Genomic DNA, 144,179 nt, shown 5'->3' on the forward strand with positions numbered 1-144,179 from the left:
AGGATCTCTAAAAAGCAGAGACTTTCATCTCTTTCTTTTTTGAATGCCCTGTCAGCTAGGATAGTGCCTGGCACAGAGTACATGTCATTTTAAAATTCTAAATACATCACACAAGATTCCACTGAAAAAATTTTGGTCTGTTCAATGCTGATGATTGTTTTCCTTTTTTCCCCTGATATTTTTCCATCATTGGTATCTTATTCAAGAAATTTTAAAGAATGTAGTTAGAGTAAAATGACCAAAATTGAATTCAAGATTGATGGTTTTAACTGAGAGACATTTCATAAGCAACAATAAATAATGCCTCCCTGGCAATTTTAATATTTTATCTTCTATTTTTATAAATTCTGGCATTTCTTAATAGGCATGCATATGTGTAGTTAGGTTCCTATGAAAGCAAAGATTATATTTATAGTTACATATTACTGAGTCATAGTGATTAATGAAGTACATGGAAAGAATATGAAGAATAAAGCAGCTGAACTTTTCCCATAGAACTTCTGATGAATGACATGGATAGAATTTTACCAATAAACTAATCTCTGACCTTCTACAAATCTGAGTACCCAAAGGCCCATATAATCCCTTCTGCCCAGCAGGAAGTAGAGCCATTCCTTCTCTGATAACACAGCACCTCACAAATAATGACTGAAACATATATTTTAGTCTCAGAAAAAAAAATTTTTAACAACTGGAAGAAGAAAAGAACATGGATTCTAGAGAGCATCTGAAACCTCTGCCCCATTGAAGAAAGAGCAGCTTGTCCTTATGATAGGGTTCAGGATGTTAGAGGAGGGATTTTTGTTCTCCCCAGGGCAGTTGTTTTTCCTGTTTGTGGGGAGAACTGGGAAGAGGAGGTTTTTCTTGGCCAAAGACTCCTCACATGAATCCCAGGTATTCTTCAATGTCATTGTGGTCCTGCCTGCAGCAATAAGCCTGTGAGACAATAAATTATCAGCCTACTCCTTAGGGAAAAAAATTATAAACGACATTTGAGTTAAAGAAATTTTTTAATCTGTTTCCTTTTAGAAACTTCATGGTCCATTGTCATTGTCATTGTTGAGTTAACTCTCCTGGACCTGTGGCAGCATACTTAACTCTTTATCCTTCCTAGAGCTCCCCAAGCCAGCAAAAGATAAATCAAAATGTCAAGGCTTGATCCTGCATGCACATCCCATTAGCACTTCCATCATTCTTAATAAGCATTTAATTGAGCACAATAAATGTTTTAGCACTGAATCATGGCAGGTTGCACACTTGGGGGCTCTAGTAAGGTATCTGGGGAGATAAGGAACATTGACAAGATACCAATTGTTAGTTACCAGTCTTGAAAGATCTGCAGACAATTTTCAAAGCTTTGCTAGAATCCACTCCCAGGACCTTAAACTAAGGAAGAAGTATTAAATTCAAGTGCACATTTGGGTACATCACCTGGGATTCTTATAGATATAATAATAATACTTAGTAGTAAACATTTAAATCCTGGCCTGCCCTTTAAAAGCCAAATGGCTTTAATTATCAAAGAAATGAGGTTGGAAAAATGCATTTTCTTGGGCATTGTTAATTGGCATTTTAGTATAAGGCAGCAATCCCCAAAATGTTCTATGGAACTCTTCTCCAAGAGAGTACTGATAAATATAAGGGTTTGATAAGCATTCCATGATTATGTAAGTGTGAGAAGTGCTACATTTAATCTCTCTCTTAGAGACTCCCATTTTAAAGATTTGGAAAAGTTCTGCAGTAAAGAAATTTAGCATTGTTTCATGGAAAACCATATTTTGTGGGAGATGGTGATGATTCCACATCTCTTATAAGTTTCCCACAAAACACATTTTTAGGAAGTACTAGTGTAAGAAACTATTGTTAGTGAAAATTCCAGGATTTTATTGTTCATCTTTGCCCTTGGCGTTGCTTTGCTCCACACCTCATGTCATTCCAGGACCCAGGCTGAAGGAACAGCATTATTGGGACAAGCCATTCTCATGGCAGAGGGAAGAGAGCAGGAGAACAGGGAGAACCATGTGAGGTCTCTTAAAGCCTCTGCTCCAACATGCCATATGCACATTTACTCATGTTCCATTGCCAAGCAAGTCCTATGACCAAGTCCAAGATCAATGAGGTAAGAAGCTGCTATTTTGCTAGTGTCTTATGAGAGTTTCCTCTATCTATGCATTCTAGCTATGGGCAAAATGACATGTATTGGTAGCTGGGTCAGAACGTATACCACATTGCTGTGACCTTGTTGATGCTGTGTTTTGTAATAATAGAGTATGTGGTAAAACCAGTAGATATAAACTCATTGCCATCCTTCTTGCACTATGAAAAGCATTACCCAATCAGAAGCCATGCTGGGTGGACGAATATGATAGTGGTTAAACCCTTCTAGAAGTTCAGGGCAATGGCAAAAGTACTGCCGGCAGAGAGTGCAGATCCATATTCAGAATAAGTGATGATTCCAGTGAAGCTACATCCTTTACCCCTCTATGAAAAGAAGAGATCTAATGTGTCCAACAAGGTGGCTTGTTTGCCCCCAAGAGGAATGCTGCTAAATCAGAGGGCTCAGCATTTCCCTCTGCTGTTGATGGGCTCAGCATCAGTAGAGCCTCTTCCCAGGAAAGCCATGGAGTTGAGCCCATGCATGCCCACCACACCTGCCAATATGTTTACTTTGCTCACAAGTCTTTCTGGCAAGTTTTGGGGAAGCAACAGAGAGAGTGACTGGCATTCACCAATCATTTTATCTTGTCCTGCTGTTTAATGAGAGCTGCCTCTACAGAGGTTCTCTTTTTGGGAGCATTTATAAGGTATCAGTATCTTCACACTGTGTTTATTCAGATAGGTCCACTCACATAATTTTTTCCAGAGCAGCTTATCATTGGTTTTTCGCTCTTGTTCCCTCTGAGTCCCTGAACATCCAGCAAACCTTCAGCCATGGTCTCTCAATCAGTGTCATTCCATACCTCTGGCATCTCTCCTTCTCTCTCTCCTACAAGCTTGGGAGGATGTCCCTTCTCCACTGTTCTTTGAGGTCACTCCCATGTGGGGCTATAGTGCTGCAGCTGCATGCTTTTTTTTTTTTTCTTTTTTAAGATTTATTTTATTATTTACTTATTTCTAGCCCACCCCCATTGTTTGCTCTGTCTGCTCTCTGCATCTGCTTGTCTTCATTTTAGGAGGTACCAGGAACTGAACCCAGGACCTCCCATGTGGGAGGGAGGTGCCCAATTGCTTAAGCCACCTCTGCTCCCTGCTTGTTGTGTCTCTCATTGTGTTTCTTTCTTGTATCTCTTCATTGCCTCATCTTGTTGCATCAGCTCGTTGCCTTGCTCATCTTCTTTAGGAGGCACTGAGAGCCAATCAGGGACCTCCTGTGTAGTAAGCAGGCACCCAAATGCTTGAGCCACATCTGCTTCCCTGGGTGCCCACTTTTGAATGTGCCAGCATAATAGGTGGAGGGACCATCTGGAAAGGAGGGCCATGTTTCTTTTTCATCAGTGAGCAAGAATAGGTACACAGGAGTTTGAAGCACTTGTTCAAGGAACTTACCTGTGCATTGAGGACATGCCAGAGCCCAAACTCCTACACACCAGTTTTACTTGATGTTAGGCAGCAGTTGCACATGTCCATCTTTATTTTTTTGCTGAGGCAGAGAACACCTAACTCACAGTGTACAGCTCATGTTGCATCTGAACAACCAGGGCCCTATAGTAAGCCTGGAGCTGTTTTTCCAAAGGAGAAGAGTTATTGGCAGACAAGACCACGGCCTGGTTCCAAAATCTGAAGAGTTCCGTGGGAGTCTCCTATCAGGGCTTGCTAAAGGCTCCATTGTGTCTGTTGGACATATGGCCATTGATATTCTGCTGGAACATCTTGCCCAGCAACCTGGATCTGCTGCAGAGCATTCTCTCACTGTGGGACCCACTCAAAGCTGGCAGCCTTATGGGTAGCTTGGGAAATGGGCTGGAACAGCACCATCAAATATGTTGCCTCCAGGATCTATTTCCACACATATTTCCCAGATTTCTTCCAATATAAATCAACAAAATTTTGCCATTATTTTCATGTGTATAATGCCTCCTTTGAGTTTCCCTGTGGTCTGCAGTGTCCTTACCTATTATTAGACTCTAATCACAGGTATGGAATCAATGAGAAGTGGTAAGGAAGGTCGGGCAGAGAATCAGAATCCCCCTGCAAGGTCCCTATCTCAGGTAAGGTTATTACATGGTCTTCACGTAAGGGAGTCTTACTTCAGCCCCAGGAAGAAGGATTATGTCTGCTGGCCAGAAAGGCTTGGTGGGATATGGGGACTCAAGTTCCTTAGAATCATTGGAATCTTTTCTAAATGATCCAATTGTAATTGTAAGGAATCTTTCCTTCCTGATCAATACTTTACCATAACATAAGAAACCTGGCAAGGCTGCGATTTCAATTTGTATTATATTTCAGGATCTTTCAGGATTAGACTTTAGGTTTGGTTTTCCTAAGTCTTGGCCCTTTGGCTATGAGAAACAAAGGTTTTATTAAGTGAAGTCATTGAAGCTCCCTTTTCTATACTTATGACTGGAGATGAGTATTTAAAGCACCAAACTTGTCACTTTCCCCCAAAATCTCATTTGCAAAGAGAAATGCCATTAAACACCACAGTGCTTGAATTCTTAATTTCCATCATAAAGTCCTGAACAATAGCCTTTTGATCTCTTGAACTTGGTTTCTATAGGCACTTGATTGTAGGCAACCACAGGTGAGAATTTATGGTTTTGCTACAATATGCTACAAACTGTGAACATCTCATTTTCCATTTGTAATAAGGTCATTACTATCTTCAAATCTAATCAGATATAAGAAATAATCTTCTGGCATCCAAAATTGTTTTAGTCAGAGATCAGTCAGCAAAACAGAAGCCACTCTATGTATTCAATATTTTAGAGGTTTCTAATTTAGGGAAATAATGTCTTAGACAACTGTTACAAGAATTAGGTGAATGAAAGTCAGGGAAGCTACCACCAGCAATCTCAGCCTGACACACCAGAATGTGGTTTTTAAGAGCTCCACAGGAAGCCACTGAAATTTTCAGGCATTTCTGGGAGGCTCCAGTCAACCACCTCAGTTGAAGCAATGAAGCAGATGGAGCTTAAGAGCTTGCTGGAAAACTGCCATCCCTCACACAACTGATCATGTGTCTGCCCTCAATTTCCAGTGGAAATTAATAGCCCCTTTCACCTGAGTTTCTCTGAAAGGCAAAGCCTTCCCAGTACCACACTGGGAAGAGGATTTTGGGAAAGGGAGTACATGAATTCTTTTCTATAATGTAGGGGAGACTTTGGTGATAACAAGTTGACAACAGGCAATCTTGCACAAGAACATCTTTTTTTATTATCCTTTGGGATGGTATCTTGCTTTCAGATTTGTACAAATTTGTGGGTAGATGAAAATACAGTGATGTAGGCAAAGGATGAATGGCTTATAGAATAACCGAGGGCTCTGACCCAACTGTGATAAATTGTCTAATAGGCATAGATCTTTCCCATCTCAGGATGCATGCCCTATTTGTAAATATGACTGTTCTTCCCCCTCCCCTCCCCCATCGAAGGTGGATGCTACTTTTCCACTCCCTTTTACCTGTGCTGGCTGACTTTTTTAACAGCTAGAATATGGCAGACATTATGCAAGACCTGGAGCCCAGACCTTAAGAGGCCTTGAATCTTCTACCATTGTCTCTTTAGAAATACTGTCTCAGGATAACCATTCTAGGAAGCTTCTCTAGCTCAGTGGAGGATAAGCACGGAAGAGACATAGGACATTCAACTAGTGGTTTGGAGCTGTACATGCCCCAGAAAAATATGTTCTTAAACTTAACCCTTTCCTGTGGGTGTAAACTCAAAGGAAGTAGGACCTCTTAATGTGGCTACTTCATTTAGGTGTGTCCCACCTTATATGGATGGGTCTTAGTCCTTACCAGAGTCCTTTATCAATGGAATGAATACAGAGAGGGAAAGCCATGGAAGGAAGAAACTGAAACCAATGAAACCCAGAAGAGAAGGGAGTGACCAACAGATGCCACCATGTGCCTTGCTATGCAACATGGAAGCCAAGCATTGCCAGCAACAGTCTTTGGGGAAAAAGGATCTCCTTGATGATGCCTAGATTTGGACATTTTTTTTTTTCAGCCTCAAAACCATGAATGAATAAATTCCTGTTGTTTAAATCTGACCCATTCATGGTATTTGCTTTGAGTAACCTAGGAAACTAAAACACCAGCAGACAGCCAGCACCAACTTCCAGACATGTGAGTGAGGCCATCTTGAACCATCCAGCCCAGCCAGCTCTCCAGCTGAATGTAGCCACATGAGTGTGCCCAGGAGAAACTAACAGAGGAACTTCCCAAGGATCCCTCAGAATCATGAGAAACAACAAATAGCTCTTATTTAAGCCACTATGGTTTGCTTTTCTGCCATAGATAACATCCCAACTGTGGAAAAGCTCAAATAGAATGATAAACTGTGAAGAAGAGAAAACAAGAGGTAACTGTGCTATTTACAACACTCCCTCTATTTGCTTACTTTCTTTTGTTTAGTGAGTGTTTTTGTGGGTTCTGACAAGAACCATTTAGAGATGTTTAACACCTTCCTAAGGGCAGTGAATTACGGACATCCTGATAGCTGATGAAGATCCCTTTTATAGAAAAACATGGAAACAAGAAAAAAAAATTGAAAACATATTTACCTGTGTTTTCTTACTTTGTGAAAGAGGATTCCTGCTGAATTTTTATTAGAAAGCCTTAAAAACTATGCTTATGAGCCTTTTGCTCTTGAAATTGCAACTTAGTAGGATGCCTAAGAGTTATCGCTCCTGAGTGTGACAGAGTTGGTGCTCAGATGTGACTTCTCTACACATGCCTCTTCTGTCCCTTTTATTGAACCTATAGCTGGTGCTGGAGTTGGTAGGCGTATGTCCAAGAGACTTGACTCTCTGGGCTGTCCATGTGCCAGCTGGGCCCTGAGCCTCAGCAGAGTTTCAACACCTATTCTCCAGTTCATTGGACTCACCCAGGACAACTAACAAGGAGGTGAGGATGGACAACCACCACACCAAGGAACCAAGAGAGTCTACAACTGCAAGCAAGAGAGTCCCATCCATCAGTCATATCAAGCCCCTCTCAATTAGTGGACATCACCATCCCAGAATCTTCAGATATTTATTGGGGAATAAAATATGGACTATGGTGAACTTATTGGTATTCTACCATAGACTTATTGTGATTCTAGCAATGGAAGAAATTTTATTATTGATGTGGAGACAGTGGCCACTGGATTTGCTGAAGGCAGGGAGAGCATTTTTGGGACTTGGAAGTGTCCTGAATGACATTGCAAACACAGATACAGGACATTATATATCCTGCCATAACCTACAGAATTGAGTAGGAGAGTGTAAACTACAATGTAAACTATAATCCATGCTGTGTAGCAGTGCTCCAAAATGTGTTTATCAATTGCAATGAATGTACCACAGTAATGAAAGAAGTTGTTAATGTGGGAAAAGTAGGAGGTATGGGGAGTGGGGCATATGGGAATCTCCTATATTTTTTAATGCAACATTTTATGTTATATATGTATCTTTAAAAAATAAATTTAAAAATATATTTAAAAATAAACAAAAACTATAAAATTGTATGGAGCAAAGTAAGTCATAATGTAACTATGGACCATGATTAGTAGCAATGCTTCAATATTTGTTCATCAATTGTAACAAATGTAGCACACTAATAAAAGATGTTATTAATAGGGGAAAATGTGAGGGGGATATATGGAAATCCCCTATATTTTCATTGTAACTTTTATGAAATCTAAAACTTCTTTAAAAATAAAGAAAAGAATTACAAAATAAGAAAGCATAAAATGAAACAAAAATATAAGTCATCACCACAAAGAGTTGGTTTTCTTATATTTAAAAAATTTAAGCAGCTGAAACTTCTCTGCAAAGGCAACTGTCTACAATGCCTTACATCCATCAGTGCTCTTTTTTATCAAAAGATATAATACACCAGGAAGATCAAAATCTAATCATCATACCACCAACAATTAATATTCACTTGGGCTAAATAATTTACAAGCATTATCTAAATTAATAATCAAATAATTAGATGGGTAACTACTATTATCATCTCCATTTCACACATGAGGAAATTGAACCTCAGAAGGATTGCTCAGTTCACCCAAGACCACATAGTTGCTTTAAGAGGCAGGTTTGAAGGTCAGCTTTCTAATGGATAATGTGACCCCAGAAACCCAGGCACTTGCCTTTAGGGCATGGTTATTGGTGATAATGACATTGCTGTCACTCCTGAGTTTTGGTGGTCAAATTCTGCTGGAGTCTTGGGTGCTGTGCTGTATTGTTGTGGCCGTTTGGAGGCTCATATCCTCATCATACTTTGGGACTAAAAACATGCATAAACAGAAAGCAGGAATGTGAATTTTCTTCTCTACTCACCATACCTCCAAAGCCAATGCTCTGTCCACTATAGCAAATGCCACCCAAATGTAAAAAATGTGATTATATTTATTAACCTTTTAAAAATATATATAGGGTAAAGTATTGGGACAAGATAGGAAAACCACTCTTTCACACCATCCAGAGATAATCACTGTTATAATTATGTTGGCATATTTGAAGGTTTTCAAATGTTATATATATGTATGCATGTCATATATATATGTATATATCTATGCTAAATATATGTGTGTGCATGTGTGTGTATTGTGTGTGTGTATATATATATAGAGAGAGGAATAGATTATAATGTAGATATAGCTTTATATCCTACTTGTTTCCTTTAGCATTATATCATGAGCTTTCCCCCATGTCATTAAATTTTCTTCATAAACATAATTTTTGATGTCTGGTTTGAATTCCCTCAATGCTTTGGTTCAGTGTTTCTACAATGTTTCACCAAACTCAGAGTGTATAAGAGCTAGAGTCTAGAATAAATTCCTTGGAAATCCCACTGGTTCACAGTTGATGCCCATAGGTTTTTGACACAGGGCAAGCCTCGATATTTTTTCCTTTGTTTGCTTTGTTCCTAAGGCAGAAAGGTGGGGTGAAGAAGTTTGGGTAAAGAAGACATGAGTTAAGTTCTGACCCTATCACTATGACCCTGATCAAGGAAGAACCTCCTGGAGCTTCCATTTCCTTGTTTGTAAACTGGGGGTGATACCATCTCCCCCCTGAGGCATCTGCCAAAGAGTGGATGTCCGCTGCTTGTTTCAAGTTTACCATTTATATTAATCTCTTTTTCCAGGTTTCTTTTCTTTGGGGAAGGGAGAGGGTGCCTTGTTGTCCAATACTGATTATGTGTCTCATAACGTCCATTAAACGAGGTCTGCATGGCTAGTACATCTGGCAGCTAATGTGGCTTTGTGATGGACTCCTTTTAACAGCGTAGCACGGAAGCAGCACACAAAGTGAAGAAGGACTTGGGCTGAGAACAAGCTGCCTGGGTTTGGATCTTAGCTCTACCACTTACCAGCTCTTTAGCCTTTATTAACCTACTTCTCTTTGCCTCAGTTTCCTCATATGTCAAATGAAAAACAATGGTACTTCCCTTGTGAGATTAAATATGCTAATACATATTATAACAAGGCATTGGACAGAATGAAGTGCAGATTTAAGAAATGTTAGCATTCACTACATCTAAGGTGTGGTCCCCTCCCTTGTTTCTTCTCTAACACCTTCGCCTCAGAGAAACTTCTCCAGAGTTTGCCAGCTCATAAAACTAAAGTTGCATTAGGTGATTTGTTGCTCCTTCTTGCTGATAGTTCCATTTTCTCATTTAGTAAGGTAAAAGATTCTTCACTTGATTAGAAGAACAGAATATATTATTTCATTGCTTTTCCTACTTTGCAGATGGTCAAGAAATATTATTTTTTAGTTTATCCATATGGCATTTTGGGTTTTCATTCTCTAAACCTTAAATTATCTCAATTTGTAGCTTATTATTACCTCCAAAGAGAAAATCCATAAAGATCTCCAAGTATCTTTATTTCCCCTGGATTATTTTCTTTACTTTAATTGAAATATGGCTGTGTGAATGTGTATATATATATTTATACAGTCTCACTGAATTGAAACTTGAAACGATGTTTAAATTTCCTTGCCTGTATGTTCCTGTTTCTTTCAAATGATCTCCTCATGCAATAATTCTCAAACCAGGATTCACAGACTCCTCATCCTCTTTAGATGTATTTTCAGGTTTTGTGAGTTTGCTCTATGAATATTTAAATTATGTGCTTTTGTTTCAGTGATAGTGATAAAATAGACATGGTAGATTAATTGTGGCTGAAAATTCTTTGTGATTCTTCCTACTGATTGATGGAGTCCAGTTCTCTTCCTCTGAAATCTTAACTGGATTTAGTGACATCCTTGACCAACAAAAGGTGGCAGAAGTGAAGTTTGAGTCTTCTAGCTAGATCCTAAGAAGCCTTCCACCTTCCCACCTGACCTCCCACCCTGACAAACCTGAGACGACTTGCTGGAGAGACCACAGGTAGCGCCTCTGTTCAACAGTTCCTGCAGAGCCCAGCCTCCCAGCCTCCCTTGCAATGTGCCAGATGTGAATGGAGCTATCTTGGACCCCCAGACCAGCTCACCCAACAACTGAGTAGAGAGAGCAGAAGAATCACTCCGTGGAGCTGTACAGGAATTCAGGGACTGTAATATTGTGAGAGATAATAAAGTTGCTGTTGTTTAAATTGTGAGGGAGATTATTAGGCAACAATAGGCAACTAATCCAAGAGTGTGAATTTATTCTGAACCATCTGGATTAGGGCCAACAAACTCTTTCTGTAGAGGATTAGATAGAAAATATTTTAGGCTTTGAGGACCATATGACTTTGGTGCAACTACTCAGATCTGCAGTTGTAGCAGGAACACAAGCATGGACGAGAAGTAAACAAATATATGTAGCAGCCTTCTAATAAAACTTTATTTACAAAAATAGGGGTGATATGGGTTTGGCAATGGGCCCTGGTTTGCTGATAAGTTACTGTCATTATATTTCAGATATTTTCTTCTTTATTTCTTTTAATATTCAAGTAGGCACCATGAAATGCTACTTACTATGTTGTGGGTTATTGAGACAAGAACACAAATGTAATGCCAGATGCTGTCCTCCTACATTATAGAAATAAATTTTACATAGAGAAAAGTGGTAGGAGAATGGCCCATGATAGGCTGGAGAAAGGACTGAAAAGGCTTCTGCCCCCTCGCCATCTGTACCACAACCATGTGATTCACCTGCAACAGAACAATGCTATCACATGAATGTTGGTAATAGGGATTGAATTCATTTGGTAGCTTATATTTCTATTCAATTAAAAATGTTTTCAGTGTATAGTTGTACAAAAGCTATATGCATACAGAGTTTTTACCTAGTTTTGTATTGGAACACTTCAGAGCTTTATTACACTAAAAATATTTAAATTGGCAGTGAAGATCCAGGAGACTTCTTTCCTCTAAATGCTCTGTGCCCTTCTCCACTGTGAGAACCACTGCTTTTAAAACCTTCTGTCCATGGTTTTAGTCACCAGGCAGCAAGTGTCCATTTATCTCTGTTTGGACAGTGGCATGTTTGCTCTACTTTCATTGTCAGTATATAATAATATCTCTACTTAAGATATTTCCAGAGTCTTCATTTTGATCCCAGACTTCCTACTGGGTGCCACTTCAGTTGGCAGGAACATGAGTGAGTGGCTCCCCTAGACCCAACAAGGTTTTATAACTTCTTTTCTGTCTGGTATGGTTAGCACTTTTGGTATGAGAACTGCTTTCAAAGCTATCCTCCCCAAAATTCTGATGCGCGAGGATCTTTCACCTTCATTCTACCAGCAGATGAGACAGAAGACGTTGCCATGCCTGCTTCTCCTGCTGGCGCACTTTTCCTCGGCCCCCTATAATTAGGTAGGGGCATGCAGTTGATTTCGGGCCAGTGGATGGTGGATAGAAGTGATACACACCATCCCCAGGCATGGCTCCTGAAACTTCTCAAGGGTGCCTATAAGCTCTCTCTCCTCTGTCCTGTGTCCACATTGGATGGCACAGTGGGGGCTCTGAAACCCTTAGGGGATGGAGGCGGAGTCTGTGTCCCTTGTTCAGCAAGGGGAAGGGTGTGGCCCAATACCCTATCGAGCTATCATGTAAGCAAAACACACATCTGTTATCGGGGAGTTGTTACGGCAATAACTTGTTTTACTAATATAGCAGTCACTTCCTAATTTTCAGGTGAAATTGTGCCAGTTGATAGACCTTCCTCACTTTAAAGCACATCTTCCATATGTGTATCTTAAACCTTTGGCCTCAAAGTGTTGCTTGTCTGCTAGTGGTGCCAGTAAATGGCAAAGCAAATAAACAAGTTGCTAATGAAGATAAATTGTAAAACTGAGAAATCAATTATCATTCTTGGCTCAGGAATTTGTTCTGTTGGTTGTCAGGTAGTCCCAAGATTATAGTTTTATACGGCACATATGAGAGACAGATTTTTTTCTAGGAAAAAATAAAAACCTTTTCTAGTATATGAGATGAATTTCGGGCATAGTTATTTCATAGTTTCATGGAAGTCTTCAGATGTTGAAGAATCACCAAGTTAGAGCATTTTATGAAAAAGGAGTAAATGCCTGAAGGTACCGGTTCTGATTTTCACCTCATCCCAAACTTCCCCAGCTTGCAAATGTTATGACCACATACCAAATAATAATTCCAGTCATTCCTAACATGGCTTTCCCCCTAGCCCAGGGAGGTAAGGCATGCCACCACCATTGCCTCAGGGAAGGGGTGGAACTACAGAGAAAAGATGGGTCACATTTTTAGCTTCTGAGTTTCCTGTGTCGAGGTTCAGTTTTATGACAAAGGATTTGGTAGAGTATGTCATCAGGAAGAGCTAGTTTTAACCAACACCGCCCTCTCCCCCCCACACACACACACCAATTGGCTAAGGATTCTCCAACCTGGGAACGAGAACAAAAGTTGCAGAGGAGTAAAGAGAGTCACTGGTGGACCCAGGAAAAGGAGTTGTTTTTCCTGCTCCTCCTCACCTGAGACCAAATCCAAGATGAGGCGGGTAACAGAACCCCAAGGTGGGTTTGAGGATCCCACAGCAGAGAGAACACATGGCTTGCTTGCCCTGGGAAACCTAAGGAGGCAGCAAGGCTTGAGGCATTGCCCCACTCCCAGGGTAACAGAGAATAGCAAATGTGACTCCAGGAGTGACCAGCCGGAGACCCTCATTCTCAGTGCCCCGCAGCAAGATGCGTCAAATGCCAAATGTGAATCATGAACCCCAGTGGGAAAAAGAAACAGCTTGAGAGAAAACCAAACTTCGGGTCTTGAGATTGGAATGAGGATGCAGCACATCTGCTTGTACTGACCTACAACTGTATAGCTGACTGCCAGGAGGGCATCTCTGGAGGGACAATGAGTGAGGGCAGGACACTTCTTCCTGGTGCCTCACGCACCATACACATCTGCTCCCCATTGCACCTGAGATAGTTTTAATAAAAGCTCTATTGCGATGTAATTCATATACCATACAATTTGTCCTTTTAAAATGCACAATTCAGTGGCTTTGCAACCCATCAACACTATATAATTTTAGAACATTTTCAACCCCTAAGGAAAACCCATACCCATGAGCAGTCACTCCCAATTTCCCCTATCCTCCAACTCCTGGGCAACTTTCTGTCTTTGTAGGTGCTTCTATCACGTGCATTTCATATAATTGTATCCTTTTGCATATGACATCTTTCACCTAGCAAAATGTTTTCAAGATTCATCCATATTGGAGCATGTATCAGTTACTTAATTCCTTTTTATGGGTGAATAATATTCTATTGTTTATCCACTCATCCATTGATGGACATCTGGGTTGTTCTTGCTTTTAGACCTATGAATAAGGCTTTTTTGAACACTCAGGTGACATTTTTGTGTGGACAGTCTCTTTTGGTTTGATACTGGTTTTCCCTGACTTCTGTAATAAAACACCACAAACTTACTAGCTTCAAAGAACGCAAATTGATTATCCTTTAAATATGTAATTCAGAAGTTTGCAATGGGTCTAAATGATGTTGCTAGCCCTGCCTTCCCCTCTGGATGCTCTAGGGGAGAATCCTTTCCTTGCTTTTTCCACCTTCCAGACGCCTCCCCCATTGGCTCATGGCGCTCATCCTTAGTCTTCAAAACCTGCATTATCAGGCTGAGTTCATTTCACACCACCATTTCTGTGGTTCTCCATAGTTAACATCTTCCCCTAAACTCTTCTAAGGACTCTTTTGATTACACGGAACCTAGCTGGAAAATCCAAGATTATCCCCTTATTTTAAGGACAGCTAATTAGCAATCACAATTCCCTCTTCAAACTTAAATCCCCTTTGTCAAATAACATAATACATTCACAAGTCCCAGGGATTAGGGCATGGACATCTTTGTGGTGTCATTATTCTGCCCACACAGGCTTGGCAAGACTTCTTTCTGCCTGTCTCTTTTTTGGGGGGTGGGGGTGATGACTTAGGTTCTCTCTATATTTTTTAACATATCAGTTTTATGGATACATATTAATAAAGCATAAATCCATCCAAAGTGTACAATCAATGGTATTCATTATAATCACAAGTTGTGCATTCTTCACTTCAATCATTTTTAGAGCATTTTCATTATTCCAGTAACAATACTACTAAAAAAAAAACCAACCAAACAACAAAAACTTATCACCTCTCACTCTATGCATCCCCTTCTGTAAATAGCTGCTATTCTGTTTCCTTCTCTCTAGTTTATTTGTATTTATGTTTTGTAAAAGCAGTCATATATTTAATATCACTTATATTTTACATAAGGTTTCTCAATGTTATACAGTTCCATGTTACATTTTTTTTGCTTTCCTTCCAGCAATATAAATGTCCTTAGCCTTTCCCTTTCAAGCACTGTCATACTCATATAATAGCACTGCTAGTTACAAACACTATGATGTACTTTCACCTTTTCCATTCATTTCCAAAGATTTACAAACAACCCTTTAACCAATTCTGCACAGATTAACCCTCAGTTTTCCATTCTCTACCCTCATTCTATTTTCTGGTGACCTCTATTCTAATTTTTTATTCCATGAGTTTACATAATATATTTAGTTTATAATAGCTCAATTATACTGTTTTTGCCCTTTTGTGTCTGGCTTGCTTCACTCAACATAATATCCTTCAGGTTAATCCATGTTGTCATATGTTTTATGACTTCATTTCTTCTTACTGCTTCATAATATTCCATCATGTGTAAATACTACAATTTCTTTATCCATTCATCAGTTGATGGACACCTGGTTTGTTGCCAACTTTTGGCTTTCATGAATAATGCCACTATGAACATTGATGTGTCACTGCTCCCAGTTCTTCTGGATATATACCTAGCAGTGGTATTCCTGGGCCACATGGGCAAGTCTATATGCAGCTTCCTTAGGAACTACCAAACAGTCCTCCGCAGTGGTTGTACCAGTCTATATTTCCACTAACAAGTGAATAAACATTCCTATCTCTCCACATCTCTCCAATATTTATAATTTTCACTTTTTAGTCGTGGCCAATCTAATAGGTATGATATCTCATTGTAGTTTTGATTTGCATTTCCGTAATTGCTGGTGATGTTGAATATTTTTTCATGTGTTTTTTTGCCATTTATATTCCTTCTTTGGACAATTGTCTTTCCAAGTCTTCTGCCCATTTTCAAAATGGGTAGTTTGTCTTTTTACTGTTGAGTTGTATGATCTCTTCATAAATCATGGATATTAAATGGTTATCAGATATGTGATTGCCAAATACTTTCTCCTGTTGAGTTAGCTGCCTTTTCACCCTTTTGACAAAGCCCTTAGAGGTGCAAAAGTGTTGAATTTTGAGGAGGTCCCATTGATCTAATTTTTCTTTTATTGTTTGTGCTTTGAGTGTAAAGTTTAAGAAATTACTGCCTACCACAAGATCTTGAAGATGTTTTTCTTTATTTTCTTCTAGTAGTTTTATGGTTTTGGCTTTTATATATAGGTCCTTGATCCATTTTGAGTTAGTTTTTGCATATGATGTGATATATGGGTCTTCTTTCTTTTGATGTGGCTATCTTGTTCTCCCAGTGCCATTTGTTGTATAGGCTGTTCTGGTCCCACTGGGTGGGCCTGATAGCCTTGTCAAAAATCACCTAACTTTTGATGTGAGGGTCTATTTCTGAATTCTCAGTTTGATTCCATTGGTCCATCTGTCTGTCCTTATGCCAATACAATGTTGTTTTTACCACTAGCTAAGTAATATGTTTTAAAGTCAGGGAGTGAGATTCTCCCAACTTTGTTCTTTTTAAAGACATTTTTGGCTATCTGGGGTCCCTTATACTTCCAAATAAATTTGATTATTGACTTATCCATTTCTGCAAAGAAGGCTGTTGCAATTTTTATTGGGATTGCATTGAATCTGTAAATCAGGTTGGGTAGAATTGACATCTTAACAATATTTAATCTTCCAGTCCATGAACATGGAATGTCCTACCATTTATTGAAGTCTTTGGTTTCTTTTAGGAATGTTTTATAATTTTCTGAATACAAGTCCTTTATGTCCTTGGTTAAGTTTATTCCTAAATATTTGATTATTTTATTCGCTGTTATAAATGGATTTTTTTCTGATTTCCTACTCAGATTGCACATCAGTTGTGTATAGAAATGCTATTGATTTTTGCATATTAATCTTGTATCCCGTCATTTTACTGAACTCATCTATGAATTCTAGTAGCTTTATTGTAGGGTTTTCAGGATTTTCTAAATATAGGATCATATTATCAGTAAATAGTGAAAGTTTTACTTCTTCCTTTCCTATCTGGGTGCCTTTTATTTCTTTATCTAGCCTAATTGCTCTAGCTATCACCTCTAGCACAATATTGAATAATAATGGTGACAGTAGGTATCCTTGTCTTGTTCCTGATCTCAGTGGGAAAGCTTTCAGTCTTTCACTGTTGAGTATAATGCTAGTTACAGGTTTTTCATATATGTGCTTTATTATGTTGAGAAAGCTTCCTTCGCTTCTTATCTTTTGGAGTGTTTTTTAATCAAGAAAGTGTGTGTATTTTGTCAAATTTATTTTTTTGCATCAATTGAGAGGATCACGTGATTTTTCTTTTCCAATTTATCAGTGTGGTTTATTACACTAATTGATTTTCCTGAGTTGAACCACCCTTGCATACCTGGGATAAAACCCACTTGATCATGGTGTATAGTTCTTTTAATGTGCTTTTGGATTCTGTTTGCAAGTATTTTGTTAAGGATTTTTGCATCTATATTCATTAGATATACTTCTCTGTAATTTTCTTTTTTCAGAGTAACTTTATCTATTAGTTTTATGGTATTGTTGGCTTCATAGAATGAGTTTGGCAGCATTCTTTCCTGTTCAATTTTTTTAAAGATCTTGAGCAAGATCAGTATTAGATTGTCATTGAAAGATTGGTAAAATTCACCTGTGAAGCCACCTGGTCCCAGGCTTTTCATCTTTGGGAGGGTTTTGATCATTATTTCAATCTCTTTGCTTGTGATCAGTTTGTTGATGTCTTCTATTTCTTCTAGGGTTAGTATAGATTGTTCATGTGTTTCTAGAAATTTGTCCATTTAGTCTACTTTGTCTAGTATTTTGGCAAACAGTTGTTCATAGTATCCTCTTATGAACTCTCTTATTTCTGCAGGGTTAGTGGTAATGTCCCTCCTATCTTTTCTGATTTTATATATTTACCTCTTTTTTTTCTTTGTCAGTTTAGCTAAGGGTTTGTTGATTTTGTTGATCTTCTCAAAGAACCAACTTCTGGTTTTGTTGATTCTATTGTTGTTTTTTGTTGTTGTTCTTGATTTCATTTATTTATTCTCTGATCTTTACTATTTATTTACTTCAGTTTTGTTTGGGTTTAGTTTGCTGTTCTTTTTCTAGTTCCTCCTGGTGTGCAGTTAGATCTTCAATTTTAGCTCTTCTTTTTTAATGTAAGAATTGAGGGCTATAAATTTCCTTCTCATGACTGCCTTTTTGCAGTGTCCCATTTTTGTGTTCTCATTTTCATTCATCTCAAGATATTTACTTAATTCTCTTGCAATTTCTTCTTTGACCCACTGATTATTTAAGAGTGCGTTTCTTAATCTACACATAGTTATGACTTTCCCTTTTTCCATCCATTATTGATTAACAGCTTCATTCCACTATGACCAAAGAAAGTGTTTTGTGTAATTTCAATCATTTTAAGTTAATTGAGTACTTGTCTTGTGACCCAACATGTGTGTTGAAGAAGGATCCATGAGCACTTGAAAAGCATATATATCCTGCTGTTTTGAGGTGCAATGTTCTATAGATGTCTGTTAGGTCTAGCACATTTATCATATTATTCATATTCTCTGTTTCTTTATTTTCCCTCTGTCCAGATATTCTATCCAATACTGAAAGTGGTGTATTGAAGCCTCCAACCTGATTGTAAAGACATCTATTTTTCCCTTCAGCTTTGTCCGTGTGTGTCCCATGTATCTGGGAGCACTCTGATTAGTTGCATAAATATTTAGTAATTTCTTCTTGGTGAATTGTCCCTTTTATTAATATACAATGACCTTCATCCCTTATAACAGTTTTGCATTTCTGTTGTCATGTTTTGCTGATGTCTAGGCATCTGAATATGTTGGTGACTTTACTCTTGGCCATTTTCTCTCTCTTGCCTATTTGTTTGTTTTTTCCCCCACAGCTCTTCTTTGATATTTGGTTCAGCTTATTCTAAGTCTTTAAAATTACCCAGCTTGAATTATCAAAATCATGCCAGGGACTCATTATTGGTGCACAGATTTTTCTCTCAGGAGTTAGGGTACAAAGAAGACCAAAAGCAGTTTTTGTCCATGCAATTTCCAGACTGGCCAGCAGATGGTGCTCAATTGTGCACCTTCCCACAGAGATGCTTCAAGCTCTGTGTTCCTGTATTTTGGTCTGTTTAGAGCAGAGATTCAAAGCAGGCTCTGAAGAAAAGCCCCCCAATTTCCCCTTCCTTTTCCTTATAACAGCTGACAGGGAATAAGATGTCTGTTCCCCTCCCAGTCAGCTGCAGGGAGCAGAGGTTTTACCCTAGCTTAATATATTGGAGGTGGGGGAGGGGAGACCTTCTTGGCCACCATGGGGGTTTGGTAACTCACAATTATTGTTTTGGGTTCTTGTCTCTTTGACCCTCACCGTCCTGGGAGTTGTGAAGCAATGTCCTGGTCTGCTGATCCCCAAAACAATTTCCTCAGACATCCTTTGGCTCTTTCTCCATTGTTTTGTGAGAGTTGAGCCCTGCCTACCTCATCTTCTTAGGTTCTATGTTTTCAATGTCTCCCTGTCTTTTTGATTGCAGACTATGGTCAGCTGAATTATGTACCCCATCGTTGACATGTTCTTAATCTTAATCTGCATTCCCCTAGGTTGAACCAATTATAAATAGGGTTATTTTTAATTAAGGTTGTAGCCCAAGTGAATGAGGATGGGTCATAATTCCTATGACTGGAGTCCTGATAAAGAGAGGTCAGAGAAAGCTACTGGGGAAGTTAGAAGTCAGTGGAAACTGGAAAAGCCAGACTGGGGAGGACATTGCCATGTGCTGAGTGGCAAAGATACAAGCCAAGGAATACCAAAGATTGCTAGTAGCCAGCACCAGAACACAACAGTGTCTGGGAGAACACAAAGGTTACTGATACCTTATTTTGGATTTCTAGCTCCAAAATCTTGAGCCAATATATGCTTATTGTTTAGGCAAACCATTGTGTTGTATTTGCCATAGCAGCCTGGCAAATTAAGACATAGACCTAGCAGTGGAATTGCTGAGACAAGTGGTAACTCTGTTTAATTTTGGCAAAAGTGCAAACTGGTCTCCTAAGAAGCTATGTCATCTTACATTTCTACCAGAAATATATGAGGATTTATAAACATACTACTGGTATGAAGTGGTATCTCATTATCGTTTCAATTTACATTTCCCTAATGATTAATAATGTTTTATGTGCTTAACAGCTATTTGTATATTTTCTTTGGAGAAATGTCTATTCAGATCCTTCACCCATTTAAATTTTATTTGGCTTTTTATTGTTGACTTTAAGAGAGTTCTCCATGTATTTTAGAGGCAAGTTCCTTATCAGATGGATGGTTTGCAAATATTTCCTCTCATCCTGTGAGTTATCTTTCACTCTCTTGATGGGGACCTTTGAAGACAAAAGTTTTTAATTTTGATGAAGACCACTTTTTCTTTCTTAAGTCAATTGTGTTTTAGGTGTCTTATCTAAGAAACCATTGCCTAATCTGAGGTCATGAAGATTTACTCCTGTTGTATTCTAAGAGTTTTATAATTTTACCTCTGATATTTAGGTCTATGATCTATTTTGAGTTACTTTTTTAACATATTGTGTGAGATAGGAATTTATCTTCATTCTTTTGCACATGGATATCCAGTTGTCCCAGCACCATTTACTGAGAAGATGATTCTTTTCCCTATTTCCCTTGTTGAAAAAAATCATTTGACCAAAAACATGAAATCTGGACTCTCACTTTTATTCCATTGATCTTCATTTCTATCTTTATGCTAGCACCACACTGGCCAAATCAATATTAATTACTGCAGTAAGCAATGAGATCAGGAAGGGTCCTTCATCTTTCTTCCCTTTCAAGATTATTTTGGCAATTCTGTGTCTCTTACATTTCCATATGAATTTTAAGATTAGCTTGTCCATTTGGTCAAAAAAGGCAACTGTAATTTTGATAGGGATTGTGCTGAATCCTTAGATCAACTTGAGAATATTGCTTTTAACAATATTGACTTCTAACCTGTGAAAATGGGATGGCTTTCCACTTATTTAGGTCTTCTTTAAATTCTTTCAATGATGTTTAACAGTTTTCAATGTACAATATAAGATTTGCACTTATTTTGTTAAACTTAAATTTGTTAAGCATATTCCTAAGTATTTATTTTATTGATGCTATTGCAGATGAAATCTTTGCCATAATTACATTTTCAAAATGTTTGTTGCTAACATACAAAAACACAATTTTAAAAATATTTTTCTTGTCTCCTGCAAACCCGTGAACTATTTTACTAATTCTAATAGTGGTTTTATGAATTCTTTACAATTTTCTAGATACATTATGATGTCTTTTTTGAATAGAGATAATTTTACTTCTATTCCAGCTAATTTCCCCAGCTTTAATCTCTAGAACAATGCTGAATAGGGGTGGTTAAAGTGGACAAACTTGTCTTTTTTTCTGGAAAGTATGATGATAACTGTGAGGTTTTTGTAGATGCTCTTTATAGAACTCTTTATAGAAGTTCCCTTCTAGTCTTTGTCAGGCATTTTATTTGTTTGTTTATTTATTTGTCTGTTTTTTTAACCACACAAGGATGTTAAATTTTCAAATGCTTTAATGCATGAATTATATATATATATAATTTTATTTATTTTTATTTTATTAAAGATACTTAGATTATACAAATGTCACATAAAAATATAAGGGATTCCCACATGCCCCACTCCCCACACCTCCCACACTTTCCCACATTAACAACATCATTCATTAGTGAGGTACATTCACTGCAATTGATGAACATATTTTGGAGCATTGCCACTAAGCGTGGATTGAAATTTACATTGTAGTTACACTCTCTCCCATCCAATTTTCTAGGTTATGGCAATATGTATGATAGCCCCTATGGGTCATTGCAATGTCATTCAGGACAATTCCCAAGTCCCAAAAATGTCCCTGTATTACACCTATTTTTCCTTCTCCCTGCCTTCAGAACCTCCAGTGGCCACTGCCTCCACATCAATGATACAATTTCTTCCATTGCTAGAATCACAGTAAATCTATAGTAGAATTCTAGTAAGTCTACTTTGGTCCATAGTTCATTCCCCAATCCTGAGGATTCTGGGATAGTGATGTCCACTTCACCTCTAATTGAGAGGGGGCTGCGATCCCATGGGGCTGATGGATGGGACTCTCTTGCTTGAAGGTGTAGACTCTCTTGGTTCCTTGGTATGGTAGCTGTACATCATCACCTCCGTGTTAGTTGTCCTGGGTTGAGAACAGTGAACTGGAGAGTAGGTGTTGCAACTCCATTGAGATTCAGGGCCCAGCTGGCACATGGAGAACCCAAAGATTTAAGTTTCTTGGATGTACAGCTACCAAGTCTAGTACTAATTATAGATTCAAATAGGAGGACAGAAGAACATGTTTAGGGAAACCATACTGAGCCCAACTCCATCACTCTGGGGAGCATAAATTCCAAAGTAGAGCCCACTGGCAAGGCATCAAATTCCTGAGCTATCTGCCCTAAGTGTCTGGATGTTTCCAGAGCTCTCAGAAGCCCCACTATTTGGGGTAGTATCTACTTTGGCAGTCAAAGAGATCCTGCTTAGATGTGCATTAGTGCAATGTCTGGAATGACTTCCTGACTCACTTTGAAGTCTCTTAGCTATATAAACTCATTTGTCTTTACCTTTTCCCCCTTTTAGTCAAGGTCTTTTTCCAGTTGCATGTCTAGTTGGTACTTGGTAGTAATCCCTCAGTGCCAGGGAGGCTCATCCCTGGGAGTCATGTCCCACACTGGGGGGAAGGTAATGTTATTTATATACTGAGTTTGACTTAGAGAGAGGTCACATTGGAGAAACAAGGAGGGTTCCAGGAGACAACTCTTAGGCACCCTATAATACTAGGCTAAGTTTAAATTTCAAGAGTAAAGGCTCATATGCACAGTCATCAATATCAAGAACCTGTCAATGGATCATCCTCCTTCACTAGTCATTGCCCCTGTACTTGGGGGATTCTTGCTGATCTATTAGAGAATGTAACAGAGCTCCCCCGGATGGTAATTTGATATTCCTTCAGTTATTCTGTGAATCTCCACTCACTGTGAAAATGCCCCATGAAAAACTGAACACATTTGTATGCCTTATATGTACACCTGGGTGAGCTTCCTCCCACTTATCCCCTGTCTCTGACAACCTGTATCAATGATCCTCCCCTGCCACAGTTATAACCCTTCTGTGATGCAAAACTTTATAAAAAATGAAGCCAATGAAATAGTCAAATATGATTAAAAAGAAAATGAAATAATGACAGTTTTAAAAATAAGAAATAAAATACAAAGAAATTTAAAATAAATAAAAATTAAAAAAATAAAAATTTGTGACAATAAAAATGATGGTAAATGCTTAAAATTTTTTTGATATTTCCCCTTTCATCACTGTAAGAACTGTTTTCCTATATGTACAGTAATATTGTCTTTCACTTGTTCCCCCAGTGTCTTACTTTTTTTCAATTAATTTTTTTCATTTAATTTACAGAAAAGTCATGTACTGAATACAGGGGACTCCTGTATACCCTAAATCCTCCCCCCTTTCCCCTTCCCCTATTAATAACATTTTATAAGTGGATGGAATGTTTGTTACAGCTGATGTACAAATATTGAAACATAGCTGCCAAAAATAGTAAATGGTTTACCTTATGGTTTACATTTTGGACCATACACTTTTATAAACTTTGATGCAATTCAACATGGCCTGTATCCATCATAGTAAGATCAGGTAGAACACTTCCATCACCCCCAAAATGCCCCTTGTTCTATCTATTCTATTCCTCCTTCCCCCTCCCCTGGGGACCCATGGCAACCACCAACCTTCATTCCTTGAAGGAAAAGAATTCATAGGTACTTGCAACACTGAGGGTTTGACACACTGGTCTGCCCTCCCTGATAGGCACTGCCCGTGCTCTTGAGAGACTCCTGCCCCTCTATTTGAGAACATAGTGGGCCTTCCCAGGATGGGAGTCCACCACCTTGTCACTCATTACGTGGGTCTCCACCCACTGATAAAACACTCTGGCTAGATGAACACACATACTCCCTAGAAGCCTGTCCCAGGTTTGGCTGTCCCGAATGCCCCCCACATCCAACACTCCAAACCAGCAACCCTCACTTGCCATATTGCCAAAAGAATGCTGCGGTTCTTAACCTTTTCTGTTCCATGGACCCCTTTGTCAATCAGGTAAAAACCACGGACCCCTTACTGAGTCCACACTTAACTGTGTATTATTTAATAAATATATTGCACCTGCACCTACATGTCCCCACAAGAATAATGTTTTCTGAATTTCAGTTCAAGCTCGCAGATCCCTTGTTAAGAACCCCTGTTTGGAAAGCAGATTTGGCTCAACAGATAGAGCATTCGCCTACAACATGGGAAGTCCAGGGTTCAAACCCAGGGCCTTCTGATCCTTGTGATGAGCTGGCCAATGAGCAGTGCTGATGCACACAAGGAGTGCTGTGCCACACAGGAGTGTCACCCCCATAGGGGAGCCCCATGCACAAGGAGTGTGCCCCTTAAGGAAAGCTGCCCAGTGCAAGAAAAGTGCAGCCTGCCCAGGGAGGTGCTGCACACATGGAGAGCTGGTGCAGCAAGATGATGCAACAAAAAAAGAGACACAGATTCCAGGTGCCGCTGACAAAAATACAAGTGGACACAGAAGAACACACAGTGAATGGACACAGAGAGCAGACAACTGGGGGGGGGGGGGAAGGGGAGAGAAATAAATAAAAAATAAATCTTAAAAAAAAAAAGAACCCCTGCTTTAATGCATCTCTCAAGATAGTCACGTGACTTTCTCTTTTATTATAAAAGTATGGCTACTATATTAATTGCATTTTCTACGTTAAATTAACCTTGTATTCATGGGACAATCCCATTTAGTCATGGTGTATAATCCTTTTTGTATGTTGCTAGATTTCGTTTGCTACTATTTTCTTTAGGATCTTTGCAGTTACATTCTTAAAGGATATTGGTCTATAGGTTTCTTTCCTTGTAATGTCTTTGTCTGGTTTTGGTATCAGGGTAATGCTGGCCTCATAGAATATTTTAATAAGAATTCCTCCCTTTCTACTTTTTTGGAAGAGTCCATGAAGGATTGTTGTTAATCCTTCTTTAAATGTTTGATAGAATTTACCTGAGAAATCTTCTAGGTCTGTGCTTTTCTGTGTGGGATGGTTTTAATTATATTCCAATCTCTTTACTTGTTATAGGTCTATTCAGATGTTCTATATCTTGAGATAGTTTGGTAGTTTGTCTCTTTCTAGGAATTTGTCCATTTCATTTAAGTTATCGAATTTATTGGCGTGTAATTGTTACTAGTATTCCTTGTAAGACTTTTTTATAAAATCAGAAATGATGTCTTTTCTTTCATTCATGACTTCAGTAATTGGTCTTCTTTCTTGTTTTATGGATTAGTCTATCTAAAGGTTTGTCAGCTTCATTAATCTTTTCACATAACCAACTAAATATTTTTCTCTACTGTTTTCTGTTCTCTATCTTTACAATTTCATTTCTCCTGCTTGCTTTGAGTTTAGCTTGCTTTTATCCTAGTTTGTTGTGGTAGAAGTTTAGGTTAATTATTTGGGATCATTCAACTTTTAAAATATAGGTGTTTACAGCTATAAATTTTCCTTGAAGCATTGATTTCACTGCATCCCATAAATTTTGGTGTGTTGTGTTTTCATTTTTATTCATCTTAAAGTATTTTTTAAATTCCTTTTTCATTGATTATTTAAGAATGTGCTGCTTAATTTCCAAATATTTATGGAATCCCCAAGTTTTGTTCTGTTAATGATTTTCAATTTTTTTCTATTATGGTCTGACAGCATACTTTATCTTAAAGTCTGTTTTGTCTGAAATTAATAAAGCCACTCTAATTCTCTTTTGATTACTGTTTGTACAGTGTATCTTTTCCATCCTTTCACTTTCAGTCTTTGAATCTAAAGAGTGTTTCTTGCAGACAGAATATGGTTGAATCATGCTTTTTATCCATTTTTTCAATTATTACCATTTGATTGAGTGTGTGGTAGGTTGAATTATGTACCCAGAAAAAAATAACATGTTTTTAATGTTAATCCATTCTGTGGGTATGAACCTATTGTTTTTTGTGTGTTTTTTTAAAGATTTATTTTTTATTTATTTCTCTCCCCTTCCCCTACCCCCCATCTTCTCTCTGTGTCCATTTGCTGTGTGTTCTTCTATGTCCACTTACATTCTTGTCAGCATCACTGGGAATGTGTGTCTCTTTTGTTGCATCATCTTGCTGTGTCAGCTCTCCATGTGTGCAGCACCAGTCCTGGCAGGCTGTGCTTTTTTCACACGGGGTGGCTCTCCTTGTGAGACACACTCCTTGAGCATGGGGCTTCCCTTTGCGGGGGATACCCCTGCATGGTTTGGCACTCCTTGCGCACATCAGCACTGTTGTGGGCCAGCTTGAACCCTGGACCTCCCATGTGGTAGGCGGACACTCTATCAGTTGAGCCAAATCCACTTCCCTGAACCTATTGTAAATAAGAATTTTTGAAGATGTTATTTCTAGTTAAGGTGTGGAGAACTCATTCAGGTTGGGCTTTAACCTGGATTCCTGGAGTACTTTATAAACTGAAAGTAATGCAGACATAGAGAAAGCCACAGGAAGAAGCTGCAAGTCAATGGAACCCCGAAGAGAAAGGAGATGACTGAGGAGTGGGAACTTTCCCAGGAATTGTCAGACAGGACAATAGGGACGTTCCCTGGGGATGGGGCTTTGGGGGATCTCCAAACCCATTCTGCCTCCTCCAGTGACTGATGGTGGGGGAACGAGTGAGACTAGGTATGAAATACTATATTTCGTCAATACCAAGTTGCATTTTCTCTCATATTTTAAATTTTTCTGAAATTGAAATGTGTCTAGCAACCATAGTTGGCCAGGTAGCAATCCTGAGGAACTTGACCTTGTCTGCTGGTGTGCATCAGAATTGCAGAATGGATGTCAATAGTTTAGAAGAAAACCCTTGGGACAAAGGTAGAGCTCTTTAAAAAATTATGTATTACCACTACTTCTGACAGTATAGCAGATAATTTAGGGCAGAAAAACATGGAAATCAATGACTCAGCCAAAAAGCAACACAGAAGAGAATCACTTAAATATGAATAAGTTTTAAGAATACCTTAATCAATTTTTAGTGCTTATTTTTTGCCTTTATGAATATAAAAATGTGATATATAAAAAGTCTATTTCTAAATAAGTCTAAAAGCAATTTCCCAACAAATACAAAATCAATGTTCCAAGCCACTGTTGTGCAATAGAAATAAAGTGCAAGCACAGACATAATTTTAAACCTTCTAGTAGGCATGCTACAAATGTAAAAAGAAACAGGGGAAGTTAATTTTAATAATATATTTATTTAACCAAATATATTAAAAATATTGCACCATGTAATCAATATATCGAATTTATTGAGATAATTTATGTTCAGTTTTTCATAGTAAGTCTTGGAAATCCAAAGTGTATTTTATACTTCAGGTCTCAAGTCAGTCTAGCCATATTTCAAGTGTACAAATTCCACGTGTGGCTCATGGCTTCTGATGGCTACTGTGCCCCACAGGGCATGCCTAAGTGAGATGTAAAACCCGTGTGAATGACAGCAGTTTTCTTTGTAGCTGTAAACAGAAGAATGTAATCTTATACGTAAGTGTCAGTTTATACTTACTGTGCATCTTATACTTAATGAGTCAGATCAAATGAAACATGGTAGTTTTTACCTCATAGTGGGAGAGTGACTCAAGACAGAAATGAAATTTCATTACAAAAAATAAAGTCACTTTTCTTACACACTCTCCCTACGTGGCTTGGATAAGGGTCTTCTGAGACAACGATGACTTTGCCAGTGCTCCTGGACAGGCTCTGTGAGTTGCCCCGGATGATCCTGGCAGTACCACAGCACCATTGACACGGCTGCTGGCTCCTCATCTACCAGGCACAGCCTGGGCCACTGAGCCCATGCTTGGATGTTTTCCTCCAGCTTTTCCAGTGCCCTCCTGAATGCTTCCCAATAGGTTTCAGAGATGGGAATCAGAGCAGCTGGAAAGGATCCTTGCCAAACTCTTGATGCCAGAGTTGTTTTGAAAGTGGCCAAGAGGTATCCTGCTGTTTTCTCTTTTCCTCTCCACTCTCGTGATAACAAGGAAGTCAGCAATGACAGAAGATGGGTTTTCCCAAGTCAGTGATTTTTTCTTTTACCTTGACTTTTGTGATCAATTTCTCAGCTGGTGCCTCAATTCTTCACATTAACTACTATTTGTTTCTCTAACATGATACCTTAGTTAGAACAGTGCCTGGGAATAGAGCTTATGGAATGTCAATTCTTCACAACTTCTCTCTCAGTGCCAAATCAGAGGTACTCATTTCATTGGGCTGTGACAATTACAGAGGCTTTAATTGCGGTCTGACTTATAACAAAATAAAAATTGCCACCCTACAGATATATGTAGTTAAGAAACATTTTAGGGACATGGATGTGGCTCAAACAATTGGGCTCCTGTCTACCATATAGGAGGTTCAGGGTTCGATGCCCAGGGCCTCCTGGTGAGGGCAAGCTGGCCCACATGGCGAGCTGGCCCACACGGAGTGCCGCCCCACGTGGGAATGCAGCCCTGTGCAGGAGTGCTGCCCTGCATGGGAACGCCCTCCCATGCGGGAAAGCTGCCCCATGCAGGAGTGCCGGCTGACGTGGAGAATTGGTGCAGCAATATGACGCAACAAGAGACACAGAGGTAGCGAAACAAGGAGCTGAGGTGGTGCAAGAGAGTAATCATCTCTCTTCCACTCCGGAAGGTTCCAAGATTGGTTCCCGGAATTGTATAATGAGAATACAAGCAGACACAGAAGAACACACAGCAAAAGGACACAGAGAGCAGACAATGGGGGAACGAGGTGCAGGGGGGTTGAAATAAATAAAATAAATTTTTAGGAAAAAAACATTTTAGCATTCTCCTAATTTAGAGAACTGGAAAAGCCCGAGTTCTTGTAATCTCTGAAGACTTCAAAGCAATTTCTCAAAATACTCAAAATATAATTATCCTCTGAAGCTGAAATATGTTAGGGCTGGTGATTCTTTAGTACTAGGGCATGATCTTGAGGAGCTGCTTTTCTTTCTTTCTTTTTTTTAATTGATTTTGTGGTGACATACATACAATATAAAATTTCCCATTTTAACTATTTTCAAGTGTACTAGTCACTAGTTTTAACCCCATTTATAATGTTGGGCTACCATCACCACCATCACCAAAAATTTTCCATCACCCCAAACAAAAACTCTGTCCCCATTAAGCACTGACTCCTTATTCCCACACAACCCCGACCCCGGTAACCTATAAATCTACTTTCTGTCTCTATGAATTTGCATATTCTAGTTATTTCATAAAAATGGAATTATACAATATCTGTCCTTTTGTATCTGGCTTATGTTCACTCAGCATAATATCGTCAAGGTTCACCCATGTGGTATAATGTATCAGAACTTCCTTCCTTTGGATGGCTGAGTAACATTCCATTGTAAGGGATGAGCTGCTTTTAAAAGTCTAATATAACGATTCTGAATCCAGACATTGAAATCAAACAAGGACTGTGAGCTCAGCTCTGCCATTTACTGGCTGTGTGATCACTGGCTGAAGACTTAACTTTCCTGTCCCCAGCTTTCTTGGGGATAATGTAATACCTCCCTTAGAAGGTTGTTTTCTGATGATTACATGTGATCATCTACACAGTGTCTACCACCACACTTGCCTAAATAAGTTCTCAGCAAATTGTATTTATAAGAGACAGTCAACAAATTTTTTCTGTACGGGGCCAAATAGTAAATATTTTAGATTTTGGGCCATGTGGTCTCTGCCACTAATTACTCAACTATGCCTTTGTTGGCAAAAGCGGTCCTAGACAGGAATGAGTGAGCATACTGTGTTATAATAAAATTTTATTTACAAAAATAGGTGGTCGGATATGAGTGCCTTCACCCCTGCTGTAGATTAAGTGCAGGAGGGCCCTCTTCAGAATTTCTGTACACCAGAATTCCTTGCACACTACGTCTCCATCCATTCAGTTGTATAAACTTGGTGCATCGTTTGTCATAGGAATGAATGATTTCCGTGTGCAAATGGGGTTGTAGATCCCTGGCGTTTTCTTTTCACTCCCTCTCAGCCCTCCCTTTTCCTCATTGGCCTTCTGCCTCCTTCCCCTGTATGGGGCCTTTATTTTTGTGAGTGCCGCCTAAAATCCTTTCTCTTTGCCTGCGATCCTGTAAGTAGCGTTCAGCGCTCGAAAGACTCCTGTTGCATGCACCTGAGCTTTCCCGGGCAGCTGAGGGTGGATTAAGTCTGCGGCGTTCACCCCCCAGCCCGTCCTCATCAGGTCTGTGGAGCCAAGCCCGCTGGCTGGTAACCTGGGAGAAGGCAGCCATCTTGCGGGGGAAGAAAAGCGCAGATGACGTCAAGGGTGGGCGTCCTCGCCAGCTCCGCGCCCCTGTCAGGGGTGATTTCTCTCTCCCCAAGTCGCCAGCTGCTTTCATCGGTCCTCACATCAAAAACCGTTAAGGGCCCTCAAGGATTCCTTCACAGTCTAAGCAGAAAGTACGAATGACAGAGAATTTCCTTCCAGGAGCATCCGTAACTGATTTTTCTCCCAGCTGCCAGGTCTGAAATGCCAAGTTTAATTCGACATTGTAGTAGGGCTTGAGGACATTTCACGTCTGTAGGCTTCCTCTATTAACTTATTTACGGTTTCTAAGATTTAAAGCCCAATCAAGCAGGGGAAGAGTCCCCCTTGGCAATTAATTAGTCAAAATGATGGGCAACTACTTCAAAAATAGGATCTTTTAGATGAACTATTACCTTTTTCTAATCGATTTTGCCACTGCCACTCTTCTGCGTGTGACAGTTAACCCCTGGGGAAAAAAATAAACAAACCATCTCCCATTTCAGGCCTAGGCCATTTCCACTTGCTTAGTTTAAAGGTAAGCTTTGTCCTTTTTTTGCCACTCAGTTTTCTAATTAGATCTCGCCTTTGGGCCATTTTTTCTAGGGCTGCCTCATTATTTTGCCACTTGCTCACTTGTATCTGTAACTTCTAAAAAATTAAAAGAGAAGCTTCTACACAAATGAAAACATGTTTTATTTACAAGAAAAAGTCTGTACACTGTTTACACATAAAAATATACAAAACCAAAATATAAAGTATCAAAGTGTTAAAATGTATACAAACACATTTAAAATGTGACTCCTGGAAAACCTCAAGCTTTAATTTGTTTGAAGAGTACACATTTCATTTTTAAAAATGATCATACAAAAAAAATCCCCAAAGCTGTTAAAAAAGTTCACTGGTTTCCATCAGAAGAATTTCATAATTATTTTATCTGGAGCAACACAGATGTGTGGGATCTCAAGTGTCAGATTTTAACACTACCAATGCAGTTAATGTGTTTGAAATCTATCCAATAAGACTAGTTTTCATAGAACCAATATATATTTCTTCCCCTAATGTTGTAAAAACATGAGCTATAGACAGTCTTCTCTTCAAAGTTCAGAGTTAAATCAGGCATCTGAAAAGGATATAATATTCAGGCCCAGGGATTCCTACAATTTATACTTTTAAATATTTCCCTGCATGCTTTTTTAACATAGCCAAGAAGCATGGGATATGTTTGTGTGGGAAGGGGAATAGAGGAGGCAATTTATTTTTTAACAGAAGAACAAATAACATTTGCTTCCTTCTGTTAAAAAACTGGTATTTGCATAATTAAAATAAAATTTATCGTAAAAGTTTCAGACAGATTGAGGAAAAGAAACAACCTAAAAACAACATGTGTGTAGATATGTATATATACAATTATATAACTATATCTACATGCGCACTTTTTATACTAATAACTATAGCAATGCCTTTAATTCTTTACATTTCATTAGCCCAAGCTTATGAAGGAATATGTTGGATTTTTTTTTTTTTTTTTTTTTTTTTTACTGAAATGCTTCATTCATTTAATCAAACAAGAATTGGAACTTACAATTTATCTCCTTGGATTGACAAAAAATTTCTTTCATTTGCTAATAGTATAAATAATGCCCAAATGACAGAAACATGCAGAATAATTTCACAATGGAAGTATCCAGAGTATAAAAAACAAGTTCCAACTCAGGCACATTTTACCTAAGCAATTAATTTCTAAACGTAGCTGCCTTGATTAGTCGTGTAACCACTGGATAAGAGTTCTAAATTGTCAGGAAGTAAGAAAACAGGCAGTAGGATAGAACATATTCCGAGGTTATTTGGCATATATATTCAATCCTGCATTTCTCAATAGGCTACCCCCAACCTCCACTTCTCTGTCTCTGTCCACAGCTGAGCAGAAATGAGGTCAGGCTATTTGGCCACTAGTCTCAAATATGCACTCTGTCTTGATCTATCAGAAAGGTTGGAGAGATAAATCTAATCTTGTCATTTGTGCATGCAAAATTCTTCCATCGCGTGCCTTTACTCATCGGTGACTGCTCCCACTTAATGTACCAAGACAGGCTCTAATTGATTCAGCGGCTTTAAGTGGCTCCTGCCCGGGAAGGTCAGCCAGCAGCGTGAGGTGTGATCTGGGCCATCAGAATGAACTGGCTCAAAAACATAATATAGTGACCCTGTGGTAGCTTTGAACAGCTACTTTTATTTCCCAGTCTTGAAAATGCTAACGCTTATTTTAGCACTGTTTTTGTTCAGACGCCATGGCCACCATGACCGATGAGTACTGGAGAGCCCGGCATTGATTAAGTGTCTGGCGCAGCCACAAAGGGCACGAGACACGTGGGGAACAGGCCACCGCCGGGCAGTGCTGTTTTCTGAAGCAGGGAGCCTTGAGCTTGGGTTAGGACAGGCAGGAAGAGACTCTAATTCAAAGCTGTGCAAAAGCCCGCTCACCTGGCTTGCTTTACTGCACACCTCAGAGGCTTATATGCAGGTTTTAAACTGACCACCTCATGGGCCTGCACACAGTATTCTTGATAAAAGCATCTCTGTGAGGCGTTAGTAGGGAAGGTCAGATACACGGGACTAGCACAGATATTCGATGTGGATGGTGAGAATGCTACACCTTATGCCAAGTGTAGACTGGAGAAACATGTCCAGATACAGGTGAGTATATAAAGATGCCTAGATACAGGTGAGCTGTCATTCCTGGTCAACATATGTTCCCTTTGTGAGCACAAAAAAAGAGGGATATTGTCTTGAAATGTAAAGCAAATATGACTTAGTCCTGAGAGTGGGGAAAAAAAAGGGATCTCTAATAGCTTCAGGTGGCACCATAGGGATTTTATCAGCGTCCCTACACCAAAGAGGATGGAGGGTTTTAGAAGGCTCAGAACCTGGGAGAAATGCAATGGGATGTTATTTTTTGTTTTAACTACTCTACAGAAAGGCCACGTGTTTATTGCAGTTCAGTAAATATGACATCCAAGGATTTAATCAGTACCTGGCAAAATGTTGCCACTTAGGACCAATTTAGCTAATACTAGAAGCGGTCATCGTGTTTCCTATAATGGCTTAATGTTTTTGAGAGGCCAATTTCAGCTTTTAAACAGAAGAATACTCAGGCAATGCTATATGAATACGTATATGACACATTCTGAATGTTTAATAGACCTTGATCCCTAAGAGTCTTTGTGGCCATAATAAATTCAAAGTTTTAATTAAATTTTCCTTTATGCTTTTCCATCTTTCTTCTAATCTCAGTGAGACTGAAAGTACTCTAAGAAACTACCTGCATTAGAACACAAGCCTATTAAATATCTTTGAAGTATTTTCTAGGGGCATTTGAACTTCAATATTTACATTGATCCCAATGGCAGGACCAGTGGGGGTTGTCCTGGGTAATAAATCCTGTAAATTCACTAGGAAGGCTGTACAAGGATCTTAAACGGTTGTGGCCATTTAAAGGCAGAGCCTGGGAGCTCCTCGCAGCACTGCTCATCCCATCGCAGGCCTACGGCCTCAGCGTTCACAAGTTACTGAACTTATCACACAAACGTGCGATGAGGCAGAGCCCTTTCAGGAAATTACAGAGAAAAGTGGCTTGACAATGTCTACTCAGACTTAAGTTAATGCAGAGGACAAAATTATCCATGCCTTCACACAGTCCTAGAGATGGGGCTCTCAAAATGGGCTTCTATTGGATATTGTCTTCATTAAAACTTATTAATTGCTTCCACTTCAAGGATGATAATAAGCCATAGGATACGTCTGCTACCCAAGCTTATTTCTGCTGAGTAGACTAACCAAACAGATGCTGTCCGTTTCTGCAAACCATTCTGGCTGAAGAACTGATAGCACTCTGGGAACAAAACAATCCTGAAACAAAAATAATATATATTTGCTTAACTCTCCTGACGTTTATACACTTGCAAGGGAGAATATATTTAATTAAGCTTCTATTGTCAATATCAAGGAGAGTCTTAACTATATCATTGTGATATTTTGATTATATATTGACATACTAGCATACTTAATTAAGGTACCCCAAAATGTTGCTGTTTCACCATGTTCGTAATGATTTTTTTTTTCAATGTAGCAGGGAAAGAAGTTAAGATTAAACAAACAAACAAAAGAACAGACTCTGAATAAAGCCAACACAGTGGGATGAAAATTTCCCCTCTAGCTGCCTTCCCCTCTGAAATGTGGATTTCCCTTGTTGTTAAAGGCAATACTGTCACAGAATTTTATTTAATTATATGGCTTTGCCATGCTGTTGACATAAAAATCTATCTGTGAAAACAGGGGTTAGATTTCTAAATGTTAGTCTGCAGGCAGAATTAGACTAAATTCTGCACCCATTTCCCTATGGCGGATGTTAACCTGCAAAGAGAAAACAATCTGTCTAAGAGTCAGGCGTGCATCCGAGCAGCACTGCAGCCCTTCCTTCTCGGCTGAAAGTCCCAGGGTGTTCCCTGCACCCTCGCCCCGTGCTGTAATAACCATCAGTGCGTGTATGTGGCTACGAGAGGGCTGTGGGGCGGACTCGCAGGCGAGGTGGTCTAAGGCAGAAAAGCCAGAGGCAGAGAATATCCCAGTGCAACCCTGCAGCCCCGTGATGCTGTGTCTGCATCTCCACGATGTTCCTCTCAGTCTGTGTGATAACTACGGCCTTAGTTGTGTAACAAAATGTGGCACAGAAACAATGTGCCTTGTGTCTCTCTGTTGTGCTAGTCTGGAGTTGTTTTTTTCCTTAGATGGCTCAGATTCATGTTTAATGGTTTTAGAAATTTGTTCTGCTACTCAAAGAACAAAGCATTCAGTTGGAAAAGAGAAGCAAAGATTGGTAATTAACAATTTGGAAACATTATAGGATATACAGGGAATTCCTGTTAGAAAAACACATCTGAGTGACAATTCAGATATTGGTCAAAATCTAGGATATTTAATGATGAATGTATGTGCAAGCGATGCACTGGAGGTGATAGATACTGCACCTCGACTTGGTTGTTTCTAGATATAAACTGTTTCACAATTTCAGGGGTGTCACCTAAACCAGTAGTCAAAACCAACACTGATAAGGGGTAGCTGTTGGCATAAGAAAGGGTTACCAATTTTAGACACATTTGTACTCATGATTATACATTTGTTTTCTTTCTAGCTAGCCCCCTCCCCTTTGATTTTTTTGCATCTCTCTTGAGCTTTTAAAAAAATTAAATTCCATTTCTATATTCAAAGCAGTAGTAAATACTCAATGGCTTAGGAAGAGAAGAATTCTTGTGGCCACCACTAAAGTACAGGTAAAAGATTCCGGATTCATTGTCTCATCTGTCTTCAAGTATTCTTCTGTGTGTTGGAGTACAGCAGTAGTACCTTATTGCACATTGTTTCCCCAAAGTCCCTCGTCAGGAGGGCGGGAGGGGCTGGGGTGCGGGGCAGCGAAGCGCGCGGAAGCCGGGCAAGATGACCTTGCCCTTGCGATGCAGGTCCTCCTGCAGGCCTGTGTTCATGCGCTGCACCAGGAGCTTCTCGTAGAGCAGCGGGTGGTAGGCCCCGAGGGTGCAGGCCGCGTCGTAGTACAGCTCGTGGTAATGGCACAGCTCCGTCTGCCGGACCGACGGGATATACTCGTACACGTGCACTTCACTGCACATGGACATCATGAGGATGATTCCTGAGATGAAGAGGAAAGACAAGTAGAACCCGATAAACCCCTCCACGTGAGAGAGGGACTTTGGAGGGAGCGGGGTGTGTGGGGAGGTGGGGAATGATGGTGGCAGGAGATACCAGCAAGGCGTTCACCTGTTGGCTATCCTCACCGTGGTCATGTCACAACTTCCATTAAGCACTGTGCATGCAGATGCTGGAGGCTGGGGACAAGGAAGCACCTAATACCACATATATTCACTCCAGGTGGAGTCTCTGCCCTTGGACACACACAGGACACACTTAATTCCCCCAGAAATGAGTTGTGACAACAGGTGTGCAATGTGCCTACTCAGCACCCAGGGGCCTGGACACTTAGCCAACCTCTGCCTAGCAGGTACCAAAACTCTAGACTCCCGGAAAGAAAGGTGTTCAGTAAAAACCCTATTGTATGCACACACGGTTTCGACGTACTGGGCCACAATGATCAATTACGTGGTTCCCAACACGTACTGGGCCACAATGATCAAATACAAGTTCCCCAACACCAGCCACAGGCCAGCCTCTCCTGCGAAATACTATGCTATTCTGTAAAGAATAGGGGAAAAATCACTTAAGGAATCTTTACTTTGGGCAATTTTCTTTGACTACCAAAAATTAACTGCTCTCATCCCTAATAAAAGTTTTATTGCTTTCCGAATGGAGAGGAGTTTTTCATAGGCAGATGAATTTGAGTTTTTTTAACTTAGGTTTCTAAACCGATTGAACAGATGCGTGGCCAGTTTTTAAAATCTTTAAACAGAATTCAATTAATGTGAAGTTTCTTCCTTGGCCAGTTTTTACAAATGAGTCCAATACTAGGGATTCGTTTGAAGAAAAGAAAGTGTTCATTTTTTTCCAGGCAATTACAGTGACTCAAGATGCAGTCATTTGCCAAAGGGTCTGCTTTTAAATGCTGTATCGTACAATGTAATTATCAAAGCGATTAAAAAGCTTTTTGGCTGGACTTAATAAATGTTATTTTATATGACTCAGCATGACAAGCAGTATGGACACCTCTACATTTGCTCCAATACCTGGATAAAAAGCAAACTTCAATCCATGTTCTGACTCCACAAATTCTGAATGAGTGAAGTCTCCCCTCTAACCATCCACCGAAAGGAATCTACTTTGCAGGTAGAGATATAGTTGATGCATTTTCAGAGCTTAGGGTAGTTGAATCATTTACCCTTTAGCATAACTGAGATAACCAAGAGAGCATGATAACTTTCTGAATGAGTGATGAGGGTGAAAGGCTAACTGTATTGAATATGGTAGTCTAATGGAAATACAGCAACTTTTATGGTTTCTCCATAAATTCGAACATAAAATGGAGAATCCTAAGGTCTTTACTTAAGATATCTTAAAGAACAAAAGTGACTTTTTGAGTGACAATTCCAAATATTTTTAATTAAAAGTTGTTTGGAAATCTGGACCTGATATATATCATATTAAGTAACACAATATAATGCAAAAATAATAATTTTAAGAAGCATATATCATATTAAGTAACACAATATAATGCAAAAATAATACTTGCAGGACAATTTTAGGTTAATTTATATTGTATTATTTAATTACAACACAGAAAGGATTCATTAGTTACAGGAAAAAGTAAAACGCTATTACTAATCACCATAATTGTGATGCATTTTACACAATCACAAATATGGATGCCAAGTAGATTATTATTTTGTGTTAAAGTTTTGAGCTTGGATGATGTATTGGAAAATTAAAATGCAAAATGCAATATAAAATGGAAAGGAAATTTATGACTTGTTTTAAGGCATATTATTCTTGGGTGTGTATCCAACAGAAACATTACTTATAACATGATCAGTAGTGCCTGCTTTAAGGGGAGGGCAGTGAGGTGGTAGTGTATATAACTGAAAAGTTGTCAGGCTCACATTATAAATGAGTTCCAGCTCTATAATTATGTTGGACTGGCCCACACCTGCGAGGACTGACTGCCCATGGTTCTCAGCTTATGTGCCTCCTCGTTGTGCCTTGATCCCCTACCCCCTTAAGTGGGGAACTGGTCCAGCCATGCTTCATGACCCCAGGTGGGTTCACACACCTTATATAAAAATGCCTGTATTATGAGAGTAAAATAGAAGCCTGGGGATTCCAAGTAAATTATTCTTTATCTTCAGTCAGGCTATGGTACAATCAAAATGGCTTTATAACACCGAATAACAATATAAAATCCCTAGTATCCAATTAAGGTGAAAGAGAGAAATGCTCCTCATATGTGAACAAGCAGCTTCCCAAAGGGCTGAGGGGTAAGGAACTTAATGAAATGAAGAAGTTGTTCCCAAAGAAGTGAATCCTTATGGATCATCTAAATTACCTTGATCCACATTACATCCTTTTAATTTTTAAAATAGAAGTGCAGTTCAATAGAGGCAGGAATGCCTTTATTGCTTCTTTGGAGAAGGCGATGGTACATGGAATACATTTCTCAAAATACCTACTAGCATATTTCTCTCTGTGAGCTATAAGGACAAATGTTGATTAGAAATTCAACTAGATAATCCTAGGAAAGTGGCATGTCAGCACTTACTGACAATCATTAAAATGCCATACCCTTTGCTTCAGCAACGATACTCCTCAGAACTTATCTTAAGGAAATAACTTCAAGGAAGGAATATAGAATAAACTATAGCGCGTATTACTACATGAATGTAATACAGACTCGTTAATATAATTGGCTGATCATGTCTAACAATTAAAAAACCTAAATGCTCAACCAACAAAAAAGCCATACACTATCAAATTATCAAATGCATATTTGATGCATGTAAAGGCCTATGTAATATCAAAGAAAACAAGAGTATATTTTCACTTTGTTTTATATGTTTTAATCAAAGAATGATTCTCTTTTATTTGGGATTATAGGCTTATTTGACCAAAGTTTTAGAAAAGGCACATCACAATAATAGCAAGTGTTCAATATTAATTTTTGACCTAGGCACCTATCTAATTTAACCCACATGATAATTCAATGATGAAGGAACAATTAAAATTTAGGGTTTAGAGAGGTTAGGAAGCTTGCTCAAGGTCATACATCTAGTTGAATGGTGGCGCCAAGATTTGATTCTGGTCTTTGCAGAACCCAAGATCTTAACCACAATGCACAAGTAATGATAAAGGAGGACAGTGGACATCCTTCTATATGTAAGACCAGTTAAATCAAAGGTGCATTTATAAAATGACATAAATCACAAATTCTCATTCATTCATTCTTTCAACCAGTCTTTTATTTATCAGACATTTATTGGGTTCCTGGTGTATGGTGCCAGGAACTGAGGGAGGCATTGTATTATAACAGTGCTAAGAATGAGCAAGCCTAGCTATGACCAAGATTTAGACGTCTATTAAATAAAATAAAATGAGGATGATGGTACAAAGGGTGACAGCATTAGCTAGTGTTTTAAAAGAAAGTTTAGGGAAGCAGACTTGGCCTAGCAGTTAGGGCAACAGTCTACCACATGGGAGGTCCCTGGTTCAAACCCCAGGCCTCCTTGACCTGTGTGCAGCTGGCCCATGCGCAGTGTTGATGTGCGCAAGGAGTGCCCTGCCATGCAGGGGTGTCCCCTGCATAGGGGAGCCCCATGTGCAAGCAGTGCACCCCGTAAGGAGAGCCACCCGGCGTGAAAGAAAGTGCAGCCTGCCCAGGAATGGCACTGCACACATGGAGAGCTGACATAACAAGATGACACAACAAAAAGAAACAGATTTCTGTGCCGCTGACAACAACCGAAGTGTACAAAGAAGACGACACAGCAAATAGACACAAAGAGCAGACAACTGGGGCAGGGTGGGGAGGAAGGGGAGAGAAATAAATAAATAAATCTTTAAAAAAAAAAGTTTAAACATTTAGTTGTAAGGTATTTTTTTTATCTTTTTAAAAGGCCTGACATTTTCTAGGAGATTTTTCAAAAGAGCTGCAAAGAAGAAAATTGAATGAAACAAGATCATCACTCTTTTCCATAAGGTTTGGTGAAAAGTTAGCTAGAAAAGAAATGTAAGCATTTTGGATCAATATATACATACCAGAATAAAAAGTATCTGTAAACCTCCCTGGACTTACATATGCTAACAAAATGAGATTTGTTTAAAAAACGAGTCAAGTTTTCACTGATTTCCATTTACTGACCTTCTTCTCAAAAGTCAAAACATATTTCCACAGTGATTTTAAAATATTGAGAAAAATGTTTATCAGTTATCAATGTAAAAACTGGAATTACATTTCCATATTTAATTGCATTGAATGTGTATCTCTTTAGTAATATCTTCAAAATATTTTGTTAGGTAGAGCTGCACCATAATAACATGGATGTGATATTACAAAAGTAGAAAAAATGATTTTAAAATATTTATTTAGAAATTTGAGGACTATCTGCAGTATACATTATAGATATTAAAACTTTTATATCTTAATATTAAATAAACTTGTCATTAAAATAATTTATTTAATATTAAAATATGGTTATATTCTGTTAGTTATAGTTATTCATATATGTACTCTAATTCAGGTTTATTATAAAGAAAGCATAATAAAGTATTAGTTTTGAAAAATCCTCTACATATAAGAACTGAAAACATCAAAGTAAGATGTTTTCCCAACAATGAGTTTTGATGAAGAAGTTCTTAGATTTTGCTTTCTTTGATACTAGGTCAATGTGTTCTTCAAATCTTACATCTTACCACTCTTTAAGTAGGAAAAGAAGACCTATTATTTGCAAAAAAAAAAAATAATTTACTTAGTCACAAACTAAGTTTTTCTGTCTAAATCTGATTTCACTAGGACATCTTGCCCAAGAGAAAAGTTCTCTACAGGAAATGAAAATAGATACATACCACAGAACTGAGGAGAAAGCAAAGTCCTGTCTACAGGGTCACCTGCTATCAAAGACAGTTCTCAAGTAGAAAGAGCTTCAGGCCCTTCCTTACTAAGGAACATTCAGACTGGGCAGAAATTCCTTCTAGCCCCTTCTTCCCTTCAACATTTATTGCTTCCCTTTCCCAGCAGAACACTTGCACACACACACACACACACACATACACACACACACCAAGCTGGCATGGCTCCTAGTGCAGGCATATGTTTCTGTGCCACCAAGGAGAGTCCTGTTGCTGGGCTAGGAGTTGCTAATACAGGTGCAAAAAAGATGTTATGTTTCTTCAGGGGATGATATTGGCTGAACCATCTGTCTGAATGTTACTGAGAGGATGGTTTCTTGAAATCAAAGAGAGCTGGCACTTCGACTTCTGATTTCCAAACTTATCACTCACTTATCAGTTCACCCCAGAATCCGTGTTGCAACATGATAGACACAAATAAATCATCTTTATATAAGGACATTTAAAGTCAGCTGTTATGTATGTCACTTTATAGAATAGTCTTAAGGATGTAAAAATTAAGCCATTAATAACAATAGGAAATTTTATAGCTATATCTTGATAATAAACAAATAATGGTGTCTGTAGTTAAAATCTAATAATGCTATAATACAGGGCTTAATGCTACAAAATTTCAAAAAATAAAGATCTAAATAAGTTGTATTTCTGGTAGTGATAGTGCTTTAACTAATCAAAAATGAAAATTATTACTTCACTTATGTCTAAACATTGGAATAAATAAAGAGATTGAGGGAAAATGAAGTCTTAGCAATTATTATAAAATCCTGAGGTCTCCCACTGAGCCAAAAGTATATCACCTTGATGGCATATCTGCCAAGAGAAAATCTGTGGACTAGGTTTCTAAAGTTCCCTGCAACTTCAAGATTCTAGAAAGCTAGAAGAGTAGTTGACAAAATGTGGTCCCAAGCAGCATCAGCAGCCCTTGGGAACTTTTGTGTTAGAAACACAATTCTCACCACCTGCATCTGCTCAGAAACTCTGGAGGTGACCCAGAAATCTGTTTTAAAAAAGTGTGGTAGCCAGCCTCCAAGCTGTCCGCCGCTGATCCCTACCTGCTGTTCCTGTCTTTGAGTAGGTTCTTGCCTATGCTGGATGGGGCTGACGTGTATAACAAAGTGTAGTGAGCATGGTAGCATATGACCTCATAAAGAGTACTGCCGTTTCTCTTCCTTGCCCTTCCTCTTGGATCACTCGTAGTGGAGGAAGCCAGCTGCTACGCTGGCAAACAGCCTTAGGGAGAGGTCCATGTGGTAAGGAACTAAGGTCTTCTGCCAACAGCCATGTCAATTAGCCATCTTGGAGGTAGATCCTCCATCCCCAGTCTGGACAGCTGGACTGCAACCTCGTGCAAGCCCACAAGTGATAATCATCCAGCTAACCTCCTCCCAGATTCCTGATCTGGAGAGACAGTGTAAGATAACTTTATTGTTCTTGCAGTCTCTAAGTTTTGGGGTAATTTGCTTTGTAGCAATAGATTACATACAAGTCCTTTAAACTGTAATATTTTCATTTCTTTACCAAATAATTAATCACTTGCACCTACTATGTGCCAGGCTAAGACCAGGAACACAATAATGAACAAAACAAACACCTCCCAGCCTTTGATGAGTCCTGTGCTTTTCCTGCACTGCCTTTATCCCAGTATGTAATTAAGCTTTCTCTAGGAGCATGTGAAGTTTTGAAGCTGAATGGACCCAGAAAATCATGCTCTTAAAGCTAATCCATTTTGTGGCGTATACCTATCGTGGGTAGGACCTTTTGATAAGGTTACTTCAATAAGGCGTGGCCCAGAATGGGTCTTAATCCTCTTACTGAAGCCCTTTATAAGAGAATGAAATTCAGACAAAGAGAGAGAGAATGCCATGGAAGAAGGAAGCTGAAGCAATGAAACCAGGAAGAGAAGGGAGAGACCAGCAGATGCTACCATGTGCCTTGCCATGTGGCAGAGGAGTCAAGGATTGTTGGCAGCCAGTCTTCAGGAAGAAAGCATTGCCTGATGATGCCTTGATTTAGACATTTTTCTCAGCCTTGAAACTGTAAGCTTGTAAGCCAAAAAATCCCCCTTGTAAAAGCTAGCCCATTTCTGGGACATTGCAGTTCAGCAACCTAGCAGACTAAAACAGAGTACGTACCTGTGTAACGTCTGTCCCCACTGTACTGTGAGTTCCAGAAGGGTAGCCCTTGGCCTGGTTTCCTCACCACCATACCTCTGGGGCCCAGCCCTGTGCCCAGCACCTACAAGGTGCTCAGTTAATATCCACTTGATGAATGACTCTTCCATTTCATCGTCACTGCCTTCCTCTTAAACCATGTGTTTGGTCACCAGTCACAGAACCTCTGAATAGTACAAACAATACTAAATTTAGTGGGTTCAAGTGTTTTCATTGGGATTCTAAACTACCATTGGATGACTTTCCCTAAGAAGAAATGTCTTTTGTGCTCAAAATAGTAAACTTTTAAAACAACTAAAACAGAGTCCCTCTATTTTACATGAACACATATAAGGAATATATATGCAGTGGGTTGAGAAAATATAAGTAAATGTGAGGCTATTTTTTACATATGGATGAGCCTGTCACTTAAAAAATGGCCTTATACTGCTTCACCTTCAGGGGAAGCCCTGCATAAATTAGGAAAGCAGAATGCCAGGAAAGCTCCAATGGTGCTCTTCTTGGATGAGAAATATGCTTACCCGCGTACCTGGGGCAGAACACACGGAAACAGTCTCATCTCACTCAGCTCTATGATGGGCTCTTGTGTTTAGTAACTGGCATTCGTGGTTAGATGTTTGGAAATGATAAAGTGGTGAGATAAAAAAAGTCAATACATTTACAACATGACCTCAGAGCATGGAAGGGGCATTTGGAGAACACTTTTTGATAACTGGAAAGAAAAAGAATTCATTGATTTTTAAAAAATTCTTATGACAGACAGATGGAGATGTGGGTGACATTATTTTACTGATATTTAAGAATGTTAGATAGGTTATAGAACAGACCCTAACTCTCAGCATATTTCTGAGAAAGTCAAAGAGGGAGTTTAAATGGCTGAAAGAGCATCAGGATTTAGAGAGTGAACTCTGCAGTGCAAACTCTCCTGGACTGTATCTACTTGAGAGGGTTAACATTTAAATATGGCCAAGGACAACAGCAGCAAAATCAATATAATGATGCCAGATCATACCTTTTATTGCATCTGCCCTATCCCATTGTGCTTTAAAGCTTTTGTTCTAATGGAGTATTAGCCACATGAATGCATGAGAAGGCAACAATATGAAAAAGACTTTATTACTAAACTTCTGCCACATCCTACTGTTATTTATTTATATTTTTATTTCTTTATTATCTTTTTTTAAGGTACATAGATCACAAAAATGTTACATTAAAAAACATAACAGGTACCCACATACCCCACCCCCCACTCCCCCACTCCTCCCACATCAACAACCTCTTTCATCAGTGTGGCACATCCATTGCATTTGGTGAATACATTTTGGAGCACTGCTGCACTGCATGGATTATAGTTTACATTGTAGTTTACACTCTCCCCCAGTCCATTCAGTGGGTTATGGCAAGATATATAATGTCCGGCATCTGTCCCTGCAATATCATTTAGGACAACTCAAAGTCCCAAAAATGCCCCCACATCTCATCTCTTCTTCCCTCTCCCTTCACTCAGCAATTACCGTGGCTACTTTCTCCAGATCAATGCTACAGTTTCTTCCATTACTAGTCACAATAGTTCTAAAGTAGAATACCAGTAAGTTCATCCTAATCCATATTTTATTCCTCCATCCTGCGGACCCTGGGTTGGAGATGTCCACTCCACCTCTATATCGAATAGGGGCTTAGATCCATGTTATTTAAATATTATTCTATCCTGTTACCTTTTGCTGACAAACTGGATTATACTTTCTTTCCTAAAGCAATAGGATCCTACTAAACTGCATAAAAGATGAAGAGTTCAGGATTTCAGAAGTGATTTCAAAACCATCAAAGACTATCAAAGGCATGGCTTTAAATGGGGAAAATAAGCTGTGTTTAGGAAAATAAGTAGAATCATATTAAATTTTTATAGAATTCTGCATAAAATATTTCATAGTATTATAACATAGTCAATTCCAAAAACTGCAAAACTCAACCCAGGAAATCTGTGTGTCCTGTACCCAAATCCAAACCACTGTTATCGCCATAAATTTCTCATATATCAGTAAGCATTCACTGTATGTCTTCCATAAAATGCAGGGTTGTAAATCAACTGAATGGGGTGGAGAACACTGCAATTTTTTTATGGACAAAACAAATACCCTTTGTCCTTAATAGAGACTTCAAAATTGGTAAGGAGATATAAGATATTCCTTAACATTTTCCTACTCATGTAAAATCAAAGTAGACATGAAATACTGGGATGATACGCAAAAACACAAGTAGAGAAAATGGGTTAAAGCCACAAACTGAGGAACTAAGCCTGTCTGCAAAAAATATACTAGCCCAGGTTTGATTATCTCATTATATAAAAGTCATTTCAGTAATATAGCAAGTGGACTGTCTGATTGAGAAAGCTGTACAAGATACTACATTTAGTCTCACCAAAGCCCCAAACTACTAGTGTCTCACAGAGCTATCACACTATCTGTGGTCACAAATTCAGCTCACCAGCTAGGCATCAGAAAACCAAAATGAATGGGAGTGTGTGGTAGTTTAAAGAAATAGCCATAATTTCCTTGACATCCTCCCACTCCTCCCATCAAGAGATGTGGTCTATGTTTCCTTGCCTTGAATCTGGTGGGCTCTGTGACTATGCTGAATAAGAGGATACACAAGTAAGTGGCCCTAAGTGAGTTTCCAGGTCCAGGTCTTAAGAAACAGGAAGCTCAATATAGGAAAAGAACAAAAAATTATAAATCATATAAAAAACAATGGACAAAATGACTGATGTCCTGCCATCAGTAATTACAGTGAATGTAAATGGAGCCAACACTCCAACCAAAAGACAAAGATTGGCAGAATGGATGAAAAAGCATGATCCAACTATATGTTGTTTATAAGAGATTCACCTGAGACCCAAGACACAAATAGATAGAAGGTGAAAAAGATGGAAAAAATATTTCACATATAGTAACCAAAAGAGAGCTGAAATAGTTATACTAACATCACATAAAATAGACTTTATTTCAAAAGCTATTATAAAAGACAAAGAAAGACAATATTTATTAATGAAAGGGTCAATTTTCAAGAAGATAGGATATTATAAACACTTATGGACCTAACCACAGGGCTCCAAAATACATGAGGCAAACACTGAAAAAACTGAAGGGAGAAATAGACACCTCTACAGTAATCATTGGAGACTTCAATACACTAATTTCAACAATGGATAAAACACCTAGAGAGCAGATCAATAAGGAAATGAGAATTTGAACAATATATAAATGTAATACACCTAAGAGACATTTGGAACATTTTACCCCAAAACGGCAGGATACACATCCTTCTGAAGTGGACTTGGATCATTCTCCACAGGGAACCAGACATGTTAAGTCAGAAAACGTCTCAATACATTTTTAAAAAATTGGAATTATACCAAGAATCTCCTCTGGCTATCATAGAATGAAGCTAGAAATTGGTAACAGAAGGAGAAAGGAGAAATCCACAAATATATAGAAGTTAAGCAACACACTCTTAAACAATCAGTGGATTAAAAAAGAAATCACAAGGAAATCAGGAAATATCTTGAGGCAAAAGAAAATGAAAACGTAACTTATCAAAACTTATGGGATGCAGTGATGGCATTACTCATAGGAGAATTTATACCTCTAAATGCTTACATTATCAAAAGACTAAAGATCTCAAATCAGAGACCTAACCTCACAACAGGGAGAACTAGAAAAAGAAAAACTAAATCCAAAGTGAGCAGAAGGAAGGAAATAAGGATTAGAGCAGAGGCAAATGAAATAGAAAAAATCAATGAAACCACAAGTTAGTTTTTTGAGAAGATAAAATTGATAAAGTTTTAGCTAGACTGACAAAGAAAAAAAAAGAGAAGATGAAATTAATTAAAATCAGAAATGAGAGACATTACTACCAAATCCACAAAAATTAAGTCTTCTGAGGAATCCATGAACATTGTATGCCAATATATTACATAATTTAAACAAAATGGAAAAATTGCTAGAAGCACACACACAACCTACAATGACTTAAGAAGAAATAGAAGATCTCAACAGAACAAAAACAAAGACACTGAAGCAGTAAACAAAGCCTCCCGACAAAGAAAAGCACAGGTGGCTTCACTAGTGAATTTTACTAAATATTCAGAGAAGAATACTGCTGAAACTTCCACTATCACCCTAACACCATTGTCTGATAAAATATCACAAGAAAAGAAAATTACAGACTAATGTCCCTCATGAATATAGACACAAAAATCTCCACAAAATACTAGCAAACTGAGTCCAAAAGCACCTTAAAAGAACTATACAACATGATCAAGTGGGATTTGTCCCAGAAATGCAAAGATGGTTCAACATAAGGAAATTAATTCATATCATACCATATTAATAGAATGAAAGGATAAAACCACGTAATCATCTCAACTGACACAGAAAGCTCATTTGACAAAATCTAGTACCTTTTTGATATAAACACTTAGAAAACTAGGAATAGAAGGAAACATCCTTAGCATGATAAAGGGCATATATGAAAATCCCACAGCTAACATCATACTCAATAGGCCAAAAGCTTCTCTGCTAAGATAATGCATAAGACAAAGATGCGCATTGTCACTACTGTTCTTCAATATTGCACTGGAAGTTCTGGACAGAGCAAGTAGGCCAGAAAAAGAAAGAAAAAACATCCAAAATCATGAGAAAATAAAATGGGTCTTGCTTTATACCTGCAATATTGGGGTAGTTTGTTAAGCAGTTATAGATAAATAGAAAGGAGCATTTCTCTTTTCCTTAATCTATTTTCCCTTCAAATGGCGTGTTAATTGCCCTTACTATTAATATGTATGTGTGTATATATTTATAAATATGTACATGTTAAATATTGGGACTAAACCTGCCCACCTACCTAGTCATTCCAAATTTTCATATACCTACCAATGAAACCAGAAGATGGTGGGTTGGGCTGAATCTTCTCTTTAGTGTTCTCCTGGATAATGTCCCAAAGCTGCCATATAAATTTAGGATGAAGAATGTAAAACGGTTGGTTTGGGTTTCTCTGACGATGCTGAATATATGGAGTGAACAGGTTGTAATCTGGTTTCTTGTACCACTATGAGAAGAAAAATAACAACACAATCAAGTACAGATGGGCACACAGTAAAAAAAGAAAACAGGGAAGCACCATGCAGGAGGATTTAGAGCCTGAGGGATCAGGCAGGGGCTGAAGGAGAAGGGGAAGAAGTCAACTTAGTCACTTCTTCAGGCACTTCCTCACTGGGACAAAGAAAGAGCACACAGAGAGACAGGATACTTAGCTCTAGCTGAGACTAATACTTTATTCTTTAGTGAAATGAGAGAGGGAGGCTAGACCAGGGGTTGGCTGACTTATTCCATAACGGCCCAGATAGCAAATGTTTAAGTTTTGTGGACCATACAATATAGTTTGCAATTATTCAAAAACTAACAACAAAAAACCCAAACAGGTGACAGCCAGATTTGGCCGATGGCTATAGTTTGCTGATCTCTGGGCTCATCAGTGTATTTAAAAAATAAGTTTTCCAAGACTAATCCGTAGTAACAGAAAGCAGATCAGTAGTTGCCTGACGCTGGAGCTGGGGCTGGGAAGGTTGATTAGGATAGGACACAAGGGAATTTTTTGCGGGGGATGGAAATAATCTATCTTGATTGTGTCAGTGGATGTATAAGTGTATAAATTTGCCAATACTCATCGAAAGGGACACTTTAATTTTACTCTACATAAATTATAGCACCATAAAGGCAATTAAAAAAGAAGTTTTCAGCAGTGTCTCAGGTGCCATGATAGTGGGAGAGGTTTTGCTCCAGAGTTCCAAGGCCCAGGCTGCCTCAACAGGCATGCAAGGGCTGTATATAGTCCAGGAATAGTCCACTGATGAAAGGGTCCCATGGCTTCAATAATTTTGAAAACAACTGGGCCGCTTATCTTTAAGAACTATGTCCCCAAGCCATGAGGCCCCGAGGGAAGTGAGAAGACTGCGGGATCAGAAGAGGAACTGCTCCTCTTAGCCTCGCTCCTTCCAGATCCTCACAGAGCAGTATTGGGGCACAGGCCCCCCTGGCTGCTTGGATTTCAGCCCCGTTGCTGCCCACATCTTTCAAGCTGGCCAGCACCGTGCTCTGGGCTCGGACGCTTCCAGCAGAGGAAGAAACAAGGTCACCAGCCAGAAACTGTCAAGAAAACCTCAGCCCGGGAAGGAAGTTGAAAAGTATAATACGAACACCCATTGGATGCTTGATTCTCAGCAGAAGGGGCATATGAAAATCACCAGGATACCTTTCTCAAAAAGTACACTGAAGCTGTATCCCATATTTCTGGAAATAGGGCACTGACAGATATATCTTGAAATGTCCTGGCTAAGGCCCATCATGCTGGGTAAATATCCAGCCTCAGCGTCAAGATGGAGAGCGAGCCTGAACTCCCCTCAAACCACGGGCCGCTCTCTCAAACAGTCATCCCTGATGGGGAGACAAACTCTGTACCCCACATTCATCTTATGAAGTATGAAGATGGGGCCTCTTGGGGCCATAGCAGAACAACTCAAAAGACACTTATTTACACAACTGATGGCATCTTCCGCTGGGCTAAATACCAGGCGACTTTCCCACCCTTCTTTAAAAAAAAGAAAAGTACCCTGGCTTTTCTTGAAAGGTTTCAGTAAAAGCAACAAGCTGCTTGTTCTCCTACAGATGGGCAACTATTTACCAGAATGTCACTAACGTAATTTGCTTATATTTTGAAGGCTGGTAATGGCCTTGTTTAAGCTATAGCACATAAGATTCAAAAGGTTGGAGGCAAAAGCCAAAGAGAGGCAGAGTCAAGAAAAGCCTGCACTGGTTTCATTTAAATATTAATGAGCTGTTCATTCACAATGTTTGGATTTTCTTGTCAAGTACCACTAATTTATTTCAAAAGGTCTTGTAACTCCTTGGAAGGGGGGTGATGTAACTCCATCACAATGAAAAAACTGAGTTTAATTAGCCCAAACTCCAGTAGCTAGGAATTTCTGAACATTTATACATTCTACATTATTTTGTTTTTTTTTTACTTTAAAAGTCCTCTAGAATTGAAGTACTTTAGCATTATCAGGGGTTCTAAACCTTTTTTGTTCCATGGACCCCTTTGCCAGTCAGGTGAAAACCACAGACCCCTTACTAAGTCCACACTATACTGTGTATTATTTAATAAATATATCACATCTGCACCAACATGTCCCCACTAGAATAAAGTTTTCTTGAATTTTCGATTCAAGCTCACGGACCCCCTGAAACTCCTGGTTAAGAACCCCTGCATTAAATGAATTATCCTCACCAAGGTTGCTTTTGTAACTGGATAGTCCCATGGTGTTTACACACATTTAATGGTACCCTTGATCTTTCATTCTGTTCCCCAAAGCTTAATCCATGAATTGCTTCAATTTATGAATCCATCCAGGGCACTGACTGACCTCTGGGATAGTCGCACTGAAGTAGATACTTACCAGATTAAGATTTGCAGAGTAAGGGGCAGGGTCCCAGGCCACCAAAATTACATCTTTATACAAGGAACTATCAATGAAGTGATGGTTGGGGTTGGTCAGAATCTGCAAAAATAGAAAAAAATCACATTCAAAATCTGTGCTTGGTTGTTAAAAATTATACCCTTTACAAAAAATATAATTAAAGGAGGAATTCGAGCAAGAGCTGGTGTTTCTCAGACTGCTGTTTTCCTCTGGAGACAGTGAGAGGCACGGGCTTTGCGAATGGCAGCACTCAAGAACGTCTGGGGAAATGAGGTTTTTTAAAAAGAAACCCCCAGTTCTTTAAGTTTTCACCAGGGCCTCAACCACATCTAGTGATATCGACTCAGCTCATTAGAGAGGACATTCACTGGTGAATTCGAGACCCCTGACCTCTTCTTCTGTAATTGCCTTGGCAGGTAATCTGGAGAGAGGCAGGCACAGACGGATTGGTTATTAAGGCTCCTCCAGAATGCCAGTCTCCAGACAGAGTCAGTGTCCTTGAAATAGCCCCAGAGGATGACAGTCCTCTATCTGGTTCTGGACAAGTTCTTCCATCTTACCTGCCAATCTTCTTTATTTTCCCACCACAGTTTTGGAAAAAAAACAATGTACTGTTTTCCTTAGTTTAAGAGGTGCTACTTTTTTCTTCTCATTTTAATGTTACTAAAGTTAGCGTGTATCTTACAGGTGACATGTATTTTAATTTGGTGGGGTTTATCTGCTCCTCTCTCAAAAGCTGTTATTAAATGAATGGTGGCTCTTACAATCAATGACATCTGTGGAAACACAGTAATTGTTTCTTAACTTGCTGCGGGCTGCCTAGCTCGGTGAACTATGTAAAAGCTAATCTTTAGTTCTGCAAGCAACTCATAATAAATCACTCATCGCTTCATTTTCTTTCCACACATTTTCCAAATGCTAGAAATTGCTGTGGTTTGTTATGAGAATAATTTTGCCATAAATTTGGAAGACTTTCTCATAAGAACATGAGGAAAAGAGATATTTGCATTTTTTAAATTGACAAATAAGAGACCGAAGTTCAAATCTCCCCTACCAACCCTAACAGAGCGTCTACTAGTCTTAGAAGAAAAAGCCAGTGACTAAAATACACGTGTGAACCTTAACAGTTTAAAACACTACACACATCTGTGGTACTCAATAAACTGGGAAGGAGCTGAAAAGGTTCAGAAATGCCTCACAGACTTTATACCAAACAGGTGTCTAAAAAGATTGCTCCTAGCTTCATAAAACTCAATGACTTCAGAGGTAATTTTTGCAACTCAAAATCAAGAGAACATCCAAGGAAAGTTTTCATCTTTTTAATTGTTTTTGAAGAGCTGGAGGCATTTTTCCAGAATGTCTCCTTTAGTGCCACTGAGCAGGAGTTGTAGAGTAGCATCTGCAGGGAGCTTGGACTTGGATCTTGCTGTTCACTTACATTGGGGGCCCATGGACAAATGCTTGATCTCTCTAGCCAGGCTTCCTCTTTGTAAGATGGAAGTAATAACCATACGGGATTATTGGGAGGCCTAAGTGAGATGTTGCCCTGAGGAGAGGGGGAGAGAGGTATAGCACGGATGGAAGCAGGGCAACTGGGGGGCAATGGAAGTGCTCCACAAGATCATGCAATGATGGGCATGTCAACTTACATCTAAAGTGTATAAAAGTCTATAAAGTAAAATGTAAACTATAATGTAAAACATAAGGAAACTGAAAATTTAGAAATTTGTACAGGCTAAAATACAAACAATAATGTAAACTAAAATGGAACCATGTTTGATAGCTATGTTTCAAAATTTGTACATCAGCTGCAACAAATGTAACATGAATGCGTAAAGAGAAAAGGGTTTGATGTTGGATATCTGGGAGTCCCCTACATTGTGTATGTGAATTACTATGATCTAAAACTTTTTGAAGACAAAATAAAAAATTAGGAAAAAAAGAAAAAAGAAAGGATGTAGACACTGTGGAAGAAATGAAAGTGCCTTGCCTCTGTACATACAGGGTGGTAACACCTGTTACAGTGATGAAAGGCAAAACGTTAGAAACAAAGCTTTATAATATTTTTCATTTTATTAATACACTAATTTATTTTTACTTTAATATTAATACAAAGTTTTTTAGCTTCCTATTTTGAAATGCTTTCAAGTTTACATTTGCTATATCATTCTATCTATCCATCTATCTGTCTATTTAACAATCCATTTCCTTCCTTCAATTGTGGGGACATATATACAATGTAAATTTTCCATCTCAACCACTCACAAGCATATCATTTAGGGTGATTAATTCACAATATTGAGGCACTTCCATTACTAAAACTTTCACATCCCCCCCAAACAGACACCCTTTACCCATTAAGCATTTAACTCCCCATTCCACCTGCCCTCCACCTTTAGCAACTTGCACCCTAACTTCTGTTTCAATGAGCTTGCATAATCTCTTATATTTTCTTTGTAGTTCCCATTGGGCTTAAATTCAACATCCTAAATTAATAACAATGGTATTTGCTTTGATATCAACTAAATTTCAATAGTATACACAAACTACGTTCCCATACCCTTCAGTTCCTTTATCTTTAGTAGTTTTTGTCATGAATTACATGTTTATACATTTTGAGTCCAAAACCACTTATTTATCATTATATCTTATGGATTTGTCTTTTAGATCCTGTAGGAAGTAAAAAGCGGAGTTACAAATGAAAAACACAACAGTACTGGCATTTATATTTACCCTTATCATTACCTTTACTGAAAATTTTTCTTTCTTCATGCAGCTTCGATATATTGTGTATTGTCCTTTCCTTGCAACATGCAGAACTCTTTTTAGCAGCTCCTGTAGGGAGTATTTGTTCATCTGGGAATGTTTTAATCTTTCTTTCATATTTGAAAGGAGTTTTGCCAAATATGGAATTCTTGATTGGCAATTTTTTGCTTTCAGCACTTTAAATGTCATCTCACTGCCTTCCTGCCTCCATAGCTTCTGATGAGAAATTGGTACTTAATCTTATTGAGGCTCCCTTGTATATGACACATTGCTTCTCTCTTGAGGCTTTCAGAATTCTCTATCTTTGGCGTTTGTTTGATTGTAAGAGGGCCCAGTTTGGGTCTATTTGGGTTTTACCTGTTTGGAGTTCATTAAGTATCTCAGACTAGATGATTTCAGTGGCCTCATCTTCCAGTTCACTGATTCTTTCTTCTTCCAGCTCCAATCTGCTATTAAACCCCTAGAGGGAATTTTTAAGTTAAGTTACTGTGGTCTTAGACTCTGTTAGGTTCCTTTTCATAATTTCCAGCTCTCTATTGATAATCTCTTTGTGTTCAACTATCTTTTTCCTGATTTCATTTAGTTCTTTGTCCATGTTTTCCTTTAGTTGTTTGAGCATACATAGGACCATTTTCTAAAGTTCTTTGTCTATTATACCCCAGGTCTAGACCACCTTATTGATGGTTTCTAATGCTTGAATCTTCTGCCTGATACATAATTTCCTGTTTCTTTGTATGTTTTGCAATCTTTTGTTGAAACCTGGACATTTTAATATATTAATGTTTAAAACTGGAATTTAGACTTTGAGGTATTTGCTCTTTAAGCTTGTATCCAGCTTGTGTTATGACAGAGCTTTCCTTGAATACCAGGAGCTTACAAAAAGAAGAGGAGGAAGAAGGGGAGGAGGAAAAAGAAAATGCCTTTGTAGAATGACCTGTGTGAGTGCTCTCCTTCAGAAGTTATCCATATGATGAGTTTTAGAGAATAGCTCCAGGCCAAACGGTAGGGGTATCCCTGATCCTTTCTGTACCTGTGTTATGGTCTTGGGCATGTATGTGTGTGACCCCAGAATTTTCCCATTTACACAGCTACAAATATCCCCTTTTCCCAAGGAAACAAATTTTCTCACAGTCGGGCACTGTGTCCTAGAGCCAGCAATCCCTTGCCCCAGGCTGCTCAGCTTATCTATCCTCCCATAGTATCCTGCCGGAGATCTCTGTGAGATGCTTTCTACACACAGGACAAGTTCTGAGATGGTACGACCCTCAGGCCACCATCACGCTGAATGAGCCAGGCATGAAAGCTCCCAGTATGTGCTCCAGGGTTACTCTGCTCACTCTGGAAGTTAGGGCCAGAGGTCCACACGGGAGTGTGGGCTGGCTCTGTGCTGAGCAGGTGAGAGGTGGGGGAGGGGCCAGCACTGGTGGCACAAGAGCCTAGTGCTTTTAAGCAGATTTTTTCTTGATCTGGCACGGGTCCTGTTATTATAGTCCTTTAACTCTTTTTCTGGAGCTTTGATGTTTCTGTCAGTTCATGCTGGATATCCAAGGCTTCTGTGGAGGATGGAGCTCTGAGGCATCTCACTCTGCCATCTTCCTAATTTTTAATACTCTGAATACCTTATTTTTGTACCGTTCCTTTTCTTCCCTTATTCTCTTCCTTTTCTCATCACCATTATTCTAAGTTTAACTGCTTTCTTCATTTCACGAAATGCAACATGTTAAGTCTATGACCTTTATATATATATAAGTATATACACACACACTTACATATACACATCTGCTCTGATTTTTCCTTTTGGTCATACTTATTTTTCTCTATTAATATCATGCTTAAGTTTCTATTTCTCTTAATTTTTTTCTCTTTAAAAAAATAAGTATAGTAATGGATAATCAATTAATTTCTCTTCACTATACAGGTAAACAATTTACCTACAAAATGTACATCCATGAAATCATCCCATCAACCTTACCTGGGAATTAATGATGCGCACGGTGGTTTTGTTTCCAACATCTTTTTCATAACCACGTGTAGGAGCAGAGTTAAACCTCAAAACTGCATCATGAGAATCTAAGGGCACATAAGTGACAAGCTTACTTTTATTCTCTGAAGAATCACATACTCCAGGAAATATGGTTCAGGTGAATCTTTCAATACCTGAAGCAAATTAGATACCACCAATAAAGTTAAGAAAGCCAGACACAGGTAACTTACTGTTTACTTAGAACTATAATAGATCTTAGGTTGGTGGGGAAATCCATCTGGAAATATATACATACAAAACCATTCAATTTTAAGTGATCCTACATCATCTAAGTTATATTTAGATGCCCCTTACGTTTTCACATTCTGTACAAGTTACAAACTTTATGCAGCCATTCGTCTGGAGCTTCTAAAATATGTGGAAGATGGATTCTATTGGAGCATGCAAAAATACTGGAAAAGAGTGGCTGCTATCCTGAGCCTCCTTACTGCTTACAGAGCACAGACGCTGGTCATGGTACACAAGAATCATGTCTAAAGCCGCTGCCTTCACAAAGACCAAGTGTGTCACTCTCACAGTAACAGCCTTCAATTCAACCCTACCACTTTCTGGTGCAGGTTTGTGCTTAGAAAGAAAACCAACCCAGGTTTCCCTGCAACCTTATATGCCAGTGGTGGTGCCGGAAGGATGCACAAGAGCACTATGAGAGCTTCCTGTATTCTGAGCAGAGGTCTGATCTGCTGCTGCAGCCCTGGAGGATGGGAAGGACCATCGATGTTACTGGATATCTAAGTTCTTTTATTCCAAATGGCACAACCTGGTTCACCAAATTTGAACAAGAGCATAAATCAACATCTAGCTTCACTTGCCTGATGGACGTTCCCCGGTTCTCTGAGTGCCAGGCTGAGAGAGCCTGTAGAACAAGGCCTTAACTTCAGCTCCCATAAAATGGGGGCTGACAAGGGGACAAAGAGTGGAGTAGAGGAAATGGGCTCACCTCATTAAGGGATGGGAATGGGGGATAATTTCCCTTCCCACAAAGCAGTCTATAAACACAGATCTGTCTTGAAATTTAAACTGAGCCAGTTAATGTGTTTCCCAGAAACCAGCTTGAAAGCAGAATCAGTCAGCCAATGGGAATTTCCATGGGCTGTCCTGAACTTCATAAAGCCCAGCACATTTCAAGTTTAAATTGAAGCAATTATGATGCCTCTTTGGGACAGTCAGAGGTGAGATGATGCATTTCTGATCTGCCAGGGCGCCATGTGCCCCCACACCCACTGTCCCCCATGGCTCCCACCTTTCTGCCTGGCTTTTGCCGTGACCACCAGGCCCCTGAAGCAGCTTGCCTTCTTCATTTGAGTCTTTCTACCACCTGTTGTGGAGAGAGTCTTCTTCCTATTGCCTAGGAAGCACCAACTCTGCATGCATGCCACCAAAACAATGTCGCAAAGAGTGCTTATGTCGACAAGCCATGAATTTGAAAGAATTTGGGTTCCAGCCTTGAGCACTAAAATTAATAAATGTTTGGAACCAAATGAGTGTATAAATGACTGTTCCATCAAAAATTCCTACTAGGTTCTTTTAGAGGAAGTTTTGCAGGGATTGGCACATATGACCCAAAGGCCAAATCTAGCTGCCTGCCATCTGGTTTAGTAAATAAAGTTTTATTGCAACACAGCCGCCTGTTCATTTACAACTGTCTGTAACAACAGAGTTGAGTTATTGCCACAGATACCAAATGGCTCACAAAGCCTGAAACAGTTACTATCTGACTCTTTAAAGAAAAAGTTTGCTGATTCCTAGATGCTAGGAGATTCTTTGTACATATGATGCCAAAGAATCTGAAAACCTCCACCACAGAGCTGGTCAACCTGCTTGGGTTTTTTTTTTCTCCCTCTCTTCTTTCTTCCTTTCATGAATTGCCTTATTGTTTATTTTTATGGAATCATTGTTTTGTTTTGTTTTTTCCATATAAATTCAAATGATAATTGAGCTAGCAAGTGAACTAGATTACCTAAGGCAGTGGTTCTTACCTTTTGGTCTCAGGGCCCTCTACACACTTGAAAAAATAATTGTTGACAACCCAAAGGGCTTGTTTATGTGGATTTTGTCTCTTGACATTTACCACATTAGAAAGTAAAACAAAACTTTAAAATGTTTATTAATTTACTTTTAAGTAAACTAAATTGTTTATTAAGTAACTATATTTGTCAAAACAAAACACAATTGGTGAGATGAGTGGTGCTGTTTTATATGTTTACAAGTCTGTCTAACGTCTGGCTTTATAGAAGGCAGTTGGTTTCTTTCTCAAATCTACTGCAGACAATCTGTAGCCGTAAATCAGTTTAGCAGAATCATACAGAAACACAGATATGGCATTGGAAAAGAGTAAGAGTATTTCCTGATAATTGTGGGTATTTTCTAAACCTTCATCAAAACTCAAAGATTGGTAGTTTCTTAAAGTTAGGTGAAATGTGGAATCTGAAACAGTATCAATGAACTTTTTGTACTCAGTTACATTAAAACCTGTTCGTTTATCTCGCTCTTAAAATACATCTTCTACCCATCCTTAATTTTGTAACATTGTGCAAGGACCACTTGGAAAATATTGGTTCAATAAGTTGTGGATCTTCCAAATATTGAGGCATCTCATCACAAAGTGTCAAAAATAACTTTGTTAAAATCACTGGTTTTTAAGTATGGGTTGCTTTCAGGTTCATGGTTGAAAGCTTGAATTTTATCATCGGTAACAAATCTCTTCAGGTGTTTTTCTGAAAGTGAGAGGGCTCACTTAATTCATAATATAATCTAAGTATGATTGTGAGTATTTTTTAAGTAAAAATTGTGTATCATGACACAAATGGCTAGTTCAGCTCACAACTCAATTGCACAAGTCTCTTCCATTGTCTGTCGGTATGCTGAAGTGTTTTTTGCATACTTCCCATGGGCACTCCAGGGGTGACAGTTACTGAAATTAATAATTGTCACTGCTTCATCTTGGACATTTATTAGTGAAACTGGCATCTTTTCTTTTACTGCGAATGAAAGTGAAAAATATGACCTGGCAGTGAAAAATATGACGACTAGGATAGTATGATTTGTGTTCAGCCAGCAGTTTTACCCACCATTGCTTTTGCATCATTCATGCAGATATCAACAGTTAAAAGGGAAAACAAAAATTTTTAGCGTTATTACCAAAATGGGGCTTCAGGGACCCCCAGAGGAAGTGGACCACACTATGGATGCTGACCTAGGGCAAGTCTCTCACAAGGCACAGAGCAAGAGAAGAGGCTCAAAAGAGTTAGGTGACCGCCCTGGGACTCAGAGTTAACGGGTGACAACACTGAGATAAGAAGTGCGAGGCTGCCGCTGCTAAGCCAGGGTTCTCCCCGCTAAGCCACGCTGCCTTCTAAGATACTGCCTCTAACCACAGTAAAGGTAATACGAATGAGCCAAGGGTCCCGAGCAATGGGTATATTTCAAATGAAGTAGTACTTCCAACAATATCACCCCTGAAAGCGTCCTGGCATTTCAACGCACTCTGTCCTGCAAAGAGCTGTGTTTTAAGCCTTCCAACAAACTTCACAATGGCACAGATGGTAACTTAGCTTAACTCCCTCAGAAATGGTGTTAGTCTGAAGAATTAAAAAAGCCGAATGGTATGGAGGTAGAGATAAGAGGCTGCTGTGGGTGGAGATGTGTGTCTTTCCTCCTTAAAGCTGTCAGTGAGGAGGATCAGCTCAAGAGGCGGAGGGAAAAGGGGTCGGCGTGGGAGGAAGGGCTGAGCGTATCTATCAGGCAGGCCTGTTTTGTAAATGTATCCCTGGCTGTGAATCTCTTTGACACTGTGCCTTAGAAATCTAAGCTGCCCATTCATATTTAGAAAATAAGGCACAGCTCAGACAGCAAGCACAAGGGGCACCAAGGGAAGTGTCATTTCTGGAGAGGCATCCCCAGGCTGGAGGGTTCCGCATTGACCTTGGGAGCAGTGGCAGGGCTACATGCACGCGCTGTGGGAAGATGAAAGCCCTTTGAGCAGCAGCTCAATCCTGCCGTGGGCATCCTGCCCCAGATCCTCCTCCTCCTCCACCTCTCTGCACTGAGACAGAAAATGAAATGGAAAAGCAAGAGAGGGAGGCGGCCTGCCCGGGAATTACCATGATTCGTCTCTCCTCACCCCCACCGCCCTGGCCCTGGCTTGTGTCTGTGTCACCTCTCACTGGGACTCCTGCGACAAGCTCCCGACTTCCTTCCCTTCTGCCTTCAAATCCAGACTCCAGAGAAACCTCTCTCAAGTGAAAATCCAGCCTGTCCCTCCCCAGCTTCGAAGATCTCAAGGCCTCTGCATCTCCCCTGCATGGGAGGGAGAAATGGCGTTTCTGGAAACCGAGGGCTGGGGTTGGAAGCCAGGTTCGGCCCATGACTCCGGGTGCCTCCATTTCCTTATCTGTGAAATGGGAACAATCTAGCTATCACTAAGGGTTGCAAGACTTGCAGCAGTGAACACGTCCAGAGCCTTGAGCCCAGCACCCTGTCTGTGGTCAGCACCCTATCAGCACCCTTTCGACAGAGTCTAATGTTGGGAGAGTGGCCTGCACAGCCACCCACGAGCTCCCTCCTGCCTGCCTGTCCAGCTGCTCTCTCCTCTGCCCAGCTGCCCCCTGCACTCTCTGCAGTGCTCATCAAGGCTATGGATGGAGGCCCAGGCCTTCAGCCTAGATGCCTCTCTCCTCCCCAGCCCTTCTGAGAGGTCCTCCCTAACCTTCCTCTCTGCTCAGACTACAAGCCTCAGGCTGGGTTCCGACGCCTGTCATTTCTACCATGTCAGCCTACACACTTCTCTATCACTGCCCTAATCACAGCATGCTGGCACGGTCTGTTTACAGCTGGTCTCTGCTCACCCCGCCACCACTGGACTGTGGACTATTTGATTTTTGGGTTTGTGCCATATTCATCTTTGTGTGTCTAGCGCTAGCAGAGTAGCTGGGAAATAACTGCTGGTTGAATGACTTTGTGATCTTCTTTCTCACTGTTTTAGGACATGCTAAATCCCAAGCTCTCTTCAGCAAATACTAATGCCAACTCCCTCGCCCCCAACCGTCTCTCTCTCCTACCTCCCATTTCCCACACACTTCCCAGAATTTGACTCTGAGTACCCAGATCCTTCTTTCCCATATCAACGCTAGTCCTGTTCATTAAGAGTAGACGTTCGCCCCTCTGTAGTGTGTTTCTACAGGACAGCTAGTAGGTGCTGTCATGACCAAATTATTATTTCTTATATGTATGGGTGAGAAGTAGCTCAAGAATCTAGGACAGAATTTTTTCTGTTTCCAAAATAATTTGCTTTTCAATAATATATTCAAAGTGGAGGTGTTTACAATGGCTACACTTGTCCAAAACAATTACACCGCAGGACTAGAGAGGAAAACAGAGCTGCACTGCCAATGGAAGAAACACAAGAGGGAGCTGAAGGGCAGCTAATAAGCACGCCCGAAGCAGACCCGTGGTCTCCCTGATGGATGGATGTTGGGGGGAGATGCAGAGTCTCCAGGAGCAGCTGAGCTGGGCCTACTAAGCAGAGGTGGCCTCTGGCACTTTCTAGCTCTGCCAACAATTTTTCATAAGACCATGATTTTGTGAAGTCTTTTGATCTTTACTTGGCCAATTCACAAGTAGATATTTAGGGGTGAAGATGAATTTTTCTAAAGAGTACATTCCAAGTTCCCTCAGGCCTATGCTACAAGAATTTGTATTTATTTAAAAAGCTGTCAATACCTATGTGGGTACTGAGGTATTTGTGCAGGCAAGTAAGAGGGAGAGATTTCAGCCCCTGGCATGCCCAGTGCCAATGTAAGAGTGGCTCACTTGGAAAAAAAAATGAAAGATTTATTATTTTTTTGTACAAATTGAATTATGTTATGATCACATGTTCCTAAAATGATAGACACACAATCTGATTCAGAGGAACCTAGACAATAACAATAAGGGAATTTTTTTTAAAAAAATTAGATTTCTAGGATTCTAATCATGAAGCCTCAAGTAAGTGCTACAATATAAATTAAATGTAGACACTAGAAACTAACAAAGATATAATACTGACATTTCACGTTCCCCAGAAACAAGCAATTCCCATTGCCTTTCACACTGTCTTCCAAATTCTGAATAGAGAGTAGAGTTCACAAGACACTGACCAGGGATATTTATGTCAGAATAAAGAGCAAGGGAATTCTCCCTGAGATGCAGGAGCAATCCAAATAAGCAATTATGCTGCAACGGTGTTTAAAACAAAACAAAACCAGAATCAGGTTACTGCCTGCTTCAAGGCATAATACTGAAATGCCTTCTCTACATTATTAATTTTGGTCCTCGGAAACGAGAATGTACTGTGGTGTTTTTTCACTCCAGGGCCCTTGAAACCGCTGCTATTTCCTAATCAATTGAGGGCTGCTCTCTCTGGCTTCAGCGGTTCAAACTTCTCTTGACACACAGGCTGGGTTATTATGAGCCCGCTCTACTGTCAGCAGGGGGAAGGAGGTACTCAGTTCTTAGACCCTCACTTATGTTTTGGTTTTTTAACTTTAAAAATATGTGCATTCAGCCTCATTCCCTAAACCTGCATCGTTTAGGCTGTGGAATCTGCTTACGAGTGCCACGGCTCTGTTCTAGGATGGCTCAGGTAAATCTGCCATTGTTGAGGACACAGAACAACTAATGGATCCACTTCCAAAGAGACCAAGAAACAATGGCTATTGTTTTGTAACAAGGGAACAGCACACACAGAATGTCACTTCCACATGAGCTATGACCTGAAGCTCCATTGTGAGGATGTATTAAATGTTTTTACATCAAGACTGGAGGCTGAGGCCGTGCCTGATTCACATTTGTATTCTCGGTACCTAGTACAGAACCCAGCATATGGTAGAGGCACACTACATGTTTGTCAAGTGAATGAAGGAGAATAAAGGGCCAAGCCATTTGCTCACTGGCTGCAGCAATGGAAGTAGCCACAGAGTAAAGTCCCAGGGGAAAAGGATCCAAAATTGCTGAAGGTGGCTAGAGGTCAAAACTCATTTCCCAGAGCGGATGTGGCTCAAGCAGTTGAGCACCTGCTTCACACATAGGAGGTCCTGGGTTCGATCCCCAGTTCCTCCTTAGAACAGAAAAACAAATAATAAGCAAAACAAATGAAAGAACCAACTCAGGGAAGCTCATGTGACTCAGTGGTTGAGTGCTGGCTTCCCACATACAAGATCCTGGGCTCATTCCCCAGCCCCAGTACCATAATAAAACAAAAACAAAACAAAAAACACAAAATTCATTTCCCTATGGAAGCAATGTTTTCCACAGCAGTGAGGCCCTATGAGCCTACCAACCTGGGTTAATCCCTGAAGTAATTAAAATGATCATCTTTAGAGCTGACACTCCTGATCAATATCCCCATGAGAGTTCTCCCGCTTCCCCTCCTCTAACTCATGTTCCTCTTCCTACATTATGGGTTAATAAATAGGCTTTTCTGGGCCAGGCAGGGCACTTAACCACGTAGACCACGGTTTGTGCAGGAGATGAAGTCAGAGAAGGGGCACTGAGCGGAGGACGCCACGGCAATGGGCAGTACGTCTGCCTTCTCCTCCCTCGCTGGCACCCAGTGGTGGGGAGACCACCTCTCCTGCTCCCAGCCGCTCCCACCACTCCCTCCAGCCCACACTTCTGATTTACAGTGGGCAGCAAAATTCCCCCAAAGAATACCCCCGCTGGGACTCCAAATAGCTCCCTGGGTCTCAGGGAGGGAGAGCACCGGGAAAGTCTCCAGCTGACATCTGACACCCGCCCAGTGTTGGGATCCAGAATGAACCCCACCAAGAACCCATCCGTCCCCAGTCGCGCCCAGGACCTTCCCCAGGCAGAGACCAGAATCCCAAAGAGGAGAACCCACCTATTTCCTCCCCCAGGGAGGAGTTCAGGATTGCCCCGGCAGACATGACGACGGCACAGCTCCTGAGGCCGTGGGGGTGCAGCTGGCTCAGGGGCACCGCGGGGACCAGCGTCTCCCACCCCAGCGCCGTGAACGGCGCCTCCTTGCCGTCCAGGGTCCTGGCGCGCACCCTGCTCCGCAGCTCGCACAGCAGCTCCTCCCCGCTCCGCCTCGCCTCCCGCTTGCCCCGGAAGCGCACCCCGTGCTTGTTGGTCTTCAGGTAATCTCGCATGGCCTTTTGGAGGCGCGGGTTCAGCATTCTGGAGGAGACGTTGCCCTTCCAGAGCCGGTAGAGAAGCGCCCTGGACATGGTGGGGTACAGCCGGTCCCAGTCATCGCCCTCCGCGAACACGTGGCCTTTCTGCTTCGGGGACCTCTTCTTCCTTCGCCTCCTCTGGGCCTGACTGGCTGGCAAAACCCCCTCCCTCCAGGCTTGGTCCCTGGGAGAAAGGAACTGTAGCATCTCCTGGGCGTGGGCCCCCGGCTGTCCAGCAACCAAAGAGGAGTCGTCACCTCCCTGGTAGAAAGCACTTTGGGACTTTCTTCTGATCCGGAATGAAAAGAACTCTTCGTTCTCAAGCCCATCTTTCACTTGTGTCCATTTCTGCAGGGTACCGGGCCCCGGGTTGAAGGGATCCGAGAGGTCTCCACCCGGCAGCCCCTTGTGCCCGTCCACGCTCACGGGAAAGGAGGGCTCGTGCACGGCCCCCATGATGGCCCTCTGCTTCCCCTGGACGGGCAGGAGCCTTCTGGTCTCCAGGAAGGAAAAGGGACTCGGCGCAGGTTCAGCGGGGTTGCCATCGGTGAAGTAGATGAAAATCACCAGAAAGAGGAGTCCCCAAGCAAATATTCCAAAAAGCATGAGTTGTTTCCATTGTTTCAAGTTTGGTTTCATGGCAGGTCCTGGGTCAGCGCTTGTATCTTAAAGCAGTGAGAGGAGAAAGGAACCTGAAAAACATCCAGGGGCTACAATTAGCAAACGGGGAACCAATGCTCAGAGACACTGTTTGGGGGCATACATTTTGAGCAATATGTCTTGTGAAGAGGGCTCAGAGGGACATAAAAACCAGAATCATCTGGGGAGCTCTGGCTAAATTCAGGTATCTTATCCCATGCTTCCCAGCCCCCCTGAACTTGCAAGACAGCGGGGGTCATGGTGTCGGCTAAAAGTCTTGGGAGAGAGTGGGTGGGGGTGAGTATACATTTGGAAAGACCTCCCTAGGTGATTCCTTGTCTCCCTCCCCACCACTTCACATAGCGTCTTACGGAATGCCAATGTGAGCAGAGCAGGAGAGTCAAGTGCTTTGCCCTCTTACCTGCTGATCAGACCTCCAACAGCTCAGTGCTCATCTATTTTATACCAGCTCTGTCTGCTGTGTGTTCCTAAGAGGTGACAACCATATCTGATTCCTCGTGGTTTCCCCCCAGGGCCAGCAGGGTGCCTGGAACATACCAGAAGCCACATATAGAATTGAATGAAGCAATGCTTCGGTGGCTGCGGCTTTTGGCAGAAATGCTTAACTTTCAATAATGCCTTCCTACTTCATCCTTATCAGGAAGCAATGGTGGACTAAGAGAGAAGTATATTAAGCTTTTAAATAAGGGTGGGAGATAACGAGAGAGCGTGCATATTCTAGATGGGACTCCTACGAGAAAGGGTGACAAAGGAGGCAGAGATGAAAAGCACAAGATACAACAAAAGAGAGAATGACCCTCTCCCCTGTGCTGTACTGCAACCAGTATATTTTGCTATGTGTGTAGCACAATGCTTGGCATTAAGGGAAACAATGGAACGTTAGTAAGAAATGCTCCTAACCTTCAAGGAGCACAAGCAAAGTCCCAGAAAGAAAAAAAACAAAAGGTGAGTTTGTGGAATAACTGTGCTTGCTGGAGCTTACAGGTGAGCCCAGAGCCTAGCACAGACAGACAACTCAATAAATATTTGTTTCATGACTGATATGATGGTGTGGCGGGGGTGGCGGGAAGATAGGGGCTGTATGTCGGGGCGTGGGTGGGTATGCGTTTGTGTTCTGGGTTGTGTGTTTGAGGGTGTGTGTGGGCATGTGCTTGGGTGCTGGTGTTGGAAGAAGGGAGAACACTTCGGCAAAACAACTGCAAAGCGATCCCCTTCCAAGAGAGGATGGCCTGGCAGATCTATTTGGATATACGGGTCAAGTACTGTAGAAGCAGTAGGGAGGCAGTGAAGTTGTTTAAGCAAGGGAGTGATGTGGATTCCAGCTGGGCTCTCAGGAGATTACTCTGTGGCAGGTAAGACAGGGGCAGGGAGGAGCACGGGGAGGCAACAAGGAGGATGAGGATGTCAGTAATAGAATCTGGGCACATAGAAAGTAAAGGCTGAGGGGGAGGATGAGCTCACAGGTGGGAACCAGTGACTCATCATTCCACGCCTTCCCTGGCACAGGCTGACTGCTGTTAAAGCACAAAGGTATGAGACATGTGACCATAATGTCAGGCTTGGTGGTTTCACTCAAACAGGTAAAAACTCAGTCAAAATGAACGTTACCTATATCATTGGGAAACCATATATGACAGTTTGAAGCTTTTTGTGGGTGCTAATCCATTCCTGTGGGTGTGGAGCCCTTTGCTTGGACTGGGTTTAGTTGGGTGCCTTTGATTGGATTGCGTCAGTGACACATGACCCAGGGTGGGTCTTGGTCCTCCTGCTGGAGTCCTTTATGAATGGAGGACTGAATACAGACTCACAGGAAAAAACTAGAAAGGCAGAGAGAAAGCCTAAGAGGCTGAGAGAAGGTTCCGGAGGCTGGAAACTGGAATCAGCAGAGCACAGAGGCACAGAAAGAGAAGAACCCAAAGGGGCTGAGAGAGAAGGCCCAAGGAGAGCAAGAAGCCGAAGCAATGAGGCCTGGAGGAACAGGAGAAAGATGCACGAACCCTGCCATGTGCCCAGTTCCCCACAGCTGAGCTAGGGGAGAAAGTGAGCCTGGAAGGGATGGCAGAGACCTTGGCCAAGCCACCACTGTGCCTTGCCACATGGCAGGAATCCAGGATCACCAGCAGGTGACCTTCAGTGAGACAGCATCCGTGATGACCCCTTGATTTGGACATTTTCATAGCCTTGGAATGGTAAACTTTTAACCTCATAAATTCCCATTATAAAAGCCAGCCCATGCCAAATATATTCCTCTCAATAGCTTTTAGTAACTAAAACACTATATACACACACTGTATTTGGTGGACCGCAAGGCAGTCCAGACTGCAAATGTGAAGCATCCAGAAGCACCTTGGGCATCCACGCCAGTGAACTTCCCTGTAACTCTCGCCTCAGCCAACACCTGACTGTCACTGTGTGACAGGTGCCAAGTGATAACCCATACAAGCCCAGTCAACTCACTGAACCAGGGAAGGTAATGATCCATTGTTGCTGCAAGCCACGAAGTTCTGAAGTGATTTGTTATACTAGAATAGACTCTGATAGAAATGTCCAAGAAGGCCAAAAATGTTTTGAACCACCACAACATCCCTGAGATATGGATCTAAAGACCCAGGGGATTCCATGAAATCTAAACACTTATTTCAATGTATAAGCTATAGCTTTTAAAAAACTGATTGCTTGCTCTTGTATTCACATGAAGCATGACTACAGATTTCATATACACTCACAAATCAAACACACATATACGGAACATGCTTTCACTGAGCCAGAAACACTGATGCAAAAACAGACAGACATAGAAGAAATGATACCAGCATGTTAAACTGCCGGACTTTGTGCTTAAGCATTTTTCCTATATTATTTTATTTGACCTTCCCAGCACCAAATGAGGTAGGAACTACTGTTATATCCATTTTGCAGATGGAAAACTGAGGCTTAAAGAGTTAGCTAAGTAACTTGTCCAAAACCAAGCAGATAGCAAGCAGCACATACTGTATATAAACTGATAAGCTTGATACTAGGACTCACACTTTTAACCCTAAATTCTGATTCCATCTGACCATACCAAATAAGGTTACAACTTAAAAGATCAGTTTCTCAAACTATCTGTGATAAAGGACCATCCCCTTTTTTCCCTACCATCAAATTGTCACAAAATAATAATACTTTCATATTGCCATGCCTGAATGCTTTGGCCGTGTCCAACTGCTGTAAAAATTTCTAAATTCTGTACATATCTCACGGGGCACTGGTAATAAACAAAAGGCAGACATACACAGTCTGGGAATGCACTTTCAATAGCACCTTCTAAAGTGTGGCAGTGTGGCAATTTGAGATTATTTTATGAATCCCCAAAAGAGAAAGATTATGTTTGTAAACTAATCTGTTCCTCTGGGTGTGATACCCTTTGACTGTATTAAATTCAGTTGAGGGGCCTCTGATTAAGATTACTTGAAAAGATCAATTTAGGGCTTTTGATTGGGCTATGTCAGAGGGTGTGACTCAGGTTGAGCCCCTGCCCCCTTGCTGGGTTTGATAAAAATAGATACTCACTCAAGAAGACACATGGGAAAGAGAGAGGTTTGTCATTTTTTATCCGGGGGCTCCACAGAGAGATGAGCCATTCACTTGAAAGCTTGCAGCTGACCTTGGGAAGAGACCAGAACAGATGAGACTGACATAAAAGAAACAAGCCCCATGTCAGGAGAGAGGGGAATGGAAGCTCCCAGGGGAAGGAGAGACCAGGCAGAGATCAGCAACCATCTTGCTTCAAACTTCAACATGTGACATCTTACTTGGTGAGAAAGTAACCTTGAGTTGGACTTTTTATAACTTGTAACAATAAGCTTCTACCCCAAATAAATCCCCTTCATAAAAGCCACCAGATTTCTGGTACTTTGCATCAGCTCCCCTTTGGCAGACTAATATAGGCAGTTTATTGTATAAGTCCCAAAAAGAGAAAGATTATATTTGTAAACTAATCTGTTCTTCTGGGTGGGATACCTTTTGATTGCATTAAATTCAGCTGTGGAGACTTTGATTCGCATATTTGGTAGGAATGTATTGGGCTTTTGATTCTACTACGTCAATGGGCGTGACTTAGACCCTTGCTGGGTCTGATATAAATGCACACTCACTCAAGACAGACACAGGAAGAGAGACCTCTGTCATTTTTGATCCTGCCATGTGACAGAAAGGAGAAGGGTCAAACAGCTGAGGTCCCAGGGAGAGATGAGCCATTTTTCTGATAGCTTACAGCTGAGACTGGAAGAGAGCAGAACAGCTGAGACTGATCCAGGAGACCTTGGAGGAAACAAGTCCTATGCCAGGGAAGAGAGGACTACAGGATCTCTTAAGTGTGAAACCTCAAGAGGCTAGGCCCACGGAGCTCAAGATGAGAGGGTGAGCCTGGAGGGGAAGGCAGAGACCAGATAGAGATCAGTGGCCATCCTGCTTCAACACATGGCAACTAACTTTGGTGGGAAAGCGCCTCTTATGGTGCCTTGAGTTGGACTTTTTACAGCCTTAGGATGGTAAGCTTTTACCCCACCTAACCCCCCTTTGTAACTTTGCATCAGCACCACTTTGGCAGACTAACACACGAAGCCTCTGTCTAAGCCAGTCCACTCATAAGACAATGCTTCAAGGTGTTGAAGGTCTAGAAGTTGTGTCCTGTATTTGGACATTTCTAATAGAAATCAGAAAACTGCCTTTAATAAAACTGCAGTTGCTAATTTAAAGGGCAACTCTCTCTCTCTCTGGCTGCTGGCTGGGAATCATCACAGCCTGGTTTCCCTGCACTGGGGAATGGAAACAGAGGATTCCTTATCTTCAGCCACTTGCTTGAGAAAATATTTTCAAAACAGAGCCAAAGAGGGTAGTGTATGGGCAGAGAGTAGCAGCAGGCCAAACAATGAAAAGGAAGACTAAATCTGTTGGGGCAGGGGCCTCAAAACCTGTGCTCAGACGGAAGGCCACCCTGACAGATGAAGTGATGTTCCTTCAGATCAGCCAAGGCAGGAAGCCACAGGAATTCAACCCGAGAGGGGGAATCTACTCAATTTCATGGCAGGATTCAGACGATCTGAGCTACAGACTTCATACAACTAAAATGCCTAGTTTCCAACCGAAGAGGACACCAAGGCTTTTTTGCCTTGGACAGGTGATAGACAGGGAGGGGGAAGAATAAGAGAACTTCTGGGGACACAAAGAAAGTAAAGGAAAAGTGTAGTGGGATAGAGGGGGTGGGGCTATGGAGAGGCCAGAATCTGGTAACTCAGTCTGGTCCCTCTACCTGGGTTTTGGGAAGGAAAAAGACATTGGGATTGTGAAGCCCTCTGAGCACCGCAAAAGGAATACATAGCACAATGCAAAGAATTATGATTTTTCATTAGGTAAGAATTATGTGGCTCCTAATGCACAGTAATAATAGAAAGGAGCGGGATCACTGCTTGAACTCATGGTTAGGCTTCAACTTTTAATAATCCAGAAACTTCGCTGAAACCTCTGGAACTACAAACCTTCTGTTGCCAATTAAGAGAACGTTCTCCAAAAGGATTAAATCTCAAGGCATAGCAAATCCTCAGCTAGCAAAATGCTACAGAAATCATTATAAGTTACATGGGCCTCTGTCAGCAGATTTCTAAAAATCCAGGTTAGAGAGAATTGGGGATATCATGAATTGCCATAGATCGTTTTTTTCCTTAAAATGACCATATAGCCTGATGAAAACAAATGTTTAACTAAGCAATAGGAAAAATGTATTTTCCCCTAATATAGGACCTCTGAAATATAATGATATGGCTTAAACAAAGTACTCTGTAACACTCACTGCTATAGCCTATCATTAGCTGGTATGATGTAAATCGCATCAGGGAGACAGATATAAGAGGCCCATCAGGCAAATCACCTGTCCCCAGGTGCCCATAAAAGAGTGCTCCCTAATCTTATGTTCATGTGCTTTGTCAAGTGACTGAAGCTGTTGAGTTCTTGCCAGCTTTCCCCCAGGAAGAGCACCGACAGGAATTTTCGCAGAGCCGCAGCGGTGCAGCGTTCTCTTTCTTTCCAGTGATTCTAACATCCCTGGCAAGGCTAAATTTTAAGCTCCGAAATGGACATTCTCTGCCTATTTGAACTACTCTGTACTGCTTTCTTCCCATTTTTCCCTCCCCTTTCCAGCCCAGCCTCTAGGAGACTTCTGTGGTAAGGTTACAATTGCAGTCAAAGTTGAAAGCACCCCGCTGCTAGAATTTATTCCACTCGTTTCACTTGCTCAGGAATTTCGGTGCCCATATCTTAAATACTAATTCCCAAACAAAGAAATGAGTCACATTTTCCTTATGGATATTCACAATAGTACCAATGGATGTTTAAATTCTCCTTCAAATTGTTCTGGAAAAAAAAAAATCATTTTCCAAAAGGCACAATTTATTTTACAAGTTGTCATGAAATTATGAAATGCAAACAATGCAAATGGACATCACAATGCCTCTTGGGAGTTAATACGGCTAACTTTCTATTCTCTTCAAAGGTTTAAAGAGATGTTAATTCTCTGCTCTGCCACTTTTTAAAAATGAGGTCCTTCTTAAGCTCTGTGGTTGACAAACTTTATTGCCAGTTTTCTTGAATGGGGAGTATTTTCTTTTAAACACATTTGATTGATCTCTCTGCTACAACTGCCATCTGGCTGGGTTTTCTGTGGGTTTGAAAAACACTTCATGTCTTTTTTGTGTAGAGGAGTTGTCTGAACTGATCTTAAATCTAAGTATTTATTTTAACATTGAAATAATAAAAAAGATTTAGGATGTTAGCTATATAGTGAAACACTCCATGCATCTTAGCCTTCAGAAATCATTTTCTTTCAAGAATCATTTTTCTAAAATTAGCTCTTGTCACATAGCCAAAAAGAATTTCATTCTGCAGGAAAAAAAAGGCACCTCCCCCAGCTGGGATCTTTCTACCTCTTCACAACCTCATGCTCCGGTTTTTACAAAAGACCCCTCTTCTTTTCATTTTTTATAAATGTAAGAAAGCCTGCGGCTGCTAAATGCAGAACACGAAAAGGTCCACTGCCTAATTAATTCTCTCTCTCTCTCATCCCAGCCTATTTTAACGCTAATTTCCAGAACAGAAAGTAAAAAAGGGTCAGCCAGGTCAAGTTGAGAGTCAGATTCAGCTTTGTTCCATGGGCCTGGTGGTAGTGGTGAGGGCAGCCTCTCTTTTTAAAGGATGAGGCCCACAGCGGGGCTGGCGATTCGTCCAGGCAAGGACAATGGCTCCACAGGCAGAGGAGCCTGAACAAGACAGGCCTTCCCCGCCAGCCACTCTGGCCACCTTAGCAACTGCCCCCTCTTCCCTTCTCCTTGTGACCGAAGGCTGTGTGCTTCCAGAAAGGATGTGGCAATCCCACCTGCTGGGAAGCGCTGGCAGACTCAAATGATCTGACTTGGCAAAGGCCTACATTTAAAAACTCATGGCAGGGACGCCAGTTAATTTAAAATGTGGGGTGCCTGAGTTATCACAATGGGGAGCACAGTAGGCCACTTAAAGACATGGACTCCATCCTACTTGGTCCAGTGTTCCCAGCACACAAAGCAGACTAGCACATGGAAGGGCCTCAACCAGTTTTCCTGAAATACTGGAATTCATACAATTAAACTAAGTGGGAGATTTCTGCAAAGGGATAGCCCCATGGGGGCTCTTGGTTGGCTTCTGTGGGAAGATACACATGGTTTGCTCTACCTCCCAGGTCAGCAGCAGTATCTGCATGGCTCCAAGCAAATGGAACTCAGTTGTTGCATGGTTAGTGTCATTAACGGTAGTTGTAGTACTAGTCCCAGGGCTGCTTGTAGTAGACCTAGCAAGAATGGTAATAGGTACTGCCCTTCATTAGACGCCTACCATGTGCCATCTCAGTTTAATCTCTACAACAAACTCCTTTGCGAACGGGACTGCCCACATTTCACGTATAAAGAAAATGAAGCTCCAAGGGGATACCTTCTGGTAAATTGCTCCCCAATGTCACAAAGCCAGAAAAAGTTGCTGGGGTGCTACTCCAGGACCAGGTTTATAATTGTAAGGTGCTTTTTTGTGGTTTGTTTATTTTTTTAGCTTTCTGCCACAAAATGCTAATACATAAAGCATCTATCAAGGGCAACCAGGCTGATTGCAGCAATGGGCTCAGGCTGGACGAGGGTGGGAAAACTGTTATAAAATGAAATGATGGACTTATCTTTCTGGGTCAGATAATTTCAGCCATACAGGGCTTCTGCCCAAGAGGCAGGGCAGATGGGAAATAGTTTAAAAGGCAAAGACTCACATACGTGCGCCATTATGGGCGGTTTGAGCTTTAGAGAACTATTTGCAACATGGTGGCAGGTGCTGCTGGCAGGGGGAGGTAGAAAAGATTCCAGAAGCCTATTGGTTGTGCAGAGACAATACAAGCTGCCCACTAGCTAGGGTCTGCTAGTTTCCTAAAATAACATTCATCTGCCTTGGACATTTTGTGGCTTGTTTGTTTTATGACAATTAGAATTCAAATATTTACAACTTTAAGCCAATAATGTGCCAAGGCTCATCATTGGAGCTATAAATTAGGTTCAGCACTGATGTCTAATAGTCAAGAATATCGACTATTATGAACTTGCAATCGAGGCCTGGAAGTTTTCCTTTGGATTCCTAAAAGATAAGTGGACTTTAAAAAAGTGTAGGCAGAACCAGCAAGATGGTGGCAGAGTAAGGAGCTCCTAGAGTCAGCTCCTGCTACAGGGCAGTTAGCAAACACCCAGAGCTCTCTGGAGCTAGCTGAAGCACCTGTTTGGGGCTCCAAGAGACCAGAAGAGCATCCTGCAATGTCCTTGAAGGAGTAGAAGGAGGAGACTGCCTGTCTGCAGAGAAGACTAGTATGTAGAGTGCTCCACGCCACAGAGGCCGTGCCCATCCTCCACTGGAGGCACAAGCCGCCTTGGGAGCTGTTCAGTGACTGGACTTGAAAGCTCCACTTCCCAAAAACAGGGGAGAAAGAGACGATTGGGCACCAATTTCAGCTATTGATGAGGAAATTCAGTGGGCTACAGTATAATCCTGAGAACAGCTAAAACTTGAGCCTGTCCAAGTAGAAAGAGGCCGGGAGCCACCATCTTAACTCCACACCTGGCATGAGGGGAAGCGGGGTGGACTGAGAATCCCAGTGCTGGTGAAGACCAGCTTCTTCCCATCCAGATCATATTTCAGGTCTAGCCTAGGCCCCAGTGCCACCTCCAGCAGGGAGGAAGCTGCAGGGACCTGCATCAGCCTCTCTGGGAAATTACCGGCCAAGCCACGGAGGCTGGTGCATGAGCTCCTTCTCTGGTTGCACGAGTCACCCCAGGAGCTGTTCTGTGATGGGAATTGGAAGCTCCATTTCCCAGAAAAGGGAGGAGGAGATGGTTGGCTGCCAATTTCGGGTACTGATTGGTAGACTTGGCTGGCTAAGAGATAACCCTGGGAACAGGGGTGTGTGAACTAGCCCAAGTCAGAAAGAGGCCAGTAGCTGCCATTCTGACTCCGGGCTGATTGAAACTCTCAGTGTCAGCAGGAACTAGTTTCTTTCACGCAGATCAGCCTGCAGCCCTAGCCTAGGCTTCAGCCCCACATCTGGTGGCAAGGAGGCTGAGGAGCCCTGCACCAGCTTATACAGGTAACTGCAGGTAACTTTGGCTGTCATAGACTAAAAATCAGAAGTCTACCAGGGCAACTGTCATCATCTTGGACCGGCACTGCATAGATTGCTGCCCACACCTGCAGCTCCATCCCTGCCCCAAGCAAGGGAGAAAGGGATATGAAGCTTCACCAGTCTCTCCGGGCAACTACAGTCTAGGCCTGCACGTGGATTATTCCACACAGTTGAGACTCTGTCCCTACTCCTGGCAAAGGAGAAAGTTGGAAGAAGCTTCATTGGTCCCTGGGGCAATGAGGGCAGCTTGAGCCTCCACAGCTTACAGCACCAACTACATGCTTGGCTCCTACTATACAACCAGCAAGGGAGAAACTAAAATAAAGAGAAAAACTGCACCTAGAATAAATACTCTAGTAAGCCAGATGTGAAGACACCAACAAAAAATTACAATCCACACCAAGAAACAGGAAGCTATGGCCCAGTTAAAGGAACAAGATAAGCCTTCAGATGACATAAAGGAGTTGAGACAACTGACTATAGATGTTCAAACAAATCTTAATAAATTGAATGAGATGGCTAAAGAGATTAAGGATATTAAGGAGACATTGGATGAACACAAAGAAGAATTTGAAAGCATACATAGAAAAATAGCAGATCTTATGGGAATGAAAGGTGCAATCAATGAAATTGAAAAAACATTGGAATCATATAATAGCAGATTTGAGGAGGCAGGATTGCTGAGTTTGAAGAAAAGGCCTCTGAAAGTCAACATACAAAAGAAGAGATGAAGAAAAGAATTGAAAAAATTGAACAAGGTCTCAGGGAACTAAATGACAGCAAGAGACATACAAACATACATGTCATGGGTATCCCAGAAGGAGAAGAGAAGGGAAAAGGGGCAGAAGGAATATTTAAAGAAATAAAGGTAGAAAATTTCCCAACCCTACTTTTCTTTTTAAGATTTACTTTTTATTTATTTCTCTCTCCTTCCCGCCCTGCCCCCCCCCCAGTTGTCTGCTCTCTGTATCCATTCACTGTGTGTTCTTCTATGACTGCTTCTATCCTTATCAGCAGCACTGGGAGTCTGTATTTCTTTTTGTTGCATCATCTTGTTGTGTCAGCTCTCCATGTGTGTGGCACCATTCTTGGGCAGGCTGTACTTTCTTTCACACTGGGCGGTTCTCCTTATGGGGCGCACGCCTTGCGCGTGGGGCTCCCCTATGTGGGGGACACCCCTGCATGGCACAGCACTCCTTGCGCACATCAGCACTGCACATGGGCCAGCTCCACACAGGTCAAGGAGGCCCAGGGTTTGAACCGCAGACCTCCCATGTGGTAGGTGGACGCCCTATCCATTGGGCCAAGTCTGCTTCCTCCCAACCCTATTGAAGGACATAGATATCCATGTTCAAGAAGCACAATGTACTCCCATCTGAAAAAATCCAAATAGACCAACTCCAAGACACATACTCATCAGAATGTCAATGGCCAAAGACAAAGAGAATTCTGAGAGCAGCAAGAGAAAAGCAATGCACAACATATAAGGGATATCCAATAAGATTAAGTGCTGATTTCTCACCAGAAACCATGGAGGCAAGAAGACAGTGGTCTGATATATTTAAGATACTACAAGAAAAAAACTTCCAGCCATGAATCTTATATCCAGCAAGACTGTCTTTCAAAAATGAGGGCGAAATTAGAATATTCACAGATAAACAGAAACTGAGAGAATTTCTAAGCTAAAGACAAGAATTTCAGGAAATACTAAAGGGTGTGCTAGAACCTGAAAAGAAAAGACAGGAGAGAGAGGCCTGGAAGAGAGTCTAGAAATGAAGATTATATCAATAAAAGTAACTAAAAGTGTCAAAAGAGTGGTAAAAATAAAATATGACAGATAAAACTCAAATAGGAATAAACTTAACCAATGATGTAAAGCACTTGTATTTAGAAAACTGCAACTCAATGTTAAAAAAAATTAAAAAAGCTCTAACCTCCTAAATAACTGGAAGAACATTCCATGCTCATGGATTGCAAGACTAAATATTATTAAGATGCGAATTCTACTCAAATTGATAAACAGATTTAATGTAATCCCAATAAAAATAATACCAGCATTAAAGAAAAAATTGAAATCATGATCATTAAATTTATTTGGAAGGGTAAGGAGTCCCGAATAGCCAGAAACATTATAAAAAGGAAACGTGAACCTTCATCTCCAGACTTTAAATCATAATACCTACCTATAATTGTAAAAACAATATGGTATGGGCCTAAAGACAGACACAATAGACCAACAGAACCAAATTTATGGCTCAGAAACAGACCCTCACAGGTATGGTCAAGTGATTATTGACTGGCCTGTCAAACTCACATAACTCAGGCAGAACAATCCATTCAACAAATGGTGCTGAAAAAATTGGACATTCATAGCTGAAAGAAGGAAAGAGGACCCCTATCTCATACCTGATCCAAAAATTAACTCAAAAGGGATCAAAAAACTAAAAAATAAAAGCAAGAGCCATAAAACTTCTAGAAGAAATTATTTGAAAATATCTTCAAGACCTGGTGGTAGGTGGTGGATTCTTGAAGGAGATAAGAGAAGGGCTGAGTGGACTATTGATGTCTAATGTATGTAGAAGTTTTAATTAGCTTTACTGTAAAAGTGTGGAAATGTATAGAGTGGGTGGTAACACACAGTGAGTAACAGCTATTTTATAAATGGGGATGTGACTGAAAATGGTAGTCTAGTTATGTAAATGCCAATGGCCAGAATGCTTGAGAATAATCTAGGAACTGAATAGCACAGTAAGCAAGAGGTGGGTGAGAATTGTGGTTGATGGTACAGATGCAAGAGTGTCCTTTGTTGGCTAGAACAAATGTATATCACTACTGCAGGGTGATGGGAATGTGGAGAAACATGGGAAAAATACAGCTGGAGTGACCTATGGACTGTGGTTAGTAGTAATAATATAATATTCTTGCATCTATGCAAAGATGTACTGTGTTGATACTGAGGCAGTATGGAAATTGTGAGCCAAATGTACATTAGGGACATGGTAACAATCAGATGATATTATTTGTAGCAAATGACACACCACATTGTGCTGTGTTGATGGAGGGGTGTTGTTTGGGAATTCTGCACATGTGCATGATTGTTTTATAAGTTTACAACTTCTGTCATAAAAAAAAGTATTTAAAAAATAATAATAGGGTGGGTTGGGAGAAAACACACTGAATGTAAGATAAGGACTATAATTAGTAGTAAGATTTTGATTGTGTTCTTTCATAGTTTGTAACAATCATCTCATGACAATGCAAGGTATTGGTGGAGGGTTGATGTATGGGACCCCTGCATGATGTTATGCATGTTTGCTTCGTAAGTTCACAACTTTTACAATACACTTAATTGTTTATGTATGTTCATATATAAATGATATAAAGATAATAACAATTAGATTGGTTAAGGGAAAATTACTTTGTTTAGTAGTAATATTTTGACAATGCTCTTTAATCATTAGTTTAAAAAGTTTAAAAACAATGCAAGTTATTAGTGGTAGGGTGAGATGTTATATATGTTTGATGTTATATATGTTTGTTTTGTAAGTTCACAACTATTATACACTTATTATTTATGTATGTTTACGTATGAGAGATATATTTCAATAAATTGAAAAAAAAGTGTCGGCAGTAGGCAAGTGGCCTTAAAAATATAGTTCCTTACCATCAGAGGTTACCCATCTGCAGGAAAGGCACATCCCCCATTTGGAGCCTGGAGAGGGGTCCAGAGGATGATCGTGGGCTGGCAGTGGATGGGGGCAGAGGAGCCATGGTTTGGTGAGGGAGTGCTAGCACCATTTGGATTATGTGTCAATGTCACCATCCCCAGTCGAGACATTTGGAATCGTAGACTGTGACAAACAAGACATCTATTACAAAGAATAAAGGCAATATATGGCTGACAACGAAAGCACTGTGGTCTGCGTGCCAGTTCAAATCCTTGCTAGCTGTATAATTTTGGCTAAGCCCTTTGAGATTCAGTTTCTTCATCATATATGAGTTGGAGCACTGCCTATATCCTCCTGCTCTGTGGGATAAATAAGATGCTAGATTTGACATGCTAAGCATAGTGCCTGGTAAAAAGTCAGAGCCCAATTAATATTTTTCAGTCCAGATCTGGACATTCTGCATAGCTGAAAAAGTAATCTAACTTTGTGATTTCACTGTGTGCGTGTTGGTCCCATGTGCATATACGTAACTGTTTGCCAGCAGGCATCCTTCTCCTTAAATGACTCCAAATTGACGTGTCCAAGTTTAGGCAAACATGAGAGCTGGACTCAAGCTGATAAGCACTAAATAAACCCTGCCTAAATAAAGGCCTCTGGTGTTTCAAAGTCATAGAAAGTAAAACTGTCAAGGACCAAATGCCTGCTAAGTGTCTTCTGATGGGTTCATTGTGTTAATCAGCTTATTATAATTTATGCTACTGTGATTCAAAAATTTACATTAAGCCTAATGTAAAGTTGGGTAGATATCATAGGATGCCTTGCCCTTGGGGAACTGTCTCAGTTCTGGGGGAAATTAGGATATAAATTCTTGAAGAAGAAAAGAGGGAACAAAAGGGACAGTATAAATTCAAACTCGAAAATGTCTCTTCAGTAGGACAATAAGGCTTCTCACAAGAACCCAGAGAAGAAAAGGTATTTAGAAGGAGAACCCCTTTCAAAAGACTTCAAAGACCCCATATGACACTTGTTTCTTTCATGGGATAGAGGGTGTTTTATGTGGCAAGGCCCCAGCTAAAAAGAAAAAGCTAAATGCCTTAGCTCAATCTTCAGAAATCAGCATGCGGGAAATTTCAAGTGTAAAGCAGAGAGGAAAATTGACGCTACAAAAGCAAACGCACAGAACCATACCATTTATGTAAAATGTTAAAACGCACAATTCAAACGTCAGCTAGTAATCACCTCTGAAGAGGGAGGAAAGAGACCTGGATGGGCCGTGGGGGAGGAGGGATGCTTGAGCCGTTGCCGAAATAATCCCCCTCTTACAAAGAAAAGATCTAAAGTCATCTGGCAAACTACTATTACCCAATCTTGCTACTTTACCACAAGTTTACAGTATTTGATAATTCTAAAGAATAATAAAGGTTGTAATAAAATTTGTAGAAATAAAAAGTAGTTAAAATAAGAACGAGAAATCATTATGTTTATACTTACATTTCTATTTCCAAATCTGGGTAATAATTCCTGCTAATATATGAACACAAAGTAGAAATCTAACATTTACTGGACTCCAGATTTGGTTACAAATTTCACGTAATCACTCAAGGGGAAAAAAAATACTTCAAACTATATGAAAGAGTAGAAGAGCACTGAGCTCACAGTAAAGTCTGGACTCCTGACCTGACTTACTATCTAGAGGACCTTGGGCAAGTTGCTTTTCCTCTTTGAGCCTCAGCTTCATCTCCTGCAAAATGAAGATAATGTATCTCACAGGGTTGTTAATATACTAACATATTTCAAATGAGAAAGCGCATATAAAGTACCTCTTGTTACTACCATAAATAATAATATCTGTAAGTGTTAGCCATGCTGTGTGCCAGCAGGCTCTGTGCTAAGCATTCGTGTCACCTTGTTTAATCCTAACTGCCTGGGAAGGTGGAGTCTTTCCTAGTACTCAGGTCTCCATGCTGAGGGAAATCCCTGTCCTCTCACTCCACCCCTTAATCCTCTTCACAGGAAAGGTTAGATTTTCTCAACCAGAAGGAGCTAATTTATTAATGAAATCTCCATAATTAACCAAGTCCCCAGTCCACTGAGAGACAGTGATCATGGCATGAATCTTGTAGACCCAAACTGTCCCTCAAATGGGTTGGCCCAAGTCTAGGCGTGGGTATCTGGGTAGAAATGGGTAGTGTGCGGTCCAGTTTGTGCCTCACATCCAGGCCACAAGCTCTGTATAGCTCTATCAATAATAAAGATGATATTCTGACCTCCGTCTATCTGACATTTATCATTATCTGTGTATCGCAAGTGCTTTCCATCTCAGGAGCTGAGCAGTTATTATTTGAGTTTTCCTTAAATCCTGGAAATAACAGCTAAGCCCATTTTATGGATGAGAAAGATGAGTTACAGATAAGTTATTTAAAAGCCCCACCATTATCACGTGATGGGGCACAGTGCCTGGTATTGAAGGCCATCTAAATAAGGACAATGATAATGTTTGCTCTCCTTTTCTTCCAGTGTTGTCTTCCAGACAAGAAAAATATGTTGTTAGTAAGAACATTTTAAACTTAGACTTCCTACAATTGTGTTCAGTTTTCATGATATTGCGGATAGTCAGTTATTTATATTGAATAACTATGTTTGCACTAATCAGTCCATTTTTGTTTCATATAAGTACAATTAAAAAGATGATCCTAGTATATATAAAATCAGCTGGTAAATGAAGAGGTACAAGTGAAAATTGTGGACAGGTGAGCATTTTGTCTGGGCAAGTAAAGATGGTAGTTATTTTCCTGAAGAGGCCATTTGGTGGCTGTGGTAACACGGCCTTGACACTCCTAAAGTTTGATTATAAGGATGGAACTTCTAAAACCTTATCAAAAGAAAACACCCAATTTATAAATGACTTAACACCAAACTCCTTTGGTAATACCCATTATCCAAAGAGGTCATGGGATAAACCAGCCATGATTTCCTGGGATGGTAATTTTAATAGAAGGCATGGGGTGGGAGAAAGGCATTAATTTTTATATTAAAACACACATAAAAAATGACAGAGTGGGAAATTTTACAAATCACTCACTCCACTAGAAAGTGAAAGAGCTAGAAAAAGAGATGGAATTAACTAGTTGTTGACCTTGGAACCAGAATGGACATTTAGAATAACCACAGGAGTACCAGAAGAAGTGAGGGGCTGATAAGAGCTCAACTTTTTAAAGTGAAAGCACAAATCAGTGGGCAGCCCCCATAGCTGAGCCCCATGGTAGAGCTGCATAAATTGCCACACCTGCGGCAACGTGGTCGGGATTCCAGGAGCAGCTGGTTGGGGCCAGGGATGGCAGAGAAAACCTCTTCCTCTAAAAGTTGGGGCTCAGGGTTGAGGTCAATCTGTGGGATCTGTGAGGAGCCAGCAGGGAAGCTGACCTCAGTTTTGGCCTTCTAGGCAGCAGCACTTCCAGCCTTCCCCCAGTATCTACCTAGATGTAAAGAGCTATACATTTTTTTCTTTCTCTTTGTGACTCTTTCCTGGTCTGGTAGATCCCTGAAGGCACTGCATAGACTCTGGGCCTTGCTTTCTGCCCTTTCCATAGTAGCCAATGCATCTCTTTTTCTTTCTACTTTTTTGTGGTTGCCTGGTTCTGGTCTTTTAGTTTTTTTGCTTTATAATTTTGGATCTAAAAGATAACTGAAGGAAGAAGAGGGATGCTGCCTGGGTTTCAGTCTCAAAAGCAGCAGTGTCTGGCTTCCAACCAGCACATAACAAGAGATTTGGGGAGCCAGAGCCCTTTACTTTTTTACTCCTTAGTTATTTGTTGTTATTTTTCTGTTTGTTGTTATTCTCTATCTTTCCTTTTTTCCCTATTTCTCTCTCTATATATTTGTCCTTTCTTCCTTTCTTATTTCCTTTTTTTTCTTAGTCTGGCAAACCAAATTATCAGAGACCTCAATTTCCAGAGTAACTTCAACGTGATATTTGGAATGTCCAGTTCTCAACAACAACAACAACAAAAAATTACAAAAGAAGAATGTAGGAAAGTAGGCCCAGTCACAGGAAAAGAAGAATTTCTTTTCCATAAGAAGAACAGTCTCTGGAACTTTTAATCAAAGATATTAGACAGCTCTCATAAACAGATCAATGAACTAAAGAAAAACTTGGATAAAGAACTAAAGGAAATCAGGAAAACAATATATGTGCAAAATGAGAATTTCAATAAAGAGATAGAAATGATAAAGAAAAACCAAATGGAAATTCTGGAACTCAAAAATACAATAATTGAGGTGAAAAAATCAACAGAGGGGATCAAGAGCAGACTGAAGGAGGCAGAAGAAAGGATCAGTGAATGTGAAGACAAACCAATTGAAATTTCCAAGTTGAGGGGCAGAAAGGAAAAAAAAAGAATGAAAGAAATATGAGCAGAGCATGAGGAACCTGTGGGACTCTATCAAGGGTAACAATTTATGTATCATAGGAATCCCAGAGAGAGAAAATGGGCCAGAAAAAAATATCTGAAGAAATATCCAAATCAGGTTTCTCAAAAAATCTGATGAAAGATATAAACAAATTCAAGAAATTCAACCAATAGCAAGCAGGATGAACCCAAATCAATCTACACCAAGACATATTGTAATCAAACTGTCCAAAGTCAAGGACAATGACAGATTCTTAAAAATATCATGAGAGAAGCGATGTGTCACATGAGAAAACCTTAATAAGATTAACAATAAATTTCTCAAAAGAAATTATGGAGGGCAGAAGGCAGTGGGAGGACAAATTTAAAGTGCTGAAAGAAAAATGTTAGCCAACAATAATATACCCAACAAAGTTGTCCTTCAAAAATGATGGAGAAATTAACCTATTTAAGGACAAAGAGAAACTGAGGGAGTTATTACCATTAGACCTGCCTTACAGGAAATGTTAATGGGAGTCCATGTTGAAATGGTCACTAGATAGTATTTTGATGCTGGACAAAGAAATAAAGGTTCCCAGTATAAATAACCATATGGGTAAATATGCCAGTATTATGTCATTTTTCTTTTGTCTTTTACTTCTTATAAGGCTGAACATTCAAACACATAAAAAACAAACATAAGTCTTTGTTACTGGGCACACATAACATAAATAAACAATAGAAAAGGAAGGGATGGAGGGATATAGGTACTGTGTACATGTAGGCCATTCAAATCAAGTCATACTCAATACATACTAAATTGTAATAGATCTAATATGATAAATGTAGTCCCCATAGTTACCTTAAAGAAAATATCTAAAAAAATCTACATAGGAAAAGATAAGTGATTCAAAGATGGCTTATTATAAAAGATCATCTAAACAAAAGGAAAGGCAATAGTGGAGGAAAGGAGGGACAAAAAACAGTTGAGAATAAACAAAACCAAAATTGAGAAACCTTTAGCTAGACTGACAAAGAAAGAAAAAAGAGAAAAGATGCAAATAACTAAAATCAGAAGGAAAATGGTAATATCCCTACTGACCTTATGGAAATAAAATAACGTAAGAATATTATGAAAAGCTGTAGGCCAATATACTAGACAATCTAGAAGAAATGGGAAAAATTCCTAGAAATACAGTAGTTGCCCAAGTTGACTCAAGAAGAAGTAGAACACCTGAACAAACCTATAACAATAAAGAGATGGAATCAATAATCAAAAACCTTCCACCAAAGAAAAGTTCAGGACCACATGTTATCCTTAATGAATTCTACCAAACATTTAAAGAAGAATTAACACTAATCCTTCTCAAAGGCTTCCAAGAATTCAAGAGGAAGGAACCCCTCCTAATTCATTCTATGAGTCCAGCACTACTCTGATACCAAAACATTGTATAATAGTACTGGCACAAAGATATATCAATGGAACAAAATTCAAAATCCAGAAATAGACCACACATCAATATCCAGTTGATTTTTGACAAGGGTGTTAAGTCCATGCAGTGGGGAAAGAAGAATCTCTTCAACAAAATGGGGCTGGGAAAATTGGATATCCAAATGTAAAGGAGTGTAGTTTGAACCTCACCTCCACCTCATATTATAAACAAATATCAAATCAAAATGGATCAAGGACCTAATGTAAGAGCTAAAATATAAACTTCTTAGGAAATAATATAGGACAAATCTTCACATTTTAGAATTTGGCAATGGTTTCTTAGATATAACACCAAAGGCATAAGCAACAAAAGATACAATAAGTTTGATTTCATCAATAAAAAATTTGAGGGCACTGAAAGAAATTCTCAAAAAAGTGAAAAGACAACTACAGAATGGGAGAAAATAGTTTTAAATTATATATCAGATAAAGGTTTAATATCCAAAATACATGAAGAACTCCTACAACTTAACAAAAAAAGACCAACAACCCAATTAAACAATGGACAAAGGACTTGAATAGACCTTTCTCCAAAGATATACAGAGGGCAGATGTAGCTCAAGTGGTTGAGCGCCTGCTTCCCATGTACAAGGTTCTGGGTTTGATCCTCAGAACCTCCGATAAACGAGCAAACAAAAAAAACAACTCTCATTAGTGAGCAGATTTAGCTCAGTGGTTCAATGCCTGCTTCTCACATACAAGGTCCTGGGTTCAATCTCCAGTACCTCCTAAATACACACACACACACACACACACACACAGAAAAAAAGCCAAAAAACCCATGAAAAGGTTGCAACATCATTAGCCAGTAGGAAAATGCAAATTAGAACCACAAAATGTTACTTCGCACCCACAAAGATGGCTATTATAAAAAAATAAAAAAGCAGATAGAAAATAACAAGCGTTAGAGAAGTGTGGAAACTGAAATCCTAGGACATTGTTGATAGCAATGTAAAATGTTGCAGCCACTGCTGTGGAAAGCAATATGATAGTTCCTCAAAAAGTTAAATATAGAATTACCATTGGACCCAGCAATCCCAATTCTATGTATATATCCACAATGATTGAAAACAGGTTGCAAACTATTTGTATACCAATGTTTGCAGCAGCATTATTCACAGTAGTCCAAAAGTAGAAACAACCCAATGCCCATCAACAAATGAATGGGTAAAGAAAATGTAGTATATATACAAAAGGGAATATTATTTGGCCATAAAAAATAAGTTATGAAACATGCTGTAACATGGAGGAACCATAAAAATACTGTGCTCGGTGAAACAAGCAAGACACGTAAGTACAAAAATTGTATGAGATCACTTAGAAGATACGACTAGAAAGAGCAAATCTGCAGAGACAGAAAGTGCATGAGAGGGTACTGGGATGGGATGAGAGGAAGCAAGGGGGGATGTTTGTAAAATTTCTTACAAAAATTAATTAAAAATGCATGCACATATGACAGCAAATACAAAATCAACTTGAAAATTTAATATAAAACCCGAATTGAAAGAAATTTCTCAAATGTGGGGTTTTCAGCTCTGCCCTGCGATCCTCCAGAGCTGAATGTTCTTGTCTGTCCTTAGAGTGGTCCCTAAGGAAACGTTTTAGTAGCACTGACTTATGAGGTAGTTGGGGAAAGACTCAAAAATAAGAGCCCCACAGGAGACTTAAGAATAACCTAGACATAGTTCATATGTTTTCTCTCTTCTGCTTCTCCAGTTTTCATTTTCAAAGCCAGTTTGAAGTTGCCAGATTATGAACTAATTTCTGAGGTCTCTAGCTCTGGCTGAGGACCAGCTGGCCCTCATAATACCTTCTTATTTTCAACAAACCAGCCAGGGAGTCACCGAGTCATAGTTCCCATGTAAAGAGAAAGGCAAAATTTTCTTTATATCCATGAGCATGTGTATTGATACATGCATAGCACAAATCTTTCATTACATACTCACCCACTACTTTATTCATTTATATTTTACAGATATTTGCACAGCCACTATGTATGAACTCTAGGTATTCAATGTTGAAAAAATCAAATAAAACTTCCCTCATTGAGCCTACAATGATGTGGGAAAAAACAGACATTAAGTATATAAATCTTTCAGGATATTGGTTTTTTTTCCCACCACATTCCCTCTTACCCCATGACCTTCCTCCATTCACAGGTTTAAACATGAGACCTCTAGTGCCACAAAGGGTAAGTACTGCATAGGAACCAGTGGACAATTATGTCGATCCTTGGTTTTTGAGTTCAAAAGCTGTGTTTCAATGGGTGGGGAAGGGGACAAGCGTTTGGGAAGAATATTTGCTCAGCCCTTTTTCTCCAGCCCAAGAGTGAGAAAACTCTCTGGGTTGATGGAAAAGGAGAGTGGGAGGTGAAATGGGAGTTAGATGCTGTCAAGGGTCTCTGAGGAGGGGTCTTATGTCCTGACACCCCCAACCCACCAGGGTTAATGCCAAGAGGAAGAGGACACTAGAAACCTAGGCAAGTCTGGGTACTGAGCGTAGGAGGGGTTTTGCCCCACTCCGCATGGAACCTTACGGAATAAAAGCCTTGCAGATATACCTCATGTCACTCAAAATGGTAGCTGTGTGAGCTGGTTTTCTGTGCCAAGAAAAATGCCCCCTAAGGAGAGAAAGCCCACAGATCTGTAAGACATTTGCAGGAAAGGGCATGGTGGAGGAGTGAGGGTGGCCTGTGACAGTAAAGGACAGCATGTACTGGAATATTCTACAAGGCAAGAAGCCAGATGGGGAAGCTGACACCCAGATGGCCCAACATGCATGTCACTGGATGCCCACTAGACAGATGCAGGCTAGAGGCCAGACAGCTCCCCCTGATGCCATGAAGCTACATAAGCCCCCAGGAATGCCACAACAGGAAAAGATGGGGAAATCACCTATGTTTACAACACTGACTTTATTTGATCAATTAAAAGATTTGACTGAATTGGCAGTTAAATGGTCCACTGCTGAGTGGAATGGGGTATCAAAATAGAGGTTAAGTTGAATTTAGCTAAGTTACATTTCTTGAACCTTGTGGATTGGAAATATCCCCAGTACATTTATGTATGGCTACATTTTCTATATAATGCCTCTCACATTTGTATCTGTAGACTTGGTATCTCTGCTGAACTCCAGATCCGTGTAACCAACTGCCCATGTATGCAGTAACTCCACTTCCTGTTTTCTGGGCACTGTGATTTTACCATTTATTTCTGTTCCTCCCTTAGACTTCCCTAATGAGCTTGGCCATTCACCTGGTTGCCCAAGTCAAAAATGTGGCTGCTGTTCTTGATTCCTTTTTTCCAAGCATATATATATCCTGTCCCAACGACTTGGCAGACCTAACTCCAAAATGCATCCAGAGTCTGACCACTAGTTGCCTTCTCCACTGCCCCAACACAGTCCAAGCCCTGCCCTGCCTTTCACCTGGTCTAGGAAGCACCTAACCGGTCTCCCCATTTCCATCTTGCCTCTCTCCTACAGATTCTTCATGCATCGACTGGAATGAGCGGGAGCTTTTAAAATACAAATTTAACGTAGCCGAGGCCCTGCTCGCGACCCTCCATACTTCCCTCGGACTTTGATAACTTAGAAAATCCTTGCCTTACTTACAAGACGGCACAGGGCTTGTCCCAGGTGGTCTCTCAGACTTCATTTCCTACCACCCTCCCGTCACTCCCATGCTCCCTCCTCACTGGCGCCCCTTGTTGCTTTTTGAACACACGCAGCCCTGGGCTTCTGCACATGATCTTCCTTTTGCCTGGAACTATCTTCCTCTAGACACCGGCTTGGCTTCCTTCTGTGCTTTCCCTAAGTCTGGGCTCAAATATCATGGATTCAGAAAAGCTTTCCACCGTAACTGCCGCCTGCCCCTCTTGGAGGGTCTGTGTTCATTTATGGTTCTGATCACGACCTGATGTACCTGTTGACTGCCTTTCTTCTCCAGCAGGATGTAAGCTACATGAGGGGGCCTGTCTATCTCACTCACTACTGTATCCTCAGGTCCCAGAACAGTGCCTGGCATCTGGTCAGCACTTGGTTAGGGGAGAAAATGAATCAGGTGCTGTGAGACAAAAGACTTCAGGGCATAATTCAGATCGAGAGCCGGGGGAAAGGTCTTTTGGAGGCAGTAAAATTTAAGCTGAGCATGAAAGGATGATGAAGAGTTAGGTTCATGGGGAGGAAAGTGTTGTATTTCAACTGGACGGTAAGGTGAGTACAAACTTGTACACCATGTAGTATAATTTGGGTGAATGCAGAGTTTTATAATCGCTCCCTCTGTATACAGATCTGACTACTTGTACCTAATCTACAAATGTACCATGATATGGAAATGTCAGTTTCTATGAAATGTACTCACCAATCTTTTGAGAAATATTCTGATTCTAATGTTCTTATCACATCTCATGCCATAAATAAAACAGGTTTCAGCATCTCCATCAAAACATTAAGACTTTTCCTCACAAATGGTTTTGTATAAAACTCAACTACATATGATTAATATTTGGGAACCCAGAAGTATGACTTCTGGAAGTATATTTGATGGCACATGGAACTAGAAAGAATAGAGAAAAATGAAGATAATAACAACATACCCATATTCACCCAAATTGGATTGCACAGAACTTTTAAATGGCCCTACACAGGACCAAACATTGTATAGCTGTGACACAACAGGGAGGCACACCCAACGTGGAAACCCAAGTATGTTCTGGAGAGTGAGCAAGCCCACCTCTTGAAATGTCAGTAACAGAAATTAGAGGAGGACCAGGAGGGTGAGCCCACAGTCAAAACTAAGTCATGAGAATTTGAATTTAATATTAACCAGGATGACATAGGAAAAGAGCGTAGCAAAGGAGGCAAAAGCTACTGTCCGAAAACTCTATGTTTCAGATATGACACTACCAATGACAAAATCAGATGAATTCTGCTTCACTGTCTATGCTAAACATGCAATCTGGTTACATCCCCAGCTGCCCCCACCCCCTTTCTCCTTACTGCTGTAATCTCACTGGCTGTGGAAAGCTCTTTCTTCTGATTTATAAATAATACATGGCATATAAACTGCCCCCCCACCCTTGATGAGAATATTCATTCTTATATAAAGATATGTAAATGTTTTAAACATATATTACTTGGCCGGACACTGTGCAAGATGGCAGGAATAAAAAAGACAAGGCAACAAGGTCTCTATCTTCCAAGATCCTGTAATTTAATGGAAATAACTGGTAAAGTTATCCTCACAGTACCTGGGTTAGCCAAGAACATAATCTTTTATTTATTTTTACTTTTTACTCTTGTGTAAATATAAAAATGGCATTACAATTAGAGTATCTGTATCTGATTTCCTGCTGAGGAAATGACGGATCAGAGGCAGCCCAGAAATCACTCATCCAACATTTATTCACTCAACAAACATCTCTTGCATGTCACACACTCAGACAAAATTATCAGCAATCACACTCTATAACATGTACCTTAAATGAAATGCTAACACTACTGCAGCATAGTAAGAAAACATTACCAATCTTTATGTTGCCTCTCATTCCAGTGTGCATTTGCTCATTTTATTTCTGCTGTTGGGAAGATTTAAATAAAGGTTTTTTCCCCCCTTTGCTCTACAAATGTTTACAACAGCTATATTACACTGACTTAACACAGCATTAACTACAGTACAAATACATACTCCCCAGATTGCTTTTGAAAAAAAGGAAAATGTTTATGATCTCTAGCATAGAAACACTGAATTCATCAGTCTAAAATTTATTTAAAATGTCAGATGAGCTTCCTAAAAACCTATATCTGAATTAATTTCTGAACAGTGTAGAATTATTTGAATTCAAAGGAAACAAATTTATCCTAAGAATGTTCTGGCTCTTTTAGAATTTAAAGTTCAAGTTAAACCATGTCTGGGTATTATGGCTTTACACTGAATTATGTACTAAAAACCAGAATTTCTGACTTGGTTGCCTTTCTGATTTTAGTAGTACTTTTAGTTCCAGTTCTACCAAAAAAAAAAAAAAAGTATCGGTTTTCAGTGAAAGCAACTGAGAAGCATGGGCTGAAATGAATGTAATTTTATTATGCTTTAGTTGATGACCCAGGCATTAGCAGAGGTAGGGTCATGTAAGAAAACCATGTCTCTAGACTGAGGCAGGGCACTGCAATGGAAAAAGTGACCAAAGGCTAGAGAAAATAAATAAGTGAACTATTTTAAATCTAATTAATTTGATAGATAAAATATGAAGTTCTATTTTTCCCAAGCCCCCAAACAAATGAATACAATAATAGAATCATGAGTTCATTGCTTACAAAGTAAACGTTTCATTGGTCTTAGAGAAGCCAGCGGGCATGTATCAGTGTTGACATTTTCTCCTGCAATCCTGTAGACTCAGGAACTTGCATCATGTGTGTGAAAGCAAGGAGAGACCTTACAAGGAATCCAACTTGCTCTTTTTACAAGTGAGATTCCCTTGATCTGGGGAAATGAAGCAAGTTACCTATGGTACAAAGCCAGCTGATTGCAGGCATATAGAACGAGAGTACAGGTGTTCTGGCTCAGGCTCACTCTCGCGTGCTGTCTTGTTCTCTGCCATTAATGGATAGAAAGAGACTGAAATATTTAAGACGACAGAAATCCATTCTATTCACAATATGCTCCTTGCTGTCTAAAGACACGGATTAGATCGGCTCATGCATTTTTTCTTCTAGAATATTTTAAAGTTATGTGGCTAAAGAGAATGCTGCAGACACTGCGAAGAAGGACTCTTAAGAATAAAATTATGTGTAAAAAACGTGTAGAATCATTCCAGTGGAGCCCAAAATACTGTCTGGGAGCACTGGTGGCCCCCTCTGTAAGGCACAATGCTTCTAAAGTAGGTCCCAAAGCAGATTGTTAGGAGGTGGCATCCTGACAACACACACACACACACACACCGACACACACTGTGGATCACCCACGCGTGGAAAATACACGGGCAAAATAGCAAGCAGCCTGGGCCCACCATTTGCTATTGGAAGGACCTGGTGTAACTTAATTAACCTCTGCCATCCTCAGTTCTCTCCTCTTAAAAATAAGGAGTATGTAACTGCTCTTAACGCCTCCTTGGGTAATTGTGAGGACCGACAGAGCGTGAGTATAATAGCTCTGTGAACCCCAGAAGAGCTGTGTTGTGATGCGTGTGCCCTTTCCTCCTTTTGTGACGTCAGCACCAGAAACAACGGAACAGTATTTCTCCATCTGTGGTGCCGGCTTGGTCCTGCCTCAGGACCTCTCTGGTTGGGTGTAGAAAATGCCACTTCCTGGGTCTACCCCAGACTTGCTGAGTCAAAATCTGGGGGCAGGGCCCACGACCCTGCATCGTCAGAGTTTCCCACTTGAAGGTATGCCCCTTGAAATGCTGCTGTTGAAGAAGCAGCAGCAAGGGGAGGCTGGGAAGTTGGGAGGACGGAGTTCCATACGTGCCTCGGTGGCTGCTGGACACTCTGGACATAGTGCACACAGAAACAACGTTATGCAGACTGGGTAGAATCCCCAAGCTGTCACCCCTGACTACAGCAATTTTCCTAGTCATTGTTATTTTAGCTTATTCCTTTACTGTTATTTCCTTCACTTCACAGAATAAGAATTTACAAAAGAAGCCCAAGATTATCATTTAAACTAGTAAGTTATGTTTCTGTATTCTGTGTCTGACTCATGACTAAAGATTTTCATTGAAGCCACAGGCTTTCTATTTGGGCCTGTTTATTTAATGTATATTTTCCTACCTCCAGATGGTAATGCCAAATTAACAAATAAAAATTTCTTAGAACTCTATTCAAATTGCTTAAAGATAAGTAAGGGTATGTGTAAATACATACAAATCAGTCCGCATGGAGTCTCAGGAAGTGGGGAAGCCCAGCTTCTAGTGCTCCTTGGACTCCTCCTCTCCTCCCCTCTGTGTCCTGGCTTAGCCTAGTTCCCCTTCTATAAAGATAAGATTTCCTCAAATTGGTAGGTTTTGCAAAAAATTCAGTCTTATCAATATGCCTGGATACTCAGACCTTAACCAATTAATTTACAGGACTGCTGGGAAAAGTCATGCAGCAATCTGGATAGACAGAATTATCTGGAAGGAAAAAAAAAACTGAATGACAAAGAAATCCTCCCTACCTGTAACAACAGCTAAATAACCATCCCAACCCCAAAAAACAAACAAACAAAACCCCACTAGCACCAGGGTTTAGGGCATTAATACTTGTAATTACTATAAACAACCTGCACATTGGAAAGAAGCCACCTGGAACTCCTGGAAGGCAGCAGCAACCCTGCCCCCAACCCCCTTAATGTCCTGCCTTCTAAGAAAGCAAAGCGCATTTCAGTGAAGCTGCTAGGGTTGCTTCAGGAAAGGGCAGAGGCTTTCCCAGTTGTCCGGGTCACATCTTTAGGTGAAACATTTAAAAATCAGAAGCTTTAAACCCAGGTTCAAGCAGACCGGGCCACATTCTTTCTCTCACCTCTTCTTGCCCCCATGACCTCTTAACCTTGGCCTAATATGAATGGCCCAGTTATGGCAGCAGCTATGGCAGGTTTGGGGGTGGGAGGGAAATGGGGGAGGTGTAGGTTTGACTTAAAGTTCTTTCTACTGGGCCTAGGGATTAGGAGTGCTGAAGGCAGGGAGAATGTTGTGGAACAGATCATGTTCTGCATGGTTTGTCCTGTAATTCCCCAATCTTGAATTATTTTTTTCTAGTAATATCTTTGCAATGGTAGCTGCAGAAGACAAATCATTATTGAAACCATATTTATAGTTTTGGGATGGGGATAACGGAATAAAATCCCATTGCCAAACTTCAAAAGATCTAGTAGGGGAAGGAAAATGTCCTGGAGAGCTATAGAAAAGTTTTCCTGGATTATGATTGGGACAAAATTAAACATTTATAGTATATTTTCCATTGCCTGATAGTATGCTTTTAAGGTTATTCATAATTTTAGGATATAATGGAAACAAAGAGCTTTTTAATGTCCAGTGAGGAAAAATTAAAAAAAATAAAAACATTTCTTGCATTAAGAATTTACTGGATACTATACAGTTACCAAGATTTTAGCTGTAATTACAATTCCTGGTATTCCTAGGCCATAGCCTTCGAAGAATAACACCATGAGGCAAATATAGCTCCAAACTGCAGCCACAAATTCTAATCCTATTCCTGTTTCTAGAATAACTTTTGAACCAAACAACTCTATTGGAAATATTAAAGAATGAAAAAATTCAGGCAGCTTGATAAATCTGCAATTAAATCATGGCTTTAAACCAGATCTCCCTACTGGCCTCCAGAAACTGTTTGGAAATTATTCAACCTCACTGGAATACTGATAAAATAGTAAAGTAAGGAAAGTAATATTTCTAGAAACCATCCCCTAAAAAGCTATGTTCTCCGAACTATCATTGTTAAGTACAATACCAGTATAAAATTTTATTCTACTTGAGTATGTTTATGCAGGTTTAATGATAAAATATGCTAAGATTTTATCCATTAGATCTTTAAGATGATGAAAATACAAATTCATATTTAACAAAATTACATTACTATTTTGACAAACTTTAAGAATAATTATGTTTTATTAGATGTTTGAAGATCCTTTCAATGATCCTTTTAGTAACTTAAAATATGCAGATACATAAAGTATGCAGGATATGCTTTGTTAAGGAAAAGAGTATAGTTTTGTCCATAAATAGTTTTCACAGAATTAAAAGCAAGACTATGTAGGACCACTCCTGCATGGATATGGAAAGTTGTGAAGGTTTATGGAAATGAATTTTATTTGTTGTGATCAATGCTGAATACGATCTGATAAGCTTATTTATAATATTTTTGGAGCTTTTATGTCAAACTGTGTATATATGCAAAACTAGAATTTACCTTTCTATTAAAATAATGAAATTTTCTTAGTTTAATAGTCTCTTGATGAGGGGTTATAAAAAGTTTTTCTTAACCATCCGAGTATTCTGCCTAGAAAATCAAGACTCTGTGTCATATCAGAATAATATCCTCATTGATGTTTATGTTGACCTTATCATTCTTCATTAGTTTGGGAAATAAGTCTTCTCACTTTTAAAGGAACTAAGGTTTTTTCTCACAATAATATTAACTCCAATTTACTCTTTTTTTGGTCACTTTAGTTAAACAGGGAACCAACTATTATTTCACAGTGACCCGTTTTCCTGTTTAACATAATGCTCAAACCTGACAACTTTTAACATTTTGCCTTCCCATAATCAAACCCTACAGGATATCTTTTTATTTCAAATGGTTGCCAAGGATTTGTTCTTTCACCTTGTAAAAATGAGATGTAAAAAAATACATAGGTGTATTTGATATATTATGAATTGAATGGGAAGTGTTATAAAAATTAAAAGGAATTTTCAAACCTTCTGTTGGTTGAATTTATATGGATGAAATAGTCATATCCATATTTAAAGATTATATAAAATTCCTAGAAATTTGTTCTCACTGTTCATGTTATATCCTGATACTGATCTGCATGATATCAAACAACAGTATAATGCTGTCAATCATAGTTTCGTTTTTTAAAAAATATTACATGTCATAGGAACAACCAAATTTCCTTGTCAATCGCATTGTTTTACTCTGATGCTTCTCTGGAAGTGCATGAAGTCAGCTGCAAGTCAGAACTTCATCGTCAACAAAAAGACAAGCAAAGCAAGTCTATAAATTATGTTCTACCTGTTAATTAACATAGCCCTGGTAGAAAGGTAAAGGTGAGACAGAAAAAAAAAACTTCTGCTATGGTTTATCGTTGATGACCTCAAAATAAGTTACCCAATGTTTTTTTTTGATTTTTCTGGAAATAGCTTCATGTGGAAAATACTCGTAAGGGAATTAGGGTCTAGAGTGTCAACTCTTGCAAGTCACAGTTGTTCCTGGGCTTTGGCCGTTATTTCTAATTTCTGAGGTGCTTTCCTCTTTGTATGTGACCTGGCAGCTCCCTTTATGATACCTGAGACTCAGAGTTGGAGTTCTCCAGCTCTGGAGGTACAGAAAGAGCTGCATTGATTCTAGAAGACAATGCCACACAGCAACAATGAAAGAAGCTGAAGAAGGGATCAGACTTCAATTGGGGATATAAATGGGGCTAAGCTGGTTAGACTAAGATGAATCAGAACACAGGATGGAATATGAGAGTCTACCTACAAATGTCTGTCTGACCACAATGTTATATTTTCTGTCACCGCTCCCAAATCCAGCCTCTACCCATAACATGGTAAACCCTGGTTATTTCATGCTTTGCCAGTCACACAGTCACACACCATTGCAAAGGCTGTTTTCTCTACATGGAAAACTGGAGTCCTCATTTTTTAGGAACCAGCTTCAATGTCCTTTCATAGTTCTTGGGCTTCTCTTGTGCAACCACACTAAGTTACAAAATTACTTCTCTCTCTGACCGAATTTTAAATGACCAATGGCCAGCATATATTTGACTTTCCATGTTTGATGTACAAATAAATGAATGAAAGAATGACTATAGTACTAATTATAATATCAGAAGCTTACTATAGCATTTAACACTATTCCTTTTGCAAACTGTATTCAAATTTCCATCCTATAGGAAAAAGATAAGCATTTTATTAATGAGCATAGATAGTAAGCATCACAAACACCTGGATTCAAACACTTTCCCAACACAGGTTCCTTCACTTACCGGCTGTATCAACTTGGGCAATTCTTAAATGACATGGTGGGGTAGCATCACACAGTTCAGCCAGCCTTCAGGATGATTTTAATTGAGCTATCCATGAAAGGCAATTAATATATTCCCAGGCACAGGTGCTCAAAGAACGTTCACTCCCTTCTTTTCTTTTTCCTTTTTCATACTCCCTAATACATTCTGAAATGGTCTACAATACCCAAGGCCTACAAGAAAATCTTCCCAAAGGAACTTATTCACTAAATCTGATTCTGACTCCGTAGTGTGTAGATAAATGTTTTTTTACAACTGTCTCTCCAGGGGAAAGCCCTGATTTTGAGCATTTGCCCACTTCTGGGATGTAAATACTTCTACCATGGCTAATTTCAAACTAACAAGGCGATAGCTTTGAGAGCAGATATGGGAAGTGTGTCACTGCATAGTCATTGTGTAATATTTCTAATACATACATACAGTAGATGTAACTAATATAAAGAGCAGAGGTACTATGTAAAATGTAATAAAATAATAAGGAAGTGATGAGTTTTGAGTACTTATTATTTTGGTCTTTAAAATAACTCATTTCAATTATAAGTGTATGTAATTAATTGTTTTAGTAACCATGACATCTAATTATTGGCTGTCAAAATTCCTGAAAATTTACAAGCTGGCTCTAACATACCACTGTACCTCATCCCATCAAGAAAAATATGACTATATGAGGGTACTGACTCCAGGACACTAGACTTTCAGCCTACAGAGAGCTTTATCTATACAGGACCCTTTAAAGAGATATGGAAAGTACATGCTTAAGGTTTCTACAAGGGTGAAATGTGGCTACAAAGCATCAGGTCTGTGTATGCTGATATATTGCACACATGCATTAGTTCTGCCAGGATGAAAGACTTGGACATAAAGCTGTAGAGTGTTTAATACATGGCAAGCACTCAATCAATCCAAATAGTGATAATAAGACAGACTTACTATACCTCTTCTCTCCATCATGTCCTCATTGCGTGCATTGAATTGTGTTTATTTCTATCTGACATTTGTCCTAGCTGTAAGACACTGTGCCATGATGCTACAAGTTTTAGTATCCCTGTCAGACACCTGACATTCCAATGTTAGAGATGAGAAATCTGAAACACAGAGGAGTGAAACAAGTGGCCCACAGTTACAAAGCTCTCTAGTGGGAGATGAGGAACTGGAACCATGTCTTGTATTTTTGTAAAATGTCTTTACTCCTCAAAACCCTTAAGGCATGATATTTTATTTGCTTATTCAACTTTACAGATGCTGACTCATTTCAAAAGCGATAATAAAATATATTTGTAAAAAAAAACTTTTGTAGCCTGATCAATTCTGGAAGTGGTGCTAATCACTCTAATTTGATTTTGCATTCAGCTGGCTTCACAATAGAACCATCCTGTTTGAAAACTCCCTTAACAAGGGAAGTGGTAGTGATGATGGAGTACCAGGGGTGGTATTACGTGAATGATAAACATGGCTTCATTAAAACATAACAACCACCTATGAGTTAGGCAATATTATTGCCTTGATTTTAATGATAAGGAAACAAGGCTCCTTGAGATTAAGAATTTGGTAGATGTCACCAGAGCCAGTGTCACGGGCATGAGAACAGCAGTTGCCTCGACCCTATGCTCAGAAGGGATACGTTGGGTTTAATGCTCTTCTGTCATCTGGGAATTCTTAATTTTATCTTTGAATCGATGGTGCATAAGCAAGTGCCAAGAGAGGATGGGACAACGAAGCATGTGCACAGGTGGAAGAGGTATGTGCAAGATGCATGTCCACCATTCAATGCCTCCCTATGCGCCCATAGCACTTGTGATGCCCGTGGACACAGGATTCCGGTGGGCCCATGAGGTCTGGGAGTTTAGCAAGACTCCAAGGAGTACAAGGTAAACATATTACCTCTGTGAATCAGTGGGGCAGGTGACACCCCCGAGGGGCCATGCTTTCCATTGGAACCTGAACATACCTCAAAAGCAAGAAGAAGGCAACAGTGTTCTGAGAAAAATGATCAACCAAGGAAACTTCTTACTATACCCTCACTTATTTTCCTGTATTAGTCAACCACTTAAGCAGAAAAGGATGATGGAGAAGCAGTGTCTTTTATCAGTATGCTGAAGGTAGAGTGTGTCGGTAGAATTTATTGAGAAGTGAAATAAAATCAGTTGAGTCAGTTTTGTACAGTGATTCCACTTTTCTGGTAAAAATGAAATACATATGCATGTACCAGCTACTCAATATGAATTGTTTGATTTTGGTGATTCCACAAACCAGTTAAAGGCTTTAAAACTGGCATTGTACAATATAAAAATTATCAGTAAAATTCATGGTAAAAATATGTTTCTTTTTTTTTTTTTTTTACTTAGAACAACATTAAAATTACCATGGCAAGTCAAGAGTGAGAGAAGGAAAAGTAGAAAGGAAAAATCATTATATTTTACTACCTTTAAGGATAAATTTTTTCCTGCTTTTTGTACAGGTCCCAGGAATGACGTGGCCAGCCCTGACGTCACACAACGTAAAGTGGCAGAGCCAGGATCTGAACTCAGGCTGACGCCGACACACCTGTGTTTTGCCACCGTCTTATTCATCCTCCATTAAAAGCAACAAGGTTCTTTAGTTTCGGAAAATTTTTGTCATTACTCCACTGCTAGAAATCTGGGAATCTATCAATTAATTGTTTATTCTCTTTGGTTTTTCCATTTTTGGGGGGTGGGGGGGGGTGTCTTTCTATGAATCATTTAGACTGTATCTTCTCTACTCATTAGCAAGTGTTTATCATGTACCAGGAACATATAACAACATATAGCTCTGATACCAGTGTTTCCCCAAAACCTACAATTTTAGAGACCAAGATGGCTTGTGTTAAGAACCTTAACAAAAAACAAATAGATGATTAGTTAAGATAACTTCAAAGTCTTTTTGCTCACATCACCCCCACCACCAATAGCCAGTATTCAATTATCTCTGTTTTTGAGAGGTATAGTCTGTAATTTGGGAAGTGATTTAGGAAGGACTAGAAATGCCCCCTTGGCTGCTAAGCAGGCATTCAGTTTCAAGGATTGCTTGTTATGGCGAATACCAAATGTGGCCTAGAAGCAGCAGATTAAAATTCTATATGCTTGGGTCCAGTGGAGAACTTAAGAGTCAGGGAATTTTTATCCTAAGACCATTTTGCTCTGACTTCCTCAAGCCCCAAACCACTGTCTGGGTTGTATATTATACCAACTATATGCTACTTCAAAGAATAAGGTATTATATAAGAGCATAATGAAATAGCAAAACAAACAAGCAAAACCTGATGTCACATTTACAAAGGACTATTGCTTGAGGTGCCCAAAGATGTACTTACCAAATCCAATGGATGTGTCATGATGATGGGAACGAGTGTTGTTGGGGGGGGAGAGGGGGGGTGGGGGGGTGGGGTTGAATGGGACCTCACATATATATTTTTAATGTAATATTATTACAAAGTCAATAAAAAAAACAAAAAAAACAAAAAAACAAAAAAAAGGACTATTGCTTAAGCAAGGGCCAAACATGTCAGTAGACATGGAACTCATTCCATTCCCTTTTACTACTGTTGTCTTATGTTCTAATAATCACTGCTGTAAATGCTACCTACCCTTGAGCACAGGACCCGGGTGTGCTGGTTGGCATTTAAAAATACTTGATATTGTTTATCAAAATCATTATAATGCTAGAAAACACTGATCATGTACTATCATCTTACAGAGGCAGAACCTGAATCCTGGAGCATGGTTAATTTTGTGTGTTTGTTAGAACAAGACAGAAGAGAAAAAAGAAGAGTAACTCATGGAGAGGTTACACTTGGGGAAGAGTAAATACCTCGCCCCCAACCAAAGTGGAGGAATGGGATTTTGAGTCTCGGTCTTTCCTCTAAAGTGGCTCTCCTCTATAGCCTACGAGGTGCTTTAACACACTGTGCAACATGATGCCATATGGAGTTCAGATTAAATGTCCAATTCTGACCTCAGTTACACTGAAAATATACTTTCCATAGATCATAAATTTTTAGAACCTGCCATAATAAACTAAATATCTATGTTCAAAGCAAAGCAAAGACAACCGCCACTGCTCTGAACTGCTAAAGAATGCCTGTCTCTCCTCAAGGACGGACATAACAGAGAAAGCGAATGAGAGATGAACCAGAAATTGAAGAAAGGCAGAAGAGAATCCAATATATAAAAAAGAAAATGTTGTCATCAACCTAACATGAAAGAAGAGGTTGGGGGCTTAAGAGACAGTGATAGAAAGTGGATATGGCTCAAGCGATAAGGCCTCCGCCTACCATATGGGATGACCCAGGTTCGATTCCTGGGGCCTCCTGGTGAAAAAGTAGAAGAGAAAGCGTGCCTGCAGGGAAAACCAGTGCCCGCGTGGTGAGTGGAGTGCCTGCGCAGTGAGCCAAGTGCCTGTGTGGCAAGCCAAGTGCCCATGTGGGATCCCATGCAGTGAGCTGAGTGCCCAGGTGGTGAGCCAAGTGCCCGCACGATGAGCTAAGTGCCCGCACAGCAAGCTGAGAGCTCATGCAGCAAGCCGAGTGCCTGCATGGTGAGCCAGTGCCTGCACAAGTGAGACATGCAGCAAGATGATGACACAACAAAAGGGACGAAGGGGAGAGTCAAGGTGAAGGGTAGCAGAGATCAGGAACTGAGGTGGCACAATTGACAGGGAACCTCTCTCCACATGAGAGGTCTCCAAGATGGAATCCCAGTGAATCCTCGAGGAGAAAGACATGCAGCAAGATGATGACACAACAAAAGAGACGAAGGAGAGAGTCAAGGTGAAGGGTAGCAGAAATAAGGAACTGAGGTGGCACAATTGACAGGGAACCTCTCTCCACATGAGAGGTCTCTAAGATGGAATCCCAGCGAATCCCAGAGGAGAAAGACAAGAAGAGAAGACAAAAAGAGAAATAGATACAGAAGATCACACAGAAAATGGACACAGACAACAAAAACAGCAGGGCAGGGGTGGGGGAGGAGAAGGAAAAAAAGAGAATCCCATGAACAATTAAAAAAAAAAAAGAGAGAGACAATGATAATGATAATAACCCAAACTGTTTTCAGGAAGGAAATTTCTAACCACAGAATATACTTTTCTTCTATAAATTTCTGCTTCCACGTGTGAATTGTGGCTGGAGCGCATGCATCAAGAAGTGTAACTACCAGCATCCATGTGGAATCTAAGCCCCCTCTTGATATAGGTGTGGAGTGGACACAACCATTCTAAGGTCCACAGGATGGATGAATAGAGTATGAATTAGAGTGGACTTACTGATATTCTATTCATGAACTATTGTGACTAGTAATCAAAGAAAATGTGGCCTTGGTGTGGAGAAAGTGGCCATGGTGGCTGTTGGGGTTAGGGAGTGGGAGGAAGAGATGTGATGTGCGGGCATTTTTGGGGGTTGGAGTTGTCCTGGGTGGTGCTGCAGGGACAGTTACTGGACACTGTATGTCCTGCCATGGCCCACTGGGTGGACTGTGGAAGAGTGTGGGCTATGGTGTGGACGATTGACCACGAGGTGCAGCAGTGCTCAGAGATGTATTCATCAAATGCAATGAATGTCTCAAGATGATTGAGGAGGTTGTTGTTATGGGGGGAGGAGTGGGGTAAGGGGGTGGGGGATATATGGGGACCTCATATTTTTTTAATGTAACATTAAAAAAATAAATAAAGCCAAAAAGAAGAAGCGCAATTAAAAAAGAAACCCTATTAAACACAGTGGTCACTAAGGAGGGCCCTTAAATTCTGCTACAGTCAGTAGTACAGAGAAGACTGTGGACGGAAAGTAGGTGGGTAGTGAGCCACCACCGACAGGTTGCAACAGACCCGTGTGCACAATGAAAGCAGACTCTTCTTTTTTCAACAAATATCTAGGAAGGGAGTGGCTAGACCCTGGGAATCCAAAGGTAAATTAGCTCCCGATCTTAAAAAGTCTGGGAGTTGGAGAGGATTTGGGGGTGGTAACCAGTATATCCACAAAGACAAGACTCGCACCCTATGACATACTGACAGCGCTAGGAAGCCCTGGGGTGGTACCCATCAGCATTCAATCTCTTCAATCAGCACCTTTCTCAACAGTCATTGCCAAAGACAACCGACACGTTTTGCTTTGGACAGAGCTTTTCTTCTTCCACAAATATTTTGAGCAAAACCAAACTTGGACTCTTAATTTCCAGTGGCAAACACAACAAAACCATGCCTCATCTCATCCCTTTGTCTTTTCCTCCAGGAGTCCCCTAACAAAAATGAACTCTGAAGCCCACAAGAACAGACCCCCCTTCCTGGGAAGCCTGAGGCGCCCGCGGGACTCAGGGAGCCTGGCGTTCCTGACCCAGTTTTCCCCAGGTCAGGGAGGGGAAGGGCTGACCCCTTACAATGAGCAGAAACTGCCCCCTCCTGCTGCCTTAGCTCTCTCTGGGCCAGGAGGAGGGCCTCCAGAGCTGCCAGGGGGACCCTTCCAGAACTCCGCAGAACGCTGGAGAGGGAAGAAGGGGTCTGTTAGCTTTTTAGGCCATTCTCATTCATTTGACTTAGCGCAGAAGCTCACACTCTGGGCCTGCAGAAATCCAAAGGAGGAAGTTGAACCACAGCCGAGTGCAGAGGGGTGGCCGCACTGACACACCTGCCGCCAACTGTCAGGGCTCCCACTGTTTTCTCTCTGAGCCTGCCCCTTCCTGACATTAAACAGGACTGAACAAAGGGCCTGTCCGGGAGTCACCTGACCTTTGAGCTTGGGAAAGAGCTAATCCTTTATTTATTTATTTATGAAGGCTCTAATGAGGCAGACGCCTCATGTTGAGCCACTTCCCACTTTTCCTTGGCGTGCCAGACCAATTTACGAAGTATGCCCTCTGCGAAAACAGCAGGGAGGGCAGGGCACCCAGGAGGCTTGAACCAGGCTCCCAGGACCAAAAAGCCTACCCTCAAATGCAGTCAGCTGGGGGGCGGGAGGGAGCTTATCACTGCCCGGGTCAGTATTCGGCCAAGCATTTCGTCTACTCGCCATACAGCGAGCTCTTGCCCATCTTTCATTTGGCAGAGCGAGAGTCCAGGCATCACCCTCGCCCTGCAGGATTCCTGGGGCACAAGGCAAGGCCTTTCTTTCCAAGAAAGAATAAAGACAGGTTTTTGTGTGTATGTGTGAACAGAATGTTTAATAAAAAATTAATAATAACTCACTAAGAGGCCCTGAGACGTCGAAACTTCCAATTACTTAAGATATTCATGAAATGTAAACGAGGCCCAGGCAGGACTTTTTCTTGTTAGGGCCGTATTATTTATTACTTCTTATCAGATGCCACAAACTGTTTTCTTTGGGTCTCACTACCTCGAGGTGTCCAAAACAGGTGGAAATAAACCCAGAAAATCAGAAGATATCAACAAGCAGAACACCAAACCTATTATCAAACAGGCCAAGTTTACCCCCTATGCCAAAAGCTGGAGAGCCATTTGAAACCAGTGGCAACATCCACGGAAGACGGAGCTCCTAACGAGGGCAAGCTGGTGCTGTCCGAGGGTTAGGCCCCCCGGGCTGGCTCCCACCCTGAACACCACAGTAGCATTTCCTAAATCCATCCAGTTACCAAAAAACTTGTCCTGGACACCAACATAATTAAAAAGTGGCAAGAAACCAACTGGCAATGTAAGCCTCATATTCCTCATATTATGACTTATGAGGAAAATGTGAACAGCTTACGGGTATGCTGAGACAAAGTCATTAATAAAAGCAAAATAATTTTCATGGACTTACAAATTGTAGTACTTTAAATAAATAAAGCAACACCCTGGTGCTCTGAAGTTGATCCAGCTTTCTGACCCAAAGGCCCCCTGCCTGGTGCATGAATCCAAGGGCAGACCCCCAGGTCTGGCTTGTGATGGGGAAATCACGCAGGGATCAGGGCGGCCCTGGGGTCACCAGACAGGAAGAAATGCCCAAACGGCAGCGCCACAGCTGTTAATGGCCAACACATGTGCAGCCATTAAAATCCACTTAACTCTCTGATGAAAGCCATCAAAATGATTTCCGTGGGTGTGAGGAAATTCACATTTAGTTTCTTCTGAATTAACATTCTCTTTACTCCCAAGTGGTCTTTTGTACCATATGCATATGTAAATGAAACAATGAAATAGTTTATTCGGACTCTGCATGCTTTGTTTTTTGGCTCCCCCATGCTTTCATTTAACCAACTCAAGGTCCCTCGCTCCAAACACTGATAACTCTTTAAAAAATCTTCGCCAGTGTGGGTTCAGCGTAAGGAAGAGAGGTCCTTTAATTAACTGAGACTTCCCAGGCATGCTCCCGGCTCCAACTTGACCTTTTCCGAGACTGCAAAATTTCACAGGGTAAAAAAAAACAAACTCACTTCCTCTTATGAAGCTAGTGGAGAGGGAAGAGCAGAGAGCTAAATACAGGGACACAGGATATTCAACTGCGAAGGACCACATAAATGCTAATGAGCCCGAATGAGCACTGACCACGAGAGAGGCTTCCACGCCCTCCTGGCCCTCTCCACAAGGTCACAGTCATGCTTCTGACACAAAGCCAAGGGGAAGCTTCAGCACCTCGCACAGAATCCCACGGCATTCTCCAGGATTTAAGCTTAAGGTGTTGCTTTCCCATCTGCAGCTGGGGAGCACTGAACTAATAAGATTCTATAATTCTTCACCAACAGTTGATGTTTTATGCTCTCTGTGTTTAGAAGTACCTTTTCCAAATTTTAATATCTATTCACAGATGATTTGAAAGCAGGCAGGAAAAAATGCAGCACCAACAGAACACTGGTGCGCCCAATGGCTCTGGAACCGTCTTATCACACCAGGTACAGATAATGGATGTAGCTCTAATTGTTGGGATTTGATACAACATTTATGAGTTTGAGACACTGTGTTGCTATAAATTCTCCATGGACAGGCCCGATTTATTTACTAATTACTTGCCAATTACATGTGTCCCTCAGTTCTGAATGTTATGCTAAAGAAAGGAACGAAGATGTCCAATCATATTTGCAATAATTATGAAAAGAAATGTGAACCTCAGGTTTTCTCTGTGAGAGTCACAATCTGCATAAAAATTATAAGGCTGAATGGCGTAACTTTGATTTCTTGGCAGTGCTAGTAAGTACCTTTCTCCAAAGTGATTAACCACAATGCTAAAGAACATAATACATTTACAGAACAGTCCACTTAGTTTTGTTCCTTTGTCCATAAGAGGTTCTAGATATAAATAGATCACTAGAATTTTGAGAGTCATACACATGGGAATTCAACGTGAAAAAAGGGGGGAAACCCCACCCCTCCTTTTTTTTTTTTTTAAATAAATCACATTTAGGAAGTAGGAAGAAGTCATTTCAAACTAACACTTGTAGTTCCATTTGTTCTACAAATATTTATTATGGGTCTGCTGAGCATAGTATCACGCAATGTGCTAGCTATAAATAGTAGGGACATAAAGTCCTGGTGGCTGCTTTCAAGGAACTTAAACAGGGGTAAGAGAGAAGTAAACAGTTAATTATAATACAGAGTAGTAACTGCAATAACAGAGGGATGAAGTGGCACTCAGAAAGGGGTCAGGGGAGGATTGCTGGAAAAATTAACAGGAAGTGGTAGGGGTGGTGAGAAACAGAGATGACAGGGAGAAAGAACCAGAATCATCCTTTGATTGATGAAGCTTAACAAAATGGTCAGAGTCTGAATGGATGTGGTTGAAAGGGAAGTGGGAGAGTGAGGAGAATAAGCTGGGGCCAAATCCAGACACACATGGTATTCTAAAAATGTCAGGCCTTGTTCTGTATCCAACAGGAGATGTCTGGAGCATCCTGAGGAGGCGAAAAGGGTACAGGATCAAATTCAGGGTTTAGAAAATGACACTGCCAACAAGGAGAATGGATAGAGTGGGGGAGGTAGGCAAGAATGGAATGGGAATAACTATAATATTTATTCCTAATATTAACTGTTCCTGGTGCTATTAACAGTGTAGGGCTTCTCCTAAAATTTTTCAGTAAAGAATCTGATAAATGCTAGAAGCTGAAGCCCAACAAGCACTTCACCCTCCAGGAACTGTAAATGTCTATCTCTATCCACAAGGACAGAAAATCTGGACAAGCATATGAAGCATAATCACATGTTTTCAAGCCACTTAAATAGCACATGCCCAAGGACATGTTGTAGAAAAGCCAGTATTTTCAGCAGCAGGTAACAGATAAAGCTTCCTTTTCGGGAGACAGAAACCAAATCATGAGCCTCTTAATGCTGTATACGCTTTGGCTGCCAAATATGCTGCTCAATACCAAATGGCATCATTTGCATCTGTCTTTGGCTTTAAGCCAACATTTTTGGCTTTAGGAAAACCCTGAGTTTATACAATATCATCTGTGTACATCAAATCTTTATTAAGCAATCTGTCTGTATTAGCCTTTTTATTTTTTAAATCATATTTCCATTTCTTATTCTTTTCCTACTAAAATTTCAGGTATTACTCCACCTTTTCTTTTTACCTCTTTGAACTTCAGTTTTCGGTATGGTGGAAACATCTTTCAAAGCTGGACACTGCCCTCAGCACAGTCCAGTGGACTGACTGGGCATCAGACAGGCCTGGGCTGAGTTCTTAGGTTTTATTTATTATTTCCAAAATGCCATATAGAATTTCTGTCTGAGGACCAATTCCCCAAAAATCTATGTGACTTTAATCTTCCATTTCCTGATTAATTTTCTACTAGCTAGTTCCTTAAAATCATCTCCTGAGAGTCTAACTCTATTATCTAAAATATCTTCCAGAAATAGCCATCCATCAGTATCCACTTGAAATATTAAATTATCCCAAAGTCACAATTCAGAGGCTACAAGTTGCCAAATGAAATTAAAGTCACTTAATAAGAGCAAATTTCATCTCTAAAATGTATGTTTCCATATAAGTTTTATGTACAGCTTTAAAAATTTAAGTCAAAATATATTAAAATATATCTTCAACATTTAGAGCATAATGTACTAGCTTTTAGAACATTTTACAATGTATTTTCTGATCTTGTGGTTGCAGTGATTCAAAGGAAAATATGTAGCATCCAATAAGTAGCAAAACTAAACTCTTACATTATTAAGAACTCCAGGGTTGTTAATAACAAAATGTGCTTCATGCAGCATGAAAGTTTCAATGATGAATAAAGATTGAACTTTCCTACTTTAATGGCACAAGCAATAGTTCACTACTGGTTAGCTTTGCCTTCATTCTAGAAAAATGTAGTAAAATGTTAAAAAGTTACCTTGTTTAAACTGAAACAAAAGCGGGTGACACAAAAGGAATCCATTCTGTTAGGAATAGTGGTTACCTTTCAGGAGGGCAGGGAGCACAGGGAGGAGAAGAGAGTTTGAGGAGGCCTTGTTTGTTTGTTTCTTGATCTAGCTGGTTATACAAGTATACTCGGTTTACGAAAATTCATCAAGCTGTACACTTTGGATCTGTGTGCACAATCACATCATCACTGCTATTGTCTAGATCTAAAATTGGAGTTTGTATTAGCAAAGGGTTTAATAAATAACTTTTCCAGATAGCAATCTTCTGGGGTAGATAGATAGCTGTAGAAAGCAAGATAGGTCAAGAAGTTGCCCAAAAAGCCAGAGTAAAACTGAGTCTTGGAGAGAGGAGGAGACACAGCTTCCTCCCCAAATAACCCTATGAGAAGCACACTGTTAATACAGGCCTATTTAGAGAGACTGAGGAATAAAATAGTTCTGAACTATGTGGAGGAAAGAAATGAATGGTAGGTGGGGGAGAGGATGACATCAAGTTCCTATGAATCTCGTTTTTTCCCTCCCCAATTCTATTTGATATCATCCAAGACATTCTGGCTTGAGGACAATCAGGGAGAGAGCAATCACACGGGCCATTTTTAACTGACTGGTATACCTGCTTTGGATGTGTCAGCAAATGCTCTTATGGGCTATTTGATTTGCAAGCTGGGGTGGGTAAGCTTGGTCCTCAGTGTCCTTCTGAGATCCCAAGGAAGATCATGAGGTAGATTTTGGTCATGGTTCTCCCTGTCTTTTGTATTGGAGATTGATGAAATCTCATACATAAGCATACATGTAGCCAGCAAGAAAACTGTCACATGAAAATAAATCAAGTCTTAGGTCTTAAGGAAGAAAAGGCACAAGAAAGAAAAGGATAATCTGTACACTCCAGACCTGTTTTGTCCAACAACGTCAAGCCCGCCAGCACCCGGTTGTTTAATCGGCACTTGCGGACGCGAGTTTCTTTTAGTAAGCTTTAATATCTACCTCCCATTCTACTGCACAAGCAATGGGGCCCATGACTCCATCACTGTTTTTTTCTCCACTCTAGAGACTGTTGGCGCCAAATGACGAACATTTTATTTGAAGAGCACAACTGAACATTCCAAGGGGCTTTACCTAATCTCTGAAAAAAGATTTGCTAAACAACTACACAGGATAAGTAAGGAGAATGTTTAAATATCTAATTGCAGTCGCCAATCCTTGTTTTATACCCCAAATAGTAAACAGTCATCAAACACACACATGACCTTCCTCTTACAATTCAATTATCTACCTGTACCTCTTCCCACATACGCGGATCAAATTTTTATTTGAGAGAAAAGACTATGTGCATTCTTAAGAAATATATACCCTGTGAAGCCAATGAGTTGATTTATGCATGCTTTTTGGTTAAACAAGGAATTATTCAGTGGAAAGGTACTACTGAGTCCTTGTCTGGGTCAAGCATGGACCTGGAAGACCACACCCTCCTGGCACTGGGACCCGTGTTGCATAAATACTGGTAGATCTGACTGAGCATTTAGAAGCTGCTGCTTTTCCACTACTTGGACACACAGTCCCAGACCAAATATGTGTGCCATTATGTAACAGCACCTTATATAATTTTTTTATATAAGTTTATAATTATAAACTCAACTGTCATTTTCAATATGGCATGATAAGTGCAAGATAGATCTGACTGGGGCAACCGCGAGACAGGACACTGGATGGAAGAGAGATTTGGGGTAAGATAAGGAGTTTAGTTAGTTTTGCCAGGGAAACATTCACATTATGCATTTGATAATACCCATAGAGTTCCATACTGCAATTCCATATTGGGCCATCTAGAAATAATGGAGGGCCAGGTTTCTTTTAACTTACCCCATAGGAGTCATATTATTGAACGCAGTCTAAAAGTGTTCCTGTTACCTACTTCTGTTCTGTACATCTAATACTATGCTTACTGGTCATGCAAAAGAATTGGAAAAACACCAAATGCAAAAAATTAATTCTGCTTTTTCTGCATGTGTATCAAACAGTGATATGTGGGGTATTAGATGGGTATGATTTCAATAGAGTGTGATATATTTTAATGATTTGGAGCAAAGTAGACTAGAACATGGCAAGGATAAAAAATGTTTAGGTTTACCTGATGGAAGCAGTCACCTCAAATGGTGAAACGAGGGAACCTATTTGGTGGCATCCCCTAAATATTATTATAAATTGCCAAGTATTGAGTCAGGCAAATTCCTTAATTCTTTCAACCCTCCCAGCCACTAATTTTAAACAGAGCAGAGGAATATAGTTAGTAACTATTGACAATGACACTGTGACTCAAAGTAAAATGCCTTTTTAAAAATGGAAAATTACGTACCTCCAGACACATTATATATGGATATATAAGATGTTTTTAAAAGTAAACCATGCTGCATCTTCAAGTTTCTCATTTATTCATAAATTGCTTAGAAATTACCTTGGAAACCTAGACTACCTCAAGTAATTTAAAACACACGTCAGAAATGATTTATTTAGGAAACTTTGCTGTGGCAACTGCATTCTTAATCCAAGTGATTGAATTTGTACCACCCTGTCGTGGTTTATGTGCACCTCTGGGATAAGAGACAAGCACCTGCACCTTGGAAGTTCTCACATGCAGTACCGATAAGTATGAGAAAAACAGGCAATGAAAACTATTTCCGATAATTTATAAAAGGTGGCTCAGCCTCCTTCATCCCAGCAGACAGCTAACTAATCTAGACCCCTTCCAGTCACCAGTGATGGACCAGTTCCACTGGACGCCCTGCCTCAGAGGCTTCCCTCCGAAATGTGTCTCAACAGTCAAAAGCAGGCTGCAAACTACCAAGGGGGCCCTGAGTATGCCACTGTTATAAAGAGCATTTACAAAGACACACACACTGTTGTATAACTGTTTTTCTTTTTTTCTTCTTCTTTATTTTCTTTTAAATGTTACATTCAAAAATTATTAGGTCCCCATATACCCCCCCACCACACCTACCCCACCCCTCCCACATCGACAACTTCTTTCATCATTGCAGCACATCCACTGCACCCGGCGAATACATTCTGGAGCACCGCTGCAGCACATGGACAGTGGTACACATTGTAGTCCACACTCTCCCCCAGTCCACCCAGTGGGCCACGACAGGACACACAACGTCCAGCATCTGTCCCTGCAGCACCATCTAGGACAACTCCAACTCCTGAAAATGCCCCCACACCATAGCTCTTCCTCCCTCTCCCGACCATCAGCAGCCACTATGGTATAACTGTTTTTCTATACATATCCTATTTATAGTAAACTAAAGAAAGTAGGAATCCTAAACATTTTTGCCATCTTCCAAACATAATTTGGAATGTGCAAGTCTCTCAGAGTTAAAGCAGAAAGAAGAATCTTCTTGCAGTCAGAAGATCTAGGTTCAAGTCCTGATTTTATTTTCTCAATAGCTGTGAATCCCGAAAATGAATGCTCAGGTCTCCTAATTCAAGTGCCCACTCCTAATCACGAATGTAACGACACATAAATGCAGACAGGAACTTACTCCTATTTTTGTAAGTGTGTGTGTGTGCGTGTGTGTGGTGGTATGCACATGTGTACATTCTTTTTTTTTGAGGTACCAAGGGCCATTGATTGAATCCGGGACCTTGTCTGTGGGGAGCCAGTGCTCAACTACTGAATCACATCAGCTTCCCTGAATTGGTGTTTTTGTTGGCTTTCTGCTTGTTGTTGTTTCGTGTTTTTTTTTTTTTCAGGAGGCACCAGGAACCGAACTTGGGACCTCCCATGTGGGAGGCAGACACTCAACTGCTCAAGCCACATCCACTCCCTGTACAATCATTTTAAAGATAGTTCCCTTTTTCATTTTGGGATTTTTAATGGGATATATTTTCCCCAATTTTAACACATAATTTATATAGCAAGATACCTCTTCTAATAGCGAAAACACATTTATTCATTTAGTTACACACCTATACTTCCAGACTATTAGGATTAAATCTATCACTTAGAAAATAAATCCCCTATTAATTGTACTTTTTCTACCCATTTGCAGTCAGTGGTACAAATACAGGTTTTTAGCACATAATAATATACTTATACTTCAGAAAAGAAATCACTGCACTTTCAAGAAGCTACTTTTCACATTTATTTCTGAATAATGAAACCTATTAGATTATCTAAAAGATTTACCCTCTCCAAATTTAATTTAAAAGCTAAGTCATTTTAGAAACCACAAGAATTACCAACATGCATGGACCTCTATTTGATAAATTTGTATAATTTGAACACGGAGAACCAATTGTTTTAAATTTAATAAAAGATTTTCCTCTCAGCCTAAAGAAGCAAATATCAGAAGCAGCCTAAAGTAGAATTTAATGTGTGAATTATAAACTTCTGAACACAGAGGCTTATAATCAAGACATTGCAGACTTTTCTTTACATTGTATTCTCTAATGCTTTAGCCAGTATTATTTCTAAAGGTCCCGAGGGACTACTTTCTGAGCTTGCTCTCTTCATCAACCCAATAATTCAAAGCATATGGATAATTTTCTGGAATCGTAGCTTACATTTTTCCTTGAACTTTAACTTGCTACGACATCCTTCATATGAACCCTATTTTCATTCCACTACTGACTGCCAGGATATTTCAAATTTAATAGACCATATTTAAGTTGCCCTTCAAATCTTCTGCTCCCAGGTCCTGGTGAATATATGCTTTCAGTATACATCAGTGCCCGTTCTCATTCCCTTGCCATCTTATACAATCTTCCTAATCAAGCAAGTTCCCATCTGAGGTTTGAAGACCGGATGATCTTTCTTTTCCCAAAGCTCACAATCAGAGTATGAATTCTGTGGCCCTACACCTTTCTGGAAAAGAGGCATTTCCAGTCCTCTGTGGAGCCAGATCTTGATCTAACAGCATAGACTTTGGAGGCACAAACCCAGGTTCAAATCCCAGCTCCGCTGCTTTCTCACTAGGGGACCTTTGAAAAAACTTCTTTCTGAGACTTGGGTTTCTTAACCTGTTAATGGGGATAATAATACCTCACAAAGTCCTTGCTCGGAGTTACATTAATAGCTACGTAAGACAATTGACAGGGTGTGGTGCATAGTCATTCTTATCAATCTTTGTATTAATCTCTCCCCCTCAGATTAGGTGATGGTTGAAGTGATGTCTACAATATCAACTAAAAGCTAACTCTTTTCTGAGCATGAAGAATTAGCCATTAAGTATGCCAAAATACACAGTTTCCAATTTCATGGACTCCTAGTCTCAGAAGACACCTTAGGGAAGAGTCAATCCAAGTTTTCATTTACAGCCTTGGAAACTGAGCTCTGGCAAGGCTCTAATTTACATCACCGCAGTTACTGCAGAGGCAGCGCTAACTGGGACTTCAGTCTGTGGACTCCCAGCCAACAGCTTTCCATTCCACTTCATTTTCTAAGAAAGTCCAATACAAAACTGCAAACCCCAACTTCACACCCATCTATCTTTTTGCCATGCATTTGGAATTCTTTCCTCAGGAAGCCATGTGGGGGGCACGGGTCAGATTTGGAGAGACAGAACTTCCCTAGAATGGGCATGGCTCTGAGGATGTTTTCCTCCACTTAGAAAGAAATTCTTCACCAAACCAAGGAGGCACTTGATGCCCTGTGGCTGGCAGACTCTGCAAGTGACTGAGCAAAGACAGGAAGCTGATAACTGCTGGGACGCAGCTCCTACTAAGTGCCTGTACCAAGGACTGACGCTAAAAGCTAAGTGAAACCAGCAACCCCTGCAAAGCCTTTGGATTCCCCAGTTCATATCCATTTCACCCAGAGACTAGGTGGGCTCCAGGTATTTTTAACTGGCAACTGTTCCCCATCAATCCTGGGGAGTTTCAGATCAGTGTGGGATTTGGTATGGGGTATTATAAATCTATGGCTTTCTAATGCTTCTTTGTCCTGTGAACTTAATGTCTGTGAGCAAATCTCTTAAAAGTAGGAAGAAGGGCTTTTAGAAAGATGGCAGATACACTAAATTGAAAGCCTGATGTTAATCCACTAACAGGAGTTGTTCATCTTCCACAGCCCATTCAGTCCTTAGCCTTGACATCTGAACCTCAAACCACTGGTGATAAGAACATTGAAAATTTCTGTGTAACAGTACACCTGCATTTCCCTGATTCCACAATTAGTATCTGACTCTATGTAATTATTAATTTTATGGTACTTTATGAATTTCACTCCATAGTTTCTTTTTAAGGGGGAGCTTTCTTGCTTACAAACTCAAAATTTAACCCGCACCTACCTACCATGAAGGTACTATCTGTTTTGCTCAGACATTTAAGCAAGTTGAATAAAGTAATTTAATTTAAGCAATTATATTTTAAGATCATATTACAGAAGATCCAGGAGGTGGGGAATACATAATTGGCAATAACACAGTATGCTTGAAGAGAAGGTGCGTTTTTTTAAAAAAATGACTCTATTCTCATATATAAGATATTTTTATTCAAAAGAATCACAAAAGAGGCACCAAATCTATAAACAAATTAAGAGTTTCCCATAGGACAAATAAACGGTATCAAAGTTTTTGGAAAGGAACCCATCATTAAACTAAGCAAGAGCTACAGTAGCCTAGGAATGAGTTTGCCACTTTAGTGAAGACTTAAGCATTTGAAAAATGTTTGGATAAATTCTAGGCGTGGAGTATAAAAAAATAAGCAATGGATCAGAGAGACACGGCACTTGAATCATCTCAGAAAGAAAAGCTTAAGAAAAAAGGTCCAGGAACAAGTATCTACAGGAACTCTCAAGAGCCCACTTCACTATTTAGCCAATCTTGCTGGCTGGCCACAAATCTTCCCCTAAACCCAATTTAGGTTCATCCCATCGAGTAATCCTTTCTCTCTTTATTATCCTCATCACAAGCTAAGCACAGTTGATTGCCTTTCTCTGCATAATAAATCCATTCACATTTTCAACTATTAAACTATCTTGGCATTGAACCCCTCAGGTCTAAACATTTCTTTATCTTTACCTCCTAGATCGTGCGCACTACATAGCAAACTCAGCAAATGCTGGTCTCCAGTCTGAACTCTTTCTCCAACAGTCTCCACATCCTCTTTCAATTGTGGGGCTCAGAACTTCACTAAGAGCCCAGGCTGATTTCACAATCTCTACAAGTGATTTAGCTCAAAACTCGAGAAGCTTCAACAACACCAAGCAAAATGATAAGATGCTAAAATATATATCAAGTACAACAGAAATGGGATAAGACTTTCAAAATGTTTATGAGTGCCCTTTGAAACCTAACTGTAAAATTGAAGGCAATTCACCTAACAATTTAGGTTTCTCTCCACTTTGATCACAATATCCATTCACACTTGTCAACAGTTTTTCTAATGTGTTAATACAAACCTTTCAAGTATTGTAAAAAATTTTGGTTGTCTGTTTCAGAAAAATAATGGGGGGAAGAGAAAGGGCAAAAATAACTTCAAGGGCAGGCATTACTTTTCCTTTTAAAAGAAGTGTTAACCCTAAATTTGTAACGACCGGATGACATACAGCATTTCGATTTATTGGAATTCTTCCTCAGTCATAAATTTTATTTCAAAGTGGCAAAACATGTTAACCAGAATTTCAAAAAGAAAAAACAAAACAAAACAAAAACCCTGAAGTATGAAGTAAATCCACATGGGGCCTTTTAAATGTGCAGGAAGTACTTTTAAATACAAAATGTGTGGCAAATCCACAAACAATTCCCTCACCCAAGCAAATAATCCCCGGCTTTGTGAATACCCATGCCCCTTCATGATTTGAACTCCAGTGGCGAGAAGAGGCAGATTTTAACCAAAGGTAGTTTGTCTCTCGCTAAATTTTCAGCATGTCCAGTAAAATCAGGGCAAGCAGAATCCCCCCTCCCCACAAAATGCTCCTCATATTTATAAAACAGCTTTGACAGTTCAACCTAAGAAGCAAACATGCTACCGATAGGAGAGGCTTGGAGAGCAATCACACAAAAAAAGTCTCATTTAAATTCCTGGAAAGCACAGCTTCTCCAAACACAGCCATTCAGCTCGTTTTAGAAGGCATCCCTTGCTGAGAGCCACAAGTTGAACTTCAATCTATCCCTCTCGCACCATCAAATCCGAATGAGACGTATGTTATTTCCGTATTCAAAAGAATGTATCCAAATATCCACCTGGTACATGGTGGAAAGTTAAAAAAAAAAACAAAAAAAACCAACCAAACTCAAAACCAGTAGTTTTCCGCGTGCCAGTGTGTGAGAATTAACAGTCGAATATTTCGGATTCTAAAGATTCCCCTTTCTGCCCCCTACACATCATAGCTACAGAGAACTAGGAATCAATAGAACACACTTTAAGCTCTAAGTAGTGCAGTTTTGTTTGGAGATGGGGTGGAGAAGGGCAATTAATCTCCATTCCCTTCCAGATCCAAAGGAAAATAAAAATCAGTTTAAAGACCACTCTAACTGAGCCACAGGGGCAAAACTGTGTCCGCCTCTCTTCCAAGCCCAAGTCCTCCACCGTTCGCTTACCCTCTCCAGAATTTCCTGCTTCTCCCCAAACCACTCTCAACCTTCACAACACTCCGGTCTTTCTCCTCCTCGAGTCGTCCAACTCCTCGCTGAGCAGCGCACAGGCTGCACCCAGCCCCGAGGAAGACGTCGCCCCCCACTGCCCGACCTCCGCACCCGCCTTCACCAACCTTCTTCCAGCGCCTATCCTCAAAACGCCCCGACACCTCGGTGCTCCGCGCTCGCCGCGCCCGCGCTGGAGTCGGAGGCGAGCGTGTCACATTTTTATTCCCCAGCAGCCGCTCGGGCGCGCGCAGCCACACGCTCCCACACTCACGCGGCCGCCGCCGGAGTGGGGACCGGGGGCACCCGACGCGCGCCGCGGAACTTGTGGGCTGCTGACGCCCAGAGCGCGGCTTTGGTGCCTCCTCCCAGCAGGGCGCACCCTTGGCCCCCGCCGCCACCCCTCACCCCTCCAGCTCGCTTTGCCTGCTCGGGCCACTTGGGGAGCCCGGAGCGACCCCGAGTCCGCGTCCAGGGCGGCACGTGGGATTACCTGGGCGGGGGGAGGGGGCGGCTCCCCAGGGTCCGCGCTCGCCCGCCCGCCGCCGCAGGGTGCCCGCGGGGCTGCAGCTCGCGCCGCCGGCGTCCCGGGCAAGGGCGCGGGCCTGGCGAGCCGGCGGCGGTGCGCGGCGGGCGGCTCGGCCTCGGGGCCCGCGCGGGGGGCTGGGGCTCAGCCCCGCGCCGCGCGCCTCATTGTTCCGGGAAGCGCGGCCGCTGCGGCAGCGCCCGCGGCAGGAGAGACCGCGATCCCGAGCCGCGGGGCGAAGGCGGTGACTCCCGGTACCCGCGCCGAGGCTGCGCCGGGCGCCCGCGCCGGATCCCCGAGCTCCCAGCGCCGCCTCCGCCTGGGGGACGCTCCCCTCCCCCACCCCGGCGCCCCCAGCCCCCTCTAGGCCGCCACTTCGTCTCGGCCGCGGCTCACCTAGCGAGGTCCAGGGACTTGGAAGTTGGAAAGCCCCTTCCCCGCGTCTGGGCCTCGTGAGCCCATCCCGCAGGCGGGCGCGGGGCGCACGGTCTAGGCGCTCCCGCGACTGGGGCGCGGAACCTCGCCTCTGGCGAAGGGAGTGATTACAGACTTGGGCTGAGAAAGGCGCCGCTTCGCTGCGTGGGATCCCTAAAATTGCACCTCACCCCAGCCCCCTCGGTCTCTCGCTAGTTCCTGAGAAGTGTGATCTGCACAGGCACCACGCCGGCAGCGCACCTGGCACAGAATAGGCACTCAGGTACCTGTCGGCGGGATGAATTAAGAAATGTCAACAGAGTGGGGGTGGAGAGGGGAGTGGAGGCGCCTGGCCCCGCGGCAGTGAGTCTTGGCAGCACAGAACACACCTTCCTGCCTCGCCGGAGGCTCGGGTACCTGCGCGCGGAAAGGAGCCCGCGAGCCGGGCTGGGTGGGGACGGAGGGGGAGGGGAGCATCTTCCCGGGGATCCGCTCGGTTCCTTTGTTCGTCCCCTTTTGCCTCGGCTCCTTCCTGTCGCCTCCCCCCTCGCTCCCCGGGACTTTCTGCACAGCGCCAGAGAATTGGGGGTGGAGTTGGAAGCCGGGTGAAAGCTCCCCGTCGCCGCGGGAGCCCCGCGAAGTCGCCGCGGGAGCCCCGCGAAGTCCGCTGAAGCGGCTCCCCGAGGGCCCGTCCCCCGTCTGCCGACCCCTTCCCACCATCCGCCCCAAGACGCCGAGAGGAAAGTTCTCGGGACGCTGGAGGGGACCGAGGGCTGAAGCGCCGCGGACACTCGGGAGGGCGCCCCCCGATGCCCCTGCCCGCTGGGCGCGTGGAGACCTGGCAGCTGGACCCCGCGGGGCGGCTTGGGGCCCGGCAGCTGGACCCGGACGGGCGGGGACCCAAGTGGAAGGCGCAGATCGGCTGTCAGTCTGCTCGTGGGCGGAATGTCCATTTGTCACCGCGGCGCTCGTGCCTTCCCGAAGGCAGCGGCAGCTGGCGTCCCGGGACCAGAGACCGCGCCGCCTTTGTGTGCTGGTCCACGGGCCCCTCTGAACTTCGGAGCGGCTCCCCGCGCTCCCGCTCCCCCTCCTCGCTCCCGTCCTCCCACCCGGGCGTCTCTCGCCGAGAGCTTGGAGCGCCAGCCGACAGAGCAGGGCAGGTGTGGGGGAACCCCCAGGTGGAAGGAAGGCTGGGTCGGGTGATACTGCCACGTAGTGCCCATCTCGGGGGAGTGTAGACAGTTGTAACCCACTCTGCCCCCACCTGCTCGCTGCCTGCAGGAATGAATATTTTGAAGAACTGATCCTTCTCTGAATCGCCTGTTTTAAAACCCGTATGTAGGTTCATTTAACTAATCAAAGCTTATAGAAGAAAATTCACTAGATACTCAATTTGGTCTGCAGTTATTGAACTCTTACCATGTAAAGGGGCCTCTGGACTCAACAGTAGGCACGCAAAGGTGAATAAAATCCTTTTCCTACCTTGAAGGAGCTTACAAAAATTTGAAACATCATAAAAATTTAACTAAAAAGACTGGATCAAATGCGTGGTACGCAGTGGAATGTGGGCAGTACTGAAAACAGTAATTTCTCCAATCATGTTAATCGTTCCCAACAATTAGGATTCTGTGGAACTGTATGAAGAAAGACAGTGGGCTACAACTAAACAAAGAGCAACTCCATTCCATACATTTGAAATAGGACAGAATGGCCAATAATAGCAACAACAATTTAAAAAGGGGCATGATAGAGGGCGTGGGGAGTGGGGATTGGGAGGAGGGGAGTTTGCAGGATGACCTATCCCACACCTGCTGAATGACTTCGAGGGTGTATAAAAACTGTGGACCTCAGTTTTCTTTTCTGTGTAATGGATATAATACTGCCTACCTTGCAGGTTTATTCTAAGAAGTTGAGATCCTGTATTAAAAGTGTTTCTCCTAATGCCATTAGCATTCTATGTTTAAACGCTTTAAGGTGATGAAAACTATAAGTTCATGTTTAATGAAATTAAGATAAAGGTAAATTTCACTGGTTGCTAAATGTAATTTGATAAGCTTATTTAAAGGTAAAGTTTATGTGGTTATGGTTAATTATGAGAAGCTTGTAAAAGCATCTTCTAAACCGAAACATTTAAATGGCTAATTCCAGGAAGCCATTATTAATTAGAAAACTAAATTGATGTTAATTTAAAAAAGTAACTTCATAACAAGGAAACCTGTCAGAGGCCCCCTCAATCTTCATGTTAAAGTAGTGGTAAGGGAAAAATAATCTTAATTCCATTGGGAACCTTAGATTTTCATAAAATAATTGAGAAGGTAGTTTTTCCCATGCTGCTAAAGTAAAATACTTCTTAATGAACATAATCATGGTAAAGGTGTAAAAGTAAAAAGCAAAGTACTAAAATAGTTCATTTGATAAGTTATACATTGCACGGGAAGTTTTTAAAAAGTATATAAAAATTAAGAGATACGCTTCAGTATTGTCAAACTCTCTCGTGCATTCAAACCAGGCCTAAATACCCTGCATGATGCCTCTTCATTTGAGTTATTAGCTAGGCCAGTCACTATGACTCCTAAAACAATAAAGATATCTACCACATCTTGGTTATGTTCCTGTAGTGGATAGAGAGCACGTTGCAGTTTTGGACTACTGCAGCAGCAAGCAATGGCCCAATATGGTCAGATGTACAATGGACATTGCCTCCAAAGGGCACTATGCACCAGGCAGATGAAACACTGGAGCCTACCTTCCTAGCTTCTCTCTAGGATCAATGGTGCTGCAGCATGCTGGCTGTATGAAGGACATACCAAGTGGAGCAATAATTACCTGAGTAATCTGAGTAGAACTTAAACATAATTGGCATTAGTCTGCTCCCATGGAGAGTTAACATGTGTGGTACTGCAAACCTGGAGTCTATATCTACTAACTGCAGCTCAAAGAGAAACCTATGCATTGATTAATGCATTAATTACTATTAAGTATTGTACCTATATGCCTGATGACTATGATGATATCTTTTCTATTTGAGATCATATGCAGAGGGATTTAATTCATTTTCTAAGTAGTTAATGAATGTGCTTATAAGATAAAGGAATGGCTCTCAAGTCCTGTCATTATTTCGGTCACCATATGGTGGTCTTGTTGCTGCCTATACTGTCTTTGTGAATTTTTGTCTAGGGAAGTGCCTTTCTTCATACCTCTCCTAGCTATTCTAAGCATAACCACTTCTGTGGGAACTGGGGTTGGCAGTTTATACCAAAGCCAGCTTGTCTAACCCAATCTCTCCCTAGAGCTAACCAACAGCATAAAAAAACTGAAGGAAAAATGCTGTTTCCCATCAACTTTAGGATGCAGCATCTGAAGGCAACTGGCCTTTCTCATTCTCGTGGTCCAGTATGTCATGGCTGGCCCCTTTTTGGGCCTGCCTACCACCATCTTCTTTATCCTTTTAGTAAGACCATGTATCTTAAATTTGAATTAACTTTATTTCTTCCAGAATCAACACCTTATTAGTCATGCGGGGATTTCATCCAGTCCAACCAGGGTCCTGGACCCATCTTCCCTCAAACACAGTAAAATAGCCAGAGGGTTTTACACCTCTGAGTTCTTGGTTGGGAGATGTGCTTCCTGTTGGGTGTGATGACATGTTCAGTCCCCCCTACCTATCACCTGGTTAGGTCCTGCTCCCCCTAACCAGCAGGATGTAGCTACAGAAGAATGGCCATTGCCCTTCACTACCGCCTCAAGAATAAGGGTGCGAACTCTCTGAGGGGGGAGTTGAGGCAAGTTAGTTTAGGGGAACAGAAAACGAGTCACCGGTGAAACCTGGCAGAAAATATGGTCATGAAGCCTTGCCTGGAACTCCCCTGAGGGAAGGACCACTGCCAAGAAGGCTGCTGGCAGGACCCTGCAAGACCACAGCCATAGGAACCCCATTTGGAAAGAGATTGGGACAAAATCCTTTTTGGGGTCAAGGAAAGCCCCAGATACCTTCAAAAGGCCTCACCATTGGCTTCCTGAGAACCGACACGTGGGGCAACCAATCAGAACAGCAAACAGCTTGGGCCTTTCCCAAAAATTATGTAGGGGGAGGAGTAAAAGTTTTAAAAGCCCTACCCTGGGGCCCCCCCATGCGCATCTCTTTCTGCAGCTCGCCCACGGTCCATGCCTCGGACCATGTCCTTTTCTCATTTTCTTGTTTCTTAATAAACTCTTTACTCTCTTGCCTACCCTATGGCATGTACTTTAATTCTTTTATGTGACATAAGCAAAGAACCAAGAAGCCCAGAAACCAGAGCCATTCGGTAACACTAATGCCTGGAATGTGATTCTTAGTAAGTTAAATGGTAATAGTCATTATTAAAACATGTTTACCATGCAATAGAATATATATATAAATTATACACTTCTTATAGTTTATATATATATATTATATACTTCCTGTGTCTTTTGCAAAGATGCTGCAAAAGTTGACATCTTGAGTACTGTAAAGAAATTTTAATGGTGTGTTAAATCAGTGTGCCCAAATAACAGTTAAATTTATGCATGTAGAAAAATGCCACCTTAAGGCAAATATACACAACATTGTAAAATTTTAAGTGGGTTGAGATTATTATTTATGGTTGGGGGTAGTAAATAGAGTAGGACTAAACTAACTTAATCTATTGTTTGCTAAAGAATTTATAAAACTAGTTAATATACATAAAGCTATAATAAACTGAGGATTGTTCTGTCAAGGTGAAATGGTAAATAAAATATTTTGATACCCCTTAGCTTAACAGCTACAGAGGCATCTTTAATGAGGGCATATTATTTAATTTGCTTTTATTGGTCTTCAGATTCATGAGGAATTCCTGAGCTACTCTGACACTTTAATATTCCTTTACTTTAAAAAATCAGAATAAACTTAGTCCTTCATATAGGATGCATTCAGACATTCATTTACTGTTATCCATTTGCTTCTATTAATAATAATACTATTGTTTTCAGACTCATAGCTCCTCCACAGTTCTTTTTTCATATTCATTATTAACTAACAGGCTAACTTTTCATAAGGAAAATTCCCCATTTTCAGGAACTTGAAGCACTGTTGTGGGTAAGCAGCCAAATCAGGCAAAGTCTCCCAGCTGAGAAACATTTGGGAATAGGGCCAGTGTTACAACCCAACTCCTGAAGGGCACAAGTTGGTGAAGCTGCAAGACCAAAGAAGACAACATGACATTTAGTCAGGCGTAAGCTTTATTGGCACTTACAAACAGGAAAGGCTCTCTGATGGTAGCAGTTCAGAGAATGAAGATAGTGCTCTGCAAAGAGATGAGAAAATGAGGGGTGATATATAAGGGCATTCTAAACTAGGACATTCTGTAGGATATGAGAACAGAGTTCCTGCTAGGGTCAAGTGAGGCACACACATGGGGTGTGGTGATGTTTTCATTGCACTTCCTTGAAGGAAGGATGTTTACCAAGGACATTTACTTCTTTGGGAAGATCATAGTTTATGATACCATCTGTGCATTCTTACCCCTCTGGGAAGGAGCGTTAACCTTTAACTTATGTCTAGGTAACTCAGGCAGCTACATGCTAAGGGCTGGGAGGGCAGGCGCCTGGGTCCCCACAGCCAGGGTGTTGAACATTAATATTTTCTAACTATACCATTGCTAAATCTGGGGGTATTGTTTTCATTTACTAACACCATTGTTCATAGAAAGGAATTTTTCTCCCATTCATTATTCCATTCAACTTTTAAAGGGATAATAAACTCATAATATTTTATATATTTACTCTAAATGTAATATCTTCCATTTTTGATTTAACTGAGATATTCATTCTGTAGCATTGCAGAAACACAAGTCACTTCTTTCCTTACTTGGGAAATTAGTACCTCAAGGAGGAAGAAAATCACCTTTAGCTGTTTTTTAATACTTAATCAGTGAGACAAATTTGTATGTGGTTACAGGAAAAAACAAACAAACATGAATTTTGGATACTAACTTGTTTGGAACCCATGTAACAATGCTAAGAATGGGTAGAAACAAGTTTGTTTCTTTAAAAAAAAAGGTGGCTTTAAAAAAAGCTAATTCGCTTAATCTTTAGAAATGTTAATGAGAAACTGGACCACTGTTAAGTAGAAATAGCCTCTGGCGTGTGGATGTGTGTAGGCACTAGAATTCCAGGCCAGCAGGAGCTTCCTTCCACATTTCCTTCAATATTTGCATATGGAGGAAAAAACCCTAGCATTAGAGTGAAGAAAGATGCCATTTTCAGGATCAGATATAGGAAACCTGACACTCAACACTCAACAGTAACCCATGATCTGCACCCTGTGTGCCAGAAGCCAAAGGCCTCCTCAGGGCAGGTCTTGAGGTTACAATCTGGCCTCTGGTTGGCAGAGAGCGCCTTCCAGACAGAGCAGAAGAAAAACACGCCAGGGTCAAAGAAATTGTCCTGTCCTAAACCTTTCCTTGAAGTCCACAATCTAATGTTAAAGGATGGGGCTGAAAGCTAGGGGATGTGGGTTTAGTTCTGACCTTACTGAAGTCATTTGAGCTTTCTGTGCCTCAGTTACCTCATCTGCAAAATGGATAAAAACTCATTTTATAGTTATCTACAAGAATCTGGGTGCTCATGGAAAGCTTACAAACATTCACAAAGGCACAGCACTTCACAGTACACATGAAGGCTTTCCCATCTATTATCTCCTTGGATTTTTCACAACCCTGAATGATGAAGGGAACTTGGTACGAAGGGGTTAAGGCTGGGCCATAGGGCCATATAGACCTGCCTGGCCCTGTCACTTCCTAATTGTTTGTCAATAAGAGAAACATCTAATAACTAATTTTTTCAGGCCTGACTATGTTTTAAGTCCTTTATAAATATTGACTCATTTAATCCTCACATTGAGGTTTTTTTTTTTTTACTTTTTATTTTTAACTTTTTATTTAGACATACAGAAAAGTTGAAAAAATAATATTCTCCACCCAGATTTCTCAAATGTTGACACTTTACTCTGTTTGCTTTATCACTCTTTTCCCCTCTTTCTTTTTGTGTTTTTTCTTGAGTAGTTGGAAAGTAAGTTGCAGACATCATGCTCCTTTTATCCCTAAATACTTCATTTTGTATTTCCTAAATACAAGGACATTTACTTACAGAATCAGAGTATAATTATTATAATTAGGAAAATAATATTGATGCAGTACTATTATCTAATTTCAGACTTCATTCAAATTTCACTAATTGTCCCACTTATGTCCATTTTTTAAAAAAATATTTAAAGTTTTTCTTTATGTTTATTTTGAGATGTTTGTTTTACACTGATCATGACTTTTTTCAATTTTACTCTTTTTAAATGTATTTTAATTAATTTTTTAAAAAGCTATTTAGATTACATAAATATTACATAAAAATATAGGGAATTCCCATATGCCCTGCTCCCTACACCTGCCACTTTTTCTCACATTAACAACATCCTTCATTAGTGTGGTATATTCATTACAATTTATGAAAACATTTTGGAGAATTTCCACTAAGCATAGATTATAGTTCATATTGTAGTTTATCCTCTCTCCCACACAATTTTGTAGGTTATGGCAAGATATATAATGCCCTGTATCTGCCATTGTAATGTTATTCAGGACAGTTCCCAATTTCAGAAAAGGTCCCCATATTTCATCTGTTTTTCCCTCTCCCTGCCCTCAGAACCTCCAGAGGCCACTGTCTCCACATCAATGATATACTGTTTCAATTGCTAGAATCACATTAAGTCTATAATAGAATACCAGTAAGTCTACTTTAGTCCATAGTTTATTCCCCATTCCTGAGGATTCTGAGATGGTACACCTCTAATTGAGAGGGGACTTCAATCCCATGGGGCAGAAGGAGGGAACTCTCTTGCTTGCAGTCATAGACTCTCTCAGTTCCTTGGGATGGTCATTGTCCATCATCATTTCCTTGTTAGTTGTCCTTGGTGAGTCCAATGAACTGTAGAGTAGGTGTTGCAACTCCATTGAAATTCAGGGCCCAGCTGATACTTGGGTAGCCCAAAAAGTTTAGACTCTTGGTCATATACCTATCAACACTAGTGCTAATTATAGGTTCAAATAGAAGTGTCAGAAAAGCCATGTTTAGGGAAACCACAACTGAATCCAACTCTGTCACACAAGGGAGCATAAATTCCAAAGTAGGGCCCACTAGCAAGGCACCAAACTCCTGAGGTATCTATCCTAACTATTGTGTCCCTGTTTCCAGAGCTTCACGAGCCCCACTATTTAAGGTAGTATTTACTTTGGCAGTCAGTGAGGTCCTGCTGAGACATACATATGCATAACCTCTGAAATGACATGCCAACTCACTTTGAAGTCCCTTAGCCATATAAAATCATTTTTCTTTGCCATTTCCCCCTTTGTTCAAAGTCTTTTTCCAGTTGCATTGCTAGTTGGTACTTGGTAGTAATCCCTTGGTGCCAGGGAGGCTCATCCCTGGGAGTCATGTCCCATGCTGGGGGGAAGGTAATACATTTGTATGCTGAGTTCAGCTTAGAGAGAGAATGCATTTGAGAAACAAGGAGGCTTTCAGGTGGTAACTCTTAGGCACCCTATAATACTAGGCTAAGTTTAAATTTCAAGAGTAAAGGTTCATAAGTGCAGTCATCGATATTAAGGGCTTGTCAGTGGACCATCCTTCTTCACTAGTCTTTGCCCCTGTACTCAGGGGATTCTTACTATTCCATTAGAAAATGTGTCAGAGTTCATCAGGATGGAATTTTGATATTCTTTTGGTTATTGTGTGAATCTGCACCCATCATGACAATGCCCATGAACAACTGTACACATGTATATGCTTTATATGTATGCCTAGATGACCCTCCTCCAATGTATCCCCCATCACTGACACCTTGCACAAATGAACCTCCTTTTTCATAGTTGTAACCCTTTTGTGATCCAAAACTCCTTCAAAAATGAAGCCAACAAAATAGCCTACTACAATTAATAAGAAAATGAAATAATGATAGGTTTAAGAATAAGAAATAAATTACAAAAAATTTAAAATATAAAAAATAAAAATAATAAAAAGATTTGGAATAATAAAAAATAATGAAAAATTATTTAAAAATTTTTTCTTGACATTATGTCTTTCATAAATGTAAACTCTGTTATCTTGTTTGTATAGTGACATTTTCTTCCATTTATTCCCCCAGTGTCTTACTTTTTTCATTTTGTCTTCAAAGAGATTTTAGGTTACAGGAAAGTCATGTATAGAATATAGGGGATTCTCACATACCCAACATCCTCCCCCTTTCCCCTATTAATATCATTTTATATGTGGATGGTAAATGTGTTACCATTGGTGTACAAATATTGAAACATAGCTGCCAACCATGTTCAATGGTTTACAAAAAAAAAAAAAAAAAAAAGAGAAAGAGAGAGAGAGAGAAAATTCTGGCCCAGAATCCAATTCAGGATCATCTGTTATATTTAGCTGTTTTGTCTCTTTTGTCTCCTTTAATCTGGAATAGCTCTGCAGGGTTTCTTTGAATTACAGGAACTTGACTTATTTCAGAGTATAGACTATCCTGTAGAATGTCCCTCAGTTTGAGTTTATCTGTTATTTCCCGTGATTAGTTTCAGATTATGCTTTTTTTTTTTTTTTTTGAGGGGGAAAGGGGTGGAAAGAGGCAGGAATACCTCAGAAGTGTGTGTATATATTACCATTTAAATATCCTGTTTTCCTCAAACTTCCACTTGCTGGTTATAGCATCCATTCATGAGTCTCCCCTGCAACAATAACGATTTTCTAGTTTCCACATTTTCTTTACACTCATTAGTTGACATTTTACCATAAGGAAGAACTTTTTCTTCATGCTCATTTAAAAAAAAAAAAAACCTAACAAGCCTTTTGGGCAAGTGTTTTGCATCCTCATTCTCCAGATGGAAGAAACTGAAGAGGATGGAAGCAAGTTTACCTGGGTCTCACAGATAGAAATTGTAAGTAACTTGGGTAAGCTATTTCCTTATCTCTAAAATGAGGAGAATACTGTCATATCACAGGGTCGTTCAGAAGATTAAAGGGGATGATGGCCTCAAAGGGCTTTCTCCAATGAGATATATAGTCATTGTTCAGTGAACATGGCTACCATTACTTGGGACAAAAATGTGTTCATTTTGCAGATGAGGTAATCTGATTTTCAGAATAAGAGGTATGTGTAAGCATTCTGACTCCTAATCCATTCTTTCAGAGACTCTTTGTTGAATGCCAGCTGTCAGGTTCAGTTCTAGGATCTACAGGTATAGAAGTTAATGACAGAACAGGTGCATATTCTCATTACATTACATGATATTCTCAGGGAGATGGATGGAAAATTTACCATAAGGACACAATTCCATCCCAAAATCTTGGGAGGATGAGGTGATGGACTGAGGATTAGACAAGTAATTACCATTTTAAAACTATGTGCCATTTCTTTGATTACCTTTTTAAAGATCTTATGTGCCATTTCTTTGATTACCTTTTCAAAGACCTCTCCCTAACAAGCTAGCAGTATAATTAATTAAAACCCACCTCAACTGCTGGGTAATTTTTCCATTGATTAGTCCTGCAATTTGTTATACATCTCTCACAATACACTAATCATTTTCAGGTGAAGCAGCCTGCACTGACACACAATTACAGCAGAGTTGAAAGCATCATTTCATTTCAGAAGTCTAAATCCCACAGCAATTTGATTTTTTTTCAGTTAATGATAGAAAAGGTACCAAATAGCTTTAGTTATAGAAACTAATGGATAATAATGGCATTAATTTAAGATTCATCCAAAGTATGAATGCAAAGAGGAGTATTTTGACCAAAAATTTTTAAGCCCCACGAATTAGTTTTCTACTAAGTTATCTAATGTTTCTCTTGTTCAGTTCAAATTACTCTGCCCAACATATTTCTAGGTCTCATTTGATACAGTTTAAAATCAATATGTCCATCCCAAGTGTATTCTTACATGATTGGGATTGATTGTAAATTATATTTTAAATAGCACAATTTAGATAACAATAAATTTCTTAAATCAAAAATCAATAAAAAGAAAAAGTAAACAACAAAAGCAAACTTTATTATATTACAGGAAAAATAATTTTTAAATTGTTGAATGAGTTGGATATGGAGAAGCTATTATCATTTGATATATACAAATATTAGAGGGATAAAATTTATCTCTTCTGCCCTTTTAGTTCAGCTATAACTTATGGTGCCAGTATTGATGAGATGTAATAATTAATTTATTCATCTGAGAAGGTTAGCACTTTTAAATTTTTACCTTTTTTTATTTTACATGGGTATCTTAGTTTTCCAGGACTGCTATGACAAATAAAGACACTGGTTGGCTTAAAAATAGTGTTGGAAATGAGAACTACAAAATCAAGGGGTTGACAAGACTGTGGTTCCTCCAAAGTCCATAGTGCTTTGGTGATAGCAATTTTCATCATATGGTGATCCCTTTCTCTGGCTGCTTTGACTTCTAGCTTCCCCTTCCCTGTCCAGTTTCCTTGGTTATAAGAATTTCAGTCCTATTGGATCAAGGCTCATACGTCTTCATTTTGGCCACACTTTAACTAATAATGGCATCTTCAAAAGTTCTATTTACAAATGGGTCCATACCCACAAGCCCAGGGGTTGAAACTTGAATATGTCTTTTTTGGGGGATAAGATTCAATCCCTAATATTGGTTTCTGGAAGATGTTCTTTTCATATCTATTGAGAAAAAAGAAAAGGAAAAGGAAAAATACATACATGTTCCTGATTTTACTTTTTCTGAGTATAATAAGTACACTCCTGAAATAACAGTTCAAAGGTATCAGTATGGGTTGTCCTTAGGCAAATAGGCTGCTTTCCACAAATGTCTTCCTAAATGAGAGAGCAAGAGTTCTCAAAATGTGGTCCAGGGACCTGGCAAGGATCAAGACACTTTTGAAAAGGGTTCCCAAGTCAAAAAACAATTTTAATGATAACAGTAGATGTTACTTACCTTTTTCACTCTCATTCTCTCGTAAGTGTACAGTGGAGTTTTCTAGAGGTTGTGTGATGTGTGATTTTGCAACAGATTGATTGCAAAAGCAACTGTGAGAACCCTGCTGTCTTCCCTTCAGGCAGAGAGATTTGCAAAAATATAAAGCAATGCCATTATTTACACTGAATTTTAAAAAATATAGTTACTTTTTCATAAAAATATATGATTTATGTTAACATGTATTAGTTTATCAGTGTTCCTTTAAAGCTAATTAATAAATATTTAGAAAAATTATCAGTTTTAATTACAAATACAGTAAATATCAATAGCTGTTACACATAAAGAAAAAAGTTCTTTGGGGTCCTCAATAGATTTTAAGAGTGAAAAGGAGTCTCAAGATGAAAAAGTTTGAGAACCACTGTGTGAGAGGGTTGGAGCACATTTTACAATGACAATGTTCTAAAATACGATGAGGCTTCCTGGGTAGTTGACAATGGTATGAGCACCATCATATTTCTTTTCTGCTTAAACTCTGTCTATAGTAGCCAGTTGCTCTTAGGGCAATATCTAAAGTCCTTCCAATTGTCCCTCACCATCCTTACTATGTCCATGGACATTGCATGTGAAGGATGCTGGGAAACATCAGTAAAAGAAACACAACAAAAGCCCCACCCCTCATGGAGCTTTCATTCTGGTGCAGGACCGGGATCGGGAGTTGGGAGGAGACAGACAAAAGGAAAATAAATATATAAAACGTGTAGTGTGTCAGATCATAATAAAGGTTATAGAGAAAAGTAAAACAGGGAAGGAAGACAGAAAATGTTGGAGATGGAAGTGTTGTGATTTTTAAAGAAGTTGAATGAGCAAAACCTCGTTGGAAAAAAGCCGTGGAGCATATCAGAAGAGGGACCAGCAAGTAACAAGTTGTTTTAGGTTACCAAAGGGCTGCCAGTGCCAAGTACCAAAAGTGTGTTGGCTTTTATAAAGGGTTCTTATTTGGGGTAAAAGGTTACTGCTCCAAGGCCATGAAATATTCAAAATGATGCATCAGCAAAGATGCTGTTTCACCAAGTCAACTACAGTTAATCCTGGCATTGTTGACACATGGTGAGGCAAGATGGCCACCAAGTCTGTGGAGGTCTCTGCCTTCCCCCAAAGAATCCACCATCTTTTGGATCTCAGCTCTGAGCAACCAGGCATAGGGTTTGTCTCTTCCCCAGCCTCCTAATCAGTCTTGGCTGTTCCGCATTCTTCCAAGTATCAGGCCTATAGCAGGGCTGGTCTCTGGAGTTGCTCCATGGGCCCAGCCTCTTGGAGCCTTCAGGCTTAAGCAGTCCTCTCTTTCACATTGCAGAATCAAATATGCTGGCTGTGTTATTATTATTATTATTATTTTTCTGTCTTTGTAAGTGAGTGAGTCTCTGTGTTTCCATTTATATAAGGCCCAGTGAGGGGGCAAAGATTCAACCTGTCATTGTTCACTGACATAGTCCAATCAAAAGCCCTAAATTGATCTTTTAAAGTAATCTAATCAAAGGCCCCTGGACTGAGTTTAATGCAATCAAGCAGTGAGTCACTTAGAGGATTAATTTACAAACATAATATTTCTTTCGGATTCATAAAATAATCTCAAACTACCACATGAGTATATTAAATGTTATTTTTTAAAACAAGTTTTATTTCAAATTTACAAAAATGAAAGAACCAAAAAAGGCAACCCAACAAGTTATGGAAACATTACTCCTAAAATGTTCTTTTTCAGGCACTTTATGTCATCTAATTCCAACTGCTAACTCAGTTGTTCCTCTAGTGTTCAGAAAGATACACAGATGAACACAGATTAGTGATATGACATAGTTAAGGTCTCCTTATTAATGAAAGAAATAAAGAAGAGAAAGATGCTTAATCATATTCATATCTCCCAAGACATAACCCCATATTCTTTTTTTTTACCATTAGAATTGATATAGTACCAACTTCTCTTTTGCAACAAAACATTAAAATGTTGTTAATGATTTATTCACAAAATATCATATGGAAGTACATAATTTTAAAGTATAATTTAATTTTATTTTGGTGTTTCTTTTCCCTACTTGAATAAATAAAAGCAGGGGTGGTGTCTGTGATAGTTTGAGGCTTTTGTGAACTTCAGAAAATAATGTTTTAAAATTAAGCCATTACCAAGGGTGTGAACGCATTGGAGGTGGCACATTTCTATTAGACTGAATTAAGGCCCATTTGATTAGATTACTTCAGTAAGGGGTAGCCCAGGGTGGGTTTTAATTCTCTTACTGGAGCCCTTTATTAAAAGGCTGAATATATATATAGAGAGACAGAGAGAAACCCCCCAAAACTGAGAGTGAAAACCCTGGAAGCCTGAAACTGTGCGCAACAGAGCCTGGAAGAGAAGGCAGAGACTGACAGGCACTCCCATGCACCTTGGCGTGTGACAGAGGAGTCTAGAATCACAGACTGCCGGTCTTTGGGAAGAAAGCATCACTTGATGTTGCCTTGATTTGGACACTGTCACAGCCTCAGAACTTAAAGCTTGCAAGTTAATAAAACCCCATTGTAAAAATCAACCCATTTCTGGTATATTGCTTTTGACAGCTTTTAGCAACGTAAAACAGAATCTAGTTTCACATGCTGTGATTGATAGGTGAATGGCAAATGAACAAAGCCAGCTCTGCTTCCACTTGGCTTTCCATTCACTCTTCAGCTCACTGCAAAGTGACTTCCACCTAACCGTGCTGTCCTTGTCCTTGCAAAAATCTGGCTCCTCTTTCTTGGTCCTCTTCTGTGATTCTTTACATGGAGGCCTTTCTCAGGTGCATATGCTCAGCCTCTCATGCTATTCATCCCCAGAGCACCAGCGACCACTTGCAAGTAGATTGATGTCCCTGATCTCTTTTGCAGCGCCCCCAGGTGTGTGCATCTGCCTACTGGGCACCTAGCTGATGTTGCATAGACACCTGGAACTTCCCAAGCCTAAAGTCATACTCATTACCCTGCACACAAATCTGTTTCTTCCCCAATGAATCCCATATCTGTTGATAAAGGTTTTAGGTATTTGCTAGCAAGCTGGGAGTCAAGCTTGACATTACACATTGCTTTATACCTATTAATCAGTTCCTTTAAATTCTACAAATGTATCATCTCTTGAAAATATTCCTTCCCTCTTCTATTCCTCTGGTTCATGTTCTTATCCTCTCTCATGGAAACTATTATACAGTCTTGCTTCCCTACCTCCAATTTATCCTTTCTCCCCTATTTAATTCTTCCTTTATGGCTACTATATTGTGTATGTGCATGCATGCGTGTGTGCAATAAGAGTTTATCTATCTCTGTACATGGATATATCTATATATGGTATGCAGCAAACTCACAGGGATACTGTGGAATATTTTACATTTTCAAGGGAAACAATGATACTTGCCATCTGTGGGATACTGTAGTCTGACAGTTTCAACATTAGATTCTGCTACATTCTTATTGATGAGGTCATAGCTCTCCAAAATTGTTTCTTGCAGTCCCTGTGACCAAAAGTAAGCACCATGTGAAAATCAATGTGGAACTCGAAATGAAGGTGCCAATGTCCCATCTGATTCCAAGTTTGGAAGTTCTTCAGTGCCCAGCAGAAACCGTTATTATGTAATTTAGGGGTATTTAAGAATGAAGTAAAAATATTTTTTTTAAATGTCCATTTATAAGTACTATTTTTCAAGTAGCTGCTAAATTGTCAGATCATTTATACTTATTACATTGATTGGACCTAACTAGTTATTTAAATGGAACTAAACTGTTGAGGCAAGTTAGTACATGGTAAGAGGGAAGGTGGCAGAGACCGGCAGAGCATGTGGCTGGAAAAGAACATCAAGGGCAGAGAACATGGCTGGGAGGCCCCGCCTGGAAACCTCCTGAGGGGAAGGCTGCTACTAAAGAACAAAGCTGGAGAGCTCCCATTTGGAACTCTTTCTTGGGTCAAGGGGAAACCCTGGATATCCTCATACAAAAATCCTCACCATTGGCCCCTTGAGAGCTAACAGGTGGGACAACCAATCAGAACAGCAAGCAGCTGGGCTCCCTCCCCTTCATAATTCAATGGGGAGAAGTGAAAGTCTTAAAGAGACCTAACCCCCCATGCATGCATCTCACCCTACAGCATGCCTGTAATCTATACTTCAGATTGTGTACTGTTTTTCTTTTGTTTCTTAATAAACTCTTTACTTCCTTGCCTACCCTATGGCATATCATAAACTGTTTTATGCAATCTAAGCCAAGAACTTAGAAGCCCAGAACCATGAGTGTTCTGCTAACACTATCAGGTATTTCTTTGGGGCTAGAGATTCCCTTAAAATTTTCTGCGATTCTAAGGGCACTACAAATCGAGAGAGTTTGGGAACCTTTGGTTTAGAATCTTTCTCTCTCTTCCTCCAATTATTCATAGCTTAGTCTTCTTTCTCTGATCTTCTAGTTATTGATATATGATTCTTCTTTCACCACCTGTTTTTGGTGTCTTCTTATCTGAAGCCTTTTTTTTTTTTTAAAGATTTATTTTTTATTAATTTCTCTCCCTTCCCCCTGCCCCAGTTGTCTGCTCTGTGTCCATTCACTGTATGTTCTTCTGTCTCCACTTGTATTCTTATCAGCAGCACCAGAAATCTGTCTCTTTTTGTTGTGTCATCTTGCTGCATCAGCTCTCCGTGTATGTGATGCCACTCCTGGGCAGGCTGCACTTTTTTCTCATGGGGCGGCTTTCCTTATGGGGCGCATTCCTTGTGCATGGGACACCCCTGCAGGGCACAGCACTCCTTGCGTGCATCAGCACTACACATGGGCCAGCTCACCACATGGGTCATGAGACCCTGGGTTTGAACCCTGGACCTCCCATGTGGTAGGCAGATGCTCTATCCATTGAGCCAAATCTGCTTCCCTCTGAAACCTTCTTCTGGTCTTCTGTTAACATTAGCCACTTCCTCTTTTGGTTCCTATATCATAAATGATAAATGGCTCCATGGTGCCACTTACCTCTTTTATGAGATTAGTAACATTCTGAAGACCTAAGAAGGGCTTCATTCTTTGTGCATCCTGATTCTATCAACACTAATAAACAGAATTTTTCTAGCCCTTGTTCTAGTTTTACACTGTTAGACTCTCTGAATTATCTAACAGTTTTTCCCATTTTATTTCCAAGAACCCCAGATTAGGAGGGATGAAGGGTGAGGTAGGATTTCATTTGCTTTCAGGAATAAACCTTTTCTGTGCTTCAGTGCTTGCTGAGGACTGCCTGCTTCTCAAGCAGTTGGTGCCCACCATGGTTACTTGTGCTGGCCCCAGTGTAAAGACCACAACTCAAGGGCACTGCCAGTTGCCACTACAGTCCACCATAGCAGCAGCATAGCAGCTTCCATACTTAGCTAATGAACTTCATCTTTATCATCTCCAAACTATGTCATTGTTATGGGAGCAAGATACTGTGTTGGCCTCTCCCTTCTCTTTGGATCAGAAACTTCTCTAACGTGCATTCAAAGAGGTTCATCCAAAGACTTTAGCAAGAGCATGAAGATGCGATTCACAGAATGGCAGGAGACACTTGCAATGCTTGGAAATCAATGAAAAATAGACAGAAACCTTGTAGATAATAATTAAGAGAGTTGAATAGGCACTTCATGAAAGATGGATATACAAATGACCTCAACAAGAGGTTGAAAAGTTTTTCAACCTCTTTGTAATTAGAAAAATGCAAATTAAATCATAATTATTCTCCATAATGGCATAGATAAAATTTAATGACAGATTAACAGTACAATAATAAAATGCTAAAAATGTTCATAGTAGCATTATATCTATGACCTAATTTGGAAGTGCCCCCAAATCCTTCAGTCATAAACTATAAATAAATTGGAATGCATTCATAAAATGGAAAATTATCAATAATAATACAGAGCATATATTCAGGGTACATAAACATGTTTGGGTATTTTCATAGTGGAAACAATTAAAAACAACAACTGAGAGAGTGCTGAATTCCTAGCCAGGGGAGCTCTATCACAGTCCCTAAAGGAACAGCAACAATCCCCCAAGTGCAATGGCAAAGACCAAAAAAGAATGAAGATCCAACAGTGAGCCTTTGATACTAATGACTATGCTTGTGAGCCTGTGCACCTGAAATAAGAACAAGGCCTAGAGCAGCAGTGTGCCTAAGAGTTCCCTCCTGAGAGTCTCCGTGTTGCTCAAATGTGGCCAGTCTCAAAGCCAAACTCAGCATGCAAATGCATTGCCTTCCCCCCAGCATGGGACATGACTCCCAGGGATGAGCCTCCCTGGCGCCGAGGGATCACTACCAAGTACCAGATGATAACATAACTAGAAAATGACCTTGAATAAAAGGTTCAATTCAGACCAGCAGAATATCTCTGTCTACATATAATAACAGGAGTTAAAAATGCTTTTTGACCTAAATCAAGGGGGAAATGGAAAGGACAAATGAGTTTATATGGCTATGAGTCTCTAAAAAAGAGCCTGGAGGTTATCAGAGGGGTTGCCCTTATGCACACCTGAGCAGAGTCTCAGAGACAGATAAAGTAGATACAACCCCAGGTATTGGTTCTTCTGAGGGTTACAGAGACCCACAGGTTTTATGGTCATGGCAAATGGAGTTCACTGCCATGTCAGTTGGCCTTTCTTTGGAGTTGGTGTTTCTGTGTGATGGAGCTGGACTCAGATGTGATCTCTTTTCACAAACCTTTCCTGTTACTTTACCAGAATTGTAGTTGGGGCTGGGGTTTAAGATATGTCTAGGGGATCTGAATCTCTGGACTGACCATATGATAGCTAGGCCCTGAGCCTCAACAGACTTCAGCCCCTACTCTGGTTTATTGGACTTACCCCACTCAGCTAACATGGAGTTGAAGAAGGTCAACCACCACACCATGGAGCCAAGAGTGCCTACAGCTGAAAGCAGGAGGATTGCATCCAGCATCCATGTGGAATCTAAGACCCCTCTTGACATAGATGTGGAATGGACACAACCAATCCAAGGTCCACAGGATGGAGGAATAGAGTAAGGATTAGAATGGACTTACTTATATTCTATTCATGAACTATTGTAATTAGTAATCAAAGAAAATGTGGCATTGGTGTGGAGAGGGTGGCCATGGTGGCTGCTGGGTGTGGGGAATGGGGGGAAGAGATGAGATGTGGAGGCATTTTCAGGACTTGGAGTTGTCCTGGGTGGTGTTGCAGGGACAATTACCGGACATTGTAGATCCTCACATGGCCCACTGGATGGAACGTGGGAGAGTGTGGGCTATGATGTGGACCATTGACCATGAGGTACAGCGATGCTCAGAGATGTATTCACCAAATGCAATGAATATGTTATGATGATGGAGGAGAATGTTGCTATGGGGGGAGAAGTGGGGTGAGAGGGGTGGGGAGTACATGGAGACCTCATATTTTTTTAATGTAATATTTTTAAAAAATGAATTAAAAACTAAATAAAATTTTTTTAAAAAAAGAAACTGTCTTAGCAGCCAAAAAAAAAAAAGAATAAATTATAGCTACTTGCCACCACATGGATCAGCCTCACATAGTGGTGAATGAAAGAGTTCAAACAAACGAGGATCACCTTTCCTCCATTTTCTAATAACATTCTAATAACATTCATCATCTTCTTCTAAGGCCTCATCCAAGTAACTTTAGCATCTGTATTTCTACAACAGTCTCATGAAAGCAATCTAGGCTTTTTTCTTTCAAGCACCTGACAATTCTTCTAACCTCTATCCATTAGCCAATAAAGCCATTTCCACATTTTTTGGTAATTTGCAATAAGCACACCACTGTTCTGGTAAGAAAATCTGTTATAGTTTCCAAGTCTGCTTAAGTAAATGCCATAAAATGGTTTGACTTAAACAATGGGAATTTATTTGCTCATGGTTTTGGGGCTGGGAAAATATCCAAATCAAGGCATCATCAAGGGAATGCTTTCTCCCTGAAGACTGACATTTTGGGCCTGGCTGCTAGTGAATCCTTGGTTCCTCAGAATATGGTGGCATATTCTGGTCTCTTCCTGGTCTCCTGGGTTTCTTTTTAGCTTTTTGCTTCCTATGGCTTTCTCTATGTGTGTCTGATTTTCATTCCACTTTTAAGGACTCCAGTAATAGGATTAATATTCTCCTGATTGAAGTGGACTGCACTATCACTGAAGTAACCTCATCAAAAGGTCCTACTTACAATGGATTCATACCCACAGGTATGGATGTAATTGAAGAATATGTTTTTCTGGGGCACAGACAGTTTCACATCACCACTGAGGATATCATCATAAATCTGTAGCAGAAACTGCTAGAAAAGGAACTCAAAAATTGGTGCACACACTGTGACATTGGAAGAATAGGATATAATGAGGGGGATGTTTCAGCATACTTTATCCTGAAAATTCTATCTGAAATTAATCTGCCAGATTATTAAGTCCTCATTTGGAAAAGAGAAAGAAGAGACCCTTTTGGGGTAGATTGATGGATAGAATCTGAGTTGTGAAATTTTCTCAGAAGGTCTCAACTTTTTACCTTTTTAATATAGTCTCAGGGGGTTAAAAGAAATGTTTACTTTCTCAATTTAAATGTCTTTTTTTGGAAATAGTTGTAGATCCACAAGAAGTTGCAAAGATAGTACAGGGGGATCCCAGGTATTCTTGACTCCCAATGATTAAATCTTAAATAATTACAGTACAATATCAAAACAGGAATGTGATATTGATACAATGATTGTTTACAATTATATGTCATGTTATCACATGTGTAGACTTATGTAACTACCACCATAGTTAAGCTACAAAGCTATTCCATCACCATAAAGATCTCTCTCATGCTTCCTTTATAGTCACACCCAAATCCCTCTGCCCATCATCCCTAAACCCTGGCAACCACTAATCTGTTCTTCAGCTCTCTGCTTTTGTCATTTCAAGAAGTGATGTAAGTGAAATTATACAGTAGATCACATTTTGAGATTGTTGTTTTTTTTTTCACTAGCATATGCCCTTGAGAGCCATCCAAGTTGCTTCATATATCAATAGTTCAGCCCTAACAGGTACTCAAACAAATACAGGTACATGCACATGCATGTTCACAGCAGCTCTATTCTCAATAGCTAAAATGGGAGAACAACCCAAATGTGCATCAACGGATGAGTGAATAAGAAAACTTGGCATATGCATACAATGGAATTATTTTTCAGTCATAGAAAGGAATGAAGTACTGATCAAGTTACAACATGTAGGGACCTTGAAAACTTTATGCTAAGTGAGAGAAGCTACTCGTGAAAGGTCACATATTTTGTGATTCCATTTATATGAAATATCAGAATAGGTAAATCCAGAGGCAAAATGTAGATGGGTGACTACCAGTGGCAGCAGTAGAGGCAGGGGGAAATGTGGAGCAATGGCTTAATGGATATGGGGTTTCCACTTGGGGTGATAAAAAGGTTTTGGAATTAGAGATAGTGGTTGCCCAACATTGTGTAATGTACCAAGTGCCACTTCATTGTTCACTTTAAAATGGTTAGTTTTATGTGATGTGAATTTTATTTCAATAAAAAAGTAGTTCATTCCTTTTTGTTACTAAGTAGTATTCCTTGGTACAAATACCACAGTATACCACAGTTTACTAAACCATTCACTTATTGTTATTTTCCAGTTTGGGTTATTACAAATAAAGCCTCAATGAATAATTATGTATTAGTATTTATTCCTCTGGGAAAAAAGCCCAGGAGTGAAAATGCATGTTCAGTTTTATGAAAAACTCCCAAACTTTCAGAGTAGCTGTAACATTCTACATTCCCAGTAGCAAAGTATGAGAGCTCCAGGATTCTCTGAATCCTTGCCAACATTGGTATCATCACCATTTTAAATCAGAGTTGCTCTAATAGGTATTTAGGGATAGCACAATATAGTCTTAACATGCATTGCCCTAATGGCTACTGATGTTGAATATCTTTTCATGTACTTATTTGCCATCATTTATCCTCTTGGGTGAAATATTTCTTCATGTCTTTACCTTATATTCAATTGAATTGTTGGTTTTAATGTTGATTTTTGAGAGTACTTTATTTATACTAGATATGAGCCCTTTGTCATATATGTAGTTTGCAAATATTAGCTTGTCTTCATCTTCTTAACAGAGTCTTTTGCATAGCAAAAGTTTTAAATTTTTATGAAGTTCAATTTTACTAATTTTTCTTTCTTTTTTGGATGATCCTTATTGTGTTATATCTAAGAACTCTTCACTGGGCCCTAGGTCTTACATTTTTTCCCATGTTATCTTATGAAAGTTTTATTTTATGTTTTACATTTAAGTCTCTTTTGAGTTGATTTTCATGTATTGATGCTTTGGTTGAAGTTTTGCATGTGTGTGTTTGTGTGTGTGTGTGTGTGTGTGTATTTTCCAGTTACTCCATCACCATTTGTTAGAAGGACCATCCTTCCCCATTGAATTACATTTGCAACTTTGCCAAAAATCCCCAGACCATACTTACGTGGAACTATCTCTGGATTCTCTATCATTGATTTATGTGTCTATCCCTCCCTCAAATCTCGGAATCTTAATTACTATGGTTTATATATTGTCTTGAAATTGGGTAGAATGATTCATTCTACTTTGCTTTTCTTTTCCTGAGTTGTTTAACTATTCCTTTTCAAATAAATGCAGAAAGTTTATATCTACAAAACTTCTTTCTGGGATTTCCATAGGATTTTTGTTAAATCTATTTATAAGTTGGGAAGAGATGACATCTTTACTATGTTGAGTCCTCCAGCCCATAAACCTGGAGGGTGTTTCCATTTATTTAAATTTTCTTTATTTTTTTTCCATCAGCATTTTATAGTTTTCAGCATATAACTTCTGTAATGTTTTGTTATATTTATACATAAGAATTTATTTATTAAATTTCATTTTCTGATGTTCATTGCTATTATATAGGAATATAATTAAATATTTGTGTATTGATCTTGTATCCTGCAACCTTGGTGAACTCACTTTTTGTATGAGTTATTTTGTATGTTCTTTAAAATTTATTTCTTCCCAATCTATATATTTAAAAAATATTTTAATTGCATTTTTTCCATTTTTTGAAGATACACAGATCACACAAAATGTTACATTAAAAAATATAAGAGGTTCCCATATACCCCACATCCCACCCCACCCCACTTCTCCCACATCAACAACCTCTTTCATCATTGTGGCACATTCATTGCATTTGGTGAATACATTTTGGAGTACTGGAGCACTGCATGGATAATAGTTACATTGTAATTTACACTCTCTCCCAGTACATTCAGTGGGCCATGGCAGGATACACAATGTCTAGCATCTGTCCCTGCAATACCACACAGGACCACTCCAAGCCCCGAAAATACCCCCATATCACATCTCTTCTTCCCTCTCCCTGCCCTCAGCAACTACCATGGCTACTTTCTCCACATCAATGCTACAATTTCTTCCATTACTAGTGACAATAGTTCTATAGTAGAATACCAGTAAGTTCACTCTAATCCATATTTTATTCCTCCATCCTGTGGACCCTGGGATGGTAATGTCCACTCCACCTCTATATCTGACCTGGGTAAGACCAACAAACCAGATAGTAGGAGTCTCCTGAGTATACACCAATCCCAGCACCAATCACAGGTTCTGTAAAAATGACAGAAGAGGCATGTGTAGAAAGGTCACATCTGAGACCAACTCCATCACTCTCAAGAATACACATTCCAAAAGTGGGCCCACTGACAAGGCACCAAACTCCAGAGCCATCCACCATAACTGTAGAACCTGTGCATCTCCGTAGCCCTCAGGAGCACAAGTACCTAAGGTAACTCTTAGGCACCTTGCAGGGTACACAATGTCCAGCATCTGTCCCTGCAATACCACCCAGGATAACTCTTTCATATAAGAACTGGAGGCTCTCAGGAGGTAACTCTTAGGCATCCTGCAGCTCTAGGCCTAGTTCAAATTTAGGCACACAGGCTCATAAGCTAGTCATCAGTATCAAGGGCTCATCATTGGACCATCCTTCTTCACTGGTCTTTGCCCTTGCACTTGGGGAATTGTTGCTGTTCCACTGGGGAACATGACAGAGCTCCCCTGGCTAGGAACTCAGCACTCCCTCAGTTGTCATTTGTAACTGTAACTACTATGAAAATACCCAACATATATCTGAACATTTTTATATACCCTATATGCATGCAGTGGAGAACTCCCTCCCAGCCATGTGTCCCCCATCAATAACAACCCACACCAGCGTTCCTCCCCTGCCATAGTTGAACCTCTCTGTGGTCCAAAACTTTTTAAAAAATGAAGCCTAATATATTGTCAAATTCAATTAGTAGGAAAATGAAATAGCAATGATAGGTTTAAAGATCAGAAATAGAATACATACAAATTTAGAAAGACTAAAATAAAGTGAAAAATAAATTGAGGTATTAAAAAATGAAAAATATCATAAAACTTTGTTTTTGACATTTTGCCCTTCATCACTGTAATAGCTGATACCTTGTATGTTCAGTGGCAAGGCAATTTCATTCATTCCTTCCTCATGTCTACATCCTTTTTTTTTTTATTTTTAATTTTGTCTTCCAAAAGTTTTAGATCACAGTAAAGTCACATATACAATATAGGGGACTCCTATATAGCCAATATTAAACCCTTTTCCCCCTTCCCCAGCATACATTTTCCTTCTGGTCTGTTATAAATTTCACAATACATTTTTATTATATTTTGCTTTAAAGAGTCAATTATCTAATCTGCATTTTAAAATTTGTATAAAGTAGTTTATATTTAGTCACATCTTTTACAAAAATATGAATGTTTCATGAATTTGCTTGTCATCCTTGCACAGGGGACATGCTAATCTTTTCTATATCCTTCCAATTTTAGTATATGTGCTGCTGAAGTGAGCACTGCTGTAGGTTTTTATTTTTTTAAGATTTTTAAAAAATTTATTTCTCTCACCCCCCACACACACACTTGTCTGCTCTCTGTGTCCATTCACTGTGTGTTCTTCTGTGACCACTTCTATCCTTATCAGCGGCACTGGGAATCTGTGTATCTTTTTGTTGCGTCATCCTATTGTGTCAGCTCTCCATGTGTGCGGTGCCATTCCTGGGCAGGCTGCTCTTTCTTTTGCGCTGGGTGGCTCTCCTTACAGGGCGCACTTCTTGCGCCTGGGGCTCCCCTACGCAGAGGACACCCCCACGGGGCACGGCACTCCTTGTGCGCATCAGCACTGCGCATGGGCCAGCTCCACACGGGTCAAGGAGGCCCCGGGGTTTGAACCGCAGACCTCCCATGTGGTAGTAGGACTCCCTATCCATTGGGTCAAGTCCGCTTCCCCTGCTGTAAGTTTTTAGATATTCTTTATCAAGTTGAAGGAATTTCTCTTTATTCCTTGTTTCCTGGCAGCTTTTTTCATAAGTGTTGCATTTTGTTAAATGGTTTTTCTTCATCAATTGATATGTATATGGAAATTTTCTTAACTTGTTAATGTGGTGGATTGCATTATTTACTTTCTGAATATTGAACTAACTAAAACCACACTTGACCATGTTATATAAATCTCTTTATATATTGCTGAATATATTTGCTAATATTGTGTTAAGAATTATTGCATCCATGTTTGTGAAGGATATTGATCTGTAGATTTAATTTTTTGTACCACCTTTGTTTCTGGTATCAAAGTGATATTGGCTTCATAGAATCAGTTGGAATCATTCCTACCTCTTCTATTTCCTAGAAGATATTATGTAGAATTGGTGTTAATTCTTCTTTACATATTTGTTAGAATTTTCCAGTGAAACCCTTTGGACCTGCAGATTTCTCTTTGTAGGAGTTTTAAAATTATAAATTCAATTTCCTTAATAGGTATAAAGTTATTCATATTAACTATTTCTTATTGGGTAACTTGTGGTAGTTTACATTTTTTGTATTTTTGTTCATTTCATCGAAATTTTCAAAATTATGTGTGTAGAGTTCTCGTAGTATTCCCTTGTGATCTTTTCAATGTGTCTAGAATCTGTAGTAATATTCCTCATTCATTTCTGGTATTGGTAATTTTTGTCTTCTTTCATTTTTCTTTTTGTCAGTCTTGGTAGAGGTTTGCCAGTTTTACTGCTCTTTCCTAAGAAGCAGCTTTTTGATGAATTTTTCTCTCAATTGTTTTTTGTTTTCTAGAACATTGATTTTAGTTCTTTAGTCATTCCTTCTTCTGCTTCCATTGGGTTTATGTTGCTCTTCTTTTTCCAGTGTCTTGAAGTGAGAGCCTAGACTATTGGTTTGAGACCTTTCCTTGGCTATTTTCCACATATTCTAATATCTTGCATCTTCATTTTCATTTAGTTCAATGTATTTTAAAAAATTTCTTTTCATATTTCCTCATTGATACATGTGCTGTTTACAAGTGTATTGTTCAATTTTCAGGGTCTGGAGAATTTTCTGTTATTGATTTCTATGTTGATTCTATTGTGGTCGGAGAACTTTTTTTTTTTTTTTCATGATTTCAGTACTTATAATTTTCCTGAAGTTTGTTTTATGGCCCAGAACATGTTCTATCATGGTATATGATCATTGGATGCTTGAAAATAAAATGTTCTCTGTAATATTCTATAAATGCCAAATATATCTTGTTTGTTGATGGTGCAATTGAGTTCCTCCATATCCTTGTTGATTTCTTTTTTAGTTGTACTGTGAATTGTTGAGAGAAGGGTATTGAAATCCACTCTAATTGTGGATTTCTCTCTTCCTCTTTTCAGTTTAGTTCATAAATTTTGCAGCTCTGTTATTTGGCTCATATATATTTATGATTGCTATGTCTTAATGGATTAACCCTATTATTATGTTATGGCTCTCCCTGATCATGGTAATTTTCTTTACCCTGAAATTCACTTAAGTTGATATATATATATAGCTACACCTGTTTTCTTACAAAATTAATGTTTGAAAGATTGAAATTAGTTTCATCCACTTACTTTCAGTATATGCATATCATCATATCTGAAGTGAATTTCTTGTAGACAGTGCATACTTGGATCATGTTTTTTAATCCACTCTGCCAATTTCAGCCTTTTAATTGGTACATTTAGACCATTCATATTTAATGTAATTATTGGCATATATTAGACTTAAATCTGCCATCAAATTTTTCCCCCTGCTTTTGTGTGTGTGAGTTTTTAATTTCTGTTTTCTTTTTTCTTCTTTTCTATTGGGCTACTGACATTTTTTATGAATTCATTATTGCTAATTTATATCTTTTCCCATATATCTCCTTTGTAGCATTTTCAAATTCTATTTGTACTGATAGTTTACCAGTTTCAGTAAAGTTTGGAAATCTCACTTCCCTTTACATTCATTTATTTTACCATTAAGGATATCATTGTTTTAAATATTTCCTCAACATATATTAGATAATGTTATAATTGTTTCTATTATCAAATATAACCTAGAAAACTCAAGAGGGAAAGTAAAGACAATGCATTTACCCATATTTTGACTCCAACATTTTCTTTTGTCTTTGCTGATGTTTCAAGATTCTCTTTAAAAAAAACAAACTTCCTTTCTGTTTGAAGAACTTTCTTTAGCATGTTTTTTAGAGTAGATCTGCTGGTGACAAATTCTCTTATTTAACAGTGGAAAATTTTCTATTTGGTTCTTTCTGTATCTTCTATACCTTTTTTTGAAATTTTCCTGTTTTAGTTTATGCCAAATCCTTTCATAATAGGTCACTGAAGTATTTTTATGATGGCTGCTTTAAAATCCTTTTCATATAATTTCTGAAATCTGTGTCATCTTGATGTTGGTGTCTATTGATTGCCTTTTCTCATTCAAATCTCCTTGGCTTTTGGTATGATGAATGATTTTTTTCTCTATTTTTTTAAAATGTTACATTCAAAAAATATAAGAGGTCCCCATTTACCACCCCCCCACCTCACCCCACTCCTCCCATGTCAACAACCTCTTTCATCATCGTGGCACATTCA

The 144,179-nt window shown here is 40.2% G+C and overlaps 1 protein-coding gene and 1 non-coding gene across 6 annotated transcripts; both read right to left on the reverse strand.

Moving 5' to 3' along the window:
- Positions 1-31,025: 31,025 nt before the first annotated feature.
- Positions 31,026-117,385, reverse strand: ST6GAL2 (ST6 beta-galactoside alpha-2,6-sialyltransferase 2). Of its 5 annotated transcripts, XM_058278291.2 has the most exons (7): positions 115,182-115,274; positions 67,893-67,986; positions 63,386-64,372; positions 55,438-55,535; positions 50,679-50,780; positions 48,097-48,271; positions 31,026-36,057 (listed from the first exon to the last, which is right to left on the reverse strand). In XM_058278291.2, exons 3-7 carry the CDS (start codon positions 64,317-64,319, stop codon positions 35,789-35,791), a joined length of 1,578 nt encoding a protein of 525 aa, XP_058134274.1. In that variant the 5' UTR covers positions 64,320-64,372; positions 67,893-67,986; positions 115,182-115,274; the 3' UTR covers positions 31,026-35,788. The 5 variants fall into 5 exon arrangements, with proteins under 5 accessions (XP_058134274.1, XP_058134275.1, XP_023448003.1 ...); XM_058278292.1 differs by lacking the exons at positions 67,893-67,986; positions 115,182-115,274 and adding an exon at positions 117,002-117,385; XM_023592235.3 differs by lacking the exons at positions 67,893-67,986; positions 115,182-115,274 and adding an exon at positions 116,146-117,053.
- Positions 117,386-141,001: 23,616 nt separating this feature from the next.
- On the reverse strand, positions 141,002-141,108 carry LOC111760442 (U6 spliceosomal RNA). Its single transcript, XR_002794127.1, has one exon. It is a non-coding gene; the product is annotated as a U6 spliceosomal RNA (small nuclear RNA).
- Between the last annotated feature and the right edge of the window lie 3,071 nt (positions 141,109-144,179).

Source organism: Dasypus novemcinctus, chromosome 17, assembly GCF_030445035.2.
Source record: "Dasypus novemcinctus isolate mDasNov1 chromosome 17, mDasNov1.1.hap2, whole genome shotgun sequence".
NCBI lineage: Eukaryota > Metazoa > Chordata > Mammalia > Cingulata > Dasypodidae > Dasypus > Dasypus novemcinctus.

What these genes read in the sequence shown, in the direction of transcription:
- ST6GAL2 (XM_058278292.1), bottom strand. Translation starts at nt 64,319, where the DNA reads ATGAAACCAAACTTGAAACAATGGAAACAACTCATGCTTTTTGGAATA. An exon ending in CTCCCTGGGGGAGGAAATAG is followed by an intron (nt 55,536 to 63,385) that starts GTGGGTTCTCCT and finishes ATGTGCCCTTAG; the next exon opens with ATTCTCATGATGCAGTTTTG. An exon ending in ACCATCTTCTGGTTTCATTG is followed by an intron (nt 36,058 to 48,096) that starts GTAGGTATATGA and finishes TCTTCATCTCAG; the next exon opens with GAATCATCCTCATGATGTCC.